Source organism: Rhinatrema bivittatum, chromosome 9, assembly GCF_901001135.1.
Source record: "Rhinatrema bivittatum chromosome 9, aRhiBiv1.1, whole genome shotgun sequence".
Taxonomy (NCBI): Eukaryota; Metazoa; Chordata; class Amphibia; order Gymnophiona; family Rhinatrematidae; genus Rhinatrema; species Rhinatrema bivittatum.
In genome coordinates, this window is record NC_042623.1 from 144919222 (window position 1) to 145063400 (window position 144179).

Genomic DNA, 144179 nt, shown 5'->3' on the forward strand with positions numbered 1-144179 from the left:
GACATAAAGTAACATACCCCCACCAAGTTGATCCTCCCTATCATTGCAATATAATTTGTAGCCTGATATAGCACTGTCCCATTGGTTATGCTCCTTCCACCAAGTCTCTGTGATGCCAAGTATCCAATCTCATCATTTACTGTTATATACTCTAACTCTCCCATCTTACTTCTCAGACGTCTTGCATTGGCATACAGACATTTCAAAGTTTGTTTTTGTTTGTATTAACCTGCTTTTCAGTTGATAGGGATAATTTGAAAATCTTTAGCTCAGGTGATTTTTTCATATAGGCACATGGACTACATTTGTTTTTATTGAAACCTCTCTGTTGGGATTCCCTAACTCTCCTGTTTCATTGGTATCATCCAAGGATACATTCCTCCGAACCATGCACTGCTGAGTGAATGTCAGCTTTCCCCCTTGTTCTAGATTAAAAGCTGCTCTATCTCCTTTTTAAAAGTTAGTGCCAGCAGCTTGGTTCCACTCTGGTTAAGGTAGAGTTCATTCTTTTGGAAATGTCTCCCCCTTGCCCAAATGTTTCCCCAGATCCTTACAAAACTGAATCCTTCTTCCCTGAACCACTGTCTCATCCACACATTGAAGCTCTGGGAGACTTGTCCTCAGTGTGAGAGGACAATACATCACCTGGAGAGCAGGCCCTTGCTACAGGATCACTTCCTGCTATACCAGGGTGATGTTCTCCAACTGGGAGACCTTTCTGATCCAAGGCAGCTCTGGGGATGCCAGACTGGATTTGGAACTGGCTACTATGTCCCTGAAGGTCTCATCAATGTTCCTCTCTGTCTGCTAGGGATGTGAATCGTGTCCTCGATCGTCTTAACGATCGATTTCGGCTGGGAGGGGGAGGGAATCGTATTGTTGCCGTTTGGGGGGGTAAAATATCGTGAAAAATCGTGAAAAATCGAAAAATCGCAAAACCGGCACATTAAAACCCCCTAAAACCCACCCCCGACCCTTTAAATTAAATCCCCCACCCTCCCGAACCCCCCCCAAATGACTTAAATAACCTGCGGGTCCAGCGGCGGTCCGGAACGGCAGCGGTCCGGAACGGGCTCCTGCTCCTGAATCTTGTTGTCTTCGGCCGGCGCCATTTTCCAAAATGGCGCCGAAAAATGGCGGCGGCCATAGACGAACACGATTGGACGGCAGGAGGTCCTTCCGGACCCCCGCTGGACTTTTGGCAAGTCTCGTGGGGGTCAGGAGGCCCCCCACAAGCTGGCCAAAAGTTCCTGGAGGTCCAGCGGGGGTCAGGGAGCGATTTCCCGCCGTGAATCGTTTTCGTACGGAAAATGGCGCCGGCAGGAGATCGACTGCAGGAGGTCGTTCAGCGAGGGTTCCGGCGCCTCGCTGAACAACCTCCTGCAGTCGATCTCCTGCCGGCGCCATTTTCCGTACGAAAACGATTCGCGGCGGGAAATCACTCCCTGACCCCCGCTGGACCTCCAGGAACTTTTGGCCAGCTTGTGGGGGGCCTCCTGACCCCCACGAGACTTGCCAAAAGTCCAGCGGGGGTCCGGAAGGACCTCCTGCCGTCCAATTGTGTTCGTCTATGGCCGCCGCCATTTTTCGGTGCCATTTTGGAAAATGGCGCCGGCCGAAGACAACAAGATTCAGGAGCAGGAGCCCGTTCCGGACCGCCGCTGGACCCGCAGGTTATTTAAGTCATTTGGGGGGGGTTCGGGAGGGTGGGGGATTTAATTTAAAGGGTCGGGGGTGGGTTTTAGGGGGTTTTAGTGTGCCGGCTCACGATTCTAACGATTTATAACGATAAATCGTTAGAATCTCTATTGTATTGTGTTCCATAACGGTTTAAGACGATATTAAAATTATCGGACGATAATTTTAATCGTCCTAAAACGATTCACATCCCTACTGTCTGCCTCTGCTCCTGCAATTCTGCCACTCTAGCTTCCAGAGATCGGACTTGTTCCCTGAGAGCCCGGAGTTCTTTGCACCGAGTGCACACATACAATCTCTCACCGGCGGGTAAAAAATCATACATGTGACACTCAATGCAAAAGACTGGAAAGCCCCCCTCTTGCTGCTGGACTGCTGCCTTCATCTTAATTTTGTTGAGTTCCCAGTTAAGTTTAGGATACTAAAGGAGTTGGAATTAGAGAAATTTAAATTTACAGGTGAATTTACTAGTTAATAAGCTAGTGTCCTACAAGGGGATAATTAAACTTTCAATAATGGCTGGTACAATAGTTTGATTTAGATAAGAGCCTGATTGATTTTTAATGAGAAAGGGTGTCTTGCCTAAAAATCATGTTGTGTGAGGACCGCTAGGAGAGCGATCCCAACTTGAGGGGATTGTGTGCCCTTGGGCCTCGGCATGATCCCAGAAGAATCCAAGACAGCACCGAGGGTTGGCGAGGCGTGTCCCAGCATGGGTGAACACAAAGTCTGACCCTCTGCCGGACCTACAAGCTTCTGGAAGCCAACAACACTATGTTGGTAGTTGAACAGTCCTCCGACCATTCCCAGTCCTTTTGGACCTGCTGCTGGGTATCGGCAAGAAGCAGCAGGTCGGACTGAGGATAAGGGCAGATGGAGGCCTTGTGACACAGAAGACTCAAGACATGGACGAGAAGACTCTGGATGTGGATGAGGAACTTGGAAGGCTCTGCACGAGGCGAGGAACTTGGAAGACTCTGGACGAGACAAGAAGCTTGGAAGGTTCTGGATGAGACGAGAAGCTTGGAAGGTTCGGACATTGGCACTGTCTCTCAGGGCGCCCTACACAGCCCACCCAATGGGCTGGTCACTGACCACCCTGTCCCACTGAGTGCCCTTCACAACCTGAAGAAGCTGGTCACAGACCACACGGAGAGCGGGACAAACACAGGAAGGGAATCCAACCGAGACGAAACTCCAATGACGAAAACATGAACCAACGAGACGGATTTACCCCAACAAGGTGTCATCTGGAGAACCAAAGGAGCTGGAGAGTCAAGAGGACTGGAAACAAGCGAAGGAGGAACGGAACTTCGGAACATCAGGAAGTCTGAAACATCAGGAAGTGGAACATCAGGAGTCTGGAACATCAGGAAGTGGAACATCAGGATTCCTGGACTAGAAACCTCGAAACATGAAGACATGGAACATCAAGAAGCCACAGGAAACAAAGAAGACTCAGGAAGCAACGAAGACTCAGGCGAGACAGGACATGGAACTCCAATGAAGAACAAGGAATGAAGACCTGACGGAGCACTGGAAGATGAGACTTCCAGGAGCAAGAAACTCCAATGCAAGGCAAAGGCTGAAGTGAAGAAGAAGCCCTTTTATAGGGCTAAACCAGGAAACCAGGTGGATCTGACTTCCGGTGGGGCCAGGTGGACCCCCACCTAGGCTGCCCCTTTAAGAAGGGGAAGGAGACGTGGGCCTTCCCCTTAGGAAGGCAGGAACAGGAAGTCCAGCACCAAGGACAGCGGCCATGCTTTCCTCGTTGCTGGAGAGCAGAGCTGGGCCGCAGAGCAGGCTCCGACGTCAGCAGCGGCTCCTGCCACTGCAGGAGGGATCAAAGGCGGCTCCAGTTGCCAGGAGAGACCGGGGACTGCGGCCTCTGGGCCGCGAAGATGAAGCAGGCGGTGGCCCCTGCTGCATTGAGACATGGCGGCAGGGCCCGCCGTGCTGGAGAGACACTCCGAAGTCCACGGCTCCTGCCGGCAGTGAAGAAGACAAACTGACTGCGGCTCCTGCCATGAAGAATGTCGGCAGCTCCGGCTGCGATGGGACGGGCAGCACAAGAGGTGAGAGGCCTGCTCGCGGGGAATAGCTCCGCAGGCAGGAATCTTAACATCAAGGGTTGAGTTGGGTGGGAAAGACAGACACTAAAATTAACTATCTCTGGCTTGCTTATTATCTCAGACACACACAAACTCTAAAGAATATATCCCACTATTTCACCTTTCTCCAAACTTTTAAAAGTCCAAAGATTTCCCAAAGCTATACTTACCAATCCTCTTTAACCACCATTCAATTGTTCTTCACTCAAAGAATTGAAGAGTTTGAGATTTGCATGTCGAAGGGGCCTCTGGAAGCTGGGGCTCTGGAATTCAATCCCTGGATCACTTGTTGTGACCCCTGGACTCCTCTCCCGGGGGATGCTGGGAGCAGTATGCAGGTGAGCCTTCCAGTCCTCTTCTACTGCAAAGGGTGCAGGGCCTCTGGAAGCTGGGACTATGGAATTCAATCCCTGGATCACTTGCTGTGACCTCTGGATTCCTCTCGTGGGGGATGTTGGGAGCAGTAAGCAGATGAGCCTTCCAGTCCTCTTCTAGTGCAAGGGTGTGGGGCCTCTAGAAGCTGAGACTGTGGAATTCAATCCCTGATCACTTGCTGTGACCTCTAGACTCCTCTCCCAGGGCCTGCTGGGAGTAGTTTGCAGATGAGCCTTCCAGTCCTCTTCTACTGCAAAGAGTGCAGGGCCTCTGGAATTCAATCCCTGGATCGCTTGCTGTGACCTCTGGACTCCTCTCGTGGGGGATGCTGGGAGCAGTATGCAGATGAGCCTTCCAGTCCTCTTCTAGTGCAAGGGTGCGGGGCCTCTAGAAGCTGGAGCTGTGGAATTCAATCCTTGGATCGCTTGCTGTGACCTCTGGACTCCTTTGCTGGGAGCAATATGCAGATCAGCCTTCCGGTCCTCTTCTACTGCTCTTTTCACTTATGCTTCTTCCTGCTCAGAAAGTACTGTTAATCAACTTTTCATCTTTTTATCTGATCCGATTTGTGGCCTGTCCCAGTCAGTGCCAGGGCAAGGGTATTACATCTGAGCTGCTGGATCATAATGCAACCTTTAATCTGTTCTGACACTTCGAAATTCTTGAAATACATTTCAAGCTACACCAGAATTTGTTGTTCAAAAGATTAAAGTTTACTGGTGACTAACTTGGTGGATAATAATAAGTTGCCAGAAAACACATTTTCTTTTGGGTTATTTTACTACTACTACTGACATCAGTACTGTAAAAAAAAAAAAAAGATGGTCCCTTCTCTGTAGAGCTTATAATCTAATCAAGACAAATATACAGGGCAAAATTGGAAATTTCATATATATTAAGACAATCGTTAAAAGAAGCTGTGAGTGGGATAATCAGAGGCAAAGATTTCACAGCAGCCTCAAAAAGGTAGGTTTTGAGACTGGATTTGAATAAAACCAAAGAGGGAGCAGGACGTCTATTCCCAGCATAGGGTACAGGAAAGTGGAAAGCACAGATTTGGCAGACGATGGGAAGGGCACAGGTAAGAGTGGCTCGCTAGATGAGTGGATCTGAGGACTTCTCTGATGAGGAGTTAACAGATCTCCCCTTACATCCCTTTCATCCACAGAAAAAGAGAATGTTTCCTCAATGAGACCTCTCCTTCACCAATTATGTAAGAGGAATGATGGAGACCATGGCATTTACTTTGAAAAAGAAGGAAGAGTCGTACTTTCCCTTTGAACATTGGTATAAAATCTGCAGGTGAAAATTGTCAGGTACAAAATTACCACAAAGTGCTAAGATGAGCTTCGAAAGATGTAATTAGTGTTCTTAATAGATATGGCCAAGATCATAAAAAGAGATGTCAATCCCTCTATCATCAGTAAATGAAACTGAAATGTTTTTTTTTTTTTCCTATTAGAAGTGTTTCAAAATCTTAACTACCAATAAAGTGAAATCTAGATGTAACCCCTCCCCCCTTCCATTATGGACATTTTGTTAAAGAAATAATAATAAAAAAAAATCAGTATTAGCAAACATTTTGCCTTTTTTTTAAAGTTTTGAGGCTTTTAGGAAGGCTTCCCAAAACACAAAATAGGAATCCCTCATCTGTCTTAAGACCTGCATAATGTTTAAGAGCCTGTACAATTGTTTCCCAAAAGTAGTCAATTACCAGGCAGCTCCACTAACAGTGAAAATAAGGTGACTGTGGATATTTTACATTTAGAAAACAGAAGATGAGATGAGACCCTCTTTAAATCCCCATACTGAATAGATATATAAGTTCTGTATAAGATTCTGAACTGCAAATCCCAAGACAAGTGGAGATAGATGTTCTTATATTTAGCAAAGCCAGGCTGAATGGCTTTTTAGAGTTGCTCTGCCATCTGCTGACTATATGAAATAAGTCAGGGGCTAGACTGCTTCAGAAACTGTAAACTTGTGAAAATGAAAACATGGCCCTTCTATAACTTTTAACCCATCTCCCTAGCATGGCCTCCCAAGTCATTGCTTCTCAAAATGTCTTTTTCTTTATTTTGTGGCACACTCAAATTTGCTTGATTCTCAGCACATCAAATCAAGTTTCACACAATCCTTACCTGCTCTGCCCCTCCCCCTCCGCATGATCCTGCCTCTCTCTATCCTTTCGCCCTCCACTGTGTGATCCTCTCTTCTTCCTTCACTCCTTCCCTATGCCCTCATTTTTCTTTCTTTCTATCTTTCTTTTCCCCTGCCCAGTGTGAGCCTCTTTTACCGGACTCCCCGCACTCAGATGCTCCTTGCTTTCTCCTCTAAAAGGAAGCAAGCAGATGCATTTGTTCTGGAGAAGTCAGGAAAACCAAATGTTTAGGGATGAATTCTGACCACCATGTTTTACTAAACTAGGACATTTGTACAGCTCCTCTAGGATATCTGTGAGGGAATCTGACCTATTGGTTAGGTCCAAACAGTACAGGATAGAATCCTTCAGATTCCAAAACAAAATATGACACTGAGGAAACTTGGACGTTACCATTGCAGCTCCCCCACTGGAGGTTGCTGGAATGGTAACTTCCAAGTTTCCTCAGTGTCATATTTTGTTTTGGAATCTGATGGAGGTCTTATTTCTGTATTTCTCCTATATTATATGCAGTGGCTCAACCCCCTCAGCTGAGAAATATAGGAAGACACATCAGTTTGCAGACCGACACCCGATGATTAGTGAACGGGGATTCAATGATTTTTGGTATGCTTTAAATATAAGTGGTTTTTTGTTGGGAGAAAGTTTGTCTACCCTTTTTTCCTGAGAGAGAGAGAGAGAGAGAGAGAGAGAGAGAGAGAGAGAGAGAGAGAGAGAGAGCGAGCTTTGGGGAATAATATGGATTTATCCCTGTTATTTTTTAATCCTTCAGATTCAGATATCCCTGTGCTATCTAAAAGAAATGTGAAGAAAAGTATTGGATACTGACTGGATTCCAGAACTGGAAGGCGAGAGGAGGAAACTGCGACCCCCGCACAAGAGATTCAGCCAGGAAAGGAGAGGAAAGGAAAGCAAACATTTTGGAGAAGGGAGGATCAAGCAATGGACCCCAGGTATTATGCATGGGATAGGAGAACCTATTCCAGTGCACCCTGGACAATTTTATGTTCCATCCACAAGAAGAAGGGGGACCCCAGGGAAAAGACTATTTAATTTATTGCTATGATTACGGATGTGACAAGAAGAAGATGTACTTGGTGCCAATTAATTTCCATTGAACAAACTGAAGAGTAAACTTACTTGTGTGGCTCCTGTGTCCAGGCTCTTTATTGGCTCTCAGCGGTACCAAAACAAAGAGTTTGAGCAACACCCACCGGACAGACGCTTTGCCTTGAGCCTTGGAGATTTATCCTTCCCCTCCTTTCAGGGGCTTGGTAGGAATGTTTATGGGTTAAACTCTGGTACTGTGTGCGCCTCCTGCAGGGCCGGTTCTTCCGTTAGGTGACCTATGCAGTCACCCAAAGAGCCAACATTTTTGGGGTAGGGGTGGGAAAACCTTCCAGGTGCTGCTTACCCCCACTTTTAAGGCATGGCACCACTAAAGGAAGGAATGGATGCCGGGTAGATGGGGGGGGGGGGGGGGGAGGAGTTTGGAGACAGAGGAAGCTAGGTGAATGGGGGAGCTGTAAAGAGAGGGTGCTTGGAAGGTGAAGGTGAGAAGGGGGGGGAGGGAGAGAGAGATTCTGGTAAGGTAGGGGGTGGAGAAAAGATGCAGGGTACTGCGAAAAGGAACAAAAGAGATTAGGGTGATGCTGTTGTGCTGAGCAAACTGGTTAATCTGACCTCTATGGTGAGTAAATTGATGGAGTTGCTGGTAAAACAGAGAACACTAGTGGAGGTAGTAGGGATAAGGACAGTAGCTGAATTCAAGAAAGCATGGGACAAGCACAGGGGATCTCTGAGGGAGAGGTAGGGATGGTAGAGCTGACCAGTTGTGTAGATGGGCAGACACTATGGGCTGTATGCCTTTTCCTGCCATCAAGTTTCTATGTTACTTATCGCAAATAATTACAGAAGAAACAGTCTTAGGAACATGATAGTAGAAAAAGACCATACAGCCTATCTAGTCTGCCCATCTACACCAACTGTTCAGCTCTTCAATCTGTACCACTCTCTCAGAGATCCCCTGTGCTTTCTTCAATTCATTGTTCTTGTTTCTATCACCTCCATTAGAAGGCTATTCCATGAATGTTTTTCATGTGTGTGAGATATGTAATGAGTTGATCCCATTGATATGTCCACTCTTGTTGAGATTGGTATATATTGTAGATGTCTGACAATGTGTTTGTAATACAATAATGTTTTATCTATAAAGGGATGAAATGTAATAGATTAATGATATTTTTGGGGTGGGGGGGGGGGCGGTGGTGTTACATTGGTCTGCCTAGGGCACTACAGACCCTGACACCAGGAGACCTATTGCTGAAGTACTGGGTAGTTGCAGGAGATTTCCTTATATACTCCTGGAGATGACATCATCAGCCAGCACCACAGGAAGTCCCACTAGGGGACCTATAAAGGCACTCCAGAGGTGGAGGAAGTTCCAAACTGGGACCTTGGAACAGCGTGCTGCTGGAGGCTAGGCCGGAGTTACTTCTGATCAGAGGTGAAGGGAGTAACAGGTGGAGGTTCAGAGGAAAAATTGACTAGAGGGTGGAGGTTGAGAGAGGATCAGCTGGAGTGAGGGGATGCTGAGAGTGGAGTGACAGTGGTAGGGAGATCACATCCCTAATTTGTTTTGGTTGACCTTTAGAGTCATGTGAATTTTCAAGTGCTAAAATAGTGTCACTGGCTAAAAGGCTGGGAAACTCTGGCTTAGGCTGTGTTTGGACAGAGATTAATAGCTGACAGAGAGAAGAATCCCTATGGAGAGTGGCTTCTTGACACTGAATAGGGCAAAAGGAATTCCCCTAACTATAGTCAGTGGGTTTCATCACCATAGATGGCTTTAAGAAATTCTTACTGTTTGAGTTCACTGGATTCTTTACCTAAGAAATGCACTGTATTGTTACATTTAAGAAGTTTAGTGTGTGAGGTGTGTTTAGTGGGTACCCAAAAGGCCTTGTAGTTTATCTTCCCTCCTACTCAGCAACAAATCATCCCCAGTGCCTCCTTATCTAAGAAAATAGTGAGAGGGGTACTTGCCAGGTTGGCCACTGTTGGAAACAGGATGCTGGGCTTGATGGACCCTTGGTCTGACCCAGTATGGAATGTTCTTATGTTCTTACTCAATAAACATCACTTTTACTTATTTTTTCTGTGCTCCTCTGCTTTAGAGATCGGATAGTCCACTCTTTCTTAAGTTTTGATATGTAACAGCAGATGCTAAGACAGTAACTTTCAAACATGCGTGTGGCGCACATATACACATGAGCATTGACACGCGCCTAGAGACTTGGCCATTTTATAATACGCGCCCATGTTATAAAATAGCCTAGGTGCAGGAATGTGTGTGCTTCATTTTAAGCTTGTACGCTTCTAGCAGCATAAGTCTGTTTATGGATGTGCGACTGCTGTTTGTTAAAAGAGATAACGCATCCAGCTGAGGACCACTTTCATCAGTTCAGCCACCAGTTCACCCAGTGTTCTCCCAAACCTCTAGTTAACAGCCTAAACTCTCCCCAGTTACTCCAGACCCCCTCAAATTCCTCACAGATGCCTGTATTTTTTTTTAACTTACACCTCCTCCATAGGAGCATTATGTAGGTACTGCTGGAAGTATAGCTTCATACTAAACTGTATGCTTCCAGCATTATTACCTATGTAACATTGGAAGCATTACTTAGGTAAGAGCCAAACTTACACTGGAAGCGGCCAGTCTAGCTGAGAAGAGCAATCCTGGTACAGAGGGGCCAGTTTTGCAGGTAAGGGGTGCGGGAGGGGGATTACTAGGGGGGCAGAGGAGGGACAATTTAAAACGTTTTAACAGGGAGGGAAGGGGAGACCAGGGCTGGTACCATTTGCCAGCTGAAACTTTTAAACTTTTCCAATTTTAAAGCTTTGATCCAGCTTATGGGGACCTCAAAGGGGGGAGGGGCTACATACATGAGGTAGTGGGGGGGAGGGGGGGCGAGCAAGTGGAAGAGGTGCTACTTATCTGGATATCTCTGAAGGTATCCGGTAATTAGCAAGTTATCCGAACACACAAGGCTGGCCAACTTTAGACCTGTCAGAAGCAGCTAAATTCTAGCCGGGTAAGAGCTGAATATAGTTGGGTATTCCATTTAGACGGATAACAGGTTATCCGTCTAAATGGCTTTTGAATATGGACCTCGTTGTGTTTAAACAAAAGTCTCTGTCTGTAGTCTCTGAAACTATGAATTTAGGGGTCACCCTAGATTTTCAGTTGTCTATGTGGCCCTATTTGGAAAACGTCACTAGAAGGGCATTCTATAAGTTAAAATTGCTAAAACGTCTTAGGAATTTTTTTAACAGGGGAAAACTTTAGAACAGTTCTGTAAATGCTGCTGTTTCCTCAACTGGATTTTGGTAATAGTCTGCTTGTTGTATTACCAAATACAAGTGTCCGGGTGCTGCAATTAGTACAAAATTCTGTGGCTAGACTTTTATTACAAATTGCTCCATTTGAGCATATTTCTCTGGTTTTCTCTACTCTGCACTGGTTTCCTGTTAGATGGCGAGCACACTTTAAACTACTGATTATAGTCCATAAATTGCTTAATGCAGAGACAAATGTATACTGTCCAATAAACTACTCTTGAAGATTGTGCCAGGTAGATTCTTGCAGTCTGCTGGGAAACATCTTTTGACCGTCCCTCATTGGATATAGTGAAATTAGTCTACCTGAGACATAATATTTTCTTATGTTGCTACCACATTGTGGAATTACCTTCCTTTAGAAAAGTGTGAAGAACAGGACCTGAAGGATTTTAGGAAAAAAATTAAATCCCTATTTTTTAGTGAAGTGTTTTGTTGATGTTGTTCTGTCTACTCGTAAATTCAACAATTACAGACATAAAATAGTATGGCTAATTTTATTTATGAATGCTCAAATTTGTAATCTGCCTTGAAGGTATTTGGAGATGTGAAATATAAGTCTGGAAAAAAAAATACATTTGTGATTATTGAAAGCCATTTTTTCTGAAAAGGATGGACTAAAGGGGAAAGAGAGAAAAGAGTTGATGGTGTGCTAAAAGAGTTTCTTGGAAACAAGTGGTGTCGTTATTTCTGCGATAAATCAAATAGACAGTGTGTAATTGTTAAAGCACTAATTATGCACTTTTCACTTCTCTGAATTAAGAAGATAGCATAATAATATAAAACATGCCATGCTGAGTTAGAGCAAAGATTTATCAAGCCCAGCGTCCTGTCAACAGTGGCCAATCTGGGTTCCAAGTACCCGGCAGATCCCAACAGTTAGACACATTCCTTGTTGCTCACTCTCGGAGGTAAACAGTGGCTCTGCCAAGTCTGCCTGCATGATACTGAACACAGGGCCTTGGGAAATGGTGGCTAAGAAGGGCCAGACTCTAGCTTCCAGCAAAAACACCTTTTATTATTTACAGAACAAAACTATGCAGATACAGCTTACTTCAGCTGCTTAAATAGAAACATAGAAATATAGAAATGACGGCAGAAGAAGACCAAACGGCCCATCCAGTCTGCCCAGCAAGCTTTCGCATTTTTAATAACAAATAATAATAATAAATAACAAATAACAAAAAGTTGTATGCTTACACAAAAAAGAACTTAGCATGTTTCCTGCTGCTTCCTCCTCCCAGTCTGGACCTAATGCTCCTTCTGGGGCCTGGGTTTATTTTGCTCCCCAGGGAGCTACACTCTGGCCTGGTTTTTCAAGGTAGACCGGCTAAAAGGTTTAACCCAGTTCTTTAAGGTATTCTGGTGGTCTGGCCTATAAACCTTTTCACAACTTATTAATAATTGTTTATGATCTTTCCTCCAGGAACTGGTCCAAATCTCTTTTAAACCCTGCTATGCTAGATACCTTCACCACATTCTCCAGCCACAAATTCCACAGTTTGATTTGTGCTTTGAATGAAAAATATATTCTCTAATTTGTTGTAAATTGGCTACCTTCTAGTTTCATTTATTTATTTATTTAAAACTTTTCTATACCGACATTCATAAAGATATCAAATCGGTTTACATGGAACTCGGGTAGATTAACACGGAAGCAGAGGCAAAGTTACAATAAAACAGGGGGAAATAACTTGGAGGTGGAAGGAGTCAGAGATAGGGTGAGATAACGAGGTATAGCGGTAGGGGATGACTCGCTCGGAAATAGTTCGGTTACTTAGAGGGAGAGGAGGTCAGTTCAACTGTTGGTTTCATTATACAGTGGATTTTAAACAGTGATTATATAACAAAGGGATAATATACAAAGATTATATAGGTTCATACCCCAGGTTCGTATGCCGAGGATTATATACAAGGGTTATATATATACATGTCGTGGGTATGTAGCAGAGGGTGTTAAACAGGATCAACTACAGTTCAGAGGGACGGAGGCTAAGGACAGAGCATTCTCTAATCCTAGAAGTGATTGAAAGGGTAAATAACCATCCAGATTTATCACTTCCATCCATGCATGATTTTACAAACCTCTATTAAATCCCTCTTCAATCGTCTCTTCTCTAAGCGGAGGAATCCTAACCTGTTTAGTCTTTCTTCAAAAGGAGCTTTTTGTAACATTTGTGCAACTCCTTTTGCATTACCAAATTCTTGTGATTAATATTTCTCAACACTTCAGTTTTAACTATTTACATTCAATAAATGCTGGTTAGTTAATCAATTCATGGGTATGTAAATGACTCTGGGATTCTGTTGGGTTTTGTATTAGTCCACTAACTGTGACTTTCAGGTTTTATGGTTTCTCCAGAGAAATAGAAAATAGTAGAGGAATGATGAAGGCAAATGGTAAATCAAATGCCAATTGGTGGCAATATTGCATATTGTAGCTTATTATTTCAAATCTCTAATATTCTGCTGATTCACGTTTGTTCTCAGTGGCCTATGGACTTAATGTAAAACATAATAACAAACAGATAAATACATGATGAAACTAACAGACAATGACATATTGTGAACAAATTAAAACATATAAGTAAACTATCTGAGAGATTTTATTTATAAAAAGCATGGAAGATTGCAAGATAATTCGAGAAATGAAGGCCTGGGAATAGAGCAATACATTCACCCTCTTATCAATTGCAAGGTAATCTGCTTTGGCTGGAACCTCAGGTGGTAAAGCATTCCACAGCACAGGGCCTACTATTGACAGGGCTTGGTTCGGATCTCAGCAAGTCAAAACTTTTGAAAGTGGGAATGGCTAGCAGTGATTTCCGAGTAGACCACAGAGAGCAAGTAGTAGTCCTGGGGGAATTCTGCGCTTCTGCGGAGCGTAGAATTTGCTCAGAATTACCTCCAGCGCAGAAAATAGCAGAGACCCTGGCATGCCATGAACGGAACGCATCCTGCGTGTGCCACAGGACGTGCTCCATTCACTGCGAAGAAGGAAGGCCCCCGTGTGCTGCAAATGGAGTGTGCTCCACTTGCAGCGAAGATGGAAGGCCCTGGTGAGAGAGAATGTGTGTGTGTGTGAGAGGAGGGGAGGGAAGGGTGTGAGGTTGTGAAAGAAAGCATGGGAGGTAAGAGAGCGGGGGGTGGGATGCTTGAGTTTGGGTTTCAGAGAGAGGGAGACTATATGAGAGGAGGGGGTGTGGGGGAGGGGAGAGTGAGAGCATGAGGGTGTGAGAGAGAACATGGGAGGTAAGAGGGGGTGGGGGGATGCTGGTGAGAGAGAATGTGTGTGTGAGAGAGGGGAGGGGGTGTGGGGGAGGGGAGGGTGAGAGAGCAGGAGGGTGTGAGAGAGAGCATGGGAGGTAAGAGGGGGTGGGGGATGCTGGTGAGAGAGAATGTGTGTGTGAGAGAGGGGAGGGGGTGTGGGGGAGGGGAGGGTGATAGAGCAGGAGGGTGGCAGAGAGAGCATGGGAGGTAAGAGAGCGGGGGGTGATGCTTGAGTGTGGGTTTCAGAGAGAGGGAGCCTATATGAGGAGATTGTGAAGGAGTGTGTATGTGTGTGAGAGATTGGGAGCTCATGTGTATGAAAAAGGGGATGTGTGTGTGTGCGAGAGAGTGTGGGAACCTGTATGAGGGTGTGTGTATGTGTATTAGAGAGGAAGGATGTGTGTGAGAGAGGGAGGGACAGAGGGAGCCTGTGTGAGGGACAGTACTGAGAACAGGGTCAAACTCTGGGACTGGTGATAGAGTGGAAAGGGTTGAGCCTAGAGTTGGAGGGGAGAGATACTGGCAGGTGGAGGAGTTGGGACCTGAGAGGTAAAGTGGCCAGGGGAGTAGGGAGAGCAAGTGGAAGGGACATTCTTACAGTGAATTTCTAGGGAAATTTGTCTCAAAATATTTAAATTTCTGCATCTTTAAGTAATAACTTTTTTCTGTATTAATTTAAAATGTAATTACTTAAAGACTGTCATGTAAATTGTGTTATTTTGACCAATATAAAGTTTGCAGAATTTTGCAGAATTTTAAGTTTTTGTGCACAGAATTTAAATTTTTTTTGTGCAGAATTCCCCCAAGAGTAAAGTAGTGGAGTAAGGGACAAAAAAAAAACCCTTAAGGTAATTTGTATCCAAATTGTGTATGGCCATGAATAATAAAGTATTTTAAAAATAATTTGCTGGATGACTGGTAGCCATTGGAGGGCCTGTAGCAAGGGAGAAATACGTTCACAACTGGGGCACCCTGTAACTTACCATGCAGAGGAGTTCTCTAAAAGCTGCAGAGCCCAAAACAGATATTGGGTGAGGCCCAGGTAGAATACATTATAGTAATCTAGGTTGTTTAACACAAGAGCCATGAATAGATAAGTATAGCATACAAAATATCAATATAACAAAAGCAATATCAAACATATTAAAAATATAGAATAGAGGCAAACTCAGGATTTTTGGGGGAAATTTGGATTTTATTTTGCCTTTCAAAACCTGTGCTCAAGGTGAATTACAATTCAGGTAGAATAGATATTTCCTTGACCCAGGGAACTACATTAATATAATTGATAGGAACCGGTTCTAAAACAAAAAAAAATTACATCATTAAAAATAAAAACCCAACAAGACCTTGTAAAATAATTTTAAAAAGGCATAATAGTATATTACCAAACTCCAGTCCCAGAAAAACACTGTTACATGGCTGATGAGCTTGCTTGCAAGCTTATACATGCTATATTATAAAACAAACTGATGCAACTGATTAATATACAGTATATTATGTCAAAGTCCATTGTGCCACAGTTTGTTTCTATGTATGGTAATGGAAAAGTCAATTATAAACACATTAGACCTGTAAGATTATATTCTATTCTTCTCTTGCAATGGTCATTACAAACTGAATGATATTTCTGTAGAGCTCACTATCAAAAAAGTGAAAGGAAAAAACATATCTAATCCAAAATAGACAATAGCTTAGTTTTAAACATATGGCATCAAATGCAAAACCTCGGCAATTTTCTCTGGGAAATGTACCACATGACATCATTTGCCAGTCCTTAATGCAAAAATAATTTTGTAGTGGGCTTCAGTTTCTTCTTTCATCAATTCCAATCGAACCATCTATGTGCTCAAACCAAAAATCTGACAAGGATGCCATGAAAGCAAGCTGTCAGTCACAAAATGTTACTAAACTTCAAAAATGCATGTATTTAGCTTTATACTTTTATGCAAAAGAAACAGATCCACGAAACTTCAACTTGTGGAGAAATCCATCAGGAAAACTGGTCCTGATACTAGTGTTTCCAAATCTGCACCAAGGTACCTGTTTGCAAAATAAACCGGCATCAGTGTCATTCAAAAAATAAAATCAGGAACACACCTACATGATTCACCCAGCCAATCAAAATGTATACAAATACCAAACAATTAAAAAGTTATTATTCCAATAACGCGCACTATAAAAAATCTTCACAAAAAGGAAATCCACTCAATTTGTACATTTAGGCCACAAGGGCTTACTGTGTTCAGTCTAAAAATCCACCTTTGTTCCAATACCAATATCACCTCCCATATAGGTATAAACTTTCCTTCTGGAAAGTCATCAGAAAGGACTTTGGAGTCCCACCACTGGATCTCCCCTTTGGGAAACAGGCACAGGCTGGGTAGAAGAAAATGACTTGGAACTCAGGTAGGACTGTTTCATGCTTATGGGGATCTCACACAGAATAGGATTTCCCGAGAGACTCACACATGCCCGGTGCAGGAGTGTTAGGAATCACTAGGGATGTGAATCGTTTTTGAACGATTAAAATTATCATCAGATAATTTTAAAATCGTTTAAAATCGTTAGAGTGCACGATACAATACAAATGCCCCCGATTTATCGTCAGGGGCATTTGTATTGTATCGTTAAATAGGGCACGGGAATTATTTGGGGGAGGGCGGTCAAACCGGCACACCAAAACAACCCCTAAACCCACCCGACCCTTTAAAACCAATTCCTTACCCTCCCCCACCCTCCCGAACCCCCCAAAATGTTAAGTTACCTGGTGGTCCAGTGGTGGGGGGGTCCCGGCGCGATCTCCCGCTCTTGGGCCATCATCACCATTTTGGCTGCCACTAATTAAAATGGCGCCGATGACCCGATAAAAAAAAAAACCCACTTGACCCTTTAAATCGACCCCCCCCTCCCGACCCCCCCCCCCAAAACCTTTTAAAATTACCTGGTGGTCCAGGGGGGCCTCGGGGAGAGATCTAGGGGGTCTCAGGGAGAGGAGAGATCCAGGGGGGCCTCGGGAAGAGATTTCCCATTCCCAGGCATCAGCTGTTCTAAAAAAAAATGGCGCCGATGCCCCTTTGCCCTTACCATGTGACAGGGTATCCGTGCCATTGGCCAGCCCCTGTCACATGGTAGGAGCACTGGATGGCCGGCGCCATCTTTAAAGATCTTTAAAGAGGGTGGGGGGTCGATTTAAAGGGTCGGGTGGGTTTTTTTTTTTAGCGGCGCGGGCCTCCCTTAAAAAAAAATTAGCGATGTGAATTGGAATCGGAAATGATTCCAATTCACATATCGTAACGATCAGATTTTTCCCCTCCCCAGCCGAATCTGATAGTTAAGACGATCTGACACACGATTCACATCTCTAGGAATCACTCAGGTACCTGCATCATCACCATGTACACAGAGAAGAGACATCCAGCTGTAATTTCAATTTATTCATGAGATGGACATTGATTCAGTTTTGAGAACATGCAGTTCTGTGTCCTGCTCATCTGTCCCAGTCAGCATCACTACAACAAAATCTGCAGATACAGAGATGCACACTGTGACTGACTTACATCACCGCCTGGGCCATAAGCAACAGCTCCCCCCATAGAAAGGACCCTCACCTTGGGGATAAAGGCGGAGGACAAGTGGTAAGAGTGAAGACAGCCCAGATCTATGAATTACTTTTGTGTGCCCTTGAAGAACCTGTCACTTCAAAGGGAAGGGTTAGAGTACAAAAAGCAGATGCAAAGTGCACGGATTCTTTTGGTGTATATTCCTTGCACCTGCTCATTTGGCAAAGGAAACAATGCAGGTTGTTTCTCTCAAGTATGTGTGAAAAATGCAGCCTAGTTTGCAACTACGTGAGCTATTTGAAAATTGCTCTCAAGAGATTAGACGAGAATACCATAAGAAAGCAAGAGAAAGTTGAAGATATTTTCAAAGGAACAATTTGTTAATTTGTTATATTTTATCATTTTTAGCCTACCTCCCAATGGGAAAGAGGGCTTCTGAAACGTGTGTGTGTGTGTGTGCATGTGCCCTTCTAATGAGTTTTCAGGACATAGGCAGTGCATGCATTGTGTGTCAATATGCCCCTGTAATACACCAAAGTGCTCTTTTATTGCGCTCACTAAGATGGACGCCATGTGGAAGGATGCGTGAGATTTGTCCTGGCTGAAAATTAAAGATAACTATGCAGGCAAGTATGTAAGAGAACTCCATTTTTAGTTGTGTCAAACCTGATCAAGTCTTTGAAAACTGACCCTTTGCTGTCTATGCCGTAATTTAGCATGTCCCTTAAAATGTGTTAACATAGATGCTGTCAGCAACTTTTTGTGACTTGGCTCCTTAATTGGAATTCCAAGTTGCTAAGTCAATGACAGCACAAAATATGAGCCAGCCTCCAATTCAGAGATAGTTCTAGAAGAACAAAGCTGAGGGGGAGTTCATAGTATCACATAGGATTGCAAAGAAAATGCACCAATATGTTTATTGTGTGAATAAATGGAGCCCATTCGTTTTCCAAATGGTCCTTTTTTTTCTAGGCTGATCTGCATCACATGCTGAAACAGACTGGTTGCTTGAAAATGTATTTTATGCATATAGAAACGTTGCATCTTTATTACTGCAGCTGTATACTTCCTGAGTGATATGGGGTTTCCTTTAAGCTATCCTGGAGAATAGGACAGCAAACTGAAACTGGACCATTCCAGCTGGAGAATGAATAATGAATGAAGGCTCGGTAATGTGAACACAGTGTGAAACTCTCAGAGGTTTACTTTCTTCAGTTTAATTTAAAATAAAAAGAATAGCCTGTTGTAATGGAATAGTCTCATTACTAGAAAAAGATTAATTGCTTGAAGCACCATATATTCTGAGCTATACAGACAAGGATGTTCAGACAGTCCAGCCATTTCATTGACTAAACAGTATCTCATCCTTAATAAATTGTATTAAATCCTTCTTGTAGACTTTTTAAAAATGAGTAATAAAAATGCACAGCTACAGTATGAACCAAGATTGTTCCAAGGTCTTACAGCATGGGGAATTTATAGCCTCTGGATGATGTACATATATGAATGAGGTCAGTCACCTGGGGACATAAGTTCACTCATAGTATATAGGTTGACTCCCCATGAACGTCAAAAAGAAAGGGACATTTTTCTCCAACCTATGTCTACGGGATAAACTTTTTCTAAATTGAGCCTTGTGTTCTTAACCCATATCAAAGTCAGTGTTGCATCCTACAGTGGAGACAGAGAATTGTAACCCTGCATAACTACCCCAGGGGTCGATGCAATACAGTGCGCTCAGCCGAGCACACTGTATAACCCGTAGTCGGACACCGGATAAATAGGCGCTAATCCACCCCCTAATGCAATAGGGGGATTAGTGCCTATTTAACGCGGAGTGAATGAGATAGCACTGATCGCATGCAAATACATGTGAATGAGCTTATTACTCATTCACTCCAAATGCAAAAAGATAAATGTGCGGCCATTTTCATTACTGGCAGACAGGCAGGTTATGAAAACAGACGTCGAGTTTACTGGCGTCGGTCTTCATAACCGGCAGCCGTGGTGAGTCACGTTAGGAAGGAGGCCCTAAGGTCACGCAAGCGTCCCTAGCGCCTCCTTCCTAGCGCAATCCCCTAATTTCCATATTGCATGGCACCCCTCCCCCCACTTGCGGGTGTCATGCGTGCATTAAAAAAGTGGGCACTGAAAAGTCAGCGCCCGCTTTCAGCGCACATAATTGCATCGGCCCCCCAGTTAGCTCCCATACTGCTGTGCATTCTAAAGAAGTAGATTATGTTGCCAAACATTTTATAAGGCAGAGCAAAGCAGCAGAGCCTAAAGCAGCTTATAGCTGTTCCAGAGTCATTGGTATTGGATGGTATCCTGACTATTTCTGATCAAATGTTCATCAGCACTGGTGCATCAATCACTGTGTGTTTTTTTACTAGTTAAAAGGGGAAGCATTCTCATTTTTTTAAGTTATGGGTTCCTTGGTGTTGACTTACCTGGAATTGTTACTTTTTTGCCCAATACCTCTGCAGCAAAAGTGATTTTCAAGTAATTTCCTGTTTCTCTATTTTTAGATGGTTTGTATTTTCTTTTGCCAAGGATTTGTGTTAAAAGTGACTTCTCAGTGCCATACTGAGTACACTTGCTGAAATTATCTACAGATTTACAATTCACTATCACTTTGAAAATGCGGCTGTACTTCAGTAAGATGCCTGCTCCTTCCTCCAATACTATTTACCAGTCTATTCAGAAGTGCTACTGCTCCTGGATTCTACATCCACCCCTTGGTTGCTTGCAAAACGTTAGTGCCAGTGGAGCCTCCACCTCTTGCTCCATCCCAGCAAGGGTACTGGGGGTGCTATTTGAGTTTAAAAAAAAATACTATTTATTCAATGCACCAAACTCTTGCAAATTTAGGAAGATTGTGAAGCAGGATCTTCTAAACATAATAATATAGGTGAAAAAAAAATCCCACCTTTAATAATTATTTACAGAAAACCCAATTTGTTGTAATTTGGTGTGGTGATTTTGTAAATCATCATAGGCAAGTTTGTTCCTAGTATGGCGGTATAGAAGCAATACATAAATTAAATAATTTGTACAGTATAAAAATAAAACTATATGCATGCATTTTTCTAACTACTAGGGTATCAATTTTCAAAGGGTTTACGCTCCTTAATGTTTGGAGTTAGGCTCTTAAATTGGCCCTTTTGAAAATGTATTAGGGCTGAAGGTCTAAATTTAGGATTCTAGTTTCACTAGGTTCCAATATGTAGAATCCTAAAAAATTGGGTGGCTACAGGAGTCTGCTTAGTGTAGGGAAACAAAATTATCAGCTTCACACTGATAACATAGGAGTCTAAATCTAGGCAAATAAATAGCATCCCTAAATTTAGAACCCTAAGTTTTAGGATCCTAAATTTATGTGTTATTGTTTGGTGTGGTTGTGGACCCTTGGGTCGAAGGAGAGTTTGCTCCACCCACAGGGAGGGGCCCTGTGGGGACTCACTACGACAGGTTCCAGCTTCAGCAGACAGACAACAGAAATAATCTTTATTAGACAGGAATGTAGGTTTCCCACTAGGTGGGTGAAGATTAAGTCTGGAGTTGAGAGGTGTGAGGCTGGTCCTCCTGGCAATGGTCCGCAGAGTGGGGTACGCCAGGGCAGCTCCTCTGGAGTGGAGATGCTTCATAGATGTGATCTGGTAGTGGCCCGAGATGCGGGATATGCCGTGAATCAGGTACAGATGAGAGAGAAGCACTCGTAGCAGAGGAGCAGAGAAGACGATAGCACTCACTAGTAGCGATAATGCAGGTAACAGAGAGCATTCGGTAGTGGCCCGAGGATTTGGGGTACGCCAGAGGTCTTGTCACCCAGATGGTAGAAGATGGTACTCGCAGACTGTAGAAGTGGATTCCTGCATGCAGGATGGCCCACCGAGGAGTGGATAGCCAAGGCACGATAGGCCCCCGAGGAGTGGATACCTTAGTCCAAAGTCAGTAGTCAGGAACAAGTACTGAAGCGAGGAGATGATTTCCGAAGGAGTGGAATCAGACAAGACGGAAGTGCTTGTTAACTCATTGGAAGCTTGTAAGATGCAGGTTTAAATACCTCTTGGCAGGTGACGTCACTGGAAGGCACGTCCCTGAGGTTCCTGCCATGATGGAAATACGAAGGGGCTGGTGCGCGTGCGCGTGCTAGGTGACTCCAATTCCAAGATGTCGTCTGGGATCACCCACGCCGTCCCGGGGATGCCGGGGAGAGCGGTGTTTGCAGGCTAAGACCGAGAGAGTCTTGGAAATCACTGGAGCAGGCAGGTGAGTATCAGAGGACGCAGCCGTCTGCGACCGACAGGCGCAACATTATGTGAATTCTCAGCTGAAAACATAGACCTCTATGTTTGGCTGAAAATAGGTTCCTAAGTTGCAGGCCTAAACTTAGAAGCTCAGCTTTTTTTTTATATATTGGCCTCTAGATGACCCTATTAACAGATTCCAGATATAGTCTATCCACAGGGGGACATCATACCAAAGTAACGGGCCGATTCAGTACAGTGGTGGAGCACACTGTTAGCCCGGGTTTGGCCGCGCGTTTTCAATGCGCTAGCTTTATCCCTTATACAGTAGGGGGTAATAGCGCATTGAAAACGCTCGGCCACCCCCCCCCCCCCGAAACTAATAGCGCCCGCAACATGCAAATGCATGTTGATGGCCCTATTATTCCCGCATGATCCAGAAAGTAAATGAAGCCGCACATTTTATTTTCAAAAATTAACATCTGCCCAAAGGCTAGTGTTAATTTCTGCCAGCGCTGGGGAAGTGTACAGAAAAGCAGAAAAAAACTGCTTTTCTGTACAACCTCCGACTTAATATCATAGCGATATTAAGTCGGAGGCCCCAAAAATAAAAAAAATAAAAAATTAAAAAAAAAAAAAAAAATTAAATCGGCCCACTGCCCGTGGGTCGGAAGAAGGACGCTCAATTATGCCGGCATCCATTTTCTGAACCCGTGGCTTTCAGCGGGTTTGAGAACCGACGCCGGCAAAATTGAGCGTCGGCTGTCAAACCCGCTGACAGCCGCCGCTCCTGTCAAAAAGGAGGTGCTAGGGATGCGCTAGTGTCCCTAGCGCCTCTTTTTACCGCGGGCCCTAATTTGCATAGGCCACCCTCCTGAATCGCGCGCCCAGGAGAGTGGCCTGTGCGCACACCGGGAGAGTGGGCGCTTGCCGGCTCTCCCGCGCGTTTTTCTGTATTGGCCTGGATATTGCTATACTCCACTATAAGGTATCGGTACACATAGCAACCAGTAACAACTACAGTGTTCAGTCACTATGAGATTAAAGAGCAAAAAGCACTTCACTTTGGTCCCTAGATTTTAGAAGCCTTAATATAGGTGAATTTTCTTCCAGATGTATGAACCAACTTTTTTGACTGAAAATTCTCCTAAATTTAGATTCCTACTTCTAGGCCTGCAAGTCATTCACTGAGATTTAGGGATGTAAGGAAAGTGCCCAGCACTAAAAATCAACATCAGTCCCCAAATTTGTTTCCTTGACTAACTCCTCCCCCATAGCCAGACAGTTTTTAGGAAGCTAAATGTAGGAACTCAGACCTAGTTTTCAAAGGGTCTGATTTAGGGTGCCAATTTTCAAAAAATGCTCAGTGTTTCAATTAAGAACCTAATATTTTGGTTCTTAAATTAAGGGAAATTTTCAGCTGAATTTAGGTGCCATGTTCTTGGCTGAAAATTTCTGTAAATTTTAATCCCTAAAATGTAGGGGGGTTAAATTTAGGCCTGTAATTCATTTGCTTAGATTTGGGTGGTTAAGGCCTAGATTCATCAAAATGCTATGTTTATTGTGCAAATAACGTATGCGATAAACAAAAGGGGCGTGTTTATTCAAATGGGCGGCCTGCTGCATTATCACATTCAGCGCTAAGTCATCGCGGTGCATCATTGTGTAGCACGTTATTTTTTCCCAGTATAAATACTGACATCCTGCACCTCCTTCTTTGAAGGTATGTCGTGTGTTGGAGTGAGATGAGAGGAGTTTAGTGCTGTTAGGAGATGTGGTTTTGCGATTTCTGATTGAGTTGTGCTCTTTTGTGTTGTCATCTGCTTCCCTTTCCCTTTGTCTTTTGTGATATTTGTTGGAGTGAAAGTGAGTAAGTCCAGTTTGTCTTTTTGTGTGGAGTGGAGGAGGAGTGCAGGAGGAGTGTGTGTGTGAGGAAGAGCAGAGGAGTGTGTGTGTGAGGAGGAGCAGAGGAGTGTGTGTGTGAGGAGGAGCGGAGGAGGAGTGTGTGTTTGTAAGAAAGAGCAGAGGAGTGTGTGTGTGAGGAGGAGCGGAGGAGGAGTGTGTGTGTGTTAGTGCTGGTGTGTGTTTGCTGAGAGCATGGAACGTGATAGGTCTGGGAAGAGTGGAGAGAAGAGATGTGAGGATAGGAGTGGGAGTGGGAGGAGGAGGGCAGGAGTGCCAGAGGAAGGAGGAGTAAGAGTAGGGATAGGGGGAGAAGTAGAGAGAGGCAGGAGGGAAGGGATAGGAGGGTGGGGGTGGGGGAAGGGGTTAGGCAGGAAACAGTGGGAGGAGTAGGGCAGCATAGGGATAGACAAACAGGGCAGAGGGAATGGAATTGATAGGCCAGGGTGAGCTGGGGGGGGGGGGGGGGGAGGAAGGAAGGGGAGAGGAGAGGTGAGCGGGACAGAGAGTGAGGGCAGGGAGGACACTTCTCTGGGAGAGGAAGTGGCACACCCTTTAGGCAGCCAGGCAGCACCACGGCAGAAACTGAAGGCCATAAAGTTTAGTGTGGAAGGGAACGAGCTTCTCACCGCTGGTGTCCTGCTGCATTACGCCATGTTATTCGGAAACCGCACAGACAAGATCTCAAAGGCAGCAAAAGGGCAAATATGGAGAAACATTGCCCAGGCCATCAGACGCCACAGCGGAGTGCAAATAAGCAGGGAGCAGGTCGCCTGTCGGTACCAGGACGTGACAGCCCCTGTCACATGGTAGGAGCACAAGATGGTGCCGGCCGTCCATCGCTCCTACCATGTGACATGGGCCGACCAATGGCACCGTTTGCCCCTGTGACATAGTGAGGGCAAAGGCTATCTGCACCATTTTGAATACTGGCAGCCGACAGGCCGAGTGCAGGAGATCGCGCCAGAACCCCCGCTGGACCACCAGGGATTTTTGGTAAGTCTTGGGGGGGTCAGGAGGGTGGGGGGTTGTAGTTAATTAAATTTAGAGGGTTGGGATGGGGGTTTTTTTGGGAAATGAATACATACGTAACTAATGAACGGATCGGGGTCCCTCGAGAACGGATGCAACAGATTTGGCTCCCCACGAATATGAATACCGAATGAGATGAATCCGTCCCTGCTGCACATCCCTAATGAATTGTACATTGTTTTTAGCTATTTGCAATCTTGTCCTTGATTTCTTATGTTTGCTAATAAACTACTTGCTGTTTGGAAATCTCAAGTTTCAGGTCATATCCTTTCATTGTGTGGTTTTTGTGTTTATGGTACCATGGTTTTGCATGCTACTATGCTGTCCCTCATTCCAATTGTGCAGTTATGGAGTATGCAAGACTGTATGGGCTATGTCATTACAATGAAAGCTGCGTGTATGCTGGTAAGCAAGACAGCCAGAGGTTAAGAAGGTCATTGTTAGGGGATCTTCAATATTGGTCCTTGTTGCCTACTTCACATACCATACTGTTTGTTAACTCCTGCCAGTATGTGCCCTGCTCTGTACCTTCATGGTAAACAAATTATATACTGTGCCAATACATCTTGCGTTGTCTAAAGGGGGTACTTTGAGTGTTCATGACCCAACAGTTTACTTTCTGTCCCCTTACTTCTGCCAGGAGTGCAAGGGTATGTGATCACATACATTTGTAGCTTTCACTGTGAACCTAATACGATGTAGGGATGTGAATCGTTTTTGAATGATTAAAATTATCGTCAGATAATTTTAAAATCATCCAAAATCGTTAGAGTGCATGATACAATACAAATGCCCCCGATTTATCGTCAGGGGCATTTGTATTGAATCGTTAAATAGGGCGCGGGAAAACCGGCACACCAAAAAAACCCTAAAACCCACCCAGAACCTTTAAAACAAATCCCCCACCCTCCCGAACCCCCCCCAAAATGTTTTAAATTACCTGGGGTCCAGTGGGGGGGTCCCGACACGATCTCCAGCTCTCTGGCCATGGCTGCATTGAGAAATGGCACCGGTGGCCCTTTGCCCTTATCATGTGACAGGGCAAAGGTAGCGCCAGCGCCATTTTGGTTCCTGGCTCCCGACGTCACGTGTGCAGGAGATCGCCCCCAGACCCCCGCTGGATCCCCAGGGACTTTTGGCCAGCTTGGGGGGGCCTCCTGACCCCCACAAGACTTGCCAAAAGTCCAGCGGGGTCCGGGAGTGACCTCCTGCACCGGGCCGTATTGCCAATCTTCAAAATGGCGCCGGCGCTACCTTTGCCCTCACTATGTCATACGGGCGACCGTAATTTAAAACATTTTGGGGGGGTTCGGGAGGGTGGGGGATTTGTTTTAAAGGTTCGGGGTGGGTTTTAGGGTTTTTTTGGTGTGCCGGTTTTCCCGCCCTCCCCCGATTTACGATTTTTAACGATTTTTTTAAAAAAAAACCCACGACGATCAGATTTCCCTCCCCCCCCAGCCAAAATCGATCGTTAAGACGATCGATCACACGATTCACACCCCTAATACGATGTGTACTTACTGAGTCTTGGTACACACTCTCAGCCGCTGCCTCACAAGTAGGGATGATGACTGAGAGAGTACCATCTGCTGTACAATGTCCATGGCCAACCACCAGAGACCCTATAAGGGTATTGCTGTTGCTGGGGACCAGGCTGCCTTCCACACTCTGCCTCCCATCCCTGTGCTGGCCTGGCTTGGGGGTCAGTATTATACGTGTAAGGTAAGGCTGACCTTACACATAGTATCCAGATCCCCAAGCAGACCACTACAAGCATGGGAGGCCAGCTGCGGAATTGTGTCTGGCTGACAGCACCAGCAGCTCCCCTCTTCTTCATCCTGAGCTCTGCACACGTGCAGATTCAGTACCACACAGGACTCGCTCACTCCTCCTCCCTACTTGTCACCCAGCAGCTTGTCACTGTGTTGCAAGACTCACCAAGTGCACAGCGTAGTGGAACTGTACGTTTGGTTACTGAACAAATGATGCCCCTACAGTGTTTAGGAAATGGTGGGCCCCCTCCCTTTGTAGGAAGATATAGGTCCAGCACATCTGGCTTTGCACAAAAAAAGATATAATTGTTCATATGGGCGAAAGACTGTTCCTGTGTCTACACAGCACTGAGGGAGTGAGAAAAAAAAGGGGGGGGGGGGGGGGGGGCTGCTGTGGCAACCTGTATGCGAACTGCGCATGACATCCGATACAGAGAGGAGGTAAAAGAGAACAGAGACAGAAAAAGGATGCTGTACTAGAATGTTCCCAATGCCAGTGTCTCGTTTCAAACCGTACACCTGCTACCACCCCCCCCTACCACACACACACACACACAACCCATGAACCTGGTTTCTCAGTACGTGCAGTGTGTACAGCTCCAGGATGGTAAGCACTCATCAGAATCTGCCCAATGGGCATAGCATTACATACTCCTTTCCAGTGCCTGTTCCATGCATCACAGCATTCACTCATTCACTGGGCAGTTTCTTAAGCAGCACAGCCTCCCTCCATAACTTTCCAAGGGTTTGTGCCCAGCCTAGTAGGGGGTAGGCAGCAGTCCCTATAATAACAACTGCATAATTCGGCCTACTCCAAATCGTTGATGGTAAAACCTCAGTGTGGAGAGCAGGGTACGGTGAGACCAGCCAAGGTTTAAGTGCAACATTCAGGTCACCATGCCCAACGGGACATCTCAGCACCTCTGTGAACACCACATATAAACTGCCAGTGTACTTGGGGGAAAATGAGCACTTCAAGGGGGTAAGACCATTCCTATCGCTGTCCATAGGCTGCCTTGCGAGAGCCACACCTTTTCCAGAGGGCAAACACCCCATCAAACGTGTGCTAAAAGGTATCTGTGCTCTATTTAGCAACACACACTGCCCGCTAAGGGGTATTGCAATGCAGGCCCAAGGGAGCAACCTGCGAATGCTACAGCAGCCTCACACGTTGAGTGAGCAAGGCACGCATGGCATGTGAGTCATGGAGTCACACCCTCATGTATGTTAACAGTAGGGAATACATGCTGCAGTTCCTCCACATACACATGTGCAAAGCCTATGGTGCAGCTATGTTTGCCATTAAACAACAGAGGTGTGTGGCAGCTTGCTAAAACAGCTAACGAGTCTGTGTGAGTCCTTCTTCCACAAACATTATCTAGATCTTCCCACAGGTAACACATCTGTGTCAGGCACATATCACCCCTACTTAGTGCATGATTCTGATATGGGCCCCTGAAGGGCTTAGGTGGCACCAAATGCCTGTTTGGTGATGACCTCTAGGTGTAGTCATTTTGACAATCATGACAACCACATGACATCTGTGGGAGCAGTAGGCCTATGTGGTGGTTACTGTACAGCCAGCCTGTACGCTAATAATCTGTTCAGCTGACGGCAGTAGGTGAACACAGATTGCAATATAAGGAGGAGTACATGGACTGTGAATGACCACAGCAGGCCACCTCAGAAATAACAGTAGAAGTGTGTAACACTACTTACTGCAGAGCCTACAGCATAGCAGCTGTTCAGCAGTCCATACACGCGGTCATGTGCATCAGCAAGCCCTACAAACATGAAAGCAGGCAAATGTGTGCACTGATGTTCCTAACGGTACTATTCTGCAAAGTGTTTTGGACAGGAGTGCTCAACCAATGTGATGTAATGGCCCTATACCTACTACCTGCAGTGTTACAGGTAGTAGGTGTAGGTAAACGGTGAATAATGTGTATATGTTGAAGGTACAAACGTATGTGCATACTGCTGCACTACATTAGTATCTGTGACACATAGCATTGTATGCCCTTCCAGCAAACTGCTATCTGCAGATGAGGGAGCCTATGCGTGACACAGCAGTTTAAGGCATTTAAATCCTTGCCCTGTATGATGTGAACATTTGATGAGGATAGATGTGGCTGTGGTTAGAGTGCTTATAAACTAAACTGTGATGGTGACATGTCTGAGATAATTGGAAATTACAAGTGAAGTCTGGACAGTAGCAAATTCACAATCCTGTCTTCTCTCACCTCCACGCGCATCCTCCCATTTGTTTCCCAATAAGGTGACGCCACCTACATGGCATCACGAGAGGCAAGACCCTCATCTTTTGCACCTCATTTGTGATACATTTCCTAGCTTGCTTGTAGTAGGGTGCTTGCATGTAGGGGGTGCATGCATTGAGAAAGTGGAATGCTACATTTGAAGGAGTTGTGCACGTACAAGAAAGTGCAGCAGGTAGCACCGTTGCTTTCAGTCAGGCTGTCATGGAAGGCGTGATACTAAAACTGAGTGATGTGTGCAGTATTGTGGCCGCCTGTCCTGAATGTGAAGTATGTACATGCAGCTATTTCATGACGTCGCCCAAGGTAATGGAAGCAACATCAAGACTCTCTATACCTGCAGGCATGGCAGTTAGACAATGGCCAGATGTACATAATATGCTGCTAAATGTTATGCAGTTCTAAATCCTAGTGTCACTTCACTGTTTAAATGATCAAGTAGTGGTGTCAGATTGGTCTGGGAATGCCCTTGTGACATAAAGCACACCCATTACAGAGGTATTACTTCACCTGCACACCTTTAAGCACTTCCAAACAAGGGTGTAATAATAGCTATCTGCCAGTACTACATTTAATGGTGCCCTTCTTACTTTGCCCTGCATGTTGCAGCTTCAGTGTTATTTCTGATTTACAGCATTTGTATAGCTGTCACTCTCCAGGGTCCAGGACCACGTGGGTCACCAGCACACTTATGACACTGTGGCATCCACATGTGAGGGGGAGAATGAGGTGCGCTGGTGATGGTTCTCAGGCCACACTGTGCTAAGTCGGCCACCAAGTGTAATACCACACGTGCATCATTTTCTGTCACTAACAAGCAGAACACATGGTGGCAGCCACATGTCTGTCATGTAATGGTTACAGTGAAAACTTTATTTCAAGTACACTGTTGTGGTCCATTGCCAACATAATTCCTGAGCAGCCATATGTGTTTGTATGCTATACAGTGACCTGCTCAGCCAAGAAGTGATGGAAAGAAAAGGGATAGCGAGTAGAGGAGCAGCTAACAGGCTTCAGATGGACCTCCCCTGGAAGGGGAATTGGTACGTGAGGCCTATCAGCCAAAGTGTGTTAGCATAAGATTTTGCTGAATCTAGCTGCCACTCAGCGTGGCCTCCTGGGCTCGTGTAGGGAGATATGGGGGATCCCATGGGAGATCTGGACGTAGGTCCATTGGTAGTCCGTGGCGTACAGCCACATTATGGAACACACAGCACAGCAGGATGAATCTTTGCAGCTTTAGGTGGAGCATACATAAAAGCTCCACCCGTCTTATCCAAACAGTGAAAGCGACTTTTCAGAAGGCTGAAGGTGCGTTCTGTGACAGAGCAGGTAGCACATAAGGCCTCGTATCTCGTTTCTGCTGGTGTGTTTAGCATGTGTATACGGGGGTGAGAAGCCAAGGCCTGCAACCGAGCCCTGAGTGTCCTGCAGCAATGACAGAAGAAAGGCATTAATGTCTGCACTGTTACTGGCAGATGTGACTGGCTAACCACAACTTCCAGTTAGACTGTATAAGGTAGCCTGTACCTTTGCTGAGCTGTGAAACATGATTAGCATTGCCTGAGAACATTTAACATTGTTGTTGTTGGCCGCTATATGTGCAGGCAAGCTGTAGGCAAAAGGAGCTGATGTGCCTATTGGAAGTATTGCATGACAGGCCCTCCAATCCAGCAAAGGCAACTGGTGTGTAGCTGCCTGCCAACCTTGAACACATGTGTAAGAGGTGACACACCTGTGCTACCATCAAATGCCGTACCTCATGCTGTGCAGGCGAATGTCCGTGGCAGCTGTGCTGTCTGTCCTGCATAGAAACCCATTAGTGAGCCCATACACTGGGAATACAGCAGACCTGCAACATGCACTGCAGACTGCTCATGGTACAGGTGTATGAGGCAGTACAGAAACTGTAGGTGACTCTCTTCCTGATGCCTCAGTAACGGCCTATACATTAAGGTGCTGTGCCGGCAGTGTTCACGGCGCACGGTTCGGATTCACCTGAGACATTGTAAGAGCTCCCAAGGGGAAGATAGGAACGGGGCCTTTTAGGATATAAATATATGCTACATATATAGTGGATCCTCGCTTTAGGTCCTGTGCCTTGTTTGCCCACACTATTTTGGCAGGCCTCTGAAACATGGGCAGAAAAAGGCATGCCCTTGGGCAATGACCTGCATACAGAACCACAGAAGCCAGGTGTAATGCCACCGATCATGTCCTCCCCCACAGCCTCCCCCCCCCCCCCCCCCAATTTGGGTGCCATTAACCACATACCATAGGCAGAGATGGAATTGAGATTGAAAAGTGTGTCTTACCTACGAGACAAGCGTCATCATACAGGCCGGCCTCAAAATTGTCAAAGAGGCCCAAATATAAAGGAATCATGCGCAGCTCCCGGGTACCTGGCCACCACGTCCAGGATGCGCAATCAAGTGTCACAGACCACTTGCACACAGGCCGATACAGTACAGTGAACTCCGGCGGAGCACACTGTTAACCTGCGTTTGGATGCGCGTTTTTGACGCACTAGCTTTACCCCTTATTCAGTAAGGGGTAATAGTGCATCGAAAACATGCATCCAAACCCCCGAAACTAATAGCCCATGCAACATGCAAATGCACGTTGATGGCCCTATTAGTTATTCCCGCGCGATTCACTAAAATGTGCAGCCAAAGCCGCACATTTTACTTTCAGAAATTAGCAACTACCCAAAGGTAGGCGTTAATTTCTGCCGGCACCGGGAAAGTGCACAGAAAAGCAGTAAAAACTGGCGATATTAAGTCGGAGGTCCCAAAAGTAAAAAATAATAAAAAAAAAAAATTTTAAAATCGGCCCGCGGCTTGAAAACCGGACTCTTAATTTTGCCGGCGTCCGGTTTCCAAACCCGCAGCTGTCAGTGGGTTTGAGAACTGACGCCGGCAAAATTGAGCATCGGCTGTCAAACTCGCTGACAGCCGCTGCTTCTGTCAAAAAAGAGGCGCTAGGGACGCGCTAGTGTCCCTAGCGCCTCTTTTTACCGCGGGCCCTCATTTAAATACTGAATCACGCGCACAGGAGAGTGGCCTGTGCGCGTGCCGGGAGAGCGGGCGCTTGCAGGTGGCACGGTTGAAAATGCCAACTCCTCCCACTTGAATATCAGTTTTGCCATTTACATACTCAATCTGCGATAGGCCGTTTTAGTGCGGTTCACAGTAGTATTGCATGCGATAGCGGCCTATCACAATTTGATGAATGACCTTGTAAGTTAGGTGCCTAGTGCTAATGACCAATGCTAGAATCCTAACTTTTTTGCCATCCCTAAATTAACCCTTATAGCCACCCATTATTTCGGCATCTAAATTTAAATAGTATGAGGTTAATATTCTAAAGATTTATATGGATAAGATCTTTTACCTGCATACATTTTCCCCTTTATATATATACCCTCTTTGACTAGGTAACTTAATCTGTACAAAATTATTCTGCAATGTTATTTGGGAAAACAAAGGGAGTGGGGCTGGAGGTGAGGCAGGGCGGGCTAACATATTTAGATGGATAGCACTATACTGAGCAAATTTGTGGCTTGGGTGTTGGTCTTGCAGGTGGCAAGGTTGAAAATGCCAGCGCTTTGAGTTTCATTCTAGTGAAGATGTTGGAAGCCATCACTATGGCATATTGTAGGCATGTGGAAGGCAGTGGCATGGGTGTGGGCTTGGGTTGAAGATATGGGATAAGTGGAGCTGGTGTAGGGTTGATATAGAGGAGTATGTATGCACAAAATGGATGATTCTTAATTGGACAGAATGGATAGAGCATTGTGGTCCTCTTCTGCCAGTAATGATTACTATGTTACTAAGGTGTAGAAAGAAATTAGCTTAAAAAGTTGCCAGCAGAATACATCCTTGCAATTTTCAACTTCTCTTAAGGTCAGGGGAAGAATATGTAAAATCTTTTCAAATGGTACTGCCCCCTTTAAACATGTTCTATTTATTCTACGATGACAATGATTTCAGTTTTGGCATCTTCTGTCACAAATCTTTAAATGCTGCCAAATGTTTTCAAACTGAATTTATGTAAGACCAGTAACATAAATCATATCTCAATAAATTAGTGGTGGAAAAATAATGTATATAGATGAGTACAGCACTTTTTCAATCTCTCCATTTTATCAAAAGTAAAAAAAAAAATCTCTAAAATTTGTGACAGTGGTCTGCCAAAATTATCCCTTTTCTGGCATATGATAGGCCAAATACTTTATGCAAAGGCCATGCCTTGTTTCCAAATGAAACCAGGCTATCCCGTATCTTCAGAAACTGATTACAAAGCATAGTGGAGCCAGTTTTCAAAGTGCCCACACTGGTGCAAAGTCTGAGGGTGCTTTTGAATCCACAGATTTTGAAGCAGTTTTCAGTGAGACAGTAAATGTATTACCTTCACTTTGAAACTTGCCAGGGGTACAAAGTACCCGTGAACATTTGCTGTTCTTTTGTGTGGATACTCTTTACATCAAAAACACCAAACAGAGAATTGAAAATGCAAGAAGGCAGCCAAACAGCACCAATGATTTGGGCTGGAGGCAGATTTGTGGCATCCATGTAGTGCATCGATGTCTCATTACAGTCCAGAGATGGCAAACCAAGAGAATTTGCAGACTAGCTCTCAGTCCGTTCTCTTGGGCCCTTTCCTTTAAGACTTTCATGGGCTTTATCAGCTCCTCCATTGGAAATACATAACATCCAAAAGTAGACAATGTGATTGGCTATACCATGGTCCATGGATATAGGATTAGAAGTTGTTTTCTTCTGAGAGGTCCATATTTAGTAAGCCTGCAAGCAGAGAAATTATCCAGCTAAAGTTAGCAGGATAACTTGTCCTGGATATTCAGCGGGATGAATATACTCACCCAAAATTATCCGGCCACACCTGATCAGATAACTGAAAAATCTAAACTGTTATATTTGCTACATTTAATTGTGCCCTTCTTACTTTGCCATGCATGTTGCAGCTTCAGTGTTATTTCTGATTTACAGCATTTGTATAGCTGTCACTCTCCAGGGTCCAGGAGCATGTGGGCCACCAGCACACTTATGACACTGTGGCATCCACATGTGAGGGGGAGAATGAGGTGCGCTGGTGATGGTTCTCAGGCCACACTGTGCTAGGTCGGCCACCAAGTGTAATACCACACGTGCATCATTTTCTGTCACTAACAAGCAGAACACATGGTGGCGGCCACATGTTTTTTTTTCATATTTTTTTTTTTATATTAGTTATCTGGTCTTTTCTGTCCAGATAACTAACTACTTAACTGGATATTATCTTGAAAATATATCTGGTTAGGTAGTGCTGTCAAAAAGAAAAAGTAAAGGGGCCTGTGATTTGATTCTTTCCCTTCCTCCACCAAATGCAATAGATGGTCCTGTCATGCGGTGCACCCCCATCCCCCAAACTCCTCTTAAATTTGACAAAGTGTTGCAGTCTGCAGGTTGGGTCCATCCCCACCCCTTCGCTGCTTCGGTTTATATTTTTAAGTCTGACGACCCTTTTCACCTGTTACTGTCTCACTGGTCCAGGGTACGCCCCACCCCCTATACACTCATCCCTTCCCTCGGTGTCAAATAAAATCCCGTCAAGAACAAGGTATAAACTCACAAGCCCCTGGTGCTGTCAGAAGCACAGCCTATGCCAGATAACTAAACTCCTCACTGAAACACTCCTGGAGTCCTCTTGTTTATCCAGCGAGATTTTGACCTCAGTGCAGGAGTATTAAGTGCCCTAGGCGAAACTTATACCCTTCTATCCCATCCCCACCCTCTCCACAAACACAGTTAAAAATATGCATTCATAATAACAGATTTTACAGTCTTCTGAGATTAAAAAATGATCACAGCATGTATATTATATTTACATGCACTGCTATGGTGCTAACCAGAACATCCTACAAAAAGACACTTGGAACCCATAAGGCATTAGGGCTACTGTAACACGTGTGGGGTGTGAGCTTGACCCTCAGAAAGCTATGAATAAATTACAATTAAAATATAATAAGCCTCCCATACCAAAACAGAACTAACTGACAGCACTTAAAAAGTAAGAACCCTATCAATGAGAAGGCAGCACTGCAAATATTCCACTAGACCCTAAAACACCAATACACCTCCTATTATGAAAACAGAACAAACCAAGCTGCTATAGATCTCTAAATGCTAGCAGAATGCCTCTCCGCTGGCAACAAATTCCAGAGTTTAATTGTGTGTTGAGTGAAAAAGAACTTTCTCTGATTAGTTTTAAATGTGCCACATGTTAACTTCATGGAGTGCCCCCTAGTCTTTCTATTATCCGAAAGAGTAAAAAACCAATTCACATCTAGCTATGAGGAAAGGCTGAAGAGTTAAGGCTGTTCAGCTTGGAGAAGAGACGGCTGAGGGGGGATATGAAAGAGGTCTTTAAGATCATGAGAGGTCTTGAACGTGTAGATGTAATCAGTTATTTACACTTTCGAGTAATGGAAGGACTAGGGGGCATTCCATGAAGTTAGCAAGTAGCACATTTAAGACTAATCAGAGAAAATTCTTTTTCACTTAATGTACAATAAAGCTCTGGAATTTGTTGCCAGAGGATGTGGTTAGTGCAGTTAGTATAGCTGTGTTTAAAAAAGGATTGGATAAGTTCTTGGTGGAGAAGTCCATTAACGGCTATTAATCAAGTTTACTTAGGGAATAGCCTCTACTATTAATTGCATCAGTAGCATGGGATCTTCTTAGTGTTTGGGTAATTGCCAGGTTCTTGTGGCCTGGTTTGGCCTCTGTTGGAAACAGGATGCTGGGCTTGATGGACCCTTGGGCTGAGCCAGCATGGCAAATTTCTTATGTTCTTATGTTCTTACCCGTTGTAGACCTCTCATGATTTTAAACACCTCTATCATATCCCCCCTCAGTCGTCTCTTCTCCAAGCTGAAAAGTCCTAACCTCTTTAGTCTTTCCTCATAGGGGAGCTGTTCCATTCCCCTTATCATTTTGGTCACCCTTCTCTGTACCTTCTCCATCGCAACTATATCTTTTTTGAGATGCGGCAACCAGAATTGTACACAGTATTCAAGGTGTGGTCTCACCATGGAGTGTTATAGAGGCATTATGACATTTTCTGTTTTATTCACCATTCCCTTTCTAATAATTCCCAACATTCTGTTTGCTTTTTTGACTGCCGCAGCACACTGAACTGACAATTTCAATGTCTTATCCACTATGATGCCTAGATCTCTTTCTTGGGTGGTAGCACCTAATATGGAACCTAACATTGCGTATCTATAGCATGGGTTATTTTTCCCTATATGCATCACTTTGCACTTACAACCAAGGAATAAAAAGGATCAATAGACACCAGGAAATCGTTATTGAGCACAGAACGGATTTAAAGCCCGACAGGCCGAGTTTCGCTCATTTGAGCTGCTTCAGGGGCTAACAAAAATAAGACAATTATGAAAACATGTAAATACATATAAATACAAAAAATGTTTAAAAACATATACATCATACATAAATAAATTATATGAGATAAAAATCATTAAAAACAGACTTAAGACAAACATGCGTCAATCAAGCATAATTATAAAAGTTTTTATGTGCGTTAATTTATTATATGTTCCCATATTGAGCATGCTTTAAAATGTGCTATCAAACTGACCCATTGGTGTTTTTTATGATATCAAAAATACATGACACAGAAAATTTTACCTATTCATTCTATTGCTGATAGCTAGTCTCCATGTGTCTGTTGAGCTTTGTAAATATGCTAAAAGACCAGAGGTAGTTAGCATCAGACACATGCCACTTATATGGAAACAAAGTGACAAGTCTTCTAATCTAATGACAATATATAGTCCAAATGAAACAGTATTAAGTCTGTTTCTGACTGCTCTTTGCTTGAAAGAATGCACTATCAGCAGTATTCTTTTTAAGCACTACTATCTCTTAGTAAAAAACAAATAGAGGAATTTTTAACACTTGTCTAAGTATTCAAACTAATTAACCAGAACTATATAGCAACCGTTAATTCAGCAAGAGAGCATACAACGTTGTGCTCTAATCTGATATCTATGAATATGTTTACCCAATGTAACAACCAGTTGAGGAGAAAAAATATGAAGAATGTAAAATTACTTTGACACCGCGGTTATGCAGACAAATCATCAAACAATCTATGCCCATCTGAATAGATTAAAACATAAACGCCATACGCTATCGTAGCTTATATAGGCAGGTAACATTTAAATTGGTTGCCTCATTGTGGTATAAAGTAATAAGATTTTGTCATCCAAATGTTATTTTTTACATTTAACTGATGTTATGCATTTTGTAGCATCTTGTTTTTTTATATGAATTTGAAGGCATTAATGACTTGGTATGCTGCATAACAATGTTTGTGTTTGTGGAGATCTGCAAGAGTCGAGTCAATGTTTTGTTTTAATATCAGTGTCTTTACTGCTTCCCTACAGAACAAATAACATAAAGCTTGCAAAAATGATCCAATCACTGTAAAATTAAATGTAATTACATTTTGGGCATGCTCTGAGATAGAGGAAATTGCTATTTTATGGCTTTGCTTGAATCTCCTGTTTTGCTTTTAATTTCCTCTGTAATGCAGTAGCAAATACAGGCAAACTGAAGTTACAGGATTAGCCCATTCTGCTAAATTGCAACAGAGTATTGCTTCAGTTTGAATATCTTTGGTGGTGAATCACAGTTCTAAACTGTCAGTCATTCAGATTTTTTGCAGCCCTTAGTAGTCCAAATTATTAAAACAATTACACATTGAAAATATGATGCATCTTACCTCCCCAATAGAAATGCATACAGTAAGAGTTTTTTAAATCATATTTGGAATGGGTTTAGTTTTATTTTCATTTTTTTGCAATTATTGTAGGATCTTTATTTATACTACACTGTAATATTATTTTGTACTCCCAACATTTTATTGTGTTTTTTGATGCCCTGTTTTTATGCTTGCAGTGAGTTTAATTTTAATTTTATTTGCAACATTGATATTCAAAAGGGTTTGTCCAGCTAATTTTAAGTTAGCTGGGCAAGCCCTGTGATGTGAATTTCCCTGGCCCCAGCTGTTTAACTGGGGTGGGTCTGGGAGATCATAAGGCCCCAGAGTAGCCCCGGCTAGGCTTGGGTCAGCTCAGCCAGGAGGACAAGGTCCCAAGATTTTGGAGAGTTGTAGAGTCCCAGAAAGGCCCCAACTGAGCTTGGCTCTACCATTCTGGATAGACCCAGGCCCCTCAACCTTGACAGGCCATGAGTGTTTTTAAATGTTCTAGGTAAATACTGTGTGTTATTTGCTAATAGTGCACAGTATTTCCCAAAATGAAAACATCTGAACATTTTGGGGGTTTTCAGAGGCGTGTCCTATTCATTTCAGGAAATCCAAACTAAACAAATGGGCCATTTTGGTTTGGATTACTCACTCATTTAAAAAAACAAACAAAAAAAACTCTTCCATAAAGAACTTGGATTTTCATATATAGATGGTAATGAAGTGCTTTTAAACAACATTTAAAAATGTCAGCTAGGACTCTGACAGCAGAAACCATACCATACAAGAGCACCGCTAAATATCTCCGGCTATGTGAATGTTAACTGGATAAGTTTATCTGGCTAACTTTAGGACGGCTTTTCGGCTGTTCTTAAGTTATCCAGCTATCAGGCCGATAGAGTATAGTACAGGAGCGGCGGCTCGCGGGTTGAAAACCGGACACCCAATTTTGCCGGCGTTCGGTTTCCAAACCCATGGCTGTCAGCAGGTTTGAGAACCGACGCCGGCAAAATTGAGCGTCGGCTGTCAAACCCACTGACAGCCACCGCTCCTGTCCAAAAAGAGGAGCTAGGGACGTGCTAGTGTCTCTAGCACCTCTTTTTACCGCCGGGCCTAATTTGAATACTGAATCACGCACACAGGAGAATGGCCTGTGCGCGCACCGGGAGAGCAGGCGTTCGCCCGCTCTCCTGCAGACTTTACTGTATCGGCCCGTATGTTAGCTGGATAATGCTGAAAATTGACGCCTATCTGGCTAATTTATTTGGATAGCAGACTCCACTCTGGAATGCCCTGTGCCAAACTAGCCAGATAATTTTTTAGCTGGATAAAGTTATCCGGTTTTCTCAGGGCTGGACAGCGCGACAGGATTTTCAGATCTCACCATTTGTCTGGCTAACTCAAGCTTAGCCTGAGAACTGGTGCTGAATGTGGACTCCATTGATTTTCTAACATAGCACCAGATTCATTAAAGCTTCTTTCTCATTTTGTTTCTATGGGAAAAAACGCTAGTGAATTAGGTACTTAGCTCTTTAAAAGTTTCCCCAACACTCACATCCTTCAAGTGAATCAAGCACAACATCTTTATAGTACAGAACTGTTTTTCTTATACAGTATTTGCATATATTCAGTGTGGTTATATCTAGCAGCTTTCAAACTCATGTTTTTCATTAAAGTCTTCAGTGAGATGCTTCCATCCAATTTATTATCAAGAGGCTCCCGTTTTAAGTTACAACCTAAGCAGCAGTAGCTGGTCTTTTGAACTGAAAGTTGTATGCTGTTATGTAACATAAACATATGCACAGTATATTTGCATATGTGCCATTATCAACAAACAGGAAAGCATTTGCCTTCATAAGGCTGTATCAAACTGCTGTGTAGATGCTGATGCATATTTTCTTCAGGTAGGTGCCACCAACAAAGCAAACAGAAGAAAAACGGGTGAGACATTTTGTAGGCCCCCTTTGTGAGCCCCCTGAAGTGGAGTGGAGGGGTAGCCTAATGGTTAGAGCAGCCAACTGTGAACCAGGGAAAGTAGAATTCAAATCCTGCTGACATGCCTGGTGACCATGGGCAAGTCACTTCACTCTCCACTGCCTCAGATACAAGGTTAGGGGGTCTTTACTAAAGATGTTCTCCCATTTGTGCCTATGGGAAAAAAATGCTTAGTAAATAGGGTCCTTACCCCCCTCATTTATTAAAATGCGTTAAGGCATTTTCGCATGAGACAAGCCCTTAACGCATGTGATAGCACCATATCGTATGGTGCGATGCAAATCCGAAAAAAGAGGAGGAATGGGCTTGCTGTTTTGTGAAGCACTATTGCTGATTTTAGCTACAACTTCCACCTAGGGGGGAAGAGGGAGAGAGAGAAAGAGAGCACCTAGCCAGAATGCCCTGACCCTAGATAGGTATTTATATTTCTAGGGGAGGCCCACCTAGTAACTAGAGGTGAGGTTTAGGTATTAGTGTAGGGGGTTAGGGGCCACTTTGACATTCAATGTGAGACGTATGAACAGAACAGTGCTCTCTTGTGAACAATTGATTACCCTCGGAGTGAGGAAACTCACCCAATGATGAGATTTATGCAATATTATCTCAACCTAGCTTGATGTTTCCCAGGTAGAGAGTCCATCAAGCTAGGTTGAAATTGCAATTCACAGCCATCGGTATTCACAAACTATGCAATATTTTGCAATCCCTTATTTGCCCATACTGAAAAATTTGAATGGGTAATTGGGAAAAAATCTAGATTCCTTTTTAAAGGCCATAAGAGCATACATTTGCAACTAATCTGCATTTTGGAACAAACACATCTTCAGGTGTGTCTCAGGCAATAAAAGCATGAGATCCACAAAAGGTGGGGGATCAGTACTTTTATACTGTCAGAGAGTATGCTCCTTTGCCCAGCACTTCTGCTAATGAATTCACTTACAGTGTCTGTTGAATCAGATTCTTTGTGAATCTAGGCCAGCTAACCCACTGCTGCCACCATCTGTGATGCCGAGCAGCCAGGACTGGCCAGAGAGTAGACTCCAGTTTGGACTCTGGCAACAATTTTTATAATCTTAAGAACATAAGAACATGCCATACTGGGTCAGACCAAGGGTCCATCAAGCCCAGCATCCTGTTTCCAACAGTGGCCAATCCAGGCCATAAGAACATGGCAAGTAAAGCAATAAACAAAATAAGTTAGTAGGGATGTGCAGCAGGGACGGATTCGTCCCATTCGGTATTCGTATTTGTGGGGAGCCAAATCTGTTGCATCCATTCTAGGGGGACCCCGATCCGTTCATTAGTTACGTATTTATTTGTTTCCCAAAAAAACCCCCATCCCAACCCTTTAAATTTAATTAACTACAACCCCCCACCCTCCTGACCACCCCCAAGACTTACCAAAAGACCCTGGTGATCCATCGGGGGTCCTGGTGCGATTTCCTGCACTCAGGCTGTTGGCTGCCATCCATTGCTTCTATCATGTGACAGGGGCCAACCAATGGCACCGGTAGCCCCTGTGACATAGTGAGGGCAAAGGCTATTGACGCCATTTTGAATACCGGCAGTCGAAAGCCTGAGTGCAGGAGATCGCGCCGGGATCCCTGCTGGACCACCAGGGACTTTTGGTAAGTCTTGGGGGGTCAGGAGGGTGGGGGGTTTATTCGTTAGATACGTTGTATTCGTGGGGGTTCGCCATACGTTTCGTGACCCCACGAATACAACGAATAGGGACATATACGTTGCAGATTGCCAATACTTCGAAAACGAATGCACACCCCTACAAGTTAGCTGGTTTGTGCAATTCAATAAAATAGTTGTAACTTACAGTTCATATTCTCGAGGCTTCTGTCTCTCTTCATGGGCCTCACTTTTTCCTCTGCCCTGGTCTCTTAGCTCCACCCTTCCCAGAATCCTTTGCTGGGTTAGGCCTTAAGGAAGACAGGTACAGATAGAGGCACCTGGTCTTTTAAGGTATTCTGAGAGAGTTACTTACATGCTTCCTCACAGGAATAACTAATATTTGCTTGTGGCTTAAAGTACTGCATTGTAATGCTATATTTGCTGCATTAGCATGAAGGAATAACTTCATAGCAGCTGTAACATGAAATAAACTGGAAGTGTTTTCAGTTTGTAGCAAAATTCATTTGCTTTGGCACTGACAGTGCAATCTTCCTCAGCTATCATAAGTAAAAATTCAAGTAACTCTCTGTAATTGTCAATAAATGATCTCAAACTTGCCACATGAAGAATCTATCTAGTGGGTGCAAATGGTTGCAGGTTGTGTGTACCATAGTAATAATGGCAGAAGAGGACCAAATGATCCATCCAGTCTGCCTAGCAAACTTCTCATGGTAGTAACTGCCACTCGGTGCAGATTACCCCCATGTTACTGTTAAGGGTAGTAATTGCCACTCAGTGCAGATTACCCCCATGTTAGTATTAAGGGTAGTAACTGCTGCTCCATGCAGGTTACCCCCAAGCCTTATGATAACCCATAAAAATTACTACTGGCAACACTTTTACTGGGTGATGAGCCTTCTTGAAAATTTAGACAGTGCTCCTTGATGCACTTTGCTTTTGGACTTGGTAGTAGAAGCAGTCCTGTGATTTTTCCCTAAAGACTGCACATCAGTACCCCAGAAAATAAAAGTCAGGGCCCGTGATGGTTGTCATCTGAATCCAGTTCCCTGATTTCATTGAGCACATTCCTACGAATTAATAATTTTGCTATACAGTCCTAAACAACCAAATTGAGAGACTGTGGCAAGCAATGAACAAAGGGGCCGATGCAAAAACTTGCGCTGCATCACACCCCCAGGCACCTCCCCTGGGGGTGTGATGCAATATTTAAATTAAGGGCTCGCGCTGTCGAGGCGCTAGGGGCAATTGCATGCCCCTAGCGCCTCCTTGACAGGGCAAGCCGGAGAGAGGTCTGCTGTTGGTGGCTGTCTGCCGGTTAAGAAAATGGATGCTGAATTTATCAGCATCTCGTTTTCCTAACCAGAGCACATGCAGGGGGGGATTTAGTTAGGGCTGGGGGTGGGTTAGGTAGGGGAAGGGAGGGGAAGGTGGGGGGGGGGGGCAGAAAAAAAGTTCCCTCCGAGGCCGCTCCGATTTCGGAGCGGCCTCGGAGGGAACGGAGGCAGGCTGCTCGGCTCGGCGCGCGCAGGTTGCGCAATTGTGCACTCCCCTGCGCACACCGACCCTGGATTTTATAACATGCGCGCGATAGCACGTGCATGATATAAAATTGGGCTTAGATTTGTTCGCGCCAGGTTGCATGAACAAATCTACGCCCACTCATAACTTTTAAAATCTGCCCCTATATTAATAAAGGTTACATTGGGAGATTTTTTGAAGACCAATGATTGGCTCACCTGTAAATGTGCAGAAGTTCTGGACAGGACTTGCACTTGGGTTCTGAGGTCTTTTTCCTCCCTGAAGTGGTCATTGGATAATTTTTAATTATGGCGAAATAAATTATTTCAGTGTAAAGTATTTCTTTTTGGAATTGTTTCATAACTTTACACATCCTGTTTACATATCAAATTCCTCCTATTTAATATCCCAAGGATATTAAGTGGGAGGCAGTACAGAAAAGCAGTTTTTTTCTGCTTTTCTGTACTAGTTTTAGTAGTGTTCAGCAATTAATGCCTGCTCTGGCACATTTTATTTTTTTGCATAGGGAGTGAATAGCTAATAGTCTCATTCACATGCATTTGCATGTGATGAGCGCTATTAGTTTCACTCCGCGTTGGACATGCATTGTAGAGGCGCTAATCCCCTTATTGCATAAGGGGATTAGTTAGCGCCTCTAAAACTCGCACATGCCAATGTCTTCTGACAGCAACCACTATCACTGAAACAACTGTGTTTGTTGTAAAACACACGTAATGCATGTTTGATCCTTCGCAGATTTATATTGTAATAATTGCTGTCTGTCACTGTATTTCGCCCGCTTATATGCTTGCTGAAATGCCTTAAAAGGGTACCCCCTGCTCTGGAAGTGCTTGTTAAGGATGTCTGCTTGTTTTTCAAATTCCACATGGGTGGAACATATCCTCCTAATCCTAAAGAATTGGCTTACAGGAAGGCCCATTTTAAAACTTCTGGCATGGTGGCTATGAAATCTCAATAAACTATTTCTGTCTGTCGGCTTCCGATAAACTGTGGTGATAATATAATTGTTATTCAATGTAACTTCAAAATCCAGAAAAGTAACCTTCGTCTGTGAATAATGAGCTGTAAACTGTAAGTGAACGTCCACAGTATTAATTCAACTAGTGAACAGTTCGAAACAACTTTCTGACCCTTCCCACACAACAAAAATGTCATCGATGTACCGACACCAAACTTTGATGTATTGCCACCATATAGAGCCATAAACATAATGTTGTTCAAAATGTGCTACATATAAGTTTGCCACTGCCGGCGCCAATGGGGACCCCATCGGGGTACCATGAATTTGGTGGTAAAATTGTTGACCAAATAAAAAATAATTGTTGGCAAGCACCGTGTCTGTTAAGGACACTAGGAACTCAATAGAAATACGCTGTGCGCACAATCGTGTGAAGAAGCATTCACATACCACCTGTAAGGCACTTGCTTGAGGTATATTAGTATTCAACAAATTAATGTCCAAGGTTACTACCAAACAGCTTGATGATTTCCAATTTGTAGGTTTTGTAATCTCGTTAAAAAATGGGCTGTGTCCTTAATGTACGACGGTGTCTGTTGTACATGTGGTTGTAAGAACCAATCCAAAAATGCCGCTGGTCTTTCTAACACCGACCCATTCAAGGAAACTATGGGTCTACTAGGGGGTTGTAACATGTTCTTATGTATCTTAGGGACTGAATAAATGGCAGGGATCCGTGGATGTGTAGTAGTTAAAAACCTTTTTTCTTTTATAGTCAAGCCCACACAAGTCTCCAAGCTCAGCCATTTGGCCAGGGGCAGGGGAAAATAGTGGGAGTGCTTGAGCATCCACAGCACCCACAGAGCTGGTGCCTATTAAGCTTATGTTTACGAAGGAGGACTGAACAGAGCAAATAAGTAGAAAAACATGTGGAAAGAGAAAAGGGAGCAAGGGGAAGCAGGGGTGGAAGATATGGGAAAGACAGCAGGGAAGAGAATAAAAGTGAAAAGGTAAAGGGAGACTACAAACAAGGGTAGATCACAAATAAGAGAGAAGAGTGAGGGGGGAGAGAGAGCAAAAAAGGGAAGGCAAGACTTCAAAAGGGATAAATTGCAAGAAGGAAGGCAGACAATGTTAATGCTGACTGGCATAGAGGAGATAGGAAGAAGAGCACAAGCAGATCTGAGAGGAAGGGTGGAAATGAGAGGGTGATGAGGAGTTTGCAAAATCTAATAATAGAGTGAATGGGACAATGGCATTTTCTGGCACACTTGATAGTGCCAAAAACTGCAGTGTAGGTTCCAATGCTCCTTTTTTTGCAGGTAAGTTTTCAGCAACAAGATTGATCTCTTCCTGTTTCTTTTTGCTTACCTGGTTGGTAGCATCTTCTTAAAAAAAAAAAAAAAAAAGATATATTAGAGCCTACAGAGAAATTTCTGGCACTATCATGGGTATACAAATGCTTCCTGTTTAATGATCATGGATAAAACGCATATGCTGATTACAATGTCATGCCAATGGTAATGAATAACAAAGGCTCATGAATAGGAGGAATGCATCTACAATTTTCTAGCTCATTTCCCTTCATTATGCCTTGCAAAGTATTCTAAATTCTTGGTGGAAAAAAGCAATATTGTGTAGCTATAGTTAGATTTTTAATCATATTTATAGAGGCCGACATATGGCCTCTTGCTATTGTGTTCTTTTTTAAAAGTCAGAAAGGAACTTTTTCATGATGACCTTATTCCTGTCTTCATCTAGGTGACATGGTCCTTTTTATATTTCTTTATCACAAATATGTTCTTAGGAATAAATGTGTAAAGAAATGGATTTAAAGGGTCTCATTCACTAAGGCTTTTCTCCCATTCTCTGTCTGGGGGAGGGGGGGAACCCTTAGGGGATAATTTTCAAAGATTTATAGATGTAAGAGTTAGCATATACTCACATAAGTAGCCTGTCTTTGTGCAACTGCTATTTTTATAACAGTGAAAAGTTCACGAGTACTTTACGTTTTGCACACACACACACACACACACACACACACACGTACAAGCAAAAAAAGAGATGGTTTGAGGGCATTCTGGAGTAGGGCCAAAAGTTATGCAGATAACTTATGTGCATACATTTGGCAACTTACTCGTGTAATTTCACACTTTCTAATTTTCTTGTGTAATTAATAGATTTGTTTATAGTAGAGAACTGGTTGGATGGAAGGTCTGGGGGAACTGGGGCACAGTTCAGGCTGAAGAACCAAGAGAGTCTCTATGACCTAGCAAAAGATTTGGTGAACTGGTGGACTGATTGGCAAACGTGTTAATTTCAATTATCCCTGCATGTTCTAAAATATACTAATTTACAACCACCCACTGATAAGATTTACCATCTACATCTACTTACGTGCACCAAAGAATGAAAAAATGAACCTCCAATGCCTAGAGATCAGAGGTGTCCTGACTATGCTAAACTCAGAAAATGAACTCTGGTTCCCAAGTGGGAAAGAGCACAGCTCAAAATAGTATCGATCCCTCAATTACTCCAGGTGGAAAATACTTATCCTGCAATCATACCGTAATGAAAGCAATGCCATTTCCAGATCTAAAGGAGTCACTGAAAGATTTTGAAATTGCAACCAAAATGACTAATTCAAACCATTTATACCTGGTTGGAGGTACAATTGTTAGAGATTGACAAGTTATTATTAGTTCTTCAAATGGTACTATACCTTACTTTTCTACTAAATTTAGCTGTCTACACTAGAAAAAATGTTTGTATGTGGACTGGAAGCTTTATCACTGGGAAAGAGTAATTAATAAGTCCAGAATTATGTTCCTGTTCATATATTTCCATTATATATCATCATTCATCTGTACTGATGGATGTATCTACTGTGCCTATTATGCAATTTAAAAAATATGAAGAATCCTTAGTGAGCAGAGGATGGCATGTTTGTAGTTCTGAAATTATTATTATAATTATAATAATGTCCATCATGTGCCCAATATCTCATTTGTTTATTTTAAAAAAATGATTCTGAATGCAAGCATTATCAATAGTACTGCTCTTTTTGGCAAACCTATGCCTATAAAATGTTATACACAAATATAGAAAATTAAAATATATAATATAATTAAAAATTTACAATGTTTTTTAAAGCAGGGATCGGTAACTTCGATACCAGCATGTTGGCGCACATGTATGTGTGTATGCGGCTCGCGCCAAAGGGACACGGCCATTTATTACATATATGTGCACATGGTATAAAATAGGCTGAATGCACATATATATGTGCGCACAAATTTTATATGGACGTGTACATGTGCACCCAAATGGCCGCTTTCTACCGTGTAAATGGGGGAATTTTATAAAAGACGCGTGCCGAAGGCATCATTACTAGTTTTCCCAGTTTGCCAGTTAAGGGGAATAGGACTTTCCAAATCCCCCTAGGTTATTAGCCTCTCTTTCACTCCCCTGTTAGGCCCCAGCCTTTCAACCCCACTGCCTAGCCTAGTTTTTGTTTTATTACTTACATCACTTCCCTAGCAGTAGTAGTAAAATTACGCAGCCTTTTTCATGTTAAAGTCCCGGAACGCCATGCCCAGACCACACCCCCACCCCGCCTTTTATGGGCTCTCTCACTTGTGCGCATACCGGGAGAGATGCGTGTACATGGGGCAGCTTTTCAAATCAGCTTGGCGCATGCTGGCAGGACATACTCACGTATCCTCCTGGTTTCGGGACACACTGGGCTTTTAAATGTACCTGTTTGTGCCTCTGGCCTTAATAATTTAGGGCCTAATTTACTAAGCAGTTTTCCTGTAGATGGCAGAATGGGAGAAAAGCCTTAGTAAATCAGGCCCTTACTTAATGGATATAACTCACCAAAACTATTTTTAGTTGAGGATGCATAGAGCCAAAAATCTGATGAGCAACTGTTATAAAAGCAGATATTTAGGAATTATTTGTTACAAAAAATTGACATAGCTTGAAAAAGGGTAGGGTGCAGTAGAAGACGTCAATATAGATACTCCATTAATGCCTTTTAGTCTCCCTACAGACATGCCTACAAAGACCCATTCGGCCAAATAGATATGTACTTTGCATTCACTTCTGGTAGAGTACATTTCTTAATTTATATTTGTGGCTGAGACAGGAGTAAGACTTCATTAGAGCACTGTAACAGTTCCCATAACAACCTATATGAGCAATTTTAGCATTTAAAATGATGTAAACACCCTTGGGCACCAACTAACTCGGACACTGTCACATGTGTAGCCAGATGGTAAATCTGCTTTTAAAGATGGTATGGAGATAGTTTGCACACCCAGAGTATCTTCACCAGAAAATAAATCAAAATAGAAAAATGATTTCAGAGGCATTTTTGATAATTAAATTGAATTAATTATTGAACAAATAAACCTTTCAATAATGTCAATAATTTCAAGAGAAATAATTTACATTTGGTGCACAAAAAAACAATTTTTCATATGTGACTCTCACTCCAATTCTTAACAGAGTTTGGAATATAAACCGGTTCCTGTGCAAAGATTACTTATTGAGAACAAATGTTGAATTTCAACTTTAATTCAAGAAATCTAATTCTTGTGTTAACTTATTTTCAAGCTCTTTAGGTAATCCTGGAAATCTCCAGGTAATATTAACAACTTTTATCTTTAACCTGTTTTAACTCAATAACTTTGACCTCTTGTATATGTGTGTTGCACTAGGGCAGTGGTTACCAACTTTGCCCTGGGGACCACCCAGCCAGTCAAGTTTCAGGATATCCACAATGAATATGCATGAGAGAAAATGTGCATGTTATGGAGGCAGTGCATACAAATTTTCTCTCATGCATATTCATTGTGGATATCCTGAAAACCCGACTGGCTGGGGGGGTCCCCAGGACAGGGTTGGGAACCACTGCACTAGTGCAATTTACCAAAATTGTCTCTCAGTTCATTGGTGTGCACTTACCTTTGATTGCTGGGTAATAATGTTTTAGAGCGCTGCTTGGGAACGCTGGGTAGAGAGCACTGACCCAGGAATGATGTGAAGCTTTGGTGGCTTGTGATGGAGGAATAGCTCATGCTGCTTGATGGCACAGACTGGACCTGATCTACCACTCTTGACCACGAAATCTTGTTAATCCGTTTTTTTCTTAAATGAACAACTTGGCAGTCTTCTTCCAATTAAATAATTTTTATTGTCAAGAGGAGTAAAAGGAAAAACTACAGAACCTTGTTTAAAAGCAAATAAAGTACAAAGAGTTCTGTAGGTACTGGGATCTAGTCTCTGCCTGCTGCCACCGAAGTAGCAGAAAAAAGATGGCAGCCAGATGTTTCCCTTTAAAGCACAGCTTTATACAGTTCTTATCTTTCTCATACCAATATTTATTTATTTATTTACTTATTTAAAAGCTCTTCGATACCATCGTTAAGTTAGATAACCATCACAACGGTTTACAGAGAGGCACGCTAATATAATATGAGTGGTATAGATTACAAATTAATCATGTGCCATCATAGTACGGTAACAATATAATATTATAGACTATGTGAGTAAGTTAAGCTTGTTTGTCAGGTATATATTAGGCGGCTTGAATTTAATAGTACTATGCGTTTGTAGGTTAAGATAACTTCTAGCTTGGTGCGTCCTTATAGATCAACTGTTTTTCTCCTTCTCTTTATAAAAAGCCTGTTTAAAGAGCCAGGTTTTCAGAATGGTTTTGAATATTTTCAAATTTCTCTGCAGCCTTATTTCTAGTGGCATGGTGTTCCATAGTACGGGACCTGCCAGTGACAGTGCTCTTTCCCTCACTTGTGTGAGGTGTGCTGATTTGACAGAGGGGACAGTTAGTAGAGCCTTATTAGCAAATCGCAGGTTTCTTTGCAGGACATTTACGCGTAGTGCAGCGTTAAGCCAGTCTGCTTTTTCGTCGTGGATAAGTTTATGGATTATACTTAGGGCCTTATATTGTATTCTTTGTTCAATTGGAAGCCAGTGTAGCTCAGCAAGTGTTCCTGTTATGTGGTCACTCTTTTTTTTTCCAGTCAAGATTCTAGCGGCGGAATTCTGCAGAATTTGCAGTGGCCGAATCATAGATTGTGGTAGCCCTAAAAGCAAGGAGTTACAGTAATCTCTGCTTGCAAAAATCATTGCCTGAAGAACTGTGTGAAAATTGCTTAGTATTAGCAGAGGTTTTAGTCTTCTCAGGATCATTAGTTTGCGTATCCTTCTTTTATTTTTTGTGAGATGTGTTATTTCCTGTTTAGCTCAGGGTCTATTATTACTCCTAGATTCCACACTTTTAATGCTAACTCAACGGCTTTAATATTTTTGATTGTGAATGTAGGTTGTATATGGTGTGTATTTTTACGTTCAAGGTGTAAGAATTCAGTTTTGTCTATGTTTATTACCAGTTCCATCTGGTTTAGGAGCTGTTTAATTATTTCAAGATACATGTTAGCTAGTTTCATTGTTTCCTCAATGGTGTTTACAATGGGTAACAGTAGTTGTATATCTTCTGCATATAAGTAGTGTATGATTCCGAGTCCTGCTAGTAGGTGACATACTGGGAGGAGATAAATGTTAAAGAGTGTTGCAGACAGGGCTGATCCCCGTGGGACATCGGTTAGCAGTGTGAATTTATCTGAAAGTGTATTTTGATTTGTACTTGGAAACATCTATCGTTTAGGTATGACTCAAACCATTTTATTGTTTTATATATGTTTTATATATTTTATATATGTCCTTGTCTTATATATGGTATTACTTCCTGCTCTTTCTTTGTTCTGTATTCCTGCTTCCGGAGGCACGCTCATCACAGTGCTTGATATCTGCATGTTACTTAGTATATCTAGATCCAGCATCTCACTGACATCACTGCCCCAAGTCTGTGAGGACTCCTTGGCCTGCACGGTAATCATTCTGGGGCTTTGATTACAGCCCTGACACAGTCTGCTGGTTTAAGCTGGCAGAGGCAGCATTCCCAGCGCTGCTTCTGCAGTGTGGCACCAGCTGCCCTGAGCAACATTTATCTATTTAAAAACTCAGCGCAGCACTTCTGGGCTCTGTCTGGCTGCTGGGAGCTCCCTAGGCTCCCGTGGCCGCTGCAACAATTGGGCAATTATATATTTTATTTTTATTTTCCCCCATTTACAATGTGCGCACGGCCATCAGATTTGTAACATGCATGTGCCAGCTCGTGCATGTTATAAAATCGGTGCATCCATGTGTGCACGCTGGGAACTGTGCACACATGGATGGGCACACACTGCTTTAAAAATTGACCCCCTAAGTAGGGACGAGAAAGAAGGGAAGGAGAGCTGAGCTAAGCTGAATGAGTGAAAGGGGGCAGGGGGTAGAGTGAGAAGGGAATGGAATGGAATCAAGGGGGTGTGAGTGAGAGCAAAGAGAGGAGCTTGCCTGAGAGGGAATGTGAGAGGAGAGGGAAGGAAGGGGTGAGTGAGAGAGAAGGGGAGAAGACGTAGCTGAAGATGTAAGGGAGATAAAGTGAGCATTCATAAACAAGAGATGGCAGAAATGAAGACAGGCGACAATATCTGGAAAAATTATGCGAAGCTGCGAAAGTAGTCAGGAATGCAAATAGAAGAAAAAATAGCAAGTACAGTAATTCGGGGGGACAAGACTTTTTTTTTTTTTTTTTAGAGATGTTAGTGATAAAAGGAAGTACAAAAGTGGTATTGTGAAACTCAAAGGAGAAAGGGAGAAATATGTGGAGGCTGATGAGAAAAAGCAAAATTACTTAAATATTTCTGTTCGGTGTTTACTGTGAAAGGGCCTGGTGCAGGACCACATAAAACATACACAAGTAAAATTGGTAGTGAGGGAAACCTCAATCAATTTTTCAGAACAGTGTGTTCGTGAGGAGCTAACTAAACTTAAACTAGATAAGGTGATGGGGCTGGATGGGATACATCCGAAGGTACAAAGGGAACTTAGAGATGTCCTGGCAGCTCCACTGACTGACCTTTACAATACTTTAGTCTGGAGTAGTTTGTGAAGGCTGGACAATTTGATGTGGTTCCTATTTATAAGAATGGACATAAGGAGGAGGCTGGGAACTACAATCCAGTTAGACTGATCTCTGTGGTAAACAAACTAATGGAATCGCTGCCAAAACAGAGGATAGTGCAATTTTTGGAATCCAATGGATTGCAAGATCCAAGGCAGCATGGTTTTACTAGAGTTGAATCTTGTCAGACAAATCAGATCAATTTCTTTGATTGGGTGCCCAGAGAGTTGGATCAAGGGAGAGCACTAGATGTAGTGTACTTGGATTTCGGCAAGACCTTTGGCACAGTTCCACATGGAAGACTTATAAATTGTGCGCCCTTGGTGTGGATCCTAGACTAACTGACTGGGTTAGAAACTGGCTTATTGGGAGGCTACAAAAGGTAGTGGTAAATGGAGTGTTGTCTGAGAAGGGGATTATTACTAGCGGTTTGCCTCATAGATCGGTCCTTGGACCGATTCTTTTCAACATTTTTGTGAACAACATAACAATTTGGACACCAGGATGGAGTAGAAAGCAGGAGGAGGGATCTATCAAAGCTTGAGGAATGGTCTAAGGTCTGGCAGCTAAGATTTAATGCTAAAAAATGCAGAGTAATGCACTTAGGATACAAAAACCTAAGGAAAAGGTACAGTATTGGAATTTCTTCTGAGCACAAAGGGATCCTGGAGTGATTGTATCTGATGATCTTAAGGTGGCCAAACAGGTGGATAAAGCAACAACAAAAGCCAGAAAGATGTTTGACTGCATAGGGAAAGGAATGGTCAGCTGTCCCTGTATATGTCCCTGATGAGACCTCATTTGAAGTACTGTGTACTAGGGTGGCCAACTGGCTCCAGATTTTCAGACAGGTTGATCCAGTCCTGGTTTTACTCCCCTGCATGCAGATACTTGTAGTTTTGCTTTTCTTAGGGAATGCAATAGGGAAACTAGAATAAGTCCCAGCATGCAATGTAAACATCCAACTCCCCCACTTAACTTTCTGCCACTTTTGTGAGCTGATGGAATGGGGGTGGGGTTGGGGGTGGAGTTGAGGCTGGAGATAGCTAAATTCTTCTCCAACCTCTTCTGCTACTGGCTGGATTGGCCTGGCCAGCCCTTGCATTTTTCTTGTGGGGTTGCAGCTACTCCATTTCTATTTTTTTTCTACCCCTATATCTACTCATAAAAAATTTCACACGACTTTGATTGATGATACAAAAAATGTATGCTACAATAGTTAAATTCCTTAGATATTGTCTATTTTGTATTTTGTTTCAAACAAGAAGTGTTTTCTTGATTATAATGTGTTTAAACTTAATAAAAATATAAATTAAAAAAAAAAATTTACACTTCTGTCTCTCCCTCTCTAACCCTCAGTCCTCAGTTTCCCACTTTTCACCTTTCAACTACCTACCAGCTTTCCATCTCCCACTCTTACCCCCTTCCCTGCCCTTCCATATCCCCAAAGGACGTGCATTCGTTTGAAGCTCAGTTGGAAATTTCAACATTTCCTATTTCTTTTCATTTCAATTTTAAAATGGAACAAAAGAAAAACGAACAAATGTTGTTGATTTTCTTTTTGTTTCATTTTGAATACACACTCACTTCCGAAGGGAAAAAAACCCCTCTGTTGTCAGTCCAGGGATTCTCCTCAAGCCTCCTTGGGATCTCCCCAAGGCCTCCTCAGGACCTCCCTGGGAATACTGCCAATACATTCCTGGACTTACCCCAGCAGTTGGGGCAAGGACCTTCCCAGGTAACATCTGGCACCCCTCTAAAAAACCTGCTGGTCCCAGGCTCCCCTTTTCTGCAGGGGCCTAAATAGTGAAAGAGGCAGCAGAGATGCCTGCTCACCTCCTGCCCATCTGGGGTCTCTTTAGAAATGACACTGGCCTTCCGGGAGACCGATGCCATAGTAATGTTAAAATGGTGCCAATTTAAGGGCTGGCTGTACCAGCCCTGACTCTGGCACCATTTTAATGTTATTATGGGGATGGGCTCAGGGCTAGTTGGCACAATTTTCAAGAGACACCAGTAGGGTAGGAGCTAAGTTGGCATCCTTCTTCTCCCTTTCATTATCAAGGACCCCAAATGAAGGGGTAAATGGGGATGAGGGAGGACGCTGGCAGCTTTTACAGGGAGATGGGAAGTAGGAGTGGCCCACAGAGGTCACATTTTGTTTTCTCAAAATGTTTATTTTTGTTCGTTAAATGATCCAAAATAAAAAAAATTAAATAAAATGAAACCTGACACCCCCCCCCCCCCCAAAAAAAAAAAAAGAAATAAAGAAACAAAACAAAAATTTGGGAGTTGCACATCTCTAATGCTCTCTATCTCACTCCTTACCTAGTCTCCTATCCCCCCCTTTGTATGTCACCTACTGTACTACTTAGTTCCCCATTTCTACTCTCTCAACTTGTTCCTCCCCACCCTATCCCATCTCTTATCTACCTTTCTCTGCTTTTCATTCACTCACTAGTTTAGCTCCTTTTGTCGCTCATTTCTTCCCTGGCCTTCAGCCTCTTATCCAGCCTTTTATAATCCCTCTTTCACCATCTCTCTAATCCAATTCCTACTGCCACTCACCTCATTCACAGACCTATCCCTTTTCACTACAGCATTTCCAATCCCTTTCCACTGCTTCTCACCCTCTATTTAATTCTACTGGTCATTCACCTCTCAAATCCTCACCATCCTTCAGCCTTCTTCTTTGACTCCCATCAAACCCCCCTAAGTCAAACTCATCCAATTGCCATGTCTCTACTGTTTCTCCCCCATTTCCCTGGTTAGTCTCTTTTTCAGGCCCCATTCTGTGGAATGGGTTAGTAGCAGAATTAAGCACACAACAAGACATAGTGTTTGTTTAGTATTATTTAGTATGATAATGCTTGTTTATCTTGATTTATATATTTATTTGCTCTTTTATTGTTTTTTTAATTACATTTTTTAAGAAATTTGGATTTTGCATCTGTGTTTTTCCATTTTTTAAATTGTAGATTGCTTAGGTTTCAATATCTAAGATATGCGATTAATCAAGTTTGTAGAAATACAATAAATAAACTTAAAGCTTTATATTTAAATGAAGCTTTAAATTCATATTTTATTGAACGCTTGCTTTTATTCGTACTGTTATGTTCATTTAAAATATTGGTTTAGATGTTTAATTCATTATATTTTTTGTTACGAATGTCTACTTTATTTTACGAATGTCTACTTTCTTTGAGGACAAGCAGGATGGTAGTCCTCACATATGGGTGACATAATCAGATGGAGACCTGATGTGAAAAACGTATGTCAAAGTTTCTAGAACTTTGAATAGGCACACTGAGCATGCCAAGAATGCCCTATACCACGTGTCCATATGGGGTCCATCTCCAATCTCTCTTTTTCCTCAGAGCTGTAAGCATCACAGTGTATGTGAGCTCACTTTGGCTGCTTTTAGCCTTGTGGAAAACTTTGCTTTTTCTTGCATTTTTCGCAAGTTTTCCCTCATTCTGGGTCCCTCTCTGTAGCCTTCCCATAGTGTTTCCTATTTAGGATTTTTGGCAATTTGGGTAAGTTTCCTTTCACAGTCGATTCCCTGTGGTGGCAGTGCATTGGTGCCTACTAGCCATCATCACACTGCCACCATCATTTTTGGTTTGTGCCCCTTTTGTTTCATCTGACATGGCTAAGTACAGTTTTCAGTGATGCTCCCAGTGCCCAAGGACCATGAGATATGTGTGCTCTGCCTGGGGGCATGATGTCCAGGGTTGCCATTTATGTGCCCAGATGACTCCAAAGGGACATCTGCTTTGACTTGACAAGAAGGAGTAACTCTTCAGGTCAAAGAAGTCCGAGACATTGGTATCAGTGGCATTAGCATCGAAGGACCATGGAGCTGCACCGATGGACACTGAGCCATCGACATCGGTGGGACTGTCTGTTCATTCAATACTGTCTTCAGATAGGGCGCTGGAGACCAGCCATCATCTATCTCCTTCAGGCTGAGGACATCGAGTTCCTCATTGTTGGCCCTGGCACCGGGGAAGGACCAGGTCAAGCACTGAGGGAAGCCGAAGAACAATCGGCACCGGTGCCCATCTATACACAGTGCCGGACATGGGGATGCACCAGCTTTTGCCATTATATCTCCAGTTCCTCCCAGGCCTGCTGCCCCCTGTCGTTTTACCAGTGTCTGCATCTCTGGATGAAGGCTGAGCAACTAGGAACCCATCTCCTGTGGCTTAAAGTGAGGATGAGGAACCCTATGACTCCTGGAGGAATGATATTTCGGAATCCTCTTCAGACAGCTCTGAGGGTCTCCCTTCAGATCTTCTCCTCCAGAGGAGCGATGAAAGTATTTAAGAACATAAGAACATAAGAAAATGCCATACTGGGTCAGACCAAGGGTCCATCAAGCCCAGCATCCTGTTCCCAACAGTGGCCAATCCAGGCCATAAGAACCTGGCAAGTACCCAAAAACTAAGTCTATTCCATGTAACCATTGCTAATGGCAGTGGCTATTCTCTAAGTGAACCTAATAGCAGGTAATGGACTTCTCCTCCAAGAACTTATCCAATCCTTTTTTAAACACAGCTATACTACCTGCACGAACCACATTCTCTGGCAACAAATTCCAGAGTTTAATTGTGCGTTGAGTAAAAAAGAACTTTCTCCGATTAGTTTTAAATGTGCCCCATGCTAACTTCATGGAGTGTCCCCTAGTCCTTCTACTATCTGAAAGAGTAAATAACCGATTCACATCTACCCGTTCTAGACCTCTCATGATTTTAAACACCTCTATCATATCCCCCCTCAGTCGTCTCTTCTCCAAGCTGAAAAGTCCTAATCTCTTTAGTCTTTCCTCATAGGGGAGTTGTTCCATTCCCCTTATCATTTTGGTAGCCCTTCTCTGTACCTTCTCCATCACAATTATATCTTTTTTGAGATGCGGCGACCAGAATTGTACACAGTATTCAAGGTGCGGTCTCACCATGGAGCGATACAGAGGCATTATGACATTTTCCGTTTTATTCATCATTCCTTTTCTAATAATTCCCAACATTCTGTTTGCTTTTTTGACTGCCGCAGCACACTGAACCGACGATTTCAATGTGTTATCCACTATGACACCTAGATCTCTTTCTTGGGTTGTAGCACCTAATATGGAACCCAACATCGTGTAATTATAGCATGGGTTATTTTTCCCTATATGCATCACCTTGCACTTTTCCACATTAAATTTCATCTGCCATTTGGATGCCCAATTTTCCAGTCTCACAAGGTCTTCCTGCAATTTATCACAATCTGCTTGTGATTTAACTACTCTGCACAATTTTGTGTCATCTGCAAATTTGACAACCTGAGGACAACCTTTGCAGCACAAAATGGTTGAGATTCTCCAGTTCATGTAGCTTCTTAAGGAAATCATGGTGGTCCCGGTACACAAGATCCTTAAGGAGTTGCTGCTGAGGATATAGGAATACCCCCTTATAATACCTCCCCCATTAATCAGAAGGCAGTCAGGACCTACCTTGTCCAGAAGGCTACCAGATTCGGCAAACTTCAGTTGCCACACCAGTCCGTAGTGGTAAAATCCGCCAAGTGCTCTTGGACTCATTCCTCGGTGCCCCCAGGAAAGGACCATAGACTGATGGATACTCTTGGGAGGAAGGTATTTCCAGGCCTGGTGCCACTGGGTGTGCAAACTGTGCAATTGCACAAGGCGGCACACCTAGAGGGCAGCATCAGGAGCAGGGAGAGGCCCATGAGGCTGCCAGTGGACCAAATTTCACCAGTGGCCCAGAAGAGGAATCGGCCTATGAGGTCACCGGTGGACCCCATCCTACCAGGGGCCGAAGAAACAAGGAATCCGTTCTCCTACTCCTTCTCGGTGCCGGCATTCATTGTCCAAAACACGTGCAGATAGCATGATTTCTATTCTAATCTCACAAAGTACGAGCTGAGCATATAGGAAGTTCTAGGTTCATGTGGTTTGATTAGGCATACAACGAGGATCAGTAGAATGGCTCCTGGTAGTATATACATATATGTATGCATGTGTGTGGTGTGTGTGTGTGTGAGTGTGTGAATGAATGAATGATAGTCTTATTAGATTGTGGGAATGTGGTGAGTATGAATGAAAGCCTGACCTGGGAGTGTGGTGTGTGTGTGTGTCAATGGAAGCAAGACTCGTGTGTGTATGTGTGTGTGTGTGTGGGGGGGGGGGTGTATCTGAATGGGAGCCTGCCTGGGGGAGGTTTGTGTAGAGAAACCTGTCTGGTGTGCGTGTCTGGAACCTGTCTGGGGTTATTTGTGTGTGTGAAAGGGAGCCTGTCTGGGTGTGTGTGTGTGTGTGTATGAAGAAAATTTGTGCTGCCTCATAAGAACATAAGAACATAAGAAATTGCCCTACTGGGTCAAACCAAGGGTCCATCAAGCCCAGTATCCTGTTTCCAACAGAGGCCAATCCAGGCCACAAGAACCTAGCAAGTACCCAAACACCAAGAAGATCCCATGCTACCGATGCCAGTAATAACAGAGGCCATTCCCTAAGTCAACTTGATTAATAACAGTTAATGGACGTCTCCTCCAAGAACTTATCCAAACCTTTTTTGAACCCATCTACACTAACTTCACTAACCACATCCTCTGGCACCAAATTCCAGAGCTTAATTGTGCGATGAGTGAAAAATAATTTTCTCCGATTAGTCTTCAATGTGCTACTTGATAACTTCATGGAGTGCCCTCAAGTCCTTCTATTATCCGAAAGTGTAAATAACCGATTCACATCTACTCGTTCAAGACTTCTCATGATTTTAAAGACCTCTATCATATCCCCCCTCAGCCGTCTCTTCTCCAAGCTGAACAGCCCTAACCTCTTCAGCCTTTCCTCATAGGAGAGTTGTTCCATCCCCTTTATCATTTTGGTTGCCCTTCTCTGTACCTTCTCCATCGCAACTAAATCTATTTTGAGATGCGCCAACCAGAATTGTACACAGTATTCAAGGTGTGTTCTCACCATGGAGCGATACTGATGTGCCCTCCCCAGTACTGTCTATAATCCTATCTAGGTGATATGTGAGGTCCGCCACCTTCACACCAGGCAGACAAGTTACCAGGTGGTCCTCATGTCCACCAGCCACCCTGCTATAAACATTTTTCATAATTGAATCACCAACTTTGATGGCCAACCTATCCCTTCCCTCCTGGGCAGTAGCCCTGGGAGACTTGTCTTCAGTGAGAGAGGACAACACATCACCTGGAGAGCAAGTCCTTACTAATCCATGCCTTACTCAAGATGTTTGGAAATAAAGTTTTCAGGTATGGAGAGTGGTGAATTTTCCGTTCTTAGTTTTAATTATTGGATGACTGTGTCTGCCATTTTGAAATAATTTGGGAAATTTTTAAAATTTTGTATGAGCTCTTAATTATTGGATGTTATTCTATTCCTTAGATCATTATAAAAATAATATTTCCAAGTATGGTTTTACTAATATGATTGATTTATATTCCTTGATTTTATTGTTTGATGAATGATTTATCAGGACTTGTGATGTTTCTGTTTCTTCATTGCTGCATTGCAAACCGCTTGTTGTGGTTTGCGATTTCTGGTTCACTTTCTGTTTATAGTTTATAGTCTCTTTATTCTGAGTTTGGTGAGAGTGAGTCTGTGTTCTGCATGTTTAATTGAGGTGGGGGTATTCTGTGTTAAAAAAACAAGGAGAGTGCACAGGGCAGCAAAAATGCTAGCACCTACCCTGGTATTTCAAGGTGCCATGCTCATTGCCCGCATAGCTGCCAATCAGCTCTACATGAACCAGTACTTCTGGGACATCTGGAAGTAGGTGCAGAGTGGTGGCTGAGCATCTATCTCAGCAGCAGTAGGACACACTCATGTCGCTGGTGGATAAGGGCCTGGAGTGTGGAAAACACAAGATCTATGTGACCTACAATGTTTTTGAGATGGCATCAAAAGTCTCTGCAGCAGAAATCTGTGCCCGCAGGATGTCATGACTGCAGGCCTTCGATCTCCAAACAGAGGTACAGGAATGACTCCCTGACATTCCATGTATTGGTGAGAATCTCTTCAGAGATAGGGTGAGAGATGCTGTGGCCCATCTTTGGGATCACAATGGTCACCTCCAACAACCCTCCACTAGCACTCCAGACCAGTCGTCCTCTTCTAGGAGGCCGGTGAGACAGGGGCCAAGAAAGTCTTTCACCAAAGGAAGTACTATCCTGCACCCACTCACTCCCGTCCACACCATCAGGGCTCCCGCGGCCGTCATAGGCAGCAGAGAGACCCAAATACCTAGCCAGCTCCTCAGTCAACTCGAGGGATGGGGGTTTGACTGGGTTGTAGGGAGTGTAGGCCAGTTGCCGTACGCAGAACGATGGACCCTCCAGTATGGGGCATGCTGCAGTTCTTTGCGAACCAATGGCCCAGGATAACCTCGGACCAGTGTGTTCTGTCCATCATCCTTCAAGGGTACCAATTGAATCTATTGGGTGTCCCGCCAAATTGCCCTCCATGTCCATCTTGGGGGATGGTAGCACATCTGGAGGTACTACTAGCAGAGCTTTCCTCCCTCTTAATGGCTAGAGCAGTCGAGCCCATACCACCAGGTCAAAGAGGGTGGGGACTCTACTTCAGGCACTTCTTCATTACAAAGACCAGGAGGATCCCATCCCATCCTAGACCAAAAATCCTTGAACAAGTTTTTAATAAAAGAAAAGTTCAAGATGGTTTTCCTGGGCATCTTGATCCCCCTTTTGCAAAAAGGGGTCTAGCTATGCTCCCTCAACTTAAAAGACACATACATTCATATCGAGATATTCCCCCATCACAGGAAGTATCTCTGATTTGTGGTGGAAAAACAGCACTTTCAGTACCAGGTGTTGTTGTTCGGGCTTGTTTCAGCTCCACAGGTCTTCACAAAATGTCTGGTTGTGGTGGCAGTGCACTATCACAGGCCAGGTGTGCACGTTTTCCCGTATCTGGATGATTGGCTGGTCAAGAGTACATCTCAGGCAGGGGTCGCCAGGTCCATGCACTTGACCATCTGGGTGTTGGAGTCACTAGGTTTGTTTTCAACTACCCAAAGTCCCATCTCAGCCCATCACTTCAATTGGACTTCATAGGAGCCCTGGTAGACATGGCTCAGGCCAAAGCCTTTCTGCCTCACCAGAGAGCCATCACCTTGACGACCATCGCAGCAGAGATCCAACAGAGCCAGCAGGTGTCAGCCTGGCACATGTTGAGGCTCTTAGGCCATATGGCCACAACTTTCCATGTCACTCCCTTGGCACATTTACGTATGTGCAGAGCCCAATGGACTAGGCCACTCAGAGCCTCCAGGATTGCATCTGGGTCACCCAGTCTCTCCAGGACTCATTATCCTGGTGACGACTACTTTCAAATCTGGAAGGGGGGATCTCTTTTCAAAGTCTCCATACACAAATTGTCCTAATCACTGATGCATCCATCCTAGGGTGGGGAGCTCATGTAGATGGGCTTGGCACCAAGGGCCTCTGGTCCGCTCAGGAACGCTTTTGATAAATCAACTTACTGGAGCTTCAGGTGATCAGATGCATGCTATGAGCTTTCAGAGATCGGCCGACCAACAAATTTGTCATGATTCAAACCAAAAAACATGTAGCCATGAGGTATATCAACAAGTAGGGAGGCAGGAGATCATACCTCTGTGTTAAGGAGTGATTCAGATCTGGTCCTGGCTCTGTCCCACGGGATGGTGCTCAGGGCTGTGTACCTGGCTGGGATGGAGAACATTATAGCAGACAGGGCGAGTTGAACCTTCAGACTCCATGAGTGAGTCCTGGACTAGGGGGGTAGCGAATCATATATTCCACCTCTGGGGGAGCCTGAAGTAGATCTGTTCTTGTCCCCCTGCAACAGGAAGGTGCCCCAGTTCTGCTCCCTGTACAGGTCAGACAGCAAACCAGCCTTGGATGCCCTTGCCTGTCATTGGAGCAAAGGTTTTCTGTACAGTATCCTCAGATTCCCTTAGTGGTGATGACTTTCTTAAAGTTTTGCGAGGACAGGGGGACTGTGATCCTCATAGCACCTCATTGGCCGAGACAGATCTGGTTTCCACTCTGAGAGTTGTCCATCAGGACCAATCAGTCTGCGGACTTCCCCAGATCTCATCACACAAGATCAAGGCAGGCTGCGGTATCCTAACCTCAGGCCCTGTCACTCACAGCCTGGATATTGAGAGGTTAACACTGCAGCCACTTGATCTTTTTCACAGGATGTGTCTCAGGTCCTGGTGGCTTCTCAAAAGCCTTCCACTAGAAAGAACCATTGTGATGGGAGATTTTAACCTTCACATGGATGTGTATCCATTATCAAATACATGCCAGACACTAAACGATATGATGGCAGCACTAGGATTCACTTTAATTACAGATAAACCTATGCACAAAGCAGGACACGCACTTGACCTTACATACATCAACCATAGCTTCCTGGAACACGTGAACATGAAATATAGTCAAATTCCATGGTCAGATCATTTCCTAATTCAATCTACTATTAAATGTATAAAGCCAAAAGAAATAAAGAAAAATGAACCTGTAGAATTTAAATATTGTCCACCTTTTAACACTGAAATACTAAAAAACAAACTAGAAGGAAAACCAATGCACTTTGGCTACAAAGACTATGTAGCTGCAACAACAGAATGGCTGACGAGCATGAGTAAATTAGCAGATGACATAAACCCCACAAGAACAATGCAAATCCATGAGCCCAAACCAAAAAACCCATGATTTAATGAGAAGATAAAAGAAATCAAACAAAATCTGAGAAAAAAAGAAAAAAAGTGGAAAAAAGACAAATCAGCAGAAAATTTAATCAAATTTAGAAAACAACTAGCCTATTATACAAAAGTAATTCTTGACGCAAAAAAACGATTGAAAAATTTGCAAACAACCCAAGAACACTATTTAACATAGTTAAAAATCTGACTAATGATAAAGCAGAGATGCCCCAAACACCACAAGAGAATAAATGCAACGATATAACACACTATTTCTCAGACAAAATCACAAGCCTTAAAACGAAGATTCTGATCTTAACAAAGCAGGAAATCAAGATGCACAAAAGAGACGTGACACAATGGTCCACATTTGACGAGGTATCCCAGATCGAAGTGGAAGCCATGATAAAGAATTTAAATCCCGCCCCACATAAAATTGACACCATTCCCACCATGGATATAAAAAAACTAGCTGACATAACCTCCTACACAATAGCCAAAATAATTAATCTATCACTTAGCAAAGGAGTAATGCCAGATTCACTAAAAAGTGCAATAATGAAGCCAATACTGAAGAAGAAAAACAGTGACCCAAATGTCTTAAGTAACTATAGACCTGTCTCAAACTTACCTATGCTTGCTAAATTAATAGAAAAAGCGGTACAAAAGCAACTAGCAGAACATCTAGATAACAATAATATACTCTACCCCTCACAACATGGCTTCAGAAAACACTATAACACCGAAACATTACTAATCTCTCTAACAGATAATGTACTACGCGGATTTGACAGCGGAAAACACTACATTATGATATTACCGCCCCCCCCCCGGCCTTCAGCACAGCCCGCCTCAGACCGTTAAATGGCGCCATGCCATTGGGCGTCGCGCGCCTTGCGCCGAAGGGGATTGACAAAGGGGTACTCCCCTTTGTGCACCCCTTAGTGCAATCCGGAATGCTAGATCTATTTGAAACTTAAAAATCTGTGCAAAAATGTCTCTCTATGTTATTTTAACATGTCTGTAACCTTCCCATGCTTGTAAACCGTTATGATGGCTTTATTTGGAAGCCAAATGACGGTATATAAAATCTGTTAAATAAATAAATAAATAAATAAATATTAGATCTGTCAGCAGCATTCGACACAGTAAACCATAGCATACTACTGAAAAGTTTAGAAGAAATAGGATTACAAAACAAAACAATTGAATGGTTCAAATCCTACCTTAACAATAGATCTTTTCAGGTACAGATAAAAAACACAATATCTGACAAAACCAAACTAAAGACAGGAGTCCCCCAGGGTTCATCACTTTCGGTGACTCTATTTAACATTTACATGCTGCTCCTTTGCCACCTACTGGCAGGACTAGGTATCATTCATTACATATATGCTGACGACATTCAGCTAATTCTACCGATAGAAGAAACAATCGAAATGACACTGAACTTTGCAATGTTACACCTAGATATATTAAAACAACTTCTAAACCAAATGGAACTAGTAATTAATATCGAAAAAATAGAATTTATACATCTTGAACGAAAAAACATTGAAAGAATTCAGAATCCCATCAAACTTAAAAATGATAAAACAGTGGAACTATCTGAGAAAGCTCGAAACCTAGGAGTAATTATCGACACGGAACTCAGCCTTAAGCAACACATTTCACTGAAAGTTAGAGAAGGCTATGCCAAATTAATGGTCCTTAGGAGACTAAAACCCTTATTAACTCAAGCATACTTTTGAACAGTTCTACAGGCACTAATATTCGCCAGCACAGACTATTGTAACACACTTTTCCTAGGATTGCCATATGCAACACTAAGACCACTACAAATACTGCCGAACTCGGCTTCCAGAATACTCACTGGAAAAAGCAGAAGGGATCATATCACTCAAACACTTGCCGATTTACACTGGCTGCCAATTGAACAAAGAGTGCAATTTAAAACGCTTTGCACAATTTCATAAACTAATCAATGACGAAAATGCTGATTGGCTAAACACTGCATTATGATTGCATGTTCCCCAAAGAAATCTCAGATCAGCCAATAAAGCTCTACTAACCATACCCTTGGTCAAAACAGCAAAACTGACCCAAGTTAGAGAGAGAGCACTAACTCTAGCTGGCCCAATATTATGGAACACAATGCCACCGAAATAAGATTAATGAAAGATTTAAAACTCTTCAAAAAAAGCTTAAAAACTTGGCTCTTCATAAAAGCCTTTCACAGTGAGGTCGATGAGTAAGAACACCTACACACAGCAGAAAGTCACCTAAAAACGTAATTGCTTACTTTATTTTTATCATAATCAAGTATTAATTTAAGAGGACAGTATAAGACGTATATGATTATCCTATTAATCATATAAATGGAAATTCCAATCCACTTTCCATATAGAGTATATTATTGAAACATGTAACCGTAAAATTTATTGGCACCCCCTAGATATATCATAAACCAAACCAAAATTATTTACTTGCCTAATTGTAAACTGTTGTGATGGTGCATTACTAGACGACGGTATAGAAAAGTTTTTAAATAAATAAATAAAATAAATACATTCCTATGGACTGAAGTGGAGAAGGTTTTCCATGTGGTGTGAGCATAAGGCCCTAGATCCATTCTCCTGCCCCAAACAAAAACTGTTTGACTACCTTCTACACCTATCAGAAGATGGCTTAAAGATCAACTTGATAAGAATTCATCTCAGTGCTACTGGCATATACCACCAAGGTGTAGATGTTATGCCTATCTCTGTTCAGCCTATAGTTTTATGATTCATATGGGGCCTGCTTCAACTGAAGCCTCCCCTAAGGCCTCCCTCTATGTCTTGGAACCTCAACGTAGTGTTACCTCAGCTGATAAAAGCTCCTTTTGAGCTGCTGTACACCTGTGACCTGAAAAGTCATATTTTTTGTGGTGGTCATCTCACCATGGAGGGTCAGTGAGCTCCAGACCTTAGTGACTTATCCATCTTACACTGTTTCATCATGACAGGGTGGTCTTGCATACACATTCAAAGTTCCTGCTAAGGTGGTGAGGGACTTCCATCTTAACCAGTTGAATGTTCTGCCAACATTTCTTTCCAGGCCCCATTCTCACCAAGGTGAACGAGCACTGCACAGTTTGGAATGCAAGCAAGTCTTAGTCTTCTATCTGGAGTGGACAGAAGCCCATAGACAGTCCACCCAACTTTTTATCTCTTTTGATAGGAATAGGTTGAGAGTTGCCATTCCCAAACAGACTCTCGCCAATTGGCTAGCAGATTGTATCTCTTTCTGTTATGCCCAGGTGGCGCTGAATCTTGGGGGTCATGTCAAGGCTCATTTTGTCAGAGCCATGGCAGCATCAGTGGACCAATTGCGAGGAGTTTCCATGGAGGAGATCTGCAAGGCTGTGACGTGGAGTTCTCTCCACACATTCACATCTCATTACTGGCTGGACAGGGATGGCCAACATGACAATAGGTTCAGCCAGTCTGTCCTTCAGAACCTGTTGAGGTGTAGAACCCAACTCTCCTATCTAGGGCCCATTGTTTGGATATAGGCTGTCTCCCCCTCTGTTACCATCAGCACCGGGGATGTTATGTCCATTGGCACCTGGTTGGGAGTCTGTTGGTTCCCTATTGTGTTGGGGAGCAGCCTGTAGCTAGGGATTCATTCATGTGTGAGGACTATCATCCTACTTTCCCTCAGAGAAAGCGGAATTGCTTACCTGTAACAGTGTTCTTTGAGGACAGCAGGATGTTAATCCTCACAAAACCTACCCACCATCCTATGGAGTTGGTTTCTCTTATTTTTTATTTTAATCATAATTCTATGTTACAAGACTGGAGAGGGACCCAGCATGGATGCATGGTATAGGACTTGCCGGGCATGCTCAGTGTGCCTAGTCAAAGTTCTAGAAATTTTGACATACGTTTCGGCATCAGGACTCCATCTGATGATGTCACCCATATGTGAGGACTAACCTCCTGTTAGAGGTTAGCAACTCTGCTGTGTAATCCACCCAGAGCAACTGTGCTGCTTGGGTTGCAGAATATAAGACTTGTACATAAATAAATAAATAAATAAATGGTCTGAGTCCCTGCACTCCCTTCCACAAATCCCTGTTCTGCTCCCAGCTCTATCTCAGTGTCCCCATTCTCCCATTGAAACTCAAAGTCCCTGCTGTCTTGCCCCCAGTTTCTCCATACTCCCCAATCCTGACGTTCCCACTCATCCACACTCATTGAATCTCTGCTCTTTGTCTCCATTCTTCCCCTGTTCTCCCCCAAGGCTCTGCCCTTGCATGCAGTCTCTGAGTTCCCATTCTCCCCTGCTATTCCTCTTCCCCAACCAATTTCTGAGACCCTGTTCTCCTCTAAATCCCAAGTCCTTGATTTTTCTATTCCACCTCCTCAAGAAGCTTCAAACTAATCTACAGCTCGGCACCTTTCTAAAGAGGTGTGGCTGTGACTGGTACTGCTGCTTCCAAATTGCTCCCTCGTCCCTCCTTTCCCAACTCCATCCTATGGCCTGTGCAGTTGAAACATCAGAAATTTGAACTGAAGCACTCTGTATCCACTCTCCACAAAGATCTTCACAGTTCAAATATGCCCCCAGTTTACCCAGACCCCCTCACCCAATCAGTACTTGGCTATAAATAATTTTATTCTGACTTACCCCAGATGATTAGAGGTTATAAATATGTGCAGTTAACAGCTGTACTTGCATCACTTTTGCAGGTTATATATAAAATAGTACCTTATATGCATAAATGTTGACCCCGCCCAGAACACCCTGGCCTGCTTCTAGCCCAACCCTTTTTTAGACGAGCAAATGTGCTCTTGCACCTCAACTTGTGTGTGTGGGTTTGAGGTTTATAAAATAGCACTTATACGAACCTGCGCTATTTGCAAGTTCATGTGCTCATTTTTATGTGTGCAACTTTTAAAATTCATCTTTGTTTGGAATTAATTGTTTGAAATTGTGGGATTCACTAAAAACAGTGTAATAAGAAATTGTTACATGAGTTTGGAGGTTTCTCTGACCAATGGTAACACCTTTAAACAGATTATTGCTGAGGTCTTTTCCTCCTTTTTGTGTTTTTAAAATTGAGTAAATGTATGTACATGTACTTACAGATTGTTTGAAAACTAGATTGAGGATCTGTATTTTGAAGAAGGAAAGGAAAAGATCTGAATTCAGTTAGCCACCCATTTTAGAGATTACCTTCATCCAAAGCAGTATGGATTTCTTTTACCTTATACATTTATGTATTCCTTTATTTTTTTGCTGTCTAGCCCCCAAAATCATAGCTGACACATTCAGATACTGCAACATGATTGCTAAAAAATATTTGTATTATGTACCTACATGAATATGTGTGCATATACATATGGATATGTATATATACACATATGCACACACACATTTGTGAAATAAGGTCTTTTATTTTAAAGTATGATATCTAATCATGCATTTTCAAAGTACTGTAATGGGAGGGGTGTTGATGGGGGTCATCATGATTGTTGTGTTTATTTTTTGGAATCTTAGGGGTGGGAGTGGGCGAGGCTGAAGGGTGCCTATTATCCTTATATCTGCCCTGGCTGGCTTGGTTTTCTGCTTCCCACTGATGGTAAAAATGAGCAAGGTCAGGGTTTCAAACTTCCCCTGCTGATGAGAGAGAGGTCAGTCAGGATTAGGGATCTAACTTTCTATCTTCTTGAACTCCTTTGTGGAGCATTTTTTTAGAACTGCTGTGGGCCTACATCTGAATTTTCAGAGACACTCCCTACGGAGATTTTCTTTCAAAATTTAGGGCCAGCTAGTTACACAGGTACTTCGGTACTTGTGGAATTTGCCTGCTTTTACAGCATGTGCAAAGTTCACAATGTAAATCTCTTGATGGGATTTCAAAATTAAATGCAATCCTGGTGTGTGTTGTCTTCTGGATCTGCCTTCCCCACTCCTGCCTTTGGGGGAGGGCAATTTTCAATTAAGGATTTTACCCAGGGAATTGCTTTTTTTGAAAACTGTCTTCCTCAAGACAATATCCTGAGAATAAATTGAGTATATTTTTTATATAGTTGTGAAATTGCTGTGTATTGTGCAAATGGCATAATTTTAAAGTGTGACAGAAAGACAGGGCATTGCCTTGAAGGACTGCTATTTAAAATTTAAAAAAAAATCCTTTTTAAATTAATAATCTGACTGCTGCGTTGTCAGGCACCTTGTGTTAGTCATCCTTAGCCACCAGTTCACCAATGCAAGCCTTTCACAGATGCATACTGGACATAATTCATATTACTACAATGATTTCTATTCTTTTTAAATAAAGGATGCTTTTGTGACTAAGAAAAGGGTTTGTCTGCTAATTCAGTTTTTCATAGTATGTTTTTACCTTTAAGAATGTTCTGATTATTGCCACAGAAAGAGCTGAAATGCTTAGACTGAATCCTTTTTCACTGAACCCTGGTAATGATGAACATTTCCTTTGGACCCAATTATTTTCAATGTATTTCAGTAGAAAAGCAATTGTAATAAATCCCACTGTTATAAATAATTTTCTGACTGCCTGTTTGTTAGAGCAGACATCTCACCTTCCACTAAACTTTCTACCTCCATTTCACCCTTGTTAAGAACTGGATAAAAAACTCAGTTTTCATTTAACTATAACTTTATCTACAATAAGTTATTCACTGTAACATATGGTATATTTTGTCAGAGAGAAAAGCTTCTCTCTTGTGATATAGTGAACCTTGTGGTACAAAACAGAAATTGATTATGAAGATTATTTCTTGTCTGCTTTTGAAAGTAAGAAACTCTTCAACCCTATTATATATATATATAATGTTAGCCTTCAGTCACTTATTTATTCTGACTTTTGTTAGTAGACTGTTTGCTATATTGCAAGCTTTTTCCTCTTATTACAAACTATATCTGAAATGCCAACTAATGCGATGACCTTGAGATTTTTCTACTCATATCTGAAAACACTGAGAAACTCAAAGGCTATATAGTAGCTAAGCAAATGATGGATAGCAGCAATTATAAACTAATAATGCAGAAAACAGAGAAGGCTTCGAATAATTTCCTGTCATATGCATATTGAAGCATCTGGACTACATCTGGTGAAAAACACACAAATATTTGCAACTAGTTTGAAAGCGCATGTCTGTGGCTTAAAATTAATGCTAATGAAATTCAGTGTAAATGATGAGAGAGAAAATGTTAAGCTGAGCAGCTATAACTTTTGTTGACTTACAAACAATGGAGCTGTTACATCTCTTTAGAGTATAATTATCATCAGCATGACTGATGCAGTTCCTTGCAATAAATGTGTATAATGCTGGGGGTTTCCATAACACTGGTGTGAGCAGCATGTGCCAGCTCACTGCTTTCCCAAACTCCCACATAAACTGGTCTAGAAGCAGGCTGCTGGAAGAAATAGGCATATTCGGCAATAGCTTTCTTTCAGGTCTATCCTGTAAGCTGATGAGTAGCCTAGTGGTTAGAGCAGGGGGCTGAGAACTGTCCCTTTTGGCTAAGATCAAGTGTAGTGTGCATTGTGTAATCATTGAAGCCAGGATTCAGTCCTGCTTCTTGCACTGACATTTTGTGTGACCTTGGGCAAGGCTCTTGATTTCATTTTCGCAGATACAAATTTACTATGCTGCATTCGATGTTTACCACACAGTAAAGCACCATAAAGAAGCAACAATTTGTGGTATTTCAAATACCAAGTGTTTTCTTTCCCCTGGTAATGCAGGTATGGTAAGGGCTGCCTGAAAAAATAGCAAGCCACATTATTTTTCAGGAAAGTTATCTACAGCTCTGGAATTATAGGTAATTTGACATCTTGATGCGTCTGGGGCCATGATTGAAAGGTTTAGATTAACGTCGACTAGCACATAATTCATTAAGCTATAGAGGAAGAACTGAGTCTTTCAATCACCTCAGATCCAGATGTGTCAAGGTTTCTAAAGGGAGAAAAGAAAAATTGACCTCCATTTAAACCAGTAAAATGTGGTGTTAAAGGCTCTAACATGAAAACCATTTGAATCATTAAGGAAAGCATCTATCAAAGACTTAACGCTGAAGACAGTGTTCTTAGTTTCAATAACTTCAGCTAGATGAATATCTGAGATCTAAGCTCTATCTTTCAGAGAGCCATTTTTTAAGTTCAACATGGACTCAGTGACTATAACTCTCATTTCGTCTTTTCTCTCAAAAGTTCTCTCATTTCCATTTAAATCAGACCATCAATTTACTGCTATTTTTAGAAAAATAATTTCAAGCCTTTTATGTCTTTCAAATGAATATTTGGAGGCAGATTTTAAAAGCCCTATGCACGCTGAGCCTATTTTGCATAGGCCCGGCAACATGGGCAAAGCCTCAGGACGCGCGTATGTCCCGGGGCTTGAAAAAAGGGGCGTGGCATGGCGGGGGCATGACAGGGGTGGGGCATGGCCAGAGGCCTCCGTAGGGCCGCTAGGCCAGCGCACGCCACCTATGCCTGCCCGGAGGCAGGAGCAACTTCTAAAATAAAGGTTGGGGGGGGGGTTAGGTAGGGCTGGGGGGTGGGTTAGGTAGGGGAGGGGAAGATGTGGGGGGGGGAGGGGAAGGAAAGTTCCCTCCGAGGCCGATCCGATTTCAGGTTGTGCGCACAAATGTACACCTGTGCGTACATCTTAAAGTCCGGCCCTTGGTGCTCCCCTACTGTGAAGAATTTCCTCTGCAAAGGTAAGAAAAATGTTGTGGGATGTTTTTCATGTCCCAATTGTGACTAAAAATAAAATTTTAGCTAGGAGGAGGGAGAAACAATGTAAATTAATAAATGCTCTCAAGTCACTGACGTATACTAATTTTTTGATTGACCTGTCATCAATATACCACACTGGAAACATTTTATTTGAAATGATCTTCACTGGCACTTTTTGTTTGGGTAGAGATTAAACATAGGCATTAATTCAAAAAATGATTTTTTTTTGCATGAAAAGTTAATTTTCAGTTTGTTTGCGTGGAATGAACTGAAAATAGATTAACCCCAAAATATCTCAGATATTCAGATACTTTTAATGTGTTCTTCTACAAAAAATAAAGGGTCTTTCCAGGCTCCTCTTCCTCAGGTCTCAAGTCTCTCCCCATTTTCCGCAATACGTAGGGGCATCCTCGGGCATCCCCATACACCCAAACAAATAAATCAGGCCAAGGCCTACCCAGATGGGCTGAGTCAAGCCCAACTGGAATCTCCTTGGTCCCCTCTGGCCCTCATCCTCTACCCCTCACAAATAACCATGGCCAAGGACCTTCCCATCCAGTATTTACACTTTCTGTGGGAATCTTCATCAAAGAAAGAGGCAAGAGTGATCTCCAGTTACTCCTAGCTTCATTGCGCCTCTTGTTCCTGCCACAGATGGGAAGAAAGATGCTAAAGGCCCCATCCCCTTCACTGCTCATACATTTGGCTGACAGGCCTTTGATTCCCTGGGGCTCTCTACATACGGGATACATCATCTTCTGCCAATTTGCTGCTCCTGGGGCACATCTTATTTCTGCTAGCAGGACTTGAGTTCCCTGCCGACCCACTGCTCCTGGCTGGAACATGACTTCTTCAGCTGACAGGGCTTGGACTCCCTGCTGGCCTACTGCTCCTGAAGTGCTTCTTTGTCTCTGCTGGGCTGCAGCGCTGGTACCTGGCTTGCAGTAAGTGAACACCGTCCCTACTGCCAAGGTGAAACATGAACTGTTTGAACCATGTGGGCTATAGAGGCCTACTAGTTCCAAAGCTGATGCTTAACCTGCGCTGCCAAAGCAACAGAAAAGGTGCCGCACTGACCTCGGTAGTAGGGACGGTGTTCACTTATGAGTCGATTTTCAAAGACGCGGGTGTCCATGGGGGGATGTATTTTACAAAAATACGTGCGGCAACATAGGTAGGCTTTCCTAGTTCCCTCCTAGTCTGCTCCAATTAAGAAGCAGACTGGGATGGAACTTCCCTATACCCCTAACTAACCTTTCTACATTTTCCGCTCTCCTCCCTGACTCCTAACCACTACCCTATTTGTTTTTTTTTTTTAACTTACCTGCTTCTTTGGAGCAGAAGTAAGTTTTGCGTGCCGGCTGGCTGCCAGCGTGCACTTCCCCAGGACAGGGCCTAATAGCAGCTGTTCCGGCCGGCCCCTGCCCCTCCCCTCCCCACCCAGACCATGCACCCCGGTCCACCCCTTTTGGCTGGCTTGGCACTTCTGCGGTTCAGAAGATACACGCATGGCCAGGTCCTTTTGAAAATGTGTGTATCCCCTGGTATTTGTGCGCACGCATATTTCAAAATTCACCTGTTAATGTGAGACGTCGGCGCTGAGTAGGAGGTTTTCAGACTGGGTGGAGTGCAGCTGGATTGGAATGCTAAAATCTGGACATTTCAGCCCATCTTCTGGCCATTTCCTCAAATATCCATACTGTTTGGAGAAAATCCGGACAATTGGCAACCATACCTATATGTAGGATTACCTAAAATTAGAATAAAGGCACTCCTAGTGTTGCAGAATTCTGCAGTTTGATTCTGGGTGGTCATTGATGGGAAAACGTCACTCCCTTTTTGAAAAAGATACATTGGTTACCTGTTGAGTCTAGAATTCATTGTAAGCTGTTCAAGTATTTAAATGTGAGCATAGTCAAGGTCCTTTATTTTTGGCTAAATTATTCTCCCCTTATGACTCTCTTGCTTCTTTGCAGTCTGGGTTTTCTACAGATTCGTTAAGGCAGACTCATTTACAAAATACTCGTTGTTGTGCGATCTCTGTGATTCGGCCGGTGCTATGGAATGCTCTGTCCTCAGTATTGTGCTCTTGTGATCTCCGTGATTGGGCTGGTGCTATGGAATGCTCTGTCCTCAGTAGGGATGTGAATCATTTTAGGACGATTAAAATTATCGTCCGATAATTTTAATATCGTCTTAAACCGTTATGGAACACAATACAATACAGATTCTAACGATTTATCGTTATAAATCGTTAGAATCGTGAGCCGGCACACTAAAACCCCCTAAAACCCACCCCCGACCCTTTAAATTAAATCCCCCACCCTCCCGAACCCCCCCCAAATAACTTAAATAACCTGCGGGTCCAGCGGCGGTCCGGAACGGCAGCGGTCCGGAACGGGCTCCTGCTCTGAATCTTGTTGTCTTCAGCCGGCGCCATTTTCCAAAATGGCGCCGAAAAATGGCGGCGGCCATAGACGAAAAAGATTGGACGGCAGGAGGTCCTTCCGGACCCCCGCTGGACTTTTGGCAAGTCTCGTGGGGGTCAGGAGGCCCCCCACAAGCTGGCCAAAAGTTCCTGGAGGTCCAGCGGGGGTCAGGGAGCGATTTCCCGCCGCGAATCGTTTTCGTACGGAAAATGGCGCCGGCAGGAGATCGACTGCAGGAGGTCGTTCAGCGAGGGTTCCGGCGCCTCGCTGAACGACCTCCTGCAGTCGATCTCCTGCCGGCGCCATTTTCCGTATGAAAACGATTCGCGGCGGGAAATCGCTCCCTGACCCCCGCTGGACCTCCAGGAACTTTTGGCCAGCTTGTGGGGGGCCTCCTGACCCCCACGAGACTTGCCAAAAGTCCAGCGGGGGTCCGGAAGGACCTCCTGCCGTCCAATCTTTTTCGTCTATGGCCGCCGCCATTTTTCGGCGCCATTTTGGAAAATGGCGCCGCCTGAAGACGACAAGATTCAGAGCAGGAGCCCGTTCCGGACCGCTGCCGTTCCGGACCGCCGCTGGACCCGCAGGTTATTTAAGTTATTTGGGGGGGGTTCGGGAGGGTGGGGGATTTAATTTAAAGGGTCGGGGGTGGGTTTTAGGGGGTTTTAATGTGCCGGTTTTTCGATTTTTCGATTTTTCACGATTTTTAACGATTTTTCACGATATTTTACCCCCCCAAACGGCAACAATACGATTCCCTCCCCCTCCCAGCCGAAATCGATCGTTAAGACGATCGAGGACACGATTCACATCCCTAGTCCTCAGTATTGTTCTCTTGTGATCTCCGTAATTGGGCCGGTGCTATGGAATGCTCTGTCCTCAGTATTGTGCTCTTGTGATCTCCGTGACTGGGCCGGTGCAATGGAATGCTCTGTTCTCGTTATTGTGCTCTTGTGATCTCTGTGATTGGACCGGTGCTTTGGAAAGCTCTGTCCTCAGTATTGTGCTCTTGTGATCTCCGTGACTGGGCCGGTGCTATTGAATATTCTGTCCTCAGTATTTTGCTCTTGTTATCTCCGTGATTGGGCTGGTGCTATGGAATGCTCTGTCCTCAGTATTCTGCTCTTGTGATTTCTGTGATTGGACCGGTGCTATGGAAAGCTCTATCCTCAGTATTATGCTCTTGTTCAGATCTTAAAGTTTTTTGTAAGCAACTCAATACTTATTTGTTTCAGGAAGTATTTGAATACAAATGTTAATTTTTTCATTTTATTTTACAGCAGGATGTTATTGTTAGCTTGTTAGTTTTGTCTAAGATGTTTTATGTTTTATTATGAATGTATCTTTGTAATCTGCCCAGTACAGTTTTTCTTCTATGGGCGGAATATGTTTTATAAAAAAAATAAGTATCAGCATTCTTATCTGTATACTACATTTACAAGATGATCTGAATTCCTCCTTATTCTATCTATTTTTATGTTGGTTCATTTGCTCTATGAAGAAAAGTTGTATGCTTCTTCCTATTCCCTTTCTCCATGCCTCTGGGAGAGCCAGGAAACATTAAACAGCTGTTAAAGATCTTTGGCTCCAGCACTGACTTAAGAGCACTAGTTATAACGTTTTGCATAAAAGCAGCATTAAGAATATAGATTATCTTTAACTTTGCGGCCAGCTGGTCTGAGTAGTATTCACTCTCAATTTCGTTTCCATTTCCCACTGGCTCCTGTGTGATTACTGTCACTGCTGCAAAGGAAACACCATAGGGCTTGTCACTTTTCTAGTTTAGCTTATCTTCAGCAAAGAATCTGTCAGCTCAGGTAATTTCAAATGTCACAGTGAATATCACCTAGACTAGTTCTACATGCCTAATACACATACTACATATGCTGCAGTAGTTTCTCGTGGTGACTTTCTTTAGAGCTGACCCTTAACAAGAAGCTAGAGGATAGGCAGGCAGGCAGTCATAGCAAGAAGGAGGAAAGATCCTGAAAAAATAGCTTTTCATTGATGGGGATGATGAACACGTGGAAGAGGGGAGACAAAAACCCAAATTCTGACAGAATTCCTGCCTGCATGGGGGAGACACAATGAGGCTTCCGAGGCAGGGCAAAGGAGGGAAGGAGGCCAGATACTGAGCAGGGACTTTCTGTAGAGGTTCCTATTCAGAAGGTTTGATCTAAGCTCTGAACTTAGCCAGATAAACCCTAGATTTTATGTATTCCACCCCCTGCTGACAGGATAAGGTTTAGCTGGGTAAGTCCCTGGAAATGCTCATCCAGGTAAAAATGAAATGGCACAGGAGTATTCTGGAGTCTCGGCTTCAATACGGTGCTCTCCAGCACAATCAATTTAGGTAAACTCAATGTACCTGCCCTATATTAAGCAAATACCTGATTAATTAAAAAAGAATCTCATCCTACAGTGGATGATCTCCTCCCCTCAAATTAAGAAAGAAAAATATTAGGGCTGAATCAGCCCAATTCCACTTCTCTTACAAATGTGGGCACTCCACTCCTAGCCCCTCCACTTCCTCTCTCTTTAGGAGAAGCTCTTACATCATCCTAGTGAGATATAATTGTTATGCCAGGGGGTACCTACCAGCTCTCTGGCACCACCACTTGCACTTACATTGCAAAATGAAAGAACCTATAGTCCCCTCCCTCATACCTCTCCCTCCCGCCCGCCAGTAGCTGCAGTCATGCACTGTGGTGACACCCCCAACCCATTCACCCTATTTTCAATGTTGCTGCTGTCCCCTCCATGATCCCCCTTTCACTCAATCCCAAGCAGTTAGCAGCTAGCTGTCAGGGGAACGAGGGACGCTTAGCTGGGAGTATGGAGCGTGCGTCCTCCTGACTCACACTTTTACTGCTTTTCAGGAAACGCTGCTTAAAAGTGGGAGTGATGGATTAGGACAGGGATTTGGAGACGGGATTGTGACAATGTTTGTAAATCTGGGCAGGTAGGAAGGGGGTGTTGACACTGCAACCCATGATTATGGCTACTGGCAGGTGGGAGGAGCTGTTGGGACCTTTATTTGTCAACGTGCAGGGTGCAAGGGGGTGTGCCATTGAATATAACCAGAGAGATCAAAGTTAGAGATACTGCGAATATATCTGGATACGTTTAGGACTGATTCACAGCATGCCCAGATTCATCTGATTAACTTACCTGGATAACCCTGAATATAAGAGTTATCCAGCTAAGTCAGTCCTGCCCCAGATAACGACTTAAGTCATAGTTAGTGAAGGTAGCGGAAATTTAAAAAAACTGGTTTGTCTGGGTAAGTCCTGAACTTAGACAAATTGTCTAAATATTAACCTTATTTTCTTGATTTATTTTAAAATATTTGACTCACTTATCTAAAATCTCAAGTGAGTTAAAATCAAACAAGCATATAATTAATGCAGAAAACATTTTATTTGTTTATTTATTTATTTATATTCTGCTTTTCCAAGCACTTCAAAGTGGATTACACTCAGGCACTTAGACATTTCCCTGTTCCAGGTGGGCTCACAATCTAAGACCTAGATTCATCAAAATGCTATAAATATAGCGGAAACAGTGCCCGCCATAAAAATGGGAGCGTGGTTAGGATAATTTCCCTGCTCCCGCATTGCATAGGTAATCCCGCAGCATGCCAGTGGCAATTTGACTGAAGGTTTGCTATCACTCCCGCTACCTGTTATGCCCCAGATGTGCCATCTTAGGGGTGTTGATGCTACCACTATGTCCACCTGGTTTCTGCAGGTATTAGTACTCTGGCATTTAATGTGTCAGATCCTCTCAGGTATTTCCAATAGATGCCAATAGTGTCATAGCAATGGCCTACGACACTAGACTTTCAGTAATCCCTTGGTTTCATTCCTAAAATAAAATAAGAGATCCAGTAAAACAATACTTTCAAAGCACTGAGAGTAAGGACAGGAGAGAGTGAGCTTCACTCCTGCCCTTCTGACTTTCCATGTCCTATAGATTCAGTAAGATGGGATGTCCAACCCTAAATCATTTTAACGGGCAGGAGTGGGTGTTGTAGGGGCCTAGGGAGGTCTTGTCTGTGCCTAGGCAGGCCCAGCTGAAAAGGCCTGGACCCTGGGCTAGATTTATATGGTGGGAATGGGGGTTAGTAGGAAGGCCTAGCTGGGTAGGCCTGGCCACAGGTTTCTCTTTGCCTGAGGGAGACTTTTTTTTTAAAATTAGGTTTTTTTTTTGGTCATTTATTTATTTTTGGTTTGGGAAACAAACTGAACTATAAAAAAACATTAAGGGGTAGATTTTAAAAAAGTACGCGCAACTGGCGCAAACAAAAATACGCCAGATTTTATAAGATACGCGCATAGCCGTGTGTATCTTATAAAATCCGGGGTCGGCAAGCATAAGGCTGCGCAAAATCTGCAGCCTGAACGCACCGAGCCGCACAGCCTGCCTCCGTTCCCTCCGAGTCCCCCCTCGTTCCCCTCCCTTCCCCATCTAACCCACCCCCCAGCCCTAACTAAATCCACCCCTACCTTTGTTGTGCAAGTTACGCCTGCTTGAAGCAGGCGTAACTTGCGCGCGCCGCCTCGCCATCCCCCAGCACAGGCCACAGTGTCGGGGGACTTGGGACTGCCCTCCCGGCCCACCCCCAAATCGTCATCATGCCCCCTAACCCGTCTCGGACTGCCCCCTGACCCTGGACCCGCCCCGGACACACCCCCGGACTGCCGACACGCTCCCCAGACACGCCCCCTCCCGCCCCTTTTATGAAGCCCTGGGACTTACGTGCGTCCCGGGGCTTTGCACGCGCCAGCGGCCTATGCAAAATAGGCGCGCTGATGCGCAGGGCTTTTAAAATCTACTCCTAAATGAACTGACCACTCCCCACCCTACCAAAATAACATAAGACAAACTGCTGCACATCCCTGTTAAATAGGCTGGAGATGCTATAGAAATCCCTCTCAAAATCATGACATTGTTGCTCTGATTTGAACATTGAATAAATATCCTAATTCTTTTGTGCATGGCTTGAAATATCTAGTGTAGAAGGTTCTTTGTTCCTTTCACCAATTGCAGCCTCTGTGGGTTTTAAAAGAACCAGAGGAGAGATAATGTAATGAGCTCAACAATTTGCAAGTCTAAGGACTGATATCAGGTTTTAACTCCTTTCAAGTTCTTAATAGCCCTTGAGCTCAAATAGTACCTATGGATTACTTCTTCCACTGGCAGGCCTAATAGACTGGTCCTGAGCCTAAAGGTGCATGACTGTGGATATCTACTTGCTCTCTTTTCCTGTTCATGTTCTCCTTCGTCCTCAGATCCTCTCTTTTCCCTCTCTCTACCTCCTCCTGTCTTTCTCTTTGTCCCTTTTTTCTTCTTCTTATCTGTCTTTTTCTTCTCTCACCACCTCTTCTCTCTTACTGTCTCCATCACTCCCGTGCAGGGCTGGATTAAGACATGCTGAGGCTGTAAATGGTCAAGTTTAAGAGGCCCTTGGCATTATCAAACAAAGGAAAACTTGACATTTACAACTCTTTTTTTTTTTTTTAAATATTTACAAGCCCCTCATAATCAGAGGACCTAAGCTGCTGCATAGGTAGTTTGTCCCTAAATCCGGCACTGCTCCCCTATCATCTTCTCCATTTCTCCAGAAACCCTTCTTGCTCCAGTAACACGTCTCCTCATCTTGAAACCTACAATTCATGCTGTAAGCTGAGCCCTTTACATAGCACGTTGGCCATAAACTTTATCACTGATCCAAGGTAGGAGTTAAATTTTGGGACTCAGCCAGTGCACATGACACAGTGGTAAACCGGGTTATTAAGTACACGCCTGCCAAAGCATAATGTGTATCTGCTGTACTTCATCCATCTTTTTGGGGCAGTTTAGCATACCTGCTATGGCTTCAGAACATAACATGCTATTGGACTGCCATTTTTCTAAATGGCCTCCGTGCTCTTGGTAAATGGGCCTTGGGGCTAACGTCAATCACATTGCATCCTTCTGTGTATTTAAAGTACTTCTAAAGATTAAAACATTTTTGTATATTTCTCATGTCATTCAGAGTTGAAATGAAGCAGACATTATGCAATGGTAACACTTTTGCTGCAGATTTGACTAATTCAACAGAGATGGCAAATGTTTATAACCACCAGTTAATAGGACTATTTGTGCTATATCCGGCTTGATTAGTTCTTTAACAGAAGTGTTAAAACTGCTTTTGAAGCTGTTTGTGCTTACAAAGTGTCAGGGAAATTAGGAACCCTAAACTGAATAATTAACTGAAGGCAGGTACTGAATCAGTAGGGTTGCAGCAGTGATTTCTAATCATGAGAAATAGGTTTGTGTTGACACTTTTTATCATTAAAAACATTTTTTTTTGCAGAATGTGACAGCAAATGACATACTAAAGACACAAAAAGGACTGAATTAGCACAAGTTTAAAACCTGTGAGCAGTAGTGCAATCGACGCTTCAGTCCTAGCTACTGTCCACTTGCACATCTTTTGCATACATTCATAATTCAATATCAATTTTTTTTAATCTAAAGTGGAGAGTATATTTCACATTTACTTACCTTATGCTGAACAGCTTTTGGACTGAAACACCTAAGGAGCTGCCTTGGGAAATTTGAATATCAGTAGGTGAAGAGTTTGAAGGTAGATATGATTATCCAGAAAAGGGAGGAAGAAGGGAGTCGGGAGAGGAGCACTTTTTAAAAGTACCTGAGATGCAGTTGGGGAATGGAGCTAAAATCACATAAAACAACAAGAATCGCACATTGCTACTGCTCCTGTCATTTATTCTCATCCTCCTCCTACATAACTTTCAAAGCTTGTTTAATTCTTTTTAGGATTTTAGACTATCCAATTTAATTAAAAGTACTCTGGGTATACTCAGAGCCGAATGACAATGTCAACCACACAAGGGATCCATTTTCTTGGATCTGTAACGAGTATCCTTGATAAATATGTAAATTCTGCCTAACTGTAATTACACAGAAAAATATATGCACATATATTAGACATATGGTAACAGACACAATGAGGAGTTTGAATTAACACAAGTTTGAAACTTGTGAGCAGTAGCGCCAATCGCCAAGGCTTCAGTCTTGGTTACTCTCCATTGGCGCATCTTTCACATGCATTCATAATTCAGTATACATATGTGAAAGATGCAGGAATGGATGGTAGCCAGGGTTGAAGCCTTAATGATTAGTATTACCACTCACAAGTTTCAAACTTGTGTTAATTCAACCCTTATTTGTGTCTTACTATCGGGCTGATTCAGTAAAGTCCACGGGAGAGCACTGTACTATATCGGCCTGTATGTGTCCAGTATATAGTACTCCCCTGCACAGGGGAGGCCATAAAGCAATTAGTTTTGACTTTGGGGCTGGAACCTTACCAGCTAGCTTGAATGCAGTCTCTTACTTTCAGGGCCTGGATTCTTTATCGAGTTGGGGGGAAGATAACTTCCAAGGCCCATGTGCTAGGGGTAACCCATTGTACCTTGGTTCTCGTCTCTGGGAGAAGGGTATCTGTATGTCACAATGTGTGCTGAGTGTGCCAAGTAATACTAATGGAGTCACTGAGTTAGTCTCCAAAATAAAGTCTTTACTGTTGAAAATTGATGAAAAATGGCACAGCAACTTAATGCACAGCACCACAGAACTCTCTTATTTTCTTTTCTTATAGTCTCTTCCCCTCTATCTGTGCAGGACTCACATACCAGGGCCAGGGAAACATCCAACCTCCGGGGCTTGGTTAAGTGGAGTTTCCACATGGGCAGGGGCTCCTTTATCTTGGTGAAAAAAACCCTTTCCATCTCGTAAAAATGGTAGAGTCTAATGGCACAGAGAGTAAATCTTCTTTCCCCAGTGTTGTCCCCAGTGATTTATGGCTTCCCTTACTCATGGTTCATTGATTTTCAGGATCCTTTGGCTCTTACAGTCTCTTAAATCTTCTTTCTGGATCCATGATGGAAGGGATCTCCTTGAAGCAAGCAGCTTTCAGTGCTTCACACAGGAAGGAAGGGCAACCAAACTTCCTCCTGGATCTTGGAATCACTCTTCCCCTTAACCGAATTTCACACCGGAGTTCCTCCTTGCATCGGGTCACTGACACCTCCTTCCTCATGGAGAGTATGGAGGGCAGGTCTTCCCTAACCTGCACAGCTCTGTGCCCTGGGCCCAGAGGGTATACAGGATCTCACAAAAGTCCTACCACTTAAATCCAGGAAATATACCCAGAGGGAAAATCCAGCCAGGGAGTGAACTGGAAAAGGAAAACCCTTCCAACCCTAGTCAGTATTCTCAGGCAGGGCTTGCCTAGCTCTCTAACTGGATCTGAAAAAAACAAGCCAAACTCCTCACCTCCTAACTCTTAGTAAACCATAAGGGACGGCCTCCCGAGCTCTCTGTGAAAAGCTGCTAGATAAATAGACTGTCAAAGACGAAGGTCATTCCAGACCCCTCAAAGGAAGGGGCTTCATCTAACTGGCAACTTCCCTCTTGCGCTGCTAAATATATCCTGCTGTCAAAGTTAGCCAGATAACTTTATCCGGTTAACTTTAGGACAGGTCTATGGCCGACCAGAGTTAGTTGGAAAAGTTAGATGGATAACTTATCTGACTAATTCAACGCCTCCCAATTACAAATCTGGAACACCTTCAACGTATCTGGCTAAATTCTAGCCAGCTAACTTATTGTAACCAGAGGGTTAAAATGAAAAATGAAGTTTATCTGGGCTGTAAAAGGCAGTGGGGTTAGGCTGGGCATGTTTTCTCCCCCCCAGTGCATCAGGAGAGCTGGGAAGTCAGCTTTTCGGGCCATCGGCTGTTTGAGGAGAGGGCTTCTGAGTGGGTCACTTGCCAGTACCATTGTAAGTCTCTGCCTTACACGCTGCCGGCTACACAGACACCATAGTGGAAGAGGCTTCCCCTGGCAGGCGGTTTACATTATCCGATTACAATTTAGCTGGATGAGTGCCTGAATCTTCATTTAGCTGGATAAGTTTTATATTGGATCCTGTATTGAACTGGGAGCCAGAGACGCTTGAACCTTACAGGAGCGATATGGCCTCTGTGATTCTTTCCTTCAGTTAGCCTGGCAGTGGCATTTTACAGCAGCTGTAGCAGGGAGATGGTTGGGAATCCAAGATAAAGTGCATTACAGTTGTCTATTAATGGTGATATCATGGTCTGTACCACTAAATGAAAATCAAAGTATTCGAGAATGTGTTTTATGCCACAGAGAAGTAGTATGAAAGACCCAGCTCTAATTATAGTTTTAATATGACAACAGTGAGATGTTAGTGTAACCCCACCCCGGGGTGCCAGTCCTACATGGGTGGGGGCCATTCAAGAATTTGTAAACCCTTCAGGACTGGAATCTCTCTTGGCTAGCGCTAGCATGGCTCTTTCACTCCCCCAAGGCTAGAATCCTTTGTATGGGAGGGGGGGGGGGAGGAGTTTACTTCTAAGGTCCTGAGTGCTAGGGGTTACCCTTTTTACCTTTGTCTTTGTCTCTAGGAGATGGGCACTGTTTCCTCAATGTGTGTGCTGAATGTGCCAATAACCACACGAGTCACGTAAGGCGGGATTTTAAAAGGGCCACGTGCACAAATACCAGCAGTTATGTGCGTGGCCGGGCCCTGTGCGCATTTTCTAAAGGGCCCGACCACGTGCACAAGTGCCAGGCCCTGAAAAGGGGCGGGCCAGGGGGGGCAGGATGGAGGTCAGCTGGGACAGCGGCCATTAGCTGCTGTTCCCGGGAAGTGTGCGCCGGCAGGTGCCAGCGCTTGCAAACTACTTCTGCTCAGGAGACGCTCCTTAATTGGAGCGGCCTGGGAGGGAACTGGGGGAGGTCTGATTGCGTCGCTGTATATAATTTACTAAAATTCACCTCCCCTGTGCGTGCCGCACGCACATGCTTGTACGGACTATAAAATCCAGCACGCATGTGCGGGTGACCAACGGATATTATAACATGTGTGCCGGCGTGCATATGTTATAAAATCGGCGATTCCATGTGCACTCACCGGGAACCTCGTGCACATGGACTTGTGCTCGCTCCTTTTAAAATCCACCCCTTAGTGTCCAAAATTAAACTACTTTACTGTTGCAAAAAGTCAGATGAAAATGGCACAATTTAATCTTAATCCTCAGCACCACAGGGTTTCTTGTTTCTGTTACAGTCTTTTCTGTATCTATGCAGGATTCTCGTACACCAGAACAAGGGAACTTCTACCTTCTAGGGCTAGGAAAAAATAGAGTCCCTAAGTGGGCAGGGTATCCCTTAGATGGGCAGGACACCCCTTTCAAACTGGCAAAAATAGAAGTCACAGAGAGCCTAAACCTTTCTCTCCCCAGAGTGAAGACTCCTGTTGGGTGTCCTCAGTGTCCTTAATTATTTCTTTACTCACAGTTAGCTGGGTTTCAGTATTTTCATTCAGCCGAATCCTTGATGGGAGGGATCCAGGTTGGAAAAGCAGCTCAGCTTGTTCCTTCTGATGGTCAGGAAGAAGGGCAGTCAAAACTTCCTCCCAGATTTCTTTCAAAAAATCTTCTTTCCCAAACTGATATTAGCAGCAGGGTCACCACCTCCTCCATCCTCTGAGGGTGTAGAGGGGCAGGCCTTTCCTAACCTGAGCAGCCCCAGACACAGGGGTTGATCATGCCCTGAGCCCAGGTGGTGCACAGGGTTTCACCAGGTTTCCTACAAATTAGCCTTTTCAAAAGCCCAAAATAGTGCCAGGCAGACCTTCCCCACCAGGGATTGGAAAAGAAAGGCAGACTCCCTCACCCAACTCAGACTCCAGCAGGGTTTGCTGGAGCCCTAAGAACAGGCCCAAAAATTAAAAGCAGGAAAAACTCCAAACACCTCCACTAACTTCAAAATCAACTCGCTCTGCCTGGAGAGCCCTTTGAGGAGCGCTGCTATACACCCTCTTAAAGGGGATGGTCATTCCAGCTCCCTCAGAGGGAGGGGCTGCATTTGAATGGCTCCTCCCTTCCTTCACTAATCTGCACTACATTGACACTATAAGGGGTTCCCAGGGCTTATTGTTAATGGAACTGGTGGGTCTACATTAGTATCCATCTAGACTTGAAGACTTAACATGAAGAAGGATAGGAAATGTACCATTATCTAAAGTAATGAAGGAAGTGGTTTACTATAGGACCATTGTGTTGCTTTGAATTCAGTTTTTCCAATGTTTAAAGCCAGTTTGTTATGGCTAACCATTCCAAGCCACTGGCAACTTATTTGTTTTATTTATACGATTTATAGCCCACTTATCCGCCAATCTCAGCGGGTTACAATTTACATACACAATCAGAATAGCATATAAGTATGTTGCAAGATATAACAATAAAAACAAACCAGGTACGCCATATTAGGATAAAAACAATGAAAATGTTACAATCTCAGGTTGGAAATGCCACACCAAAAAGATGTTTTAAGGAGTTTTCTAAATCTAAAAGCAGATCCTGAGGCAATGCATTCCAGTGTTGTGCCAGCTAACCACATCCTTGTCTTGACAAACAATTTTAAGAGAAGGAACCTCCAACAATAGCGTTGTTGAAGATCGAAGTTGTTGTGAAGGTGCATTTCTATGAATCAATGCTTGGATTCCCAGAGGGACACCATTATGCAGGGCCTTAAAAACCAGTGTGAGAATTTTAAACTTTATTCTCCATGCCACTGGGAATCAATGTGGTACTGGACAAGGCCGGGGTAATATGGTCACGTGGGATCATATTGGATATTCAATGAGCTGCTGAATTTTGGATTCATTGTAGAACTTTTATGTGTGACTATGGAATTTCAAGGGACAGATCACTGCAGTAATCTAATGAGGACAACACGAGGGACTGAGTCACCATTTGGAAGTCAGGATTTGATGGAACGTAGCAGCCGTAATTTGAAGTAGGACTGCACAAGTGATTCAATATGGGCACACATTGATAGCGATGAGTCTCAATCCACTGGTACACCCAGATCACGAGTTTGAAGTTCGAGAGGCATGGAATGCTTTTCAAAAGTGAAATTCGTAACTGAGGCTATGAGCCCCTGAGCACTCATTTACTCTGCTCGGTAATCTTTCCATTTTATTCTCTCCTCCTTTTTTACAACCTAGCCATCACAGAGACAGGTTTTGGTAAAGGTTGGAATCCCGTCCCATATTCTGCAATGACTAGGATTATTAAGGAGGAAATGCATATTCCCTCTGCAGTACCCCCTGCTCCAGCTGGCCTGATGAGCGGAAGCTGGATCTGGGAATTGAAGCCAGATCTTGGGTAATGCAGTGCACAGCAATGCCAATAGGCCAAACGGCTGCCCCCCTCCCCCTATTTAAATATTCTTCTTAATCTTATAAATCTATTTATATTTATGTAATTTATTTACAAATTTCTTATTTATTGAAGAAATTAATTTTTCATGCAGAAAATGAAGCATTAATAGGTAAATATGGAAGAAATATACCTCAGTCCAAAAGATATCTGATAAGACCTATACACAATGGTTTTTTCACTGATATTTGTTTTTTGACAGTGTGAAAGCATATCCACTAGATGGCAGAAGTAGACCACTGTACTCAAGTAGAAAGCGAGTGAGCAAGTATTCAATTACAGTTGATCTCAAGCCACTTACAAAAGAAGATTCTTTTGATTGAGGTATAATTCTTTGAAATATAGATTCATACAAGTCACTGGAAGACTTGCACAGACTTCTCATATCACTAGAACAAGGAAATAAGTAATGTACAAGGAACCTGAGAAATGTGCCAGGTTATAAAACAATATTTTGAATAATGTCTTTATAATTATACAAACTTCATATAACGCTGGGAGTGAAATCCTTTATTCGGATTAGTCCATAAATGGACCTTATCACTTGAACAGCTGTGCACCAATATGAACACAATAGGCTTAATTCACCAAAATTCTTTTTTGGCCTTTCAAAGGTGACTAATAGGACATATTCAGGTTTTGCTAGAAATACTTTATTTGGCCTGTCACTTTTTTTCTGCACTTTTTTGGACTTCTAGCTGAATTGGAAAAGGTCTCTATTGGCTTTTCACACCATGAGCTTTCATTCACAACTGCTCATGGTTTCTCCCCTATTGTTATATGTCCTTCTCAGCAACAGAATTCTGCCAGGAGTCGCATACGGTTGCTCCCTCTGGAACCTGGCTACCATAGACCCCCCCCCCCCCCTAAGTCTGACTATTAGGTGTCACCATTGAGTGATGGGTGGGATTCCCTTCCCTCAAGAGCTGTGAATGCTGCCTCCTTAACATCCCTGGTCCCAGCCAAACAGGGGGAGCAAAGGACTGGCTCAGGAATCAAACCTAGGTCCTCCACATTGCATTATGGGAGTGTACAGCACTTGTCACTGAGCAACTGAGCCTGCCCAAAAGGAGATATTCCTGAGATATTTGGCAGAAAAGGAGAAAATATTCATCATGGTCAGGAGGAGGAGTGACCATAGGTGTTCCATTAATTCTTCACCACTCCATTCACATGCCTGCTCACAAACACCTCTTCAACCAAATACATTTGTGTGCTTGCTTCACTTCTGCCAACCCTCAGACTCCCAGATTGGAGTGACTAGGCTAATGCCTTGCTGCAGTTGCATACCTCCAAACATTTCCTACTGCAGTGATACTGACATATACATATTTATTTTTTTTACATTTTTAAAACAGATAAAATAGCTGGAAAAAAATCCTTTTGTTTTACTATATCAGATAATGGCTACAATTATTTGAGAATGTCCCCTGGCTAAAGATTCAGTGCAAAGGTCACTGTTATTTATTTGTCATAATCTTGAGGTGGAGTACAGTGCTACTAAAAAATATACACGTACATCATTACTACTTTACCACTGGGGATGGCAGCACTAGCCTTTTATATACCACTATGGCCTCTCGTCATCCTGCTTACCTACATTACCATTCAGAAAATTCATACTATCCTTTGTCTCCTTTCCTGCAGAACCTTACCCCTCTTTCATATTCTTTCTGTTATACCTCACATTTGATATACTTTCTGCCTGCATGTAAACACTCATATAATATAAATAAATAGCCAGGTTGTGGGCAACAGACCGAGTTATGCAAATATAGGCTGATTCAGGAGCCAGAGTCAGGGGACACTAGAGACCTCTGATCCAAGAATTATTCCAGGTGTTTACAAAAGCATGAGACTAAGGATGTGATATACAAGAGTGCAGATTCAAGATCTCAAGGGGCTGACCACAGGAGTAAGGTTTTCAGAAGCAAATACTGTGCCAGCAGCCAGGCTGCGCAGGAGCTGGACCTAAAAGTTTCAACCATTCTGGGTGTCCCCCTTTCTTGACCAATGCTGCTCTCTCCTGGGAAGGTCCTGATTCTGTGTAAGGTAAAGTAAAAAAAACTGACCAGATGCAAGAACTTCTCAGAGCCTTGTGGCTCAGTAGCTATGCTTGCCTTCGAGTCTCCAGGGCTGCTGGTTTGAATTCTAACAATCCTGACACAGCTATCTTTTTCCTCTCTAGCATATATCCATGATAAAACAGATCCTCAGGACTGTGAAGAGAGAAGATTCAGAAACTATTATCATATGATACGTTAGCAGGCATGAATCATCACGCTGACGATTGATAGTACTGTATTAGGGATGTGCATTTATTTTACCCAACTGGGTAAACATGATGAATGAGTCCATTATCAGTTCCAAAAATACTCATTCCAAAAACTCCATATTTTATTTGGGTTTCTCATTTCAGTAAAAAAGTGTGTCCCCTAACCCTTGGCCTCCACGGAAATCCCCATCTCCTACTCATCCCCTTGAGCGTTTCAAATGGAGAAAGGGGCAGGAGAGAGCTCTAGGGCTGCCAGATCCAACTGGAGCCAAGTTGTTTAATGGCTGGAAAGCAATATGGCAGTAATGCGAGTTTTACAACCATAAAACCTGTTTTATGGTTGCAATGATTGTAAAACAATGTGGCCTCTGCTGGCCTTCACATTGGTGCCATGTTTACAATGGAGCTGGTGGGGCAGGAGCACCTGTGGCTTGCTCCTGCCCCTCTTTTCAAACGCCCCCAATGGGATAAGTAGGGGCACAAAGAGGGGACTGGGGGAGAATTTCTTTTTGTTTTGTATTTTTTTTGCCTTGGGAATTTTTAAAAATGTAATGTTTGTTTCAGTTTGACAAATAAAACATTAAACTAAACAAATCCCCAAACCCCCAAAATGAAAAAAAAGAAAAACTTTCTGACTGCACATCCCTACACTATAACGGCCCAATTTTAAAATGCGTGCGTGCAAAAACCGGGGATTACGCGCGTGGCGGGGCCTTGCACACACCGTGCACTTTTACAAAGGGCCTGGCCACGTGTGTAACCCCCGTTATGCGCCGAAGTGTTGGGCCCAAAGAAAGGCGCGGGCCGGGGGCGTGGTCTGGGCGGGGACCAGCGCCATTTGACGAGGTCCCAGGGAAGCGCGCACCATTCAATGCTGTCCCAGGGAAGCACGCGCCAGCCAGCTGCCGGCGCGCGGAGTCTACTGCTGCTTCAAAGGATCAGTAAGGCAACAAAAGAAAAATTCTAATAGCTAGGAAAGGGTTAAGGGGTGGAAAGGTGAGGGGAAAAGGTAGGAGGGTTAGGTAGGGGGGCAGGGAAGTTCCCTTCCAGTCTGCTCCTTAATTGGAGCAGACTGGGAGGGAATTGGGCAAGCCCTACTCGCGTTGCTTTGTAAAATTCCCCACCCCTGTGTTGCACGCCCCATCCGCGTCCGGCCCACGCACGGGCCTGCTCACCTTGCTAGCTCCTTTTAGGTCACGGGTTGGCCTCCCCAGCTGCAGCCGCGAGCTCCTCCAGGCCTCTGAGTCCCTTGGCGGCGGTCGCCGGGCCTTCCACTGTGTACCAGGCCTCATGCTGGAGTTCGGCGTCCCCACTGAGGTTGGCCACGTCCCTATGCACGGACCGCTCGGCCTCTGTAGGGCCAGGATCACGTCCTAGCTCCGTGGCGTGCCCTGATTGAATGTATGATATAAGGAAGTCCCTGCCTGCACGTCCTTGCCTTGGCAATCGGGTCGGCACTGTATGTGTACTAGTTTTCCTCTGCGTTCACAGTCTTATTTCAGTCTTGTTTCAGTCTTGTTCCAGCATCTTTCTGTTCCAGCGTCCTTCTGTTCCAGCGTCTGTCCTGTCTCCTCAGGTAGTACCCTCGGACTGACTCTCTGGTACCTTGACCATTCTCTTGCTGCCTGGATCTTGACCTCTGCCTGCCTTGTGACCTCGTCTGACCTCTGGAACCTGATCCCTGCTTCGTTGCCTACTCCTCGGACTGATCCTCGGATTCTGACCCTGGCTGCCATTGACCATGACTCCTGATTCTGGCTTTGTCCCTTGCCTTGTCATCGCCTACGCTGTACTGGCCTTCCTTGCTCCTCCTGACCTACAGCCTAGAGTCTGAACGCACTCCCTTGCTGCTCGTGGGCACGCCTCTCTACTACCTCTCCGGGAGACCCTGTGAGGCCCTCTTAAGTCCAAGTGGCCCAGGTCCCTACGGGCTCCACCCGGGGGGACTGCGGACTTCCAGTGGTGAAGCTCATTCTAGCCTCTGTCTCCTCCTGTGCTCTGCCCCCCTGGGGGCAGGTGCTTCCTATTCCCTACCATGGAGCCGTTCTCCACTGCTCCAGGACAATGGTCTACCTCCAAGTGCAACACCCTGGTGCTTGCAAGTCGCAGGTCACCCACACATGCGCGCAGCCATCGGATTTTTTAACATGTGCACCGGCACACACATGTTATAAAATCAGCGCATCCTTGTGCGCATGCTGGGTCCCGCGCACACATGGACACACACGTGCATTTTTAAAAATCTACCTTTAAAGCTTTACTGCAGACATTCAGTTCTGTATAATACAAGTTAATGTAGATAGGCCGATGCAACATCAGGTGCTCAGGTCAGCACGCTGCTTAACACGCAATTGGACACATATTTTGGACACACCAGACTTATGCCCGATACAATACAGGGATTAGTGCATTCAAATCGCGCGTCCAATTGAGCGCGTAGCTAATAGCACTCATCGCATGCAAATCCCATGTAGATGAGGCTATTAGCTATTACCCTGCAGTGTCAAAAATTGCTGCGTGGCTAAGGCACCCATTTTAACATGACACATTTAATTCCTGTCCACTACTATCAAAGAGCAAAAAAAAACCTGGATTGGTAAATTCACACAAAACAAGCTAACCTGAGCTAATCACCCTCTATAAGGAAACAAGTATCAGAATATTTTAAGTGTTCTTATAAATAATCCAATGACAATGTTTCAGTTTCTGGCGTCATCTTGACGTGATTAGTAAACTGAGATAACTGTTTTAGAGATTAGGTATATTCCCCTGAGGCAGGCAGAAGCCGAAACATTGTCAATGTCGGGAAGGCATATCACTGAGCGAATGTGCAGAGCAGCTTAAAGTCTAAAAGATAAGTTTAAAGGAGCTTTTCTAAGATATCAAAAGAATATTCTGAGTAAAAATAAAAATAATTAAGGGTGATTTTTTTGAGGTTGTAAAAGAATAAAGTGTATAATGGGAATGAGTAAATGACGTAAAAACAACATGGGTAAGGGCAAAGGTCGGGAGGGTGGGGGAAGCAAAGGGATTAGTTTTAAAGGGTCGGGGTGGGTTTAGGGGTTATTTTCGTGTGCCGTTTTTCCTGCCCTCCCCCAAAACGATAATATGATGCCCATTGCGGGCAAGAGCCTGTGGATCATTTATAAGAGCACTTAAAATATTCTGATACTTGTTCCCTTATAGAGGGTGACTGATTGGCTCAAATTTAATGCCTGCCCAGGAGCAGGGGTTAAAGCATGCCACGCTCAAGGGCTCATGAAAAAAAGATTACCAAAAATATTGCTTTCTGTGATTCCTTCTATTAGTATTGTCGTGATACTAAGTAGGAGGAACCACAGAAAGCAGGATTTTATTTTTTGTTGAGCCCTTGAGCACAGCATGAGTCTGCTTTCTGTGGTTCCTCCTATTTATTTAATTTACTGCCGATTGGTCCATTCACTGACACATGACAAATCCCCTTTCAGAAGACTGTCCTGAAAGGGGATGGTCCTTTCACCGACAACTGTCAGTGAAAAGGACGGGAACAGCCCTGCCAGGGGTGGGGTGGGGAGGGATTTCTGGTCAGGCTTTATGGAAACACAGCAAAAGGGAGGTGAATCGGGCTTCGGACGATTGAAAATATCGTTGATATTGATCATGGGGGTTCTCTTATCATTTTTTTTTTGGGGGGGGCGGGAAAAACGGCACACAAAAATAACCCCTACACCCACCCCTACCCTTTAAAACTAATCTCTTTGCTTCCCCCACCCTCCCGACCCCCCAAAAAACATTTTACAGGTACCTGGTGGTCCAGTGGGGGTCCTAGGAGCGATCTCCCGCTCCCAGGCCGTCGGCTGCCACTAATCAAAATGGCGCCGATGGACCTTTGCCCTTACCATGTGACAGGGTATCCGTGCCATTGGCCGGCCCCTGTCACATGGTAGGAGCACTGGATGGCCCGCACCATTTTTAAAGATGGTGCCGGCCATCCAGTGCTCCCTCCATGTGACAGGGACCGGCCAATGGCACGGATACCCTGTCACATGGTAAGGGCAAAGGCCATCGGCGCCATTTTAATTAGTGGCAGCCGATGGCCTGAGAGTGGGAAATCACTCCCGGGACCCCCACTGGACCACCAGGTACCTGTAAAATGTTTTTTGAGGGGTCGGGAGGGTGGAGGAAGCAAAGGGATTAGTTTTAAAGGGTCGGGGTGGGTTTTTTGTTTATCGGCTCGGGTGCAGCCGATAAACAAAACCGCGATCGGGCCCGATGAAAAAAAACCCACATGTGAATCGGAACCGGAATCGGAACCGGTTCCGATTCACATCTCTACACAGCGACTCTCCTGGGTACCTAATGCAGAGCACCAGGGATGCATGAATTATCCATTGCGTGTCCCTTTTTTTTTTCTTTAATAATTGTCTTTATTATGATTGTATCAATAGACAACATTGAAGAGCATAAACAACCAGTGAGACAAATATAACCTTATACCCCCTCCCCCATATCACTAATCTCCATTGTTTACTCATCCAAGAGAGTTATTGAGAACATATGTAGTACCAGTAATTGTAGACTATTATTAAATGCTACCCCAGAAGTAAAGCTTTCCTAATACCAGTTACAAGCATGGCGGGAGGACGCTTAGCCTCTGCTTCATATATTTTCTGCGCTGCAGCAGGGAGGCGTTTAATGAAAGGGTCCAAACTTTAAAGAAAGCCGCCCACTTTTCCTCGAAAGGATCCATGCATGATGGTCGAGATTCAAAAAGTCCAACATTTTTGACACAATGGAAATCTTCTGTTAGGGGAGGCGTCTAGTTGTCGTTACTGCGTCTTTCTAACTGTTCAAATCATGTTTTGTGTTCTCAGTTTCAAGTTGGGTGTCCCTTTTAGTGCGACAGCTCATTTGCCAATTGCTTCGAGCGCCCGGGAGAGGTGGATGTGCGCGCATTCAAAAAACGTGTGCCGACTTTGGACTTCTGTTTTTTATGCAGTGACATTGCATCAGCCTTTTAAAAGGAGGTTCATATTCAAAAGCCCAGGGAGAAGCAAAGTTAACTGTGAAACTTTATCTGAGTATATTCAGTGGCACTCAGATAAAAATGAATGAATACCTTTTGGATGAAAGCCAAACCTCCTTTCTAACCAGCTGACCTTAGCCATGTCTACTTGATAAGGATCAAATTGTCATCTAACATCTATCACCTTGATGGTATTCTGAATATCATCACCAGGCCTAGCTGGGTCAGTTTTATTCCAATACAGATTTTCATATTCCTGAAGAAAGGTTCCACTGGGCCTCAGCCAGCATTTTCTTTGTAATATGATACAATTACTGCACAATGTCATAGTTAATTTGTTTATGCCACAAAAGAAGTGAATGACGCTTTCTTCATTTGTATTGAAATTGGGAGAGTAAATAATTGCTGACAGAGAAGTAATGATTAGTAAATTGATAGTGGGTATCATTTAAAGCTTATTCTAAATGAGAATCAGACAATTTTCATTTTTAAATATTTGTAACTTTTTAAAATGTTATTTGTCGAGAGTAATTTAGTACATGCAGAGATGTCTGTTATATCACTGGTTACTCTGTCAAAATACTACAACAAACAAGACATTTGAGGGAAGAGAGGGGGAGGAGTTAGGAACACATGTTAAATGTGAACCAGGAAACTTTGGGGCTCTACTGTCCCCTAGGGAGACAAAGACATACAAAAATGATTTCATAAGGCTAGTTCTCCTGTCGAAAATGAGGATAAGAAGTACTTATCTCATTGTATGCAGTTATTTCCATAGTACTGATGGTGCTCTGTTACATATAGCACAAGTAAAGGCATATTGCCTTTTCCTCAAGCTTTCATCATTTGTGTTTGTAGAAGGGAACATACGAAAGTTTACAAAGTGTCTTTTCTCCATTCACTATCACAGCGTGCTCTACTATTTTTTTATTATGCCAGACACATTTATACAGCTGCTACTGTGCTAGATGGCCTGGCAGTATCTTCTTATCACACAGGCTGCGTGTAACCTTCTGAAGGAGGAAGGGGAGAAGACGCAGTCCTAGTGTCATTATTATTACTAAGTTTGGTACGCCTAGGCACAGGAACAGAATATAACAGCACCAAGATCCCAGAGACTCGGCAGAAAGACATCTTGAGCTCATAGAAACATAGAACATGATTGGTACATAAAGACCACACAGCCCATCCAGTCTGCCCATTCACATCTTCCGTTCAGCTTTATAGTCCCTTTCTCACCCTTAGAGATCTTCTCTGCTTGGCCCATATTTTCTTGAGTTCTGATAGTCCTCATTTCTACTACCTCCATATTTACATTCAGGATATCCAGTCCACAATAAATATGCATGAGGTATATGTGCATACACTGCCTCCATTGTACGCAAATATGTCTCATGCATATTCATTGGAGATGTCCTGAAAATCAGACCTGTTTGGGACACTCCAGGACCAGAGTTGCCTACCCCTATGCTAGCTTGTGGCAGTTATTTGTGGTACTACTTTAAGCCCTTTCTCGATGAACAGGAATATGTGTAAAGCAAGTCTGCTTTTTCATTGTTTGTTTCTATACTGTATATGTCCCCCTTTAACTTTCAATTTTACAATACCACTTTGCACTTTCTCCTGTCACTTATATATCTAAACTTCTGTCACCATCTTTTACCATATTAGTTATTTTTGTAATGATATTAATATGATTTATTATCTCTCTCAAGAAGTTCTCAGTGTCACAATAGTCCCATCAAATGTATTTAAATGTACCTTTAAGGATGTACCCTCTCCAACAGGTATCTGGAATTTTAAGCCATATTTTCTGTAGCTTTGCTGGGTAAGATAAGACTGGTAGAGAATTATATCTTGTGTGTCTACATGATTGGTACATGTAGATATGCCATACATATTTTTCCAAATTGTGGACTAAAGTTCCACCGATGTAGGCATCTATAGGTCTGCTTCCCATTTACACTAGTAAAAATACTTCCTTTTGCAAGCTTTGGAGTTCAGGAACAAATAAAATTTGGATAGCAGTCCAAATGTGGACTATTGCTTCTTGAGTGACTTAGGGAAGTACCTTTCTCTCTCCACCTTTTTATATCAATTAATTTAAAAACATACAATAAAAAGTAAGTACATAAGGATTGGACATTGTGGATTGATGATTAAATGTGATCCATATGTGCTAGAAGATATAAAATTACTAAGTGATCTGTGCACAGATGGAATGAAGGTTCTTATTAAAAATAAAAAATTGCAAGATGTGTGTTGAATTGTGGCATTTCAAGTGCTCTTTATGTTAATATAACTATATCCTAGTCATGGTTCTCTGTGTACCACATCTCTGTGACTATCATTAGACTCAAGTCAGCTTCTTCATGACTGCCTCTAGATCTGGGACTTTATTTCCCATACTATGAGCATTAGTGTACATAGGAGAGATGTGCATTTATTTTAAACAAATTAGACAATTTCAACGAAACTGTATAATTCACCATGGTTTGGGAGCACTCAAAAACAAAAGGAATTTTCCTGAAATTTTGGAAAAATTCGTATTTCATGTTAGTGCATACTAACACAAAATTCGAGAACCATGAACAAAAAATCCCGAGCCACAGAAAATGAAATTACCCACAGGGGATTCGAATAGAACCATGAAATGGAAAAAAAAACAACAAACCCCCAAAAACATCTCTAGTACATAGCTTCCCAGATGTTGCTCTTTATTCCCTCCCATTTCTCTACAAGTGTGAATAAAAGGAGACAACATACCCAGGGTCTTTTCTTGATTTGTAGTTTTAGTGCTTTAAGCATTAATTTATATCTCCTCTTCACATAATCAAACTAAAGTATTTTCTGTTTCTGCAGTTTTATGGAATGCTTTAATATACTATCCAGCTGCCAGGCAGAGAACCATTTCTTTTTACTGAACATGTCACTGATGACGCACATTGTCTGACTTCAGTATATGTCTGGTGAAAAATCATACTTGTACCATTTTTTTTGCTCTTGATGCTTTCTTTGAACTGTAAATATGTTGCAGACAGGCACTGGAGTGAAAAGTAAAATCCTGCAGTTTCAATAGCTTCCTGCTGATGCAAGACAAAATGATATGCCATTGACAGTATTAATGTTAAAATGGCACGCGCCTTGCCAACTGCATCATCTATTGAAATGTTATCTAAAATCTCATAAACTGGAGGAGACATCAAGTTTTGTCTAGGGTGGAAAATAACCTCAATATCTCCACCAAAGAAATTGGAGAGAATGGCTAAATATTCCTATCAGCACTGGTGTAAAAATGACGTTATTCGCTCTGTAATATCCATGATGTCGCTTCCTGTAGCTGAGCACCACAGTCCAGAAGTTACAACACTCACTTTATGTTTTGTTAAAAACCTAGCTTTGGAATAGTTAGCAGTCCTCACTGTTTTTCTTGGTTAGATTATGTAGGCGACTCTATGCACTTCTAATTACTACTGCTTTCAAAATCATTGTGTATGTAAGCCTTGCCAGCAGAAATAGCATTCCCCACCTTAGCGTACAAAGTACAGCAGCATAAATAAAGCTATCGAGATTGTCAAGCAGTCCTTGTGCTTGTCAGAGCAGAAATGTTAAAAGAAAGTTTCCCTAAGTGGCTTTCAAACTGTCAGGAAAAGTAACTTGTTAAAATGAAGTCTTGTTTCCTAACACAGCTAGCTCTCATTCTGAAAGTTTTAAGCACATAAAAGAGAAGATAATGAATGGGAAAATAAAATAACAATTGCCATGAGAATATATATGCATTTGCATGCTTGAAGTGGTTTTAACTTTACTGTGGAAAATCTGGTTTTACCTCCAGGTTGCTTAGGGCTCCTGTTTTCTTTTCAAAGCTAGAAAGGAAAGGACTGTTCAGTGAATTTGCATGGAACTTGTCCTGACGTGGTCCTCTTCTACAGCGCCAAGATGTACCTAAATGTATCCATAACCATATTCATTTTAGAACAGTTACCTAACAATCCCATTGCTGGAAGAAACAGATTCTGGTATGGGGTATAGAAAATACATACATTCAGCCAAATGATTTTCACCACTTAATTTCTATTGAATTATCCCTTTAGCTGCATTAAAAATGTAATCTTGAAAGATGTGTGCTTTTCTGCGCATTCATTCAAAAGACTTTCATCACATCCTACACATTGGGTGCATGCACAATTTAATTCCTGCAGTTCCTGAACAAGTTACTCTTTTAAATAAGCATCATTGCATTGCTGTCTTCTGCTTTATATTCCATCTGACCATCTCACCTCTCCTTTTCATAATGTACTTGAGAGGAAGTAATAAAAATCTAAAGGCTTCATCCTGAAAGTTTCCTCATGCCAAGGTTAATAAAGAAAAAGCAAGATTATGTGATGGCAGCAGCAAGATCCATGAGGGAAAATGCCAATGGTCCTCTCACATATCAGCATTTCATTAGCAGTTAAATATATCAGGGTTTCCCCGTGGACAGAACTGGAAAGAATCTCACAGTAAATCCAGATGTTATAAGAACATAGTTGAGCATTTACAGTTGTATCATTTTTTACTTTAAAGATTTTCCTGAAATCCAAGCCTCTTGTGAATGGTATTTGAAGAGCAAAATTTGCTTCCCCTGGTTGAGCAGTAGTAATTTAGTGGTGAGTGCTTAATGGTAGCACTGATTTTTAAGATGAAAAAAAAAAATAGCAATTGTAACAAGAGGCAAACATAGTAAAACAGATGTACATTTCAAAAGGCTGATCACATATTTTAAAAATTAGTTTAAAAATAATTTATTTTCATATAGGGCAAAACACTCTCTACTTTGCTATGTGAACTTCTGTAGTATAATTATTTTTATTTTAATAGAGTGTAATCCATTATAGGTAAGGTATTCATTAACTTATTAATTTTAAACAATATTAGAAAAGTAACTAACAGAATTACTTCCTTTTTTCTTCTTTACAGAAATTCATTTGCATTTTGTACTCTTCTCAATATCTGAATTGCTTTTTTCTTACAATATTTAACCAAATAATGATTTACTAAATCCTCATCCCAACATAAATCTACTTTAGTGCATTTCATTGGAGGATTAAGATGCCTCTCTGTTTCTTCTCCTACAAGGCAAGTTAATAGCTTTCAAATGTTTACATATATACAATGGAGTTTATTATAATTCTTGCAGCTCAATCACTCTTCTCAAATGTCCTCCTTCATAGGGTAATAGTTCATTGAGCAATTGTTCTGCTCAGCACTTATAGGCCCCAGTTTATCAAAGGTTTTCTTTTTTTTTTTTTTTTTGCATAGGTATATAATGGAAGAAACCTTTTGAACGCCAGGCCCTTATATAGCAAGACTTTCTCTAAATGGACTGGGTTTTCAAAAGGTTTATCTGGCTAACCTTAGAAGTTCGCCTGACAAATCTTCCCAAATAAAAATGACTCCTCCCTGACTGGCTACATTTGTGTCTTGTGATTTTGTAGGCACAAATTTAGCTATCAGAAAAGGGGTAGGGCAGGTATATGACTTAGTTGATTAGCAAGTATTTTTAGATGGCTGAGAGGAGATATGATGTCTATAAAATCATGAGAGGACTTGAACAGCTAAATGTGAACTGTTTATTTACTCTTTTAGATAAAGGACTAGGGGGCACTCCATAAAGTTATAAGTAGCACATTTAAAACAAAATCTGAGAAAAGTCTTTTTTACTCAATGCAGAAATAAGCTCTAGAATTTGTTGCCAGAAAATATGGTTAAGGTTGTAGTATAACTGGGTTAAAAAAAGGTTTGGAGGAGAAGTCCATAAATTGCTAGTAATCAGGGAAAATTAGGGAATAGCCACTACTTATTACCAGCATTATTAGAATGGGGGTCTATTTAATGTTTGGGTGCTTGCCAGGTACTTGCACGTTGGATTGGCCACTGTTGGAAACAGGATGCGGGGTTTGGTAGACCTTTGGTCTAAACCAGTATGGCAACTCATGTTTTTACATAAAGAAAGAGATGTGGTATTACATCATGGGATTAGGGTTGAGCTTTGTATATATTCTTTGGGCTAGAGGGGAGTTCTTGGTAGGAAAAGTAGAGAATGCTGGAGTCACCTTGACGTCTTAGTTTGAGGAGTTCTCATATGGAAGGTTAAGTTTGAATTTAATTAAAAGAATACAAACAAAAATTAAACACATAAACAGGATAAGATACACAAACAAAATATTATACAGTACATATCAATCAAAGGCTGCAAGATTTACACATTTTCTGAAAGGTAGAATAGTCTGTGATTAATTTAAAGATAAGAAGCAACATTTTCTAAAGAACAGGATGTTGCGTTAGTGGACCCTTCAGGTAAGACAGGTTTGGCGCCACCTGCAAAGAGGAGCCCTGTAGGTTCCCAACATCGGCAGGCAGACTGTTACGCATGCCACCTGCGACAGACCCGCGGCACAGCCCTCTCACCTTCTCATGTGGACTCCAGCTCCTGGTTCCTCTTTGCTGGCTGCGGTGGGCCCCCCAGCTCTGACCTTGGGTTGCCTTCGGTGCCTCTGGCTCTGCCATGGTTCCCAGTGTTGCCAGCCAAGGTGTCCTTGCTTGTCGGGCCTCTCTGCATGGCCCACGGAGAGACACCGCCATCGGCGCCACGCCCCTCCCTAGGCGCATGCATCGCTGGTTCTTTTAAAGGGCTCGCAGCGGGAACCTGCTGACATCAGACTCTTCAGCGTATAAAAGCTCAGGTCTGGCTCCATTGCGTTGCCTTTGCAACAGGTATCCGAGTACTCCGAGTACTCATTGCTGATATAGAATCCTCTCTACTTCATGTTCCTGATTCCTGTGGTTCCCCGTTCCTGTCTTCCTGGTTCCTGTCTCATCTATGTGTTGGACTGACTCTTTGGAATTCGACTCTGCTTTGTTTGACTAACCTTCAGCTCATCTCCAGCCCCGGACCTCTGCTATGCCTGACTACTCTTCAGCTTATCTCCAATTCTGGACCTCAGCTACAATTGACTGACTACGCCTGTCTTCACCGTGCCCTGACCACTGCCTTGATCGACTACGCTACAGACCTTTCTGTGTCCAGAGTTCTACGCTGCTTGCCACGATTTCCATTTGCCGTTGGCTCTGATCCTAGCCTGTCAGTGACGCCACCTCTCACCTATCCTCTGGATGTGGACTTACAATGCTTAGGCCTTCCTTTGCTTGAGTGCCTCCACTTACTTGTTGTTTCTTTGGTGCCTGAGTTCCTGTACCGAATCCAGTCCAGGGTAGGACTGCTGTCTCTGGGCTGAACCACTTCTCGCTATTCACTAACCTCGAGGCCCACCTGTCCTGCCAGCCTCGGCACCCAAAGGCTCAACTCAAGGGGAACAAGGACTTTTATTATCTTTTATTATCCGAAAGAGTAAATAACCAATTCACATTTACCCATTTTAGACCTCTCATGATTTTAAACACCTCTATCATATCTCCCCTCAGCCATATCTTCTTCAAGCTGAAAAGCCCTAACCTCTTTAGTCTTTCCTGATACGGAAGCTGTTCTATCACCTTTATCATTGTGGTCACCCTTCTCTGTACCTTCTCCATCGCAACTATATCTTTTTTGAGATGTGGCGACCAGACTTGTACACAGTATTCAAGGTGCGGTCTCACCATAGAGCGATAAAGAGGCATTATGGCATTTTCCGTTTTATTCACCATTCCTTTCCTAATAATTCCTAACATTCTGTTTGCTTTTTTGATTGCCGCAGCAGACTGAGCTGAAGATTTCAATGTATTAGCCACTATTTTGCCTAGATCTCTTTCTTGGGTGAAAGCTCTTAATATGGAACCTAACATCATGTAACTACAGCATGGGTTATTTTTCTCTATATGCATCACCTTGCACTTATCCCCATTAAATTCATCTGCCATTTGGATGTTCAATTTTCCAGTCTCACAAGGTCCTTTTGTAATTTATCACAATCTGCTTGTGATTTAACTACTCTGAATAATTTTGTATCATCTGCAAATTTGATTACCTGACTCATCGTATTCCTTTCCAGATCATTTATAAATATATTGAAAAGCACGGGTCACAGTACAGATCCCTGAGGCACTCCACTGTCCACCCCCTTCACTGAGAAAATTGTCCATTTAATCGTACTCTCATTTCCTGCCTTTTAACCAGTTTGTAATCCATGAAAGGACATCGCCACCTGTCCCATTACTTTTAACTTTTCTTAGAAGCCTCTCATGAGGAACTTTGTCAAATGCCTTCTGGAAATACAAATACATTGTATTTAAATCCCCCAATCTCCAACTTTGCATAACATATGCACCCCCAGGGCTTCTCGATAACAACCCAGCCCCCTTATTCGAATATATCACCAAAAACATTGACATTAATAAACCTGCAATCATTCTTGGGGATTTTAATCTCCATGTAGACTCAGTATCCTTATCAGCAGCCTGTGACGCCCTACTAGGATCTTTGAATGCCCTTGGCTTCAAGCAAATAATTATCAATCCTACTCACAAGGCAGGCTATGCCCTCGATCTCATTTTCACTAATGCCCTAATCAGATCAGACCCCACAACATGCAATCTGATCCCCTGGTCTGACCACTTATGCATTGAAACTACTTGTACCATCAAAAATACAAGCAACCGAACACACCACAAAAAAAATCATTCACTTCTGAAAACCCTGTAAAACTCATCACAGCCCTCAATGAAGAACTTCCTAAACTCGACTTGACCAACGCTGAGTCTGCCTTCTCCTCCTGGTCTCAACTAACCAAGACAGTTGTCAACAATGTCTGCCCCTCCCAAACTCTAGCAATCTACCCAACCAACATTTAGGGGTGTGCATTCGTTTTGAACGCATATGTAAAACGCAACTTATATTTTTAAAAGAGAAAAAAAAGGTTTGATGCGCAACGCATCGCGACTTCCAACTTATTCAACATAGCTATGTTGAATATGTTGAACCTAAATAAACACTTAAACCCCCCACCCTCCTGACCCCCCCAAGACTTACCAAGACTTACCAAAACTCCCTGGTGGTCAGGAAGCCATCCCTGCACTCCTTTGCGATTTCCTCATGGTGCCGATAGCCTGTGTCACAGGGGCTGCCGGTGTCATTGGTCAGCCCCGGTCACATGGTCACCGGCGCCATCTTGTGCTCCTTCCACGTGACAGGTAGGTCATGTGGCAGGAGGTCGCTCTGGGACCCCCGTTGGACCGAACCGGAACTTTTGGCCAGCTTGGGGAAGCCTCCTGACCCCCCCAAGCTGGCCAAAAGTTCCGGTTCGGTCCAATGGGGGTCCGGGAGCGGAGGAGCATGTGACGCCGGAGCGGAGTAGCACGTGACGCCGGAGCGGAGTGACGCCGGCGTCACGTGCTCCTCCGCGCCTCCGCTCCGGGACCCCCGTTGGACCCAACCGGAACTTTTGGCCAGCTTGGGGGGGTCAGGAGGCCCCCCCAAGCTGGCCAAAAGTTCCGTTTGGGTCCAGCGGGGGTCCCGGAGTGACCTCCTGCCACATGACCTACCTGTCACGTGGTAGGAGCACAAGATGGCGCCGGTGACCATGTGACAGGGGCTGACCAATAGCACGGGCAGCCCCTGTGACACAGGCTATCTGCGCCGTGAGGAAATTGCAAAGGAGTGCAGGGATGGCTTCCTGACTCCCCACTGGACCACCAGGGAGTTTTGGTAAGTCTTGGGGGGGGGGGGTGGATTAAGGAGGGTCGGGGGTTTAAATTTTTATTTAGGGAACCGGGAAAAGTATGGACAGATCCTCAACTTATGGAATTCTCCATAAGTCCATATTGAACAAAATCGACACCCCACGAAAACTTATCAACTATTCAACGAACACTTTTTGTCTGCACATCCCTACCAACAATAATAAGAAGCCCTGGTACACACCAGAGCTTAAAACTATGAAAATCAACCTAAGTTAATTAGAAAAACGTTGGTGTAAAGACCCCACTCCTGTACAATTATCAAAATTCAAAACCTACCTCCACACCTACCGTGGAGCTATAGACAAAACCAAAAGAGATTTTTACTCCCAAAGAATCCATCAATTCCAATTTAATGCGCGATCCCTATTTGAATTTGTATCAAACTTAACAAAAACTCTTCCCCCTACATACCAGATACTGATAACAAGGCTAACTGTGAAACCCTCACCCTATATTTCCATAATAAAATACAGAAAATTATGTCTCGCTTCCCAGCTTCGTCACCTACACCTAAAACCCCAGCTACTAATAACAATGATACCACATCCAGTATACTCTCCAACCCCCCATTATATTACACCACTACCAACCCCCAATTAGATCACATCATGACTAAACTGAATTCCTTTGAAAACACCACAGCGATAGAAATAGAATCCATACTCAAGAAAATCAAATCCTCAGTGCACCCCACTGACACTATTCCCATGAAAACTTTCCTCACCATACCTAACATCATCTCCAAACCAATCTCCAACATAATTAATAGATCCATATCCCTTGGTATAGTCCCAAACCAACGTAAACAAGCTATCATAAAACCCATTCTCAAAAAACCCTCCATCGACCCGGACGATCCCGCCAACTTCTGCCCTATCTCCAATCTCCCCTTTCTATCTAAAATCCTAGAGAAAACTATCAATAGGCAACTCACGGAATACCTGGAAGACAACCACATCCTCTTCCCCTCCCAATATGGGTTCTGGAAACATCAGAGCACTGAAACTCTCCTCCTCTTCCTTTCAGACCATGTACTAAAAGCCCTAGATAAAGGCCTTTCATATATCCTTACTCTATTGGATATTTCTTCGGCATTTGATACTGTTAACCATAATATCTTAATACATCGACTCCATGAAATCGGTATCTCTGGCATCCCTCTCTGCTGGTTCCAATCATACCTCTCCAATAGACAATACAGAGTGAAAATTGGGAATAGTGAATCAAAACCATTTAACCTGGAGCAAGGCGTCCCCCAAGGTTCCTCACTCTCATCCACCCTGTTCAATATTTATCTCCTGCCTCTCTGCCACCTCCTTTCAGATCTTGGTCTACAACACTTCCTATATGCGGATGACATACAGATCCTCATACCTATCACCGACATTTTACCCAGTGCCATGAAAACTTGGGAATCAGCCCTAGCCTCAATCAGCTTCCTGCTCTCTGACAACTACCTTACACTCAACTCCACTAAAACCAAGCTCTTAGCCATTTCACCCTGCAATATATATCTGAACCCTTCCTCACCCAACGCAACACCTTCCTCCCATACTTTCGCTCTGCAGGTTCGCAGCCTTGGCGTTACACTAGACAATCAATTTAACCTAAAAAAGTTCATCAACGCCACCCTAAAAGACTGTTTCTTCAAACTCTATACCTAAAAAGACTCAAACCCCTTCTACATCTCAATGACTTCCACACTATTCTACAAGCTACCATCCTGTCCAAATTAGACTATTGTAATTCCCTTCTCTTAGGCCTCTCCAAAAATGCTATCCAACTCCTGCAGATGCTCCAAAACTCGGCCACCCATATCCTCACTAATGCCCACAGGAATGACCACATTACTCCTGTTCTCAAACAATTGCACTGGCTGCCAATCTCTTCCAGAATACTATACAAGACCCTCAATATCATCCATAAATCCCTACACACCAAAAACATGCCCTGGTTCAATGAGCACCTCCAATTTCGCACCCATAGCAGACCCACCAGAACCCAACAGTTGGCAACCCTACACCCGCCCTCTCACAAGTCCGCAAAGCTCAAATGCACCGCAGACCGCGCTCTCTCCATAGCAGGTCCTAAACTGTGGAACAAAATGCCACCCAGCCTTCGCCAGCAACAATGCCCTAAGAAATTTAAGCAGAACCTCAAGACCTGGCTTTTCAAGCAAGCATTCACATGACCCTCAACTACCCAATCCCCCTTCAACCTTATCTACCCTTTCCCCTCAACCTTCCCCCCGCATCCACCCTTCCACTTCCACCCTCAGCTTCTACCCCTCATCCACCCTCCCTCCCCCTATTTGACCCTCCTTTGGCCCTTGTTCCCTCCCTTCCCCCTTTCCTGCTCCCTCCTTTCTCTTCTCTCCCCCTCCTCAACTTTCACACCTTCCAATTGTAAATATTTTGCAAAAATCACCTATAGCCTCTTTACATATGTCAAGCATCTTTGATCTTATCCCATTGTTAATTCCTCCCACAGCTCTTTTGCTTCTCGCATTTGTATTATTATCTAATGTTCTATGTTTATTGTATGTAATCCCTTTTGTTTATTGTTTATTGTAAAGCCTGTGGCTACATTACTTTTTCTGTAAACTGATTAGATGTTCCAAACGATTATCGGTATATAAAAATGCTAAATAAAAAATGCTAAATAAATAAATAAACATTGCATCTACCAGTTCACCTTTATCTACATGTTTATTAACTCCTTCAAAAAAGTGAAGCAGTTTTGTGAGGCAAGACTTGCCTTGGGTAAAGCCATGCTGACTTTTTCCATTAAACCATGTCTTTCTATATGTTCTGTGACTTTGATCTTTAGGTCATTTCCCAATATTTTTCCTGGCACTGAAGTCAGGCTAACTGGTTTGTAGTTTCCTGGATCGCCCCTAGAGCCCTTTTTAAAATATTGGCATTACATTAGCCACCCTCGTCTTCAGGTACAGTGCCAGTTAAGTCTTTGTTATCAATCACTGCTATACATTCTAATTCTCCCATCTTACTTAGACTTCTGGCATTAGCATACAAACAATTGAAAATATGTTTTTTGTTTGTATTTTCATTCTGCTTTTTAATTAATGGGGATAAATTGTAATCTTTTAGCTCAGGTGAGTTTTTAATTACAGGCACTTGGACTACTTTTCTTATTATTGGAACCTCACTGTTGGGATGCCCTAATTCTAATGTGTCATTAGTGTCCTTTGAAGATATCTCCCTCTGAACCATGCACTGCTGAGTGACTGTTGGCTTTCCCCCTTTGTTCTAGTTTAAAAGCTGCTCTATCTCCCTTTTTAAAGGTTAGCACCAGCAGCCTGGTTCCACCCTGGTTAAGGTGGAGCCCATTCCTTTGGAAAAGACTCCCCCTTCCCCAAAAGGTTCCCCAGTTCCTTGCAAAACTGAATCCCTCTTCCTTGCACCATCTTCTCATCTATTATTTATTATTTAAGGGTTTTTTATATACCGCGGCACGTTAGCAACATCACCTCGGTTCACAGTGTAACATAACATAGCAACAAGCTTTACAATAAATTTCATATCTAACAGGGAATGGGTTAGTTGGAACATTTAGAAAATAGGAGGACAGGGAGAGTTAAATATTTGGTTAATATTCGCAGTTCAACAAAGGGAGATAATCTTTGGTTAAAAATTTGCAGTTTAACAAAGGGAGCTAACCAGAGAGACAAGAGGAAGAGCATATCAATGGAGAAAAGTCGGGGAGATGTACACCAGCAGGAGTAGAGGTGGGTAAGGGGCGGGTTCCAGAGAGGGGGGGGGGCGAGGGGGGTATTAATTGAGTGAAGTGGGAGGAGGTAGTCAATACATTCAGAGGCATTGAATCAGGGTATGCTAGTTTGAAGCATACCCTGACTGATCTATGTATTGAGATTCCGGAGCTCTGCCTGCCTCTGGGGACCTGCGTGTTGAACATGGAGCATTTCAGAGAACGCTACTCTGGAGGTTCTGGATTTCAGCTTTCTACCTAAGAGCCTAAATTTAGCTTTCAGAACCTCCCTCCCACATTTTCCTATGTTGTTGGTACCCACATGTACCACAACAGCCGGCTCCTCCTCAGCACAGTCTAAAATCCTATCTAGGTGACGCATGAGGTCCGCCACCTTCGCACCAGATAGGCATGTTACCAGGCGATCTTCATACCCATTAGCCACCCAGCTGTCTACATTCCTAATAATCGAATCACCAACTATGACGGCCGATCTAACCATTCCATCCTGGGCAGTAGCCCTGGGAGACACATCCTCGGTGTGAGAGGACAATGCACCACCTGGAGAGCAGGTTCTTGCTACAGGATCCTTTCCTGCTACACCAGGTTGATGCTCTCTGATCATGAGACCTTCTTCCTTCAAGGCAGCACCAGGGCTTCCAGTCTGAAGATGGGACTTGGCTGCTATGTTCATGAAGGTCTCATCTATATATCTCTCTGTTTGCCTCAGCTCCTCCAGGTCTGCTGCTCTAGCCTCCAGAGATCGGACTCATTCTCTGAGAGATAGGAGCTCTTTGCATCAGATGCACATGTACAACTTTTCACCAGCAGGTAAGAAATCATACATGTCACACTCTATGCAAAAGACTGGCAGGCCCCCCTTTTGCTGCTGGACTGCTGCCTTCATCTCAGATTTGTTCAGTACATAGTTAAGTTTTAGGTTGCTAGGGGAGTAGGAATAGGTCCTTTAAATGTATTAGTGTATTCACTATATATCTGATAGTGGCCTTCAAGAGAATGATCAAACTCTCAATAAGGTGTGGGGAATTATTAAAGTGAAGTTAAAAGGCTGATTTTTTTTTAGTGTGAAAGTGGCACCTGCCTATAAATTAAAGGATGAGCTAGGGGTGGGTGGGAGAGGGGTGGAAGGGTTGGGAAATGCAAACACACTAACTTCTGCTTATTAGCTGCCTTACTGACTATTTAAAAATAAGCACACTACTTTACTATTTAAAGCACAAACACACTAAATAATACCCCAATAGTTTACTTCTCCCCAATACTTTTAAAAAATTTCCCAAGCAGAGATTACTGATTCTTTTCAGCCACCAGCAAGGTGATCCTCTCCTCTCAGTGCTCCACTTAGTGCTCCTGCAGAGCAAGAGCCAATATCATGCAGTGAACTGGACTCCTCTGTCTGACAATATGTGTTTAGCTAAGCCATACAGGAAAAAGAAATGGAGCAAGAAGAGATGCACCAATTCTAGTGCAGATGGGAGTTCCGTAGGGGAAGAAAGTATGCCATCTTTGAAAATTGATCTATCACCACCCAAATCATGGTGGTGCCATCTGAGATTGGAAGATTCACAATAAAGTTTATGCATGGGTGAGTCCAGGGTTCCCTGGGGACTGGAAATGGCTGTAACAGCCCTCAGGGTTGGCCATATAGCACTTTTTGCTGTGAACAAGTGGAGCATGAATCAACATAGGCCTTGACACCTTACTTCATGTGGGACTACTCGTAGTGTCACTGAAGCAATTCAAGGGTTTGCGCCCACCCAGGGCGACCTGCAACATGTGAGTCATGGGCCCATTTTAAACTTTCTCATGGAGTCTAAAGGGTACTATCATCTTCTCTGGAGGGACGGTCAATGTGGTAGCCAAAAATATCCTAGCGGGGTTGATGCATCTGGGAGGTTCTAGAACATTATCAGTCTGAAAAGAGAGAGAGAGAGGGCATCTGCCTATTGATTTTTGTGACAACTAATATTACAAGATCCTCACCGTGTGAGTACAATATATTTCACACACACAATTTCACCCGGTGCTTATTTTTATGTTATTATGGGTGATTTCCTGTATACCCGCTCAACAATTGTTATTACAATTTATTCTTATCTTATTATTACTTTAAGAAATTATTTAGGACGACAGGAGATGGTTTTATATATTTAAAGCCACCATCCAGGTGCCAAGTTTTTGATGTAATCATTAACACACCTTCCGCCTCCAATTTTTATTCAAACTAATGTATTTAAAAATTATTGAACTGGGTTACAGGAAATTAACCCGTTTTTTACGTGTTAATTTTTATTTTTCATTACTTAATTACTTCCACCCTGCAATATATATCTGAACCCTTCCTCACCCAACGCAACACCTTCCTCCCATACTTCCACCATCCAGGTGCCAAGTTTTTGATGTACCAATCATTAACACACCTTCCGCTCCAATTTTTATTCTTTTTAATATACCGATGCTCAAGACCATGTCTTATCGTACCGGTTTACATCAAAACAAGGGGAGAAACCATAACTTATGAAAATGAAAGTTACAATGAACAGGGAGCATAATTCAGGACAACTGAGAGTAGAAAGGAATTAGATTAAGAGAACACTTTTTTAGGAGATTAGTTACCAGGATATCTTCGACAGCTAAGTGGTTAAGTAGGCCTCTGTCTAGAAAAAAAAGACAACATAAAATATGGTTCCTGGAAGACATCTTGCCACCCCCTCGCCCCTAGGTCTCATCAACCCGCTGGCCCAGACCCCTCCCCCAACCTATTATTCAGGTGAACCTGAAAGTAGCAGGCATGAGGGTGCCATTTGCCCTCCCACTTTCTCCATCCCTGCACCCCCAAAATCAATTTATATCATCTAAATCTTCCCTCTCCCAAACAGCACAGCCTCCCCAGCAGCTGACGTTCTTCCAACCAGACACCCCCCCCCCCCCCCCGATTCCAATGCAAATAGGCTCACTCCAGGTCCTGGGTGGGAGAACCACAGAATCCTGGGGCGGGGGGGGGGGGGGCATGAGTACATTACAGAGAGATATCTACTCATCCAGCAACATAGCACAGCATACCTGAGTCTGACACTGGCAATTTTCACACACCCACTCTCGACTGAATAAACAATGTCAGGCCAAGGTGGAATGCTTGGTAACAATGTGTGAGGCCATGTTCTACCCACTTACACATTAGTATAACTGGTTCATCCATCATAGAAAGTGGAAGCACAGGATTGCTTTTGTCCAAAGACAGTATGTGCTAACTGAGTGCATATACATTGCATGCTCTGGTGTTTGCATTGTTGTGATAAGGAAAAGAACAATGAGCCCAACATCATCTCCACCTAACACAGCATGTCACTCATCCAGTCACACACATCGGTTAGGACATGTTGTTTACAGTCTACCTCCAGCACTTTGGTTATATACTGAGTTCCAATTTTGCTGTTCCTGGCCTGTTCGTCATCTACCATCAATGATGTTGTTGCAACTGTCCCTTCCCGATGGCTTCACTCCACCTACCTTTTTTCTTTGCACCTCCTCTTGCTGTGGATGGACACCTGGCTGCTGTGGCGTCTGCCTGCCGTCCTCTCCAGCGTCCCCGGACTGGCTTGGGCGCTGCTTCCCGCCATGCTCCACATGTACCTTACGGCACGTGCGCCGTGCAGCCCTCACTCTTATTTCCTTCTTGGCACGTACCTCAGGGGCGTCCCCCTGGATGACATCACGCTGCCCGGATATTTAAAGCCTACTTTGTTTGCTAGCCTTTGAGTTAGCAAGGGGATTCCTTACGGATGGGATTTGCTCTCTGTACCCAACTACTCTGCCTCCAATTCCATTGGACTCTTAACGCTAACGGGGTACCCGCTCCTCAGGGGCCTCACTTGCTTTTCAGGTCACTATCAGGAACCGGTATTCACTCCTCAAGGGCCCATGTTCTCTGACTAGCTGCCTGCTCTTACCTTCTCTTCTGCCTGGAAGTATTCGCTATCTACAACACCAGTGAGTACTGCCATCTTCACCTCAGAGCTGTTCCCTGGAACCAGGTACTCGCTCCTCGAGGGCCTGCCTCCGTTCCAGCCCTGTGCCATCTCCTACGTGGAACCGCTGTGTGAGTACAATACCTTCAAGCCTCTCAGCTCTCAGGGATCAGGTACTCGTTCCTCGAGGGCCTGCTCTCCCTATCCTGGGGTTCTCCATACTGGGGCTTGTGCTTATTCCACTGTACTCATTATTCTCAGTTCTTTCCACTACAGCACTGCTACCGGAGGAGTCGCTGTTCCAGTGCCTGAGGGATACTAGCCCAGCTGGGCTACTTCAACTGCTCACTACTGCCACCTCTGGTGGCTTCACCACATTGTCTAATAAAAGATCAATCTCTGTGTTTGTGTGTCCTAAGCTGAGCTTGACCTGTGGCCCCTCACGGGACTGCCCCCCCCCCCCCCCCCCCCCCCGTGGGCATGGTCAGCTGCCACAGTGTCCCATACCTCACTAATTATAACAGATGTCTATGTCAAACTTGTCCCTACCAGCAATGCACAGAGCTTATGACTGAGAGTCTATCAGCACACCTGCCTTGGACTCTGTGCCTTTTAAGTACAAAATTGCGCAAACAGATACCCATCCTATAGGACAGCAACTATTTATACTGGCCATAAGTCATGGCAGCCATGCGGACAAGCAAGGTTTTCAAACCTAAAAAGAACTGAAAGTTTGCGACTCAGCTTGGACATGTACCATTCTGCTAGCTTGGGCCATCACAAAATAAATTCCGACCTATCCATTTCAGAGGTGACTTTCCACAATATTTCCAATCCAGCCTTAAGATAGTCATACCAGCATCCTTGTCTAGCCTCCCTGAGCAGTTAACATAACCAACATGACAGGCCAAGGGCCAATGCCCTCACCATATGCACATGAGAGCTGACTGTTTGCTTATCTAGGTGTGGGAGGGCCAAGCAGTGCATGGTTGTGTGCAACCCCTGTGAGATATGGTAGCTTGCAATGACCTGTGAGAAATTTGGGATTGCCATGATATTGAACATGTGCTTACTTAAAGATTGTAAGTGAAGGCCTGCTAGGTGTTAGCACTCACCCCGCCAGGAGGGCGGAGTTAGCAATCTGATAGTGCTCACCCCGCCAGGAGGGCGGAGTGAGCGATCTGATAGGCTTGGCTCCTGTAGGAGGAGAGGTTAGCAATCTGTTAGTGCTCTGCTCCCCCAGAAGGGAGGAGTTGGCAAAGTGTTATGCTTTGTTCCTGTAGAAAGAGGAGCCAGCAATGTGCATGATCCTCATGGGGAGTAGGCTATCTGATATGGTCTAATGTGGGTTGGCTCCCACAGAGTGGCAGATGGTGATACCGCTCTATTAGTGTAAGGAGTAACACTTAGTAGACATAGTGAATCCCTGGACCAATGGCAGATGACAGCGCCCACAAGTGGAAATCCTGAGAGGGACCACCGGCTAGGCTGGAGTATTGAGACAAACACAGATAGTTCTTTATTAGACTGGAAGTAGAACCACCAGAGGTGGCAGCAGTGAGCTGATGTGCCCGGCAGGGCTGAAGTCCCTCAGATACTGGAATCAAGATCTCTGAGTTGCTGAGCTGTAAGGATAGACTATAGGTAGTGAGTAGACAGGGTATGCTGGACATACAACCAGTGGTAGATGATACACTCACACTTGTAGATATCTGTAATGCCTTCTTATGCAACAGAGAGTCTTCAATATTCAGGAACAGGAGCCGCAGGCGAATACTGGTTCCTGTAGGCTGCTGAAATAGAACTCACAATAACTCTGTATGGGATAGCTTCTGGAATAGAAGAGAGTCTAGGAGAGATTTAGGAACATAGGCCCTCGTGGAATGAGTGCCGGTTCCAATCTGTAAATCTGTAATAGTAATCCATAAGATATAGGTATGTGATATCTTCTGAAGAAGAAGAGAGTCTGAGAAAGGTGTTAGGAACATAGGCCCTCATGGAGCGAGTACCGGTTCCTATCTGCAATCTGCAATGGTAACTCACGATCTCCGTACCTGCGATAACGTGTTAGACTGAAGGGAGTCTTAGAGATTAGGAACATGGGCCCTCGTGGAGCGAGTACCGGTTCCTGTCTGTAATAGGACTCACTGTGTTCACGTCTGCGATCGCCTCCAGGCAATAGGAGTCTTCTCAGTATTTGGGAACGTAGGCCCTCGAAGGGCGAGTACCGGATCCGGTCCAACAATCTGAAATCAAGAAGAGAGAGAGCGGGGCCCCGAGGAGCGGGTACCCCTAGGTGAGTCTGTAGAGGCAGAGCAGCAGAGAAAGGATTCCCCGAGAGTTGCAAGGAAGCGGTTCCTACCCTTGTCCTTGCTAATTCGAATTGAATTAGCAGTCATAGACCTTTTATGTTGGAAACGGATGACGTCACTATGGGGGGATGCCCCCGAGGTTCGCGCCCTTGCTGGTACAAAGTCTGGAGCACGCTTGCGTGCCCTTACGTCATCAGGAACATGGCGGATCCGTAGCGTCAAGCCAGCCTGGGGATTCCAGGAAGAAAATGGCAAAGAGAAGCCGTGGCCACATCTGTCCGTCAGAGCCGAAGGGAGTCGCCACAAAGGTAGAGAGGGTGGAGCGAGGGTGAGAATAGGCATGAACGCAACACTAGGTGAGTGATGTAAACCTCCGTGCGGCGTTAGCAATCTGTTGTATTTCTCTGGGAGGAGTTAGCAATCTGATGTGAATCTGTTAACAAAGCTCTGTAGAGAAAGTTGGGAGTTAGCAAACTGTCAGAAAGCTCTGTTGATAAAGCTGGTATTAGCAATCTGTAGTTATTTAGAATAGTTGTGGGTGGATCCTTGGACCAGTGGCAGGTGACCACGCCCTTGGGGGAAATTCCGAGAGGGACCACTGGTCAGGCTTAGTGTAGGAGACAGACACACACTAGTAACACTCACACAATAGTCTCTTAAGGCAGCCCAGAAGATGGTATACATTAGGCCCTCGAGGAGCAAGTACCTGGACCCAGGGAAAGCTCTGAGAGATAGATGGAAACTCACAATGTTGTAAGCAGCGATGACTTCTTAGCAGAAGTGGTATTCAGGAGCAAGTCCGGGACATGGGCCCTCGAGGAGCGAGTACCGGTTCCGGACTGCGACCTGCAAAGAAAAAGAGAAAGCAAGGCCCTCTAGGAGTGGGTACCTCTAGTGAAGTCCGAGGAGGCAGAGTAGCTGGGTTGCGGAGAGCAAATCCCATCAACAGCGACCAGGAGGAAGCTAGGTAACCAATCCCTTGCTAACTCATCTTGTTAGCGAAAACTGAGACCTTAAATATCGGGAGCTGGTGATGTCATCTCAGGGGAACGCCCCTGAGGTTCACGCCAATGCTGGTACATCAGTCGGGCCACGCGCGCTTGCCCTTAGGCATCTGGTCAACATGGCGGCTTGCAGCATTGAGCCAGTCCAGGACCGCCGGAGGAGGACGGCCTGGAGACGCCGCGGCAGCTAGCCTTCCATCAACCCTGAAGGGAGTCGCCAAAGAGGTAAGATGGGCGGAGCAGAGATGTCGGACAGCGACGGACACAACAGTGAGCACTCAGTAAGGGACAAGTACCACATCACAATGGTAATATTTAAGTTTGGGAAAGGGGAGGGGTTTGGGCGGGCTTTGGTCTGGGTAATTCCAGTACCGCTGCGGGCTGTAATGTTTTATACATTATTACTGGCAATAGAGACGGAATTAACACCACCTTTTCCATTGGTGGTAAGGGGGGAGATATGGTGTGGCACGGTCACAACCACAGTGGGTGAAAATCCACTGCCATGATGTGGCCGCCTGCACAATTTCGCCCCACCCCATTTTTTTTTTTTTTAGCACAGTTTATCATTCTGCTATATTTATAGCAGATTTATCTGCTATAATTTATCATTCTGCTATATTTATAGCAGAATGATAAATCCAAGCTTTAGAGATGAGTCTGTAATAGTCTAGAGGACTATGTGGTTCCTATTCATTTAGGGGTAGATTTTATAAATTTGCGCGAGGGCGTACTTTTGTTGGCGCCTGGTGCGCCAACAAAAGTACACTGGATTTTATAAGATACGTGCGTATCTTATAAAATCCAGGGTCAGTGCGCGCAAGGGGGTGCACATTTGTGCAACCTGTGCGCGCGGAGCCCGGCGCGGTTGCCTGTTCCCTCCAAGGCTGCTCCAAAATCGGAGCGGCCTCGGAGGGAACTTTCCTTCGCCCTCCCCCCACCTTCCCCTCCCTTCCCCTACCTAACCCACCCCCCCCGGCCCTATCTAAACCCCCCCTACCTTTGTTACCATCACCTGACCCGGCGGCTGGTCCGGAGGCTTCAACCACGCCCCCGGGCCGGCGTCACACCCCCAGTCCCGCCCCAAACCGCCCCCTGACCCCGGTCCCGCCCCAGACATGCCCCCTCCCTGCCCCTTTTACAAAGCCCCGGGACTTACGCGCGTACCAGGACTGTGCGCGCGCCGGCAGCCTATGCAAAATAGGTGCGCCGGCGCGTGAGGGCCCTGCGTGCGTAAATCCGGCCGGATTTATGCGTGCAGGGCATTTAAAATCCGGCCCTAAAAGTGGAAGTAAGGAGAAGACTGGGAACTATAAGTTAGTTAGTTTGACCTCTGTGGTGAGCAAACTAATGGAAATGGTGCTAAAAAGAGGGCAGTGCAATTTTGGGATTTTCAAGATCCTAGGCAGCATGGTTTTACCAGAGGTAAATCTTGTCAGACAAATCTGATCAGTTTCTTTGATTAGGTGACTAGATAGTTGGATCAAGGGAGAGTACTAGATGTGTATTTGGATTTCAGCAAGGCCTTTGACACAGCTCCACACAGAAGACTTATAAATAAATTGTGCACTCTTGGAATGGATCCTAGAGTGACTGACTGGGTAAGAAACTAGCTAAGTGGGAAGTGACAAAGGGTAGTGGTAAATGGAGTTTTCTTTGAGGGGGGGGGGGGGTTGTTACTAGTGGTGGGCCTCAGGGATTGGTTCTCGGACTGGTTATTTTCAATGTTTTTTGTGAGTGACATAATGTAAGGGTTGTTGAGAAAGGATTGTCCCTTTGCTAATGATACCAAAATCTGTGACAGGGTGACAGCCAGGAAGGAGTGGAAAACATGAGGAGGAATCAAGCGAAGCTCGAGGAATGGTCTAAGGTCTGACAGCTAAGATTTAATGCTAAAAAATACCGAGTAATACATTTAGGATGCAAAATCCAAGATAAAGGTACATAATTGGAGCAGGATTTGGGGGTAATTGTATCTGATAATATTAAGGGTGGCCAAACAGGTGGATAAAGCGACGGTAAAAGCCAGAAACATGCTTGGCTGCATAGGGAGAGGAATAGTCAGCAGAAAAAGGGAGGTGATATTGCCCCTGTACAAGTCCCTGGTGAACACTCACTTGGAATACTGTGCACAGTTCTGAAGTTCACACCTTTAAGAGGATATAAACAGGATGGAGTCGGTCCAGAGGATGACTACTAAAATGGTCAGTGGTCTTTGGTCTAAAACATATGGGGATAGATTTAAAGATCTAAACATGTATACCCTAGAAGAAAGGCAAGATAAGGGAGATATGACAGAGAGGCTCTAGAATAAGGGCACATGAGATGAGGTTGAAAGGGGGTAGACTCAGGAGTATTCTTAAGAAATATTTCTTTACAGAGAGGGTGGTGGATGTGCAGAACAGCCTCCCACTGGAAGTGGTGGAGACAAAAACAGCATCTGAATTCAAGAAAGTATGGGATGATTACAGGGGATCTCTAAGGAAGTGATAAGAATTATAATGCTAAATTAATTGGATGAATGGGCAGACTGGATGGGCCATACAGTCTTTTTCTGTCATGTAGCTATATTTCTAGCTTGTACTGGAATGTGGGAATTTTTAGATAATGCATATATGTCAATATCTTTGGAACTATTGTGTTTTGTACTTTTTGCAAAATTGGTATGTACGGCAGGTTCATGTAATTATACTGTGATTCAGTCACTTACGACAGCATCCTAGTGACACATTAGATATGGGACACCCCCCACCCCCCTTCCCATATAGTGATATTGGTGTTTGATCTAAAATCGTTTCAGTGTTTCCTATCCCTCTCCTGGAAATACACTTAACCAGTCAGGATTTCAGGATATCCATAATGGATATGCATGAAAGAGATGTTCATACATTGGATAGAATGCAAACCTATCTCATGCATATTTATTGTGGAAATCCTGAAAATCTGAATGGCTAGGTGTGCCTCAAGGACAGAATTGGGAAACACTGACATAGATTATTATAATTATTATTATTTATGAAATTGATGATTTTCTAAGGCATCTTTATTTTTTATCTATGGCTAGTGATGGGATTTTTTATATACCATTTTTTTCTTAAATGTTGTGGACTTGATTAATCACTGATTGTCATTCTATGACTATAAAAGGGCATATTGATGAATTAAGCCTATTTTGTTTTGGTTTTTTTTACTTTCAAAGCACAATATGAAGTATGTTCTGCTTAGGTCCCTAAAATTTCACAGTTCATTATTAATCACTTTGGAATGCACTCATAAACTTGCTATCACCTACCTGTTCCTGAGCCATTATATTAGGAATTCATAGTTTCTACTGATGCCAATGCCAGGATACTCAGCTGGTTTTAGAAAAATGGAACTAGCCTGTTGTAACAATCAGATAGATATGGGCTCCTTGATTTTTGTTGGCATTTTGTTTTTCATTTTGGCATATTGATGCAAGTGTGCAACTTTAGAGTCAACCATGTTGTTGAAAATCAAGTTATCAAATTCAAAATTGCAACTTAAGTTCAGAGTCCCCTGACACGGATTGTGTTTCATGAACTGCGTCGGGAGGGACCAAATTTCGATGACAGTAATATAGGGCTTGAATGAGCAGCATTAAGCTGGATTTAATATCTTTATGGATTTATTAAAAGTATGATTCATGAACAATCCTATACATGTTTGTGCTTTGAAGTCTCTGCCAAATCATTCTGTCTGTGTCCATTGAACTGGTGATTTGGCTTATCCACCTATCCCTTTACGGTTACGGTGAAAACCAAGTTTCATCTTTATATGCTGCTCAAGAAAGTCGGTATATAAAAGCCTTAATAAATAAATAATAAATAAAATCTCCAACCTTAAAATTTCCATAGTCAGAATCTCATTTTCTCTGAGAATGTGAAATGAGTTTTCTGTATTATCTTATAGACACCATGGCTCTGCACTGGAATCTGAGACTTAAAAAAAAAAAAAAGCTTTGTTTCCTAACATTATTGCTACTTCTTCCAGTCTCTTTCATTTTCTGCAGTCTAAACCAATAACATTTAAAATTGTGGTACACAATATAATTAGCACACTTGAGTGTAGCGACTGTGACATTAAAGTCAATTCCATGGTGTAATTATAGAATCAACAACTTAAGTACTGTGCCATTATGTGTAACTCTGGAGTTGACACTCTGGTAGTGTTTGTCTCTAAACTTGATTCTCCTGTTTGGAGAAATTATGCAGCACTTTCTAAAAGTGAGGTCTGTCTGCCTTTGGAAATTTTGCATACTTACTCAGGTTTTTACTTTACATTATCAAAACTGGTAGTGAAATCCTGCTGGAAGAGCCTCAGTTAAACCAACAATAAATGTCATAGGATGAAACTTGAAGTATTTTTTCATCATTACCCTCTCACTAAAGGATTTCACCAATCTTGTCATGTTGGATTTATCAAGTCATTTTGTCTGAGAGCTGGGAAGGATGTGGGTGGGAAGGTCAGAGAGACTATGTTTTAGACGTACTGTATACCTTGGATTACTGGTTTGGGTCAGAGGTTAAAGTAACCTTTACTTCAGGTCAGGGGTTGAATGACATTTTAAACAACTAAATCCCTGTATAATTTAGTTTACAAGCAGCTGTGAGTAGTTTATTATACAATCTATAATCTGAGCCTGTCTGAAGAGAAGTGGAGTTGACAATACTAGTTAGTATGGCATGATGAAAGTATAATTGCCACATGGAGAGTGGAAGTGAATAGGCAACACTGCAGGAAACAAATAACTATTGTGTTTGTCTTTTAACTTTGAATTGTAGAATGTACTGACAGAGCCAATACAGGCTATTTATATTTCAAGAGTGATATTTCTGTATGCAGAATTAAATTTCATTGAATGTTAGCAAAAAGGAATGGGAGGTACAGGAAGTGGCCAGTTCATATAGTATAGTCAAGCTATTGCAGTTCACCACCTTCGATTGCCTACAGTGCTGTTCAGTTGAAATGGCAAATGGGCCCAGGAAGGTACATTCATGGACTCTTCCATTTCACCAAGCCCTATAATCTGTATTGTTTTTATTTTTATAGTATGGAGTAACAGTACAAGTTACAAAGATATGAGTTAATTAATTAAGAAATTGCCATGCTGGGGCAGACCAAGGGTCCATCAAGTCCAGCATCCTGTTTCCAACAGAGGCCATTCCCTTAAAAAGTCAACGATTAATAGCCGTTAATGGACTTCTCCGCCAAGAACTTATCCAAACCTTTTTTGAATTCAGCTCCACAAACTGCACTAACCACATCCTCTGACAACAAATTCCAGAGTTTAATTGTACATTGAGTGAAAAAGAATTTTCTCCGATTAGTCTTAAATGTGCTACTTGCTAACTTCATGGAGTGTCCCCTATACATTCTATTATCCGAAGGTATAAATAACCGATTCACATCTACTCGTTCAAGACCTCTCATGATTTTAAAGTTGCAGGTTACCACTCCCTCTTCTCTACAATTTTTGTGTTGCAAGTAGGTTCAACTTGTTTATAGTGTGACACCATCCTAGAAAAGAAGCAGAGAGTTGTAAAAGGTATTAGGATGGGGGAGGGCATAAGAGAAGGGGGACTTCTTTTAGGGCTGTGTTAACCTGGTAAGGAGCAGAGGAGAGGGGCCAGTGCAAGCTATCTGACTTTTTAAAAAAATAACATTTGGAAGGGTTTGAAGGTGGAGTGGGGTGAGGTTGGGGATTTGGACTGGCAGGCCACTTTATTCCTACATGGAATGGGGGAGGGGGGTGTCAGATTTGGACATCCCAGCTCACCTGCAACAATTGTGTATTTTAATTTTTCGCTACTTTAACCAGCTGTATTCTTTTGATACCTGGAGATAAGGTATTTGTCTTAATCTTCCTTTTCTGATCAAAAACAAATATCAAGCTTATGGACCCCATTTATTAATGAATTTTTTCTTAGGCTCTGAATATAAGAAAATCTTTGCTATCTGACCATATATGCTGGAAGTCTTCTCAATAGCACTCCATTTAACTATGAATTATCAAGCTTTTATCCTGCAAATATAACAATAAATTCCTGCTTCTAGCTGTTTTTGTTTAATAAGGCACTTATTTGATTTAATTATAAAGCTAACTAAAAGGAATGATTCAAGATAATCTTTAAAAATAGAAATGAACAGATCAACATTTATAAATACATAGCAATGGAAAAGGATTCCCACAACAGGAAGCATGGGAATCCATTTCCATTGCGATATGCAATGGATATGCAGTAATATCTAAGACAGTAAAGCCCATTGCTATAATCCTAATTGGTGGCATGAGGTATTTCCCATGTCTGTGCATGATCTTCTGTAACTATGGCTAGAGATTAGTATGTGCAGAACTAGGAGAGACCTCAGAATTTCCCTTACTGGTTAAGCATTCTTCTCCTTCTGTCTTTCCTGGCACTAAAAGAAAAGTAAGTAATTCCCCAATGCCAGCTCACAGTGCTATACCCTCATAAGGGAGAATAATCTGAGCAAGCCAAGGAGAATCCCTCCATCTCCTGAGAAATGTACCCTCTGCCTAGAGGGAATTTTTCCCCATTTAAATAATCATCACTCTTCAAGGACAGAATGGAGAGAGGTATTCCTGAAGTGCTGTGCAAAATTCTGTGATCTGGACTGAGGGACTCCCTCATACTGAGGTTTTGCATTCGTAACCCTTCAATACATTAATTGTTTGTTTTTCTTGCTGATTAAAATCCAGAGCATGATCTATTGGCTGCTAGCCATTCAAGTGAATAGCAGATCATGCTCTGTGGATCATAAAAATAGAATAAGTCACAGTCTGGTTATAAAATCTTAAGGAAAAAAATAAAGATTCAATGGAAAAGCATAAAGTCAAAGAAGAAATCCAATATAATGTATTGCAGGGCTGGTAACAAACCTAGGGTTAAAATTTTCATATTGCTGTAGAACTAGAAACTCAGTTCTTTCTTTCATCGATCTATAATTAAGCATTGGGTTAGTTCAATTCAGACTTCACTTGTGTGTTCATCCTAGTTCATGGGTAATAGTGTGGGAACTGGAAATTGAGTTCCACCCAATTCTGTTAATCGCACTATGTAATTAACTTCTTGGATGTTATACAAAGCAACATGGGTTAAGTTTGGGTTTCTGTGGGTCTAGAGAGTAGGCAGAGGAATTGCCCACTGGTAGAAAAAGAAAAGTGGCATTTTTAAAAGGTTGAAGGGAAACTGAATTGGTTTTCAGAGGTCCTCCCCTCTTTACTCCTTAATATTGAATCTTCTTGCACAGGGAACTAACATTCCAGGAGAATATAGATAGGTAAGCAGGACTCACATTCTCTCTGCATAGTTTTTAATTTTGTTAAATGTTAAAATAAGTTCATATTTTAGCTCACCAATTATGGCTGTTAGCTTTGCTTTGGAGCTAGCTTTAATATTGAAATGCATTGTCCAGTCGGGAATACTGAAGATTAAAGTAAACTGTAACAAAACATAGGAAGCATGGAATTAATCAGAAGTTTGCTGTATTTCAGCCACTGAAGCTGCAAAAACAGGGGTTATCACTTCCTCTTCTCTGCAGTTTTTGTGTTCAAATAGGTTCAACATATTCTTATAAAAACCAGAACCACTATATAGAACAGGGAGATGAGGAGAACATAGAGCCATCTGAGATTAAAAAAACACAAAACAAAACAATTTACCACTGCTTTTCTTTATTAATTTTTATGTTGCATGAGAATCCTGCGGTCTCACAATAAAGTTGTGATCTTTTCAACCAGTAAATACCAAGAACTGAATGAATAGCAGAGTTGCTTACCTGTAACAGGGGTTCTCTGACGACAGCAGGATGTTAGTCCTCACACATGGGTGACATCATCAGATGGAGCCCTGACATGGAAAAATGTCAAAGTTTGTAGAACTTTGACTAGGTACTCTGAGCATGCTCAGTATGCTCTATACTACATGTCCACGTGGGGTCCCCCTCCAGGCTTGTGACATAGAATTATGAAATAAATAAAAAATTAGGAGAAATTCAACTCCGCGGGGTGGGTACCTTCCCAACATCCTCTTCAATAAACACCAAAGCAAAGAAATCATTTAATCTTTCCGCGATGGCCTTATCTTCTCTAAGTACCCCTTTAACCCCTCGATCATCTAACGGTCCAACTGACTCCTTCACAGGCTTTCTGCTTCGGATATATTTAAAAAAGTTTTTACTGTGAGTTTTTGCCTCTACAGCCAACTTCTTTTCAAATTATCTCTTAACCTGTCTTATCAATGTCTTACATTTAACTTGCCAATGTTTATGCTTTATCCTATTTTCTTCTGTTGGATCCTTCTTCCAATTTTTGAATGAAGATCTTTTGGCTAAAATAGCTTCTTTCACCTCCCCTTTTAACCATGCCGGTAATCGTTTTGCCTTCTTTCCACCTTTCTTAATGTGTGGAATACATCTAGACTGTGCTTCTAGAATGGTATTTTTTAACAATGACCACGCCTCTTGGACATTTTTTACTTTTGTAGCTGCTCCTTTCAGTTTCTTTCTAACAATTTTTCTCATTTTATCAAAGTTTCCCTTTTGAAAGTTTAGCACGAGAGCCTTGGATTTGCACACTGTTCCTTTTCCAGTCATTAAATCAAATTTGATCATATTATGATCACTATTGCCAAGCAGCCCCACCACCGTTACCTCTCTCACCAAGTCCTGTGCTCCACTGAGAATTAGATCTAAAATTGCTCCCTCTCTCGTCGGTTCCTGAACCAATTGCTCCATAAAGCTAACATGTATTCCATCCAGGAACGTTATCTCTCTAGTGTGACCCGATGATACATTTACCCAGTCTATATTGGGGTAATTGAAGTCTCCCATTATTACTGCACTACCAATTTGGTTAGCTTCCCTAATTTCTCTTAGCATTTCACTGTCCATCTCACCATCTTGGCCAGGTGGACGGTAGTATACCCCTATCACTGTAGTCTTCCCTGACACACAAGGGATTTCTACCCATAAAGATTCAATTTTGTATTTAGTCTCATGCAGGATGTTTATCCTGTTGGACTCTATGCCATCCCGGACATAAAGCGCCACACCTCCTCCCGAGTGCTCCTCTCTGTCATTGCGATATAATTTGTACCCCGGTATAGCACTGTCCCATTGGTTATCCTCTTTCCACCATGTCTCTGAGATGCCAATTAAGTCTATGTCATCATTTACTGCTAGATACCAAAACCTCAAAAACAGCACCAATATCTTTTGGGGAATTGACAATGTAATCAATCAAATGTATTAATGAATCCCCCAATGAAAATAATTTTTGTAATTATTTAAATGACATTTCTCTGCTCACGAAGTGAGTCACCATTTAAATGGAGGAAAGTTTTTTTGAAAAAGGAGAGCTGCCCAGAGTAATGAAACACCGGCAAACTACCTGTTAATAAATCAAGCACAAAAAAATTTTGAAAAGTGGAGGAAGGGTTTCATATCTGAGTTTTCAACCCAACACAAGGTCTGCTCGGTTAACATATATAATCATCAACCAATCCTCCTCCACCTATGATTTGTTTTAAATTCGTGCAACACTAGTGAAAACTGCATGTGTTTTTTTTACGTGTTTTTTTTGCTTTTTTTTATATATATATATTCAATCAAAAACACCAACTTCCTTAGTTTAAAATTAGCTTTCAAAGTCCCGACTTATCTGGGGTGGTATTGTAAGACAGAAGTACATATGAGGAAGCTATGTTGAAACATTTGAATGATGAAAGATTTTATCAAAAGATGTCATCAGATCCCACGCAAACATTATTATCTACTTTGCGAAACATAGTTGAATCTACTTCTGGATTAACAGAAAAAGAAAAAAAAATTCCTGCTTGTGGAACACCCGCGAATACCTGTTATATATTCTTTGCCAAAAATCCATAAACATCTGACTAAACCACCCATACACCCCATTGTATCGTTAAATGATTCTGTGTTGGAAGCACCTCCTATATTATTGGATAAAATATTGCAACCTTATGTTACACAAGCAAAATCTTATGTAAAAGATACTATACATTTGTTGCAAAAACTTCAATCAGTTCAATTAGAAACATCCCAAAATTATTTTTTGGTAACTTTGGACATTGTTGCGCTTTACACCAACATACCGCAGACGCAAGCTTTTGAGATGATTACTCAATGTCTCACGCATAGATTGGATCACCAACGCATATCTACTGGTGTAATTTTACAGTTACTAGATACAGTTTTGTATCACAATTACTTCATGTTCAATACAGAAATCTTTTGGCAAATTCATGGGATCCCAATGGGATCACCATTGGCCCCGACAATCGCCAATATTTATGTCATGAGGTTTGAAGAGGACGTTGTGTATAAAGCTGAATGGTGGCAATACATTACCTTATGGATTCGATACATAGACAATATACTGTTGGTATGGTGTGGTACTCAACAGCAATTGTTCAGTTTTTTTGATTGGATTAATGGTCAGGATTCTCATTTAAAATTTACTATACAACATTCTTCATCACAGATTTCTTTCTTAGATGTTTCAATTATCTTAGAAGGACACACTCTTCGAACTACTATGTACCGTAAGACCACGGACAAAAATAATTTATTAAAATTTCACAGTCATCATCCTCACTCTTTCAAATGCGGGTTGCCTGCTAGTCAGTTTTTTCGCGCGAAGCGCATTTGCTCTACCATGAGTGATTTTGAAATTCAAGCAGCGATTTTGCGTGATCGATTTTTAGAACGTGGATATCCAAGATCAGCCATCAAAAAAGCTTACAAAAGGGCAAAATTTTCGGACAGACAAAGTTTATTACAGTATAAACCCGTCAAAGAAAGTCCACAGCTGGTTTGTGTTTTGAAACAATCAGTGGCTACAAACATAATTTCATCATCAATACGCCGTCATTGGCATGTATTAGCCTTACATGACATCTTCAAAGAAACACCGCTTATCGTCACTTCACGTGGCGCCAACATCAAAGATAAACTCGTACATGCTAAATTTTTTTAAAATCCACAGATTTCAATCACTGGACACCACAAATGTGGGCAATGTTTTCATTGTGTGAATTGCATTGAGGGCATAAGTTGGCAGGAACCGGTGACAGGGTATCGAGTACACCGCAAATATAATACCACATGCAATTCTGATTATGTTGTTTATGCAATTATTTGTCCTTGCCCTAGGGTATACATTGGCAGAACCACCCGCAAAATCAGAGTGAGGTTGAATGAACACAAGTCAAAATTGAATACTTCTACATTAACAGCTCCAATTGTCACACATTGTGATCAGCATGGTCATTTGTACAGTACTTTAAAATGGACAGTTATAGATCATACACCTGCAACCGTGAGAGGAGGGGACCGCGAAAGCCTGTTGAATAAATGTGAGGCGTTCTGGATTTTTACACTTAACACGCAAGCACCTCAGGGATTGAATGAAGCTCTTGATTGGGGCTCTTTAGTTTGAACAAATACGTGATGACGCCATAGCAATGAGCGTTGTGATTGGATGTGAAATCATCTGTGCCGCTAGCTTAAAGCCATGATCATTAGTGAGAAGTTTGTAGAGCGTGGAAGAGCGCGTTATGGCGCCTTGTAGAAAAACAAAAATTGCTTTGACATTTAATTCCTAGCTATCGTGGGACACCGACTACTCGAGAAGAACACATCCCCTGAGGAAAGGTTCCGTTGCGGACCTGAAACGTAGCTACGTCGGGTGGATTAACATCACCAGATAAGTCGGGACTTTGAAAGCTAATTTTAAACTAAGGAAGTTGGTGTTTTTGATTGAATATATATATATATAAAAAAAGCAAAAAAAACACATGCAGTTTTCACTAGTGTTGCACGAATTTAAAACAAATCATAGGTGGAGGAGGATTGGTTGATGATTATATATGTTAACCGAGCAGACCTTGTGTTGGGTTGAAAACTCAGATATGAAACCCTTCCTCCACTTTTCAAAAATTTTTTGTGCTTGATTTATTAACAGGTAGTTTGCCGGTGTTTCATTACACTGGGCAGCTCTCCTTTTTCAAAAAAATTTTCCTCTATTTAAATGGTGACTCACTTCGTGAGCAGAGAAATGTCATTTAAATAATTGCATCATTTACTGCTATACATTCTAATTCTCCCATCTTACTTCTTAGACTTCTGGCATTAGCATATAAACATTTCAAAGTTTGTTTTTTGTTTGTATTTTTATTCTGCTTTTTAATTGATAGGGATAAGTTAGAATTTTTTAGCTCAGGTGAGTTTTTAGTTACAGGCACTTGGACTACTTTTCTAATTATTGGAACCTCACTGTCGGGATGCCCTAATTCTAATGCATCATTAGTATCCTTTAAAGATACCTCTCTTCGAACCATGCGCTGCTGAGCAACTGTCGGCTTTCCCCTTTGTTCTAGTTAGAAGGGATCGCGTCCATGGGGTGAGAAGCCGGTTTGAGCTTCTTTAGTACATTTTTGATCTCTAAGGAGGAGGTCAGCTCGAAGGTTTCCATGTTTGTGGTCAGATGTACCGAAGCAGAGTAGGGGGGGGGGGGGGAGGAGGATGGTCCTTTTTGGCAATAAGCGGTGCAATGAGGTTTGAGATTTTATTCTTGAAGTATGTGGCTAGTTCTGAGGCTTTGCTTGCAGCTTGATCATCCGGAATAGTCGTAGGAGATGGTTTGGTGAGGGATGAGACAAGTGAGAATAAAGCTTTTGAGTCAAAGTTGAAGTGGTGGATTTTCTGTGAAAAGAAATCTCTCTTTGTGCAGAGGATGGAGATCCTGTAGTGGTGCATGAGGGATTTGTAAGCCGTCAGGTTTGTTGATGAAGAGTTTTTCCGCCATGAATGTTCTCTGCTTCTGAGTTCTTGCTTTAGGGTTTTTAGCTCCGGTGTATACCAAGGGTTTTTGTTGTCTTTGCTTGATTGGAGGACTTTAGTGGTTAATGGACAGGTTAGGTCTGCCACATTTTTAGTGATTTTGGACCAGGAGGATGAGGCCGAGGAGGATGAGTATATCCATAATAGAGCAAAACTACCTTAATAATTTGTTAAAGAGCAACATAAGACATATTTTATTCATGGTGAGAAAGCACAATCAACAAGATTGTAAAGTTGTAAAGCATTAACTTTCCTTTTTATTTTAAAAGAAAAAAAATAAGAATTTTATGTTGGCCATAGGGCAATTGTACTAAATAAATTAGAATATCTGGCATGTCCCAAAGGGTGCTGAAAGAATGGCAAAATGATTACACTGGAGTAGATGTTTACACATGTGAATCCACATACTGATAATTAAAATAGTACTTTCTGAATGAAGTAGGACATGTCATTAATTTAAAGCTTTTCAGTGACTGTTGAGTTAAATTTACGAGAAGCTTCAGGGACATTTCACCAGTAGCAAAGAAAATTTAGGTTAGAGTGGCATAATGGGCAGCATGACTCAGTTTAGTGTTAATAATCAATTTGTTTAAGGATGTAAGTGAAGGTAATTATCATATTACTTAGTGCTGATAAGCATCAAGACTAATGTTCGATGACATCACAAAGTAATAATGCATGGAAGTGAAATTTGAAATGGACGATTGCTTTTTCTGGCCATTAGTCTATAAAGATGTGAAGGGTGAAAAACAAAAAAAAAAAAGCCTGTTCTATCAGACCTGCTTATTTAATTATTGAATCATAAATATAATTAATTCTAGTTTCATATATATATAAAAATATAAATCTATATTGATGCATTTACTAACACTGTAACAATTTCCTACTATTAACCTTTGTGCAGCATCATGAGGACTGACTATCATACACGGTTCAGATCTAGGCAGATAGGAAGATAACTTATACTCTTTAGATTTAGAACTGATCAGATGTTGCTGCACATCTGATGAAAAATCTCAGGAATGTTTAATATTAATTTGCCTCTCTTATGACCCTAGTTACTACTCAAAGTATTGTTTTGCTGTTCATCTTAATATTGGCTTTCAAAATCAAGTTTTTCAAACTTTATTGAAGAGCAGTGACAACGTGCAAGGTTAATAGCTATTTAAATTTGAGTCTCCCAAATACCTCCGGAATCAAACTACAGTACTCTTGAGAAGCTTCAAAATCCAGTAAAACTGTTTAACTTATTTTGTACACGTGCATAGAACAGGATTAATATTATTTTTCATTGTTTCATCTTTTTTTTTTTTTGCTTTAACTTTGAAAACATAGTTCTTATCAGCAAGCATTTGTTGTTTTACAACCATGTTATTACTTTATTCTTAACGGGGTTATGTAAATGGGCCATTAGCAACACTCAGTAAATTAGTTCTGACCCATGTTACATCTGCAACAATTTTTTATCAAGGCAAATAAAAAACACTATTCCTCTTTGTCAGGGTTTTCCAGTCTTTGTAAAAAAAAAAAAAAAAAAAAAAGCACCTTCATCTTTCAGAGAATATTGAAACAAATTTGGCATACTCACACAGATCAAAATCTTGCAAGATTATTTCACTATCATTGGAGTCTTCTCAAACTTCTACTAAACTGTATTCAGTCTAATAATTTAATAATTCTGCTTGACAGTCATTAATCAAAAGGAAAAGAAACATAGAAACTGAGAAATTTGATGGCAGAAAAAGATCAAATGGCCCATCTATTCTGCCCATCCAACCAATTAATTTAGCTTTAAAATTACCATCACTCCCTCAGAGATCCCTTGAACTTATCCTTAGCATTCCTAAAATCAGATACTGTTTTTGTCTCAACCACCTCCACTGGGAGGCTTTTCCATGCATCCCCCACCCTCTCTGTAAAGAGCCTCCGTTCCATTGAAAGATGCCTCCTGTGCATGGAAATCTTTGAGATATCTAAAAGGCTCAATCATATCTCCCCTATCTTGCCTTTCCTCTAGGATATACATGTTTAGATCTCTATGTCTATCCCCAAATGCTTTAGAACAAAGACCACACTGACCATTTTAATAGCCACCCTCTGGACCAACTCCATCTTGTTTATATCCTTTTGAAGGTGTAATCTCCAGAAATGTACACAGTATTCCAATCCAAGTGAGGTCTAACTAGGGACCTATACAGCGGCAATAGCACCTCCCTTTTTCTGCTGAACATTCCTCTCCCAATGTAGCCAATCATTTTTCTGGCTTTTACTGTCACTTATCCACTTGTGTGGCCACCTTAAGATCATCAGATGCAATCACCTCCAGATCCAGCTCTTCCTTCATGTTTAGAAAAATTTAATCTCCAATACTGTACCTCTCCTGTGGGTTTCTGCTTCCTAAATGCATTACTCTGTATTTTTTTAATATTAAATCTTAGCTGCCAGACCCTAAAACATTCCTTGAATGTTGATAGATCCTTTCTCATGTTTTTCATATCTTCCTGGCTGTCCACCATGTTGCAGATTTTGGTATCATTGGGAATAGGACAAACCTTTCCAGACAATCTTTCTGCTATGTTGCTTATGAAAATGATGAAAAGAACCGGTTCAAGGACCAAGCCCTGAGACACACTGCAAGTAACACCTCCTCAGTGAAAACTGTTTCCCACTACCATTTGTTACCTCTGACCCAGTCAATCACTCTATGTCCCGTACCAAAAGCATTCAATTTATGAGTCACCTATATGGAACCGTATCAAAGGCCTTACTAAACTCCACATACACTACATTTAGCACTCTCTCTTGATCCAAATCTCTGGTCACCCAATTAAGGAACTTGATCAGATTCATCTGATAAGATTAACCTCTGATAAAACCATGCTGTCTCAGATCTTCCAATCCATTAGATTCTAAAAATTGTAATATGCTCTGTTTTAGTAGTGAATGCATTAATTTCTTCACCACAGAGGTCAGAGTAACTTGTTTGTAGGTCCCAGCCTCCTCCTTACTCCCAATTTTATCAATAAGAACCACATCTGCTTGTCTTCAATCCTCTGGATCTATTCCTGATTCTAAGAACATAAGAAGTTGCCATACTGGGTCAGACCAAGGGTCCATTAAGCTCAGCATCCTGTTTCCAACAGTGGTCAATCCAGGTTACAAGTACTTGGCAAGTACCCACACACCAAGAAGATCCCATGCTACTGATGCCAGTAATAGTAGTGGCTATTCCCTAAGACAACTTGATTAATAGCAGTTAATGGACTTCTCCTCCAAAAACTTATCCAAACCTCTTTTAAACCCAGCTACATTAACTGCCCTAACTACATCCTCTGACAATTGTATGTTGAGTGAAAGAATTTTCGCAGATTTATTTTAAATGTGCTACTTGCTAACGTCATGGAGTGCCCCAAGTCCTATTATCCAAAAGAGTAAATAACCGAGTAACATTTACCCGTTCTAGACCTCTCATTTTATAGACCTCTATCATATCCCCCTGCAGCTGTATCTTCACCAAGCTGAACAGGCCTAATCTCTTTAGCCATTCCATCCCCTTTATCATTTTGGTCGCCCTTCTCTGTACTTTCTCCAGTGCAGCTATATCTTTTTTGAGATGCGGCAACCAAAATTGTACACAGTATTCAACATCCGGTCTCACCATGGAGCAAAACAGAAGCATTATGACATTTTCCGTTTTATTCACCATTTCCTTCCTAATAATTCCTAACATTCTGTTTGCGTTTTTTGATTGCCGCAGCTCACTGAGCTGACAATTTCAGTGTATTATTCAAAATGCCTATATCTTTTTCCAAAGTGGCAGTTCCTAATATGGAACCTGACTTTGTGTATCTACAGCATGGGTTTTTTCGACATATGCATCACCTTGCACTTGTCCACACTAAATTTCATCTGCCATTTGGATGCCCTATCTTCCAGTCTTGCAAGGTCATCCTGCAATTTATCACAATCAGCTTGTAATTTAACTACTATGAACAATTTTGTATCATCTGCAAATGTGATTACCTCACTCATCCAGATCATTTATAAATATATTGAATAACACTCGTTCAGATCATTTATAAATATATTGAAAAGCACCGGTCTAAGTACAGATCCCTGAGGAACTCCGCTGCTTACCCTTTGCCAATTGCCACTGAGAAAATTGACCATTTAATCCTACTCTCCATTTCCTTTTGACCAGTTTGTAATCCACAAAAGGACCTCGCCTCCTATCCCATGACTTTTTAGTTTTCTTAGAAGCCTCTCATGAGGGACTTTGTCAAACCCTTCTGAAGACCACACGTTTATTAAACCTTTCAAAAAAATGAAACAGATTTGTGAGGCAAGACTTCCCTTGGGTAAATCCATGCTGACTGTGTTCTATTAAAAACATTGAAAAGGTCAGCCAGCGGAGCTGCCAGGATATTTTTGTTCCCTTAGTACTCTCGAATGATTCGCATCCAGTCCCATCACCTTAAATTTAGTTAGCTCCTCACGAACACACTGTTCTGAAAATTGATTTTGGCTTACCTCATTTTCGATCTTATTTGTGTTTGTTTTATATGGTCCTGCTCCAGGCCCTTCCACAGTGAATATAGAACAGAAATATTTGTTAAGCAATTTTGCTTTTTCCTTATCACCCTCTACATATTTCTCTCCTTTACCTCTCAGTCTCACAATGACACTTTTGCACTTCCTTCTATCACTAACATATCTAAAAAAAGGCCTTGTCCCCCATTTTATTATGCTTGCTTTATTTCTTCTATTTGAATTTTTGCATTATTGACTTCTTTTCCAGCTTCTCTTAATTTTTCCTGATATTGTTTATTTATTAAAAGTATTTATATTCCACCAATATCACAAAATTCTGTACTTAGCGGATTACATAAAATAAGCATAAAATAGTCATAAAACAATTTGTAATTAGCACCAAACATAAAAAACAAAATAAACAAAGTTGTATACATATCTTATATACTGAGAACAAACTAATCCATTTCCCTCATGTATTTGGGTAGGCAGTGGAAAATAAGTTTTCAGCTGCTTGCAAAAATTCCCCAGATCATCTACCACTCTCAAAGACTCTGGCAGGACATTCCACAAGGAAGAACCCTTAACCTGGAATGCTCACTTATGGGTTTCAACCAATCAAAAAGACCTAGTAGTGGGAGCATCTAATAAATGTGTCCTGGAGGAGTATAGGAGTCTCCTAGGATGATAGGGGTTCAGCAAATTTTTTAGATGATCAGGTCCATCACTTTTAATGACCTTAAAAATGAACAATAAAGTTTTTGTTGCCTTTCTTACTTTTTCTGAGATTTCTTGTAGTTTATAAATGCTAACCTTTTCTCCCTCACCTTTTCAGCTATTTCTTTACAAACATAAGAACATGCCATACTGGGTCAGACCAAGGGTCGATCAAGCCCAGCATCCTGTTTCCAACAGTGACCAATCCAAGTCACATGTTCCTGGCAAGAATCCAAACATTAAATAGATCCCAAGGTACTATTCCCTATTGATTAATAGCAGTACAAAATTATAGTTGCCTCTTCTTCTTTCCTTTATTTACTTTCCTAACAAAGATCAGTTACTCTCATATCTCCTTTCAGTTTGACCCAGTGCTCTTCTACTTCCCCTAGACATTCCCATCCAGCTAGCAACTCCATGAGTTGCTCCCCCATTTTAAGAAAGTTAATTTTCATGAAGTCTAGGACCCTTGCCTTTGAAATTTCATCTCTTGTGCCCTAATACTGAACCATATCATCCAGAGATCACTGGATCCCAGAAGATCATCCACTACGACTTCAGAGATACTGTCCCCATTGGTAAGCACCAGGTTCAGTATTGTTCCTTCCCCTTGTAGGTTCCTTTGCCAACTGATAGAGCAGTCCTCCTTGCAGATAATCCAGGATCTCCCTGCTTCTAGACGATACTGCAGTCGGGATATCCCAATAAATATCCGGTAGATTGAAATTCCTTAACAATAGCACCTCCCCTTTCATAGCAATTTTATGACTATCCTCCATTAAATTTCTATCCATTTCTTCTGTCGCTGATGGGTGGGAAGATATTAAAATCTACTTTGGACATTATAAACTGGGGCTATTTAACTTTTCTGCCCTTTATTTTATTATACTATAATTGCCTAATACATTGAACATTATTATGTAATAGATATAAGGCTTTAATTCCAGTTGATAGAAACAAAGAGAGACTTGACGGTAGAAAAGACCATATGGCCTATCTATCCTGCCCATCCACACCAACTACTCAGTTCATTAGGGAAATGGCTATTTGTATTTTATTTCTTAAATGAAACATTTTCTGGCTAGGATATGTTCAATAGCATACGACTTTTTACACATTGTGGATATGCAACTGTTAATATATGTTCAGCTTGGAGAAGAGATGGCTTGGAGAAGAGACGGCTGAGGGGGGATATGATAGAGGTCTTTAAGATCATGAGAGGTCTTGAACGAGTAGATGTGACTCGGTTATTTACACTTTCGAATAATAGAAGGACTAGGGGGCATTGCATGAAGTTAGCAAGTAACACATTTAAGACTAAGCGGAGAAAATTCTTTTTCACTTAACGCACAATAAAGCTCTGGAATTTGTTGCCAGAGGATGTGGTTAGTGCAGTTAGTGTAGCTGGTTTCAAAAAAGGTTTGGATAAGTTCTTGGAGGAGAAGTCCATTAATGGCTATTAATTAAGCTTTCTTAGGGAATAGCCACTGCTATTAATTGCATCAGTAGCATGGTATCTTCTTAGTGTTTGGGTAATTGCCAGGTTCTTGTGGCCTGGTTTTGGCCTCTGTTGGAAACAGGATGCTGGGCTTGATGGACCCTTGGTCTGACCCAGCATGGCAATTTCTTATGTTCTTATCCTAGAGAGACAATCGCAACGAAAGGCCAAAGGAATTACAAAGACTGCTACACCACCAATTTGCACATAGCATATGGGAAAACATGTACCATAGAGGTCTGTATACTAACCCCTTTTTAAAACTGGCATGGTAACATGCGTTACCTGTTGGTTTTACAGCCAGCAGCGCATTAGGATTTAATCCACAGTGTACTAAACTAGTGATATGCAGAATGCAGCAGCAGTATCATGGCCACATTAAAGACATCTCAGCCATGGTAAGGCTGCCATGTTTAGCATACATACAGTATATTCATCACCTGCTATCTGATCTAAAACTAAAAGGGCTGACCAGTGAAGGGAAACCTACCTTATCTTGCACCAAAGTGAAATTGAACCTTTAGCTGCTTCCCTCTACAGCCCTAACCAAATTGAAATTATGCCTCTAGATGCCAAATTAATGTCAGTTTCTGAAACACCTTTCCACTGGCCCCTCTACTCCCTGGCACACACTCACATTCACTCACACATACATACTCACTCACACATACATACTCACTCTCATTGACTCCTCCACCAAACTGACATCAGAACTCTGAGACAACAAGCTCCCACACCCTGCCTCCCCAATAGAATACAGGCATCTTGGTTCATAAGCCCCCCTCCCCAAATAGAAATCAAGCCTTCAGACCTGCAGTTTCTCCCTCCCCTATCAAATTCCAACTTACTTTAGCAGAAACTTCCAAATTCTTTATTAACAGGAAGAAGCAAGTTTCCTTCTTGCTGGCCATAGCATTAACTCCAGACAGTTTGTTCTGGAGGCCCAAATACCTGGGGGATGGGAGAGATCCATAGGGCTGTAATTGTATTTTAGATGATTTGGGCTCTTGAGAACTGGTTTAACATGTCCTTTAATGGCCTCTAATGTAGTGAACTATACTTCCTGAGTAGTTTACTTTTCTAGCGTTAGTAGATTACATTCAGCTTCATTAATTCTGGATAGTACATGCAGTATTAATATGCAATGAAGTAATTCAATATATAAATACAGTATTATAGTAATTATATACTGCATATGTCTGGTATGTGCTTTGTATAGCACATACCAGATGTATGCAGTGCTGTACAGAGTCAGAGACACATAAAAGGCATTTATTTTTTTATTTGGAAACATTTGATATTCCACATCCTAGTGCAGTAGAAAAAAGTCTCTGGATAAAGTCTGGCAAGTTCCATGATGGCTAAGGAAGTTTTCTTTTGCTGATCTTACTATAGTTATCCCTGTTATTAATAAAGTTCAGGGAAAGACTTGGATAAATAACGAGGCTTTGCCTCTTTTCTTGAAGGTAAGATAAAAAGTCTCTGGTCATAAGGATAGTGGTTCCTTGGACTAGTTTGGGTGCAAAGCAGCTGAATGCATGGGGTCCAGTACAGGTTAGTCTGGCAGAAGCCAGTGAGAGAGAGAGGAAAGAAGGGCCATTTGGGAGGATCAATGATCTCTAGAGGGGAAAAGAGTGGTAAGAGAACTGAAACTGAGAGAGATAGTCAGGGGCTATATTGTTTACGCACTTGAAGACAAAGCAAAAAGTTTGAATTGAATCCTATCTTTGACTGGAAGGCAGTGTAATTAGCTTAGGTCTAGGATAGGTCTGATGTGGTCTGATGTTTTGACTCCTATCAGAATTCTAGCAGCTGTACTTTACTAGCAGTTGAAGGCACTAGAGATTATGTTGCATGATAAAGTAGAATTGCAATAGTTGATCCAGATATTGATCAGAGCATGTATCACAGTGGCCAGGTTGTGTTTATTGAAAAAAATTGCACAGATGGTGAATCTGGTGCAAATACATAAAGCAGGTCATTACCAGACTCCCAGACTTTGTGCTGAATCCTTTGGTTATAGGAGAATGCCCAATAAGTACAGTAGGGATAGTAGGGAGTGAGCTTGTCAACATAGCCAGAGGAGTTCTGACTTGGAGGGATTGAATTAGAGTTTGTGGTTGTAGAGCCATTTGTAGAGACATCGATTAAGATTCGTGGTGGCTGAAGTATGATTTGATCCTATTCTCATGTAGAGATGGATGTCATCAGCAAAAAGGTAGCAATCCATGTTGAAGGACTGGATGAGGTGGCAAATCAAGTGACTGTAAATGTTGAAAAGGACGAGTGATAGCACTGATCCCTGAGGTACTCGACAGGGGAGGTCTCTTGGTGGGGGATGATTTGTTAGCCTATGATACTGACTGAGTCCTTTTACCCAGGAAAAATCTGAACCATTTTAGGAGTTGATGGTTATCAGTATCAAAGGTGGTGCAGAGATCCAGCCAGATTAGTAAAGAGTCACCACTTTAGTCAGCATTCATGTGGATGTTGGTCATTACAGTTGAACGTACAGATTCTATTCTGTGACTTTTCCTGATCCTGGATTGATAAGGATGCAGGATGTTGCCTTCTTCCAGGAAGTCAAGGAGTTGGAAGTAAACCAAATTTCCATTGGTTTAGAGAGAAATGGAAGGCTGGAGACTGGATTATAGTGGTCAGCCATTTTAGGATCAGAGCAGGAGGGGTTTGATTATGGCCTCTTTTAGGAGGAGAGGTAGTTTTGGGATAGCATAGTATTTTCTATGTTGGTTAGCAGGGAGCTAAAACAAGCCACAGATGTATTTGGGATTTATTGGATTTATAGGGCAGGTGGATCCGCTATTCCTCTGGAGGATTTTTTTTTTCAGTTTCTTCAGGGAAGACTGTTCTGAATTTAGACAGAGAGATGCTGTCAGAAGAAAGTTGATCTGATTTGTCAGGTATTACGGGAGCTGTAGTTTTGCTCGAAAAGAGGGGTTGTGGAAAAGGGTGGTTTTTTGGGGGGCCTGGTGTGAGTGGGTAACCAGGGTATGAAGTGAAGGAGGAGGTTATAGTTTGAATTTTATCCATAAAGAATTCTGCAAAGTCCTCAGCTGACGAGCTGTCAGCTATAGTAGTAGCATCCTAGGATCAGGATTGGAAAGCTTCTGTACTAGATGACAAAGTTTCTCAGGGTGGATTTTTGATGTAGTTTTTTTTTTTTTTTTTGGCTTGTCGAATGGCTCTTTTATATTTGAGTGTTCATCAATAGATGTTTAGGTTGTTTCTCTACTCCTTGAAGCTTGCAGTCTAGTCAAGACAGACAGATAAACATTCAATAAGAAACAATTAACAGGTTTTTAGCTACAGCAATTTGACCATGACTGAGCAGGATTAAAATGGGTTAAATTGAGAATATTAATTGAGAATCATCAAATATGATGTTGGAGTCATTAACTATTTAAAGGAGAAGAACTAAATCATGCGGTTTATAGGTAGTTAGATTCAGTTTGAAAAGGTGAACTCATAAATCACTTATCTAACTACGGTAGTTAAAGCTTCAGAAATCAGGCCTCTACCCTATTATCATTCTTTATAAGAAAAGCAACTATGGGGCGGGGTTCTTATATATATGCTCAGTATTGGAGGCCATACCTCCAAAATGGAAATAGACAGAGTGAGGCAGCCCTTTTTTGTTTTTTAAAGAAACCTTTATTTATATGAACTTTATTACAAATTATCAAGAATTTCTTGATATCAATTTAGAGCTATCAACTGCTCTACAGAACAAAAAGAGGGGAGAAACAACAAATACAATTGTAGGAAAAATAGTGTCCAATTACATTAACATCCAAAATAATCAACTTTATGACGCAGACTCGGAGGGATTTTATTATGAAGAAATATATCTAATTGAGAAGGATCAAAGATAATATAATCAAGATTTTGATAACTAACACAATATTTACAAGGAAACTTAAGCAAAAAAGTATTAACTATTTTCAATATGTTTTTCTTTTCAAGAAAAATCTTTCTGTTTTGTTGGGTATCTTTGACCAAGTCAGAAAATAGTCACAGAAGAACTAAAAAAATGACCTGTCCCTGAGGCAAAAAAATAATCTAAGGAGGAAGAGGGGGATGAAAGGGGGCAATAAAACCAATAGTGCCTAGGAGTGCCAAAACCCTAAATCCATTATTGAATCAACCAGTTTTATGTGGAATACCCCCAATAGACTCTGGCAGTACTTTTTCAGGCGTCCTTAATGTGGTCGACCATCCTAACATGTAGGCCGATACAGTACAGTGCGCTCCGATGGAGAGCACTGTTAGCCTGCTCTTGGACACGCGTTTTCCCTTACTCCTTATTCAGTAAGGGGAGGAAAACGTGCGTCCAACCCGCGGCACCTAATAGTGTCCTCAACATGCAAATGCATGTTGATGGCCCTATTAGGGTATGCACGTGGGATACAGAAAGTAAAATGTGCAGCCAAGCCACACATTTTACTTTCAGAAATTTGCGCTGACCCAAAGGTAGGCGCTAATTTCTTCCGGCACCGGGAAAGTGCACAGAAAAGCAGTTTTCGGCTGTCGGGCTGAAAACCGGATGCTCAATTTTGCCGGTGTCCAGTTTCCGAGCCCGTGGCTGTCAGTGGGCTCGAGAACCGACGCCAGCAAAATTGAGCGTTGGCTGTCAAACCCGCTGACAGCCGCCGCTCTGGGCTAAAAGGAGGCGCTAGGGACGCGCTAGTGTCCCTAGCGCCTCCTTTTGCCCAATTCTACCGCACCACCTCATTTGCATACTGTATCACGCACACCGGCGAGTGGCCGGTGCGCGTGCCGGGAGAGCGGGCGTTCGTCCACTCTCCCACGTTTTACTGACTCGGCCTGACAGTGAATTGTTGGAAAAGAGAGGGAAATTACCTTTGGATGATTCTAGTGCACTGAGGGCCCTGGAGGTCACACCTCTTCACTGGTGAAACCCTAGATTCCCACAGATTTATTGGTTAACATTAGAAAAGGAGAAGAGAAGAGACATTTGGGACAATTGTGTTACAGCCCTAGGAAAATAGCAGGTCGTTACATTGCAAAGACTGAAATTGCCATTTTCTGCCTCCTGATGTCCTAAAACATTTTCTTTTGACAGCTTTGAGGTACCAATTTCAAAGCGTTCATAATCCGGGAATCATTTTGGATTCCAACCTTTCTACGCATCCTCAGGTATAATGTAATCCTGTATTTTTACTTTTAAATTGTAAATCGTTGTGATGGCATGTCTGAATGATGGTATAGAAAAGTAGATAAATAAATAAATAAATAAAATACATGTCATAAAGAATCTTTCTTTAAGCTGCACTTGTTACACAGACAAACCTTTCTTGCCACTTGATTATTTCAGATCTGTTTTGCATGTGTTGTTCATATTTTATTTGGATTTTGCCAACTCGGTATATCTTGGTCTTTTCTTAACTACCATAAAAGCACTGTAAATTGTGTAGAATACAGCAGCTAGGGTGTTAACTGGCAGTAAAATTAGGGATCATATGTCTCCTATGCTGGACTCTTTACATTGATTACCAATCTATGCTCATATAAAATTTAAAATTCTCACTGTGATTCACAAACCTTAAGTTTAATAAATTGGGCCCTAAATATCATCTCATTGAGCTTTGGTGCAGACCATACACAACTTTGGTATTTCTTATTTTTTTCTTATTTATTTATATATATATATTTCGCAATATCTAAATTCTATTTGGAGAACAATAAAAACATTCATAAGAAGCACACAAATGACAAACTAAAAAACATGAGCCATTACCACTTACAATCACATGATGATATCAAAACCTCAGACTGCTACTGGGAAAAAGTCATACCTATTCCTATAATTGTAGACTCAAGTGCAAATAAAGACATGTCCTCTCCTACAATTTTAAAACCTGAAAAAACAAATATGTTTTTAACTATTTTTAAATGTGGACAAACTCAGTTCAGCTCTTAAACTCTCAAGAAGTAAACAAATTTGAAGAAAACAGGAAACTGCATAAGCACCTTCGAGGTAGATGCAAAGCATTGATAAGGAAGGCAAAGAGAGAATTTGAAAAGAAGTTTGCTGTGGAAAAAAAACTCAATAAAAAACCTTTTTCAAAGGCAGGGGGGATTAAGAAAATATGATTTATATTCAGACAACAGCAACAAGGACTGAATTACATAGTCTGGGTAAACAAATAAGCATGGGTGTAGTTTGCTTATTGCGGCGGTTACTACCCCTAACCAATTAAACTAGATACTTCACTTAGATACATTTCCAGCACTGCTCTCTACATTAATGGTGGGGGTGGAAGGGAAATAGAACCAAAAGGTTACTAAGGGCCAAGAGTAACAGATAAGTATGAGGAAAAAAAAAGTGTGAAAGCTTGCTGGGCAGACTGGATGGGCTGTTTGGTCTTCTTCTGCCGTCATTTCTAGGGATGTGCAGACCAAATGTTTATGTTCATAAGTCCATAAGTCGAAAGGGGGGGTCAATTTCGGTCAAAATGGACATATGGAGAATTCCATAAGTTGAGTCTATGTCCATACGTGCAAATAAAAATTTAAACCCCTCACCCTCCTTAATCCCCCCCCCCAAGACTTACCAAAACTCCCTGGTGGTCCAGTGGGGAGTCAGGACGCCATTTCTGAACTCCTTTGCGAGGAGCACGTGACGTCGGCGTCACGCCGGAGTGACGCGGCGTCACATGATTCCCCGCGCGTTCGCTCCGGGACCCTCGTTGCACCCAAAAGGAACTTTTGGCCAGCTTGGGGGGGCCTCCTGACCTCCTGACCTCCTGACCCCCCCAAGCTGGCCAAAAGTTCCTTTTGGGTGCAACGAGGGTCCCGGAGCGAACGCGCGGGGAATCATGTGACGCCGCGTCACTCCGACGTGACGCCGACGTCACGTGCTCCTCGCAAAGGAGTTCAGAAATGGCGTCCTGACTCCCTGCTGGACCACCAGGGAGTTTTGTTAAGTCTTGGGGGGGGATTAAGGAGGGTGAGGGGTTTAAATTTTTATTTAGGATCAACAATCGCGATTTCCAACGTATTCAACATAGCTATGTTGAATAAGTTGGAAATCCGATCGTTTTCGCCTCATCACTTTTTTAAGTTAAAAAAAAAAAAGTTGTGTTTTACATTTAAGTTCAAAACGAATGCACACCCCTAGCCATTTCTATGTTTCTATGTGATAAATTGCAGGAGAACCTTACGAGACTGAAAGATTGGGCATCCAAATGGCAGATGAAATTTAATGTGGAGAAAAGTAAGGTGGTGCATATAGGTTACAAGTGGCAAACTCCGGTCCTCGAGGGCAACAAACAGGCCAGGTTTTCAGGATATCCATAATGAATATGCATGAGATAGATCTGCAAGCTCTGCCTCCAATGTGTGCAAAACTATCTCATGCATATTCATTGTGGTTATCCTGAAAACCTGGCTTGTTTGTGGCCCCTGAGGACAGGAATTTGCCACCCTTGATGTAGGGAAAAACAATGCATTCTCTAGTTACCTGATATTAGGTTCCATATTAGGTGCTACCACCCAAGAAAAAGATTTAGGCATCATAGTGGATAAAACATTGAAATTCTTGGCTCATGTACTATGGCAGTCAAAAAAGCAAACAGAATATTGGGAATTATTAGGAAGAGAATGGTGAATAAAATGGAAAATGTCTTAATGCCTCTGTTTTGCTCCATGGTGAGACCACACCACATCTTAAAAAAGATATAGTTGCACTAGAGAAGGTACGGAGAAGGGCGATCAAAATGATAAAGAGATGGAATGGCTCCCTTATGAGTAAAGGCTAAAGAAGTTAGGGCTATTCATGTTGGAGAAGAGATGGCTGAGGGGGGGGGGGGGGGGTATGATAGATGTCTATAAAATCATCAGAGGTCTAGAATGGGTAAATGTGAATCAGTTATTTACTCTTTCAGATAATAGAAGGACTAGTGGGCATTTCATGAAGTTAACAAGTAGCACTTTTAAAACTAATTGTAGAAAATTCTGTTTCACTCAGTGCACAATTAAGCTCTAGAATTTATTGCTAGAGAATGTGGTTAGGGAAGTTAGTGTAGCTGGGTTTAAAAAAGATTTTGATAAGTTCTTGGATGAGAAGTCCATTAACTGCTATTAATCAAGTTGACTTAGGGAATAGCTACTGCTATTACTGGCATTAGAAGCATGGGATCTACTTAGTGTTTGGGTACTTGCTAGGTACTTGTAATCTGGATTGGTCACTGTTGGAAACAGGATGCTGGGCTTGATGGACCCTTGCTCTGACTCAGTATGGCAATTTCTTATGTTCAATTTGCTACATTTTTTTGAAGGTGTAAATAAACATGTGGATAATGGTGAGACATTTGATATAGTATATCTGGATTTCCAGAAAGCATTTAACAAAGTCTCTCATGAAAGACTTGTTAAGAAATTAAAAATTCTTGGGATGGGGTCAGTTAATAGAAACATAGAACATAGAAACAAAGAAATGACGGCAGAAAAGGACCAAACGGTCCATCCAGTTTGCCCAGCAAGATTATGGTAGTATCTACTGCGCCATACAAGTCATCCCTATACTTAACAGTTTCCCAGACCGTGAAAGTCAGGGCCCTTGTTGGTTGCTGTTTGAGTCCAATTCCCCGTTACCTCTTGCCATTGAAGCATAGAGAAATATTGGAGTTGCATCAAAAGTATCAGGCTAATTGGTTATGGGTTGTAATCACTGAATCAGTAAGTTACCCCCATGCTTATTTGTTTTCCCAGACTGTACAATTCAATGTCCTTGTTGGTTGCTGTCTGAATCTAATTCCCCTTTTCCTCTTTTCCCCTGCCATTGAAGCAGAGAGCAATGATGGAATTGCATCAGCAGTATGAAGGCTTATTGGTTAAGTGTAATAACTGCCACACCAGCAAGTTACCCCCATGTACTCTTTTCTTCATTACCATCCTCTAGCCTTTAGGGATCCACAGTGCTTATCCCATTCCCCTTTGAAATCTTTTACTGTTTTTGTCTTCACCACCTCCTCCAGAAGGGCATTCCAGGTATCCACCACCCTCTCCAAGACGAAATATTTCCTGACATTGATTGAGTTGTCCCCCTACTTCTACTGATTTCTTTCCAATGGAAAAAATGTATTGTTGAAGGTTTGTATCATATCTGCTTTGCACCTCCTCTCCTCCAGGGTATACATATTTAAGTCCTTCAACTTCTCCTCTTATAGTCATCTGATGGAGACCACCCACCATTTTGGTCGCCCTTCTCTGGACCGCCTCTATCCTGTCTCTGTCCCTTTTGAGTCTTACAGATCTTAGTATCATCCACAAACAGACAAACTTTACCTTCTATCCCTTCTGCAATGTCGCTTACAAAGATATTGAACAAAACCGGTCCCAACATCGATCCCTTTTCTTTAAATCATGATTTACAAAATGGAAGGAGTTTTTGTTACTTCTCTATATCATAAATCAGTTAGTTCTAATATCTTTTTTTATTATCTATTTATGCATTTTTACAAACATAATTATCAAGTAATTTACTTGAACAGAAATACAGGCATTACAGTTGTATAGAGTCACATTGCATTACCACATATACAGGAAAAACTATAATATTTTCTGACACACCTGTCTTACAAGCCCCTAAAAGGAAATCAAGATTACACTACTTAAAGAAATTCTCTTAACCTAACACAAAGAAATTTAGCTATAGGACAGCTTTATTTTTCAGAAATCAAATTCCATTTTAAGAGCTCTTCATTCAGGGCCTGGTGATGAACTAAACTGTGGGCCTTCTCTACTAACCAGGAAATCTGTTAGCTGGGATGGCTGGAAAAATACATATGATACTCCTCTGTGTTTTACCAAACATTTACATGGGAACTTTAATATGAAAAATATTTCCAATTGGACCACTTTTGGTTTAAGCAATGGAAATTGTCGCCTACGTTTTTGGGACTGCCTAGACAAGTCTGGAAACATTTGGACTCTACAATTCAAAAACATCTCTAATTGATTTGAAAAATATTTTTTAAACACCCAGTCTTTGTCAGACCCCAGTAAGAAAGTCACAATCAATGTAGATGGTCTCGCCATATTGCTTTCAGAACCTTCCAAAACTGCAGAAATATCAATATTTGATGTTTCCGCTGGTTGTAGTTCCTGCATTCCATTTTTATTTTCCTTTGCACTTTTCATCATTGGTGGAAGATAATAAATCTTGGATATAATTGGCAATGTTGTCTCGGGGATTTTCAACACCTCCATTAAATATCTCCGCCATAACTCGGAGAGGTCATTGGCAGCTTTGGAAAGTTAATACAGCGGAGGTTCTTTGCCCTTGAAACATTCTCCATGTTCTCGATTTTAAACTGCAATGTCTGATTGTCTTTAATTAAAATTTGTTGTAGATTAGTAACCTTTCCAATATCCAGTTTTACAGTTTCCAACTCTCCTTTCATTTGACCAGTTTCTTCTTCT